This window comes from Anopheles nili, chromosome 3, assembly GCF_943737925.1.
Source record: "Anopheles nili chromosome 3, idAnoNiliSN_F5_01, whole genome shotgun sequence".
Taxonomy (NCBI): domain Eukaryota; kingdom Metazoa; phylum Arthropoda; class Insecta; order Diptera; family Culicidae; genus Anopheles; species Anopheles nili.
Genome location: NC_071292.1, coordinates 74,672,054 through 74,795,345, shown reverse-complemented (window position 1 = coordinate 74,795,345; position 123,292 = coordinate 74,672,054). Strand labels below are relative to the sequence as shown.

General features: G+C 49.2%; 1 protein-coding gene and 3 non-coding genes across 4 annotated transcripts; 1 reads left to right on the top strand and 3 right to left on the bottom strand.

The window, feature by feature from the left end:
- Nucleotides 1-7,319: 7,319 nt before the first annotated feature.
- LOC128725067 (ecdysone-induced protein 74EF) lies at nucleotides 7,320-51,146 on the bottom strand. The gene is made up of 4 exons (XM_053818786.1): nucleotides 50,033-51,146; nucleotides 28,800-29,009; nucleotides 20,277-20,780; nucleotides 7,320-8,194 (listed from the first exon to the last, which is right to left on the bottom strand). The coding sequence occupies exons 1-4, from the start codon at nucleotides 51,144-51,146 to the stop codon at nucleotides 7,320-7,322; spliced, it is 2,703 nt and encodes a 900-aa protein (XP_053674761.1).
- Nucleotides 51,147-84,966: 33,820 nt separating this feature from the next.
- Nucleotides 84,967-85,049, bottom strand: Trnal-cag (transfer RNA leucine (anticodon CAG)). The gene has a single exon. It is a non-coding gene; the product is annotated as a tRNA-Leu (tRNA).
- A 1,370-nt stretch (nucleotides 85,050-86,419) lies between these two features.
- Nucleotides 86,420-86,493, bottom strand: Trnan-guu (transfer RNA asparagine (anticodon GUU)). Its single transcript has one exon. It is a non-coding gene; the product is annotated as a tRNA-Asn (tRNA).
- Nucleotides 86,494-89,691: 3,198 nt separating this feature from the next.
- On the top strand, nucleotides 89,692-89,765 carry Trnan-guu (transfer RNA asparagine (anticodon GUU)). The gene has a single exon. It is a non-coding gene; the product is annotated as a tRNA-Asn (tRNA).
- The last annotated feature ends 33,527 nt before the right edge of the window (nucleotides 89,766-123,292 follow it).

Here is a 123,292-nt window from a genome sequence, read left to right as displayed (position 1 = left end):
TTTTTGCTTCTTCAATTAATTTTGCTGCAGCTGCCTTACCTGGCTTCGCTATGCTTTTTTCGCGTAGGCAGTGAATGTCCATGTGTGGTGAAGGTGACCTTGCATTGACATTGCCACCGGTCGTCTAAGGGGTTGGTTTTGTTGTATCAATTATTTTAGGGGGTTTTTAACTACACTCACGATAGCGATTGCTGGTTGAAGAAATGGATGAATGCACTATACTACTACGGGGCGACGACATGACCTCAATCAAGACCTGCAACACGGCTCTGGGATAGGCTTGGCGTCGATGTTACTGCGCCTAATGCATGTTCTTCGTCCCGCTGTCATTGCCATTAGTTATGTCTTATTTCACCCAAGCCCGCGAAGATCCGCTGCCTGAGGTGAATTTTTAGTTGTAATAGATGTATAAAACGCTTATCGATTAGGGCAAAAAAGTGGATGAATGAAATGCGGTAAGAGGAAGCTCGGAAGATCCTGTCCGCAAGGCAAGGACCTCCGGCATCCTTAGTGCCTGCTGGCCTCCAATCGGTGTCTCGTCGTTTCCATGGCGACTTTTAGCCCCGAATAATTCTCGAGTTCTTTCTACGATCGGTTGAAACAGCTTCCATTCTGAGGTATTTCATTGTAAAGATGTACAATTACGTCTCACCGGTGCCTATCTGCTACCAGCAATAGTTTGATAAGATTATTTACAACGCCTCTGCTACTGGACGCGTCAGTTCGGTTTCGTTGCCTCGCAAAACCATCGGCTCGTAGGTGGCGCCTGGCGAAAAGGAGACAAATGGGTTGATCTCTGACCCCTATGTGACCTCCTTTAGGTTCTCTAGCTCTGGTCTGATGATATTTGAGTGATTTTACACTGTTTACCTTGTGTTCTGAACAGCCACACAAGCAAACACCACCCAGTAATCCTTCAATCTACACTGTAGATCGGCGGCCATCGGGTGCCAATTTCTTCGCCACCACTGTACGTATTGCCGGGAGCGGCATCTCTCGTATTCTTACGTTCTACATTGAAACCAACAACGAGCAGGTAGATGTAAGGTGCCAACCACCCTCATCTGCCCTGTAAAAGTTCGAAAGAATTTGCTCTAATAAAGTAAATCGCAATCGCGGCCAATGTTTTCGCGCTTTGCTTGCTTTTGCAATCCTTGCGCTCGCTCATTCACACGTACTCACATACACGCACTTTCCCGATCCCCGCTTTTCCCTCACATCCCTTTCTCAGTCTCCACTCGGCGGTCTCCACGATCAGTCGTCGATCGGTGTCAGTCGAATTCGAATTCAGTCGGACAAATTTACCTAGCACTAGAACTAATAGAAGGCGCCGCTTCTACACACTCGCTGTTCCGGCCTCTGCTGCCGGGCATGAAACCTGAATCTTGGGTTATTCTTGGGCTTATTCATGGCTCCCTTTTTAGCTTAACCATGTTCTATCTCTCCCCCCTCTCTCTCTCTCTCTCAGCTCCAGCATGCTCTGGCTGAAGGAGAAGCTAGAAAACGATCCCCTTAGTGGGGCGCTAAATGCGTTACTTTTGATTTAGATACACTTACACGTGGGGACGTGGGGACTAAGTACTGCTAACTCCTAAGGATACGCACTAATTTCGAAAACATTTAAAGTTCAGTGACTCTGTCGAAGGGTTTGCATGCATGTCTTTTTCTTTTATATACACCTCCTACGAATCCCTTCTCGGTTGAAGGTGACGGCTCGAGGTGATGGTGATGAGAACTGGCACTAAAGCGTCGCGCTAAACTCGCCCGCCGCTAACTTTGAACCTGAAGTTTCTCTGTGTGAGGTATTTTGCGTCTCGTTTTGTTCTCGGTTTTACATGTAGAGTTAATAAATATTGCACATTGCACATCTTATTGGGTTACTTTTGTCCTTGCTGCTGCTGCCGTTGCTGCTTCGCACCTTCTGCTGTTGCTGTGTACTTTGCGTTTAACGTTTTGTAAGTTTCTTTTGTATTTCGTTTGAGGTTTTGTGTGGTTTTGAACATTGGACTGCGGCCCGAGACTCGCGTCTTTGGGCGGTTTGTGTTGAAAATTTGACTAAAATTTACGCTAGAGCGATGGATCATTCATTTATTTATATAAAACAATTGGACTAATCGTAAATAAGTTGCTGTGGTAAATAAATACAGCTTCTAGCTTTCCGATCGATCGCTCGCTTCATCGATACGATTCTCTGCCCCATCAATGGCGTTCATTTTGCTTTCCCAACTCACTAAGACCAACCTTTTACGCTCGTAGGTAAGAAGTGGCGTTTAAACTACCGCATTTTGTTTAAGATATTCTGATATTTGTGTTCCATCGGCGCCCACCCAGTGGGTGGGTGGCTCAAAATTTGACTAAAATTAACTAATATTGCGCATAACACATATCTGCTTCGCGATTCCCCTAGTTCCCTAGTGAAGCTGCTGGCGTTGCCAACACTACCGTTACAACCTTACAAGCTAATGAATTTTCACTCTTGCTGTGTTAGTATGTGTTTGTGTATGTTTTTATCATTTTCTTCTGTCATTTTTCCGATCCTTGCAGCCGGCCGTCCTTTGCTAACTGATATGGGACTGTGCCCTTTAGTTTTCGTGGACCATCTCAGACACCTTCCCCCCAGGCTGGCTCTCTCGGAATCTTCCCTCATTTGGACCACACCTAGATTCGGAAAAAGGATGGTGAAAAGAGAGCCGCTAACATACATTAGCCTACCAGATCCAGAAAGAGTAGTTATAGTAGTGTTTCCTTACATGCTATGACGTTTGTAAAATGCCATGAAGTTGCTAGTAGAATTGGAGTCGAAAAAACCGAACCGAATGTATATTTATATAATGGTGCGTAAAAAATTGTGCGAATGTCTCTGTTGTGCTTCATCTTGTTCTCGTTTTGCGGGAAACCGTTGATGTTTCATTGTGTTTTCGTTTGTTGCAATTTGTCTAACATTTCCTTACCCGATCCCGTCTGTGCGGACTTTTTGATCTCCCAACCCAACGCCCTCATAAGTTCAGTTCGCACCCTCCACATCCGCACATCATATGGGGCCATCATTTAGGAGGGTGTTGGGGTGATTCGTAATTACGACATCCAAAATTAGCTTAATTTTATCACATCCAGTTTGCCAATTAATTCGAAATTCCATTACCACACAGCTATCGATCTCACCTGGGCCGACTGTGCGGTTTTCCCTACATATCCTTTTCTGTTTGGTTGCTTACTTTTCCACCAACAACTCACACAGCCAGTCGAAATTCATGTTCGTTCGATGAGAATGGCTGTATAGCTTTTGCGTGGGTACATCGCTGCATAGAGAAGTTAAGTTTTGCATAGCTCATGTGTGGGCGTATCGCTGCGATCCTTCCTTATCCTTCAGTGACTGGCATTAGAAGCACTAATGCGCCACTCAGACTTTTCATTATCGTGCTCAATGTGTTCGTTTGTTTCGTCACACGCTCTTAGCGTTGGCCAACATGGCTTTGAAACCCTGTAGTTAGTGGACTGACTGTATCCTTATAATATCTCATCGTTTTTTCAATATCTCTCCTGTTTTCAGCCCCGTCGCACGTGCCATCAGAACTGCGCAACATATAATAGTTCCGGTTGCAGTAGAGGTGTACTGGTATTGTGTTTTAATATATTTCATTTTACTAAGTCAGTCTTTTCCTTTGAATTAAACGTACCCACTGAACAATTTCCGTTACGATTTGCTTGACCAAAGCAGCCATAGCTCGAGTTTAATTGGTTCTGACCGGCCTTTTTTTAATGATCCAGTGTAGCTACACAAACTATGTTTGGTTGAACTGAGAGATTTATAAACGGAAACAAATATGCTCGTATCACGGCATTTCGCACCTCAGCTGGCTTCATTTGCGATACAGTATCCTTGGACAATAATTTGAACTAGCTACACCTGTTCACTGGTTTGACTGGAAAGTCATACAGTGACGTGAATGATATAACCTCGTCGGAGATGGTTGTGCTCCGTAATTCTGGGGTTGAAAGTGAGCGTGCTTTAACAATCGTTTAATTTATAAAAGCGATACCCCGTCCTGTACAGAGGAGGCTGTAATAACCGTTCCCTTTGTAATCCTTGACATTTAAACGCCTAAAAGTATACTTTGTGCATTACAGCACTCTTAAAGGATTTAAAACGTATCCTTGTAACAATAATAATTATAACATAACGTAACAATAATAATAATTTGCAACAAAGGAACTTAACTTAAGGAAATGGAGAAAAATCATTACAATCATATGTGAGTCAACCAAAATCAAACAAACTAAAGAAAATTATAATTTATATAGCGTTTTATTCGTCACATACCGGCTGAAACGCGTGATCTTAAAAATAGTTATAATTTTACACCACGCTTGATCGTGCCATTTACAACAAAATATGCACAGTTCTTAAACATTCACTAGCTCTTTTTTTACGTATTCACTATCCTTAACGTTTGCTATCTCTCTCTCTCTCTCGCTCTTTCGTTCTCTCGATCTTTCCTTCTCACTTTCCATGTTGTGTCTGCCTCTAAATAATTTCCTTTTCTTTACACGCTATCGCACACATGATCTTTACATTTATGTATAGCAATCCCCGCTCGACGTTAGCTAAAATTAGTTTACATAATAATTCTCAAATATAAAAACTTTGCAACATTTAAAAAATAGCATCTGCCGCAGGCACGCAGCCAAACCGGATCGTTATCGTACGGTGCCGCATAACGAGCCTTAGCGCTGGTATACTTTGCCGACGTGCCGACCATTCTTCCTCTATGTCTTATCTGTTTTTGTTTGCTTTGATTTCGTACTATCGTTTCCGCTGTTGTTGACAGTGTTTTGTAATGTTTCATCCTTTCATCGATTTCACGCTTCTGCTTCGGGTCCTTGAGGCACCCATTTAACTATTTTAGACATGTTCATCTTTCTAGTGCGCATGCACAATTGCTAAAGCCATCTGTTTAAACCACGAAACCAACTGGTCGTTTTGCACATCGTTTCACCGCTGATCCATTGTTTCACTTCACTTTTGTGGGTTTTGCGTGAACGAGATATATCTGGCTATGCTTGTCAGCAGGACCGCCTAGACGATTCCTGAACTATTGGATGTCGGGATTGAAGGGAAGAAAGCTGAACTAAAGCTACTTAGCAGTAAAAAAAACGTTTGTTTTGATTATTTTTCTATCAGCTTGCTAACGAAAGGCAATTCAAGGTGGGGAAAAGGGCTGGCATTAACATGTTCCACTACCGACCGTCGAAAAACGCAACAATATATAACACACAAACTCACACGAAATTAGCAACCGAAGACACGGTGAGCAGTAGATTTTGATTTTCAATTGTTTTTTGTTTGTTTTTGCACCTCATAAGACATCCTCACAAAATGCGCGATCAACAGCAAGGGAGAATACTCGTTCAGAGGCAATGAAAGCAGATGAATAAATTAATGAGATCACGATTCTAAACACAAGCAAATTCAATAATAACATAATCCAATCGAATTCAAAATTAACAAACGCAAACCAACGAATCGAGAGCAAAACAAAAGAAAAAAACCCACCGGAAGTAGCCACTCTGCAGGATGATGGTTTGGTTCTGTCTCGTCCCTCTCTCTGGTTCTCTCTTGCTTTGCTGCTCCTGACGGATGCATTTTTGTGCCAAATTTCGCTTCAAATAGGGTGGGTGTTGTTTTGTTCAAAGTGCTCATCACTTATCAAAAGCACAATTCATGCCAGCGTGAGGAAGACGGTTGGGCATTTAAGGGAAAATAGGATCCTCATCATATCTGGGCGGCGTTTTCCAGTCGTACGAAAGGCAGTGGAAAGCTATGGCGACCTGTCGACCAGGGCGCACGTGAAAAGACGCTCTCTTCACCGGATTGCTCGTTTTTATTGCGAGTTGGAATATAACGCGAACAGCTCGGGAGCGGCAGCAAAGCGCCCACGCTCCGACAAAGCCAGTTCAAGTAGATTAAAATTCTAGCACAACACAATTGCCGCATAAGCCTACGATCACTTGCGATATGAACTTGATCGGGGGGAGAGAGGGTTTGTTTGTCTGCCCTAGGATTACACCACGAGACGTCACTCAAACCGAATCTAACGCTAGGGAGTAAAACACCGAAGTAAAATATAAAAATAATAATAATAACTTTAGGGCGTGGTGTGGGCGGTTACTGTAGCGTGGTGGTTCCTAGCCTATCGTAAAAAAAAACAATACACAAAATCGCCCATCCGGTCGCAAAAAAAAACCGGGACGCTATTTTTACATTTATACACGGCTCAACCAGGCACACCGGGATCGTAGCGACCGATCGAAGCAGGAGGAAGGCCCTAACGATATGTTTTTGTAAAAAAAATGTACAGCACGCCGCCGCCAACGCTGCGACATCGCGGCGAAGTTCGAAACCTAACGGCTAAAACAATAGATATACCTATATGCATACATTAACACTCGGCACCGTCACACAAACGCTCCTCGTTACCGCTAGCCTAAACGTAGCCTTACAACGAACCTATATCTTACAGCGTAATTACAGATGAGAAACTTTCTGAGCTTAGCAAACACACTCGAACGCTTACTTCCACAGAGATGAGGGAAAAGGGGAGAGGGAGAAGGGGAGGGGGGGGGGAAAGGGAAGATACGTACAAATTATTGGAAAGAAAAAACAAAACGTATCCGCTCTTAGGCTCACCCGGGCGAGCCGGTGTAAAAATAAAAGGATAAAATCAATCCGAAAATAACAAACGAAGCTCAACGATCGAAACAACGCGCACGTGTGCGCCTACAAGTAGGCAATCTGAAGTAGCACGGATGCACGTTGGTCGGCTCTTTCGGTTTTTAAACTATTTATCGTACCGTCGGCGGAGGAAAATTAATGTCTAAACGTTCGTAACTCTAGCGCATCCACAGCTCTCACCATGCGTTGCCGTGCGTGTGTGTGATTGTGTTTTGTACTCTTAGCTTTCGATTCTACATATTGCCATTGCGCCGGGTCGGCTCGAGACCCGTCGTCCTTATTGTCTCTCTGCGCTTGGCCACTACCCCTTCCGCTCAACGAGTAACGTCAAAGCCCTTCCAGGGACACTAGATGCCGCAACAAAAGGACGCAGGACATCCTAACCGAGGCGTGAATAAATATCAAAGTGGTAAGAACGATCCGACGATTGTACAGGGCTGATCGGGGCAAATAAAAGGACCTCGACGGAGGTTGCAGGCCAGCTGAAGTGGGAGGGAACACCGGACGACTAGCGTAGAGGTTGGGGTTTGTCGAGGACACCTGCAGCGGAGGCACGACCCACATGGGGACGGCCCCGCGGCGGACTTCAGGCGCCCGTGCAGTCAATCTCAACGATGTCCTTCGGCACATCCACGAACTGATAGACCAGCCGCTGGCCATCCACCTTCGCCAGGATACCCCGTTGGTAGTAGTAACGCAGGGCACGTCCCATCGTCTCGTAGTTCATGTCCGGTTTGTTCTTGTGCATGCCCCACAGCTTCGAGACCGCCTTCGAATCGACGAGCTTGAACACACCCTTGTCTCGATTCGTCCACTTGATAAATCGCGGGCAATACTCGCGATCCTGCAGCAGCTTCAACAGGAACTCCCACAGGTACGTGGTGGATCCTTCGCGTGACTTTCGCTTCACTCCCAGCTCGAGCTTCGGTTTCTTCGGTTTCTTGAGCTTGCGTGGTGGAAACCCGAGTTCCAGCATGTACGACAGATCGTCCTGACAGCTCGAGGACACGCTGTGTGGCCCATGTTGTCCGTGATGGCCGAGTCCGTTTAGACCCAGTCCGTTTGCCATAAGGGCGGCAGCAGCGGCGGCGGCTGAGGAGCCTCCTGCTCCCACGTGTCCCGGTCCCGCACCTCCATGTCCTCCGTGGTGTCCTCCAAGGGCTCCATGTTGCTGAGCCAGGTGTCCATGGTGATGGGCGGCAGCTGCGTGGTGTGGGCCAAGGTGGCTGTGGGGGTGACCCATGGTGGTGCCATTCGTTGCGGGTAAAGGACCTGCTCCGTTGGCACCACGACCCATACCACCCGCTCCCCCAGCGCTCCCTCCTGCTCCTGTGGAACCGTTGCCTCCTGCGGGAGTTCCTGCAGCGAAGTGGTTCGCGGCAACGGCAGCGGCTGCGGCAGCCGCGGAGGGATAGCCGGTCGGTGAGTTCATCGAATGCAGGTAGTGATAGTTGTCCGACACTGAAGGGATGAGAGAGAAAGAGAGAGAGAGAGAGAGAGAAAGGTTCGATTAGTGCGATGGCGACTCGTGGTGACATTGAACTTGACGGAGAGAGTGACTCTTCCTGTCTGACGCGTAGTGATAGTAGTGCAGATGACGATCCGACCTTATCAGCTGTAGCGAGCGGCTTGGCTCGTGGAGCTATTGCTACTGCTTTTTCATCATCCCCATTTCGTGCGCCCTTCGCTTCCTTATTGCACCGAGCAGAGTGTAGAAGGGCTTAGCGACAGGGGCACGTCTCGTCAGGGTTGGCGGCGTTATCAACCCTGCAGTGGTTCGATGGGGATGGGTTTTCATTAATTAAAACGTTTCTCCCTCTCGAGCTTGAGTAGTTCACCCACGGTCAACCCGATCGTCTGGTGACGAGACGGAAAATCCGATTTTGGCGAACACTCCACTCTGGATTGCGTCCTGCTGAAGGATTCCATCGAACCGGATGTCGAACGCCTTAGACAGGTGAGGGAGTGAAAAAGACACACGAAGGGGGGGGACGGAAAATGTCATCGCTGAGCCGATTCGAGGGCGGAAGTGCCATTCCGAGGCACGTGAAGTGGCCGTTTGACATTCCGCTAGAGATGCGAAAAAACATAACCTCACACCCCGGCTCAGGTACGAATATTTACCATTTGAAGGGTACTTTAACAGAAAAAAAAACTAAATCACTCTTACATTGTATAGTCTCCTCCCCGTGTTGAAGTGGGTTAGATAAAATGTGTATCGATGTGTATGAGAGACAGAGAGAGAGTTTATTAATTTTCCACACATCAAAGACGAGTTTCTGGCGCTTTAGTACGCCGTTTCACGTCACTTTTCACGTAACGCAGCTTCTATGTGTTTTTGGGGTTTTAATTTTGGACGCACCATCTGCCGGAACAACGTCCCACAGAAGTACGATGCCCAGACGCAATGCATCGAGCAAGAGAAAAAGCAAAAAAAAACACAAGAAATCCCGCGGGACCACGGAGCGATGCACTTGATGCGCGGAGATAATTGCGATCGTTTGCAAAAGGGAGGCAAAAAAAAGATGAAACATTCGTTTTAAAGGAGTACCAGCCTCCGGTTGAGCGATGAAGCCAGCAAAAAGGCCCTTCAACGGCAGGCTTCATGAGTTTCTTTCGCGATCGCAGAAAATCGCAGAGCGAAAGCGAAAACCGAGCAGACGCGAGACGGACATCGAAAGGGACACCTCTAGGGCCGGAAAGGGACCAATGACCAGGAAGCGCGGTTGCGGCGCACAATGCACGCGCCGACGTGACCTTCAAACGTGTCTTCCACGGTGCAGGAAGATGTGCACGTCTCCCTTTTGGAGGGATTCTCCCGCAGGATGCGCACCTGAGCATTATTTGCTCTTTCGCGTTCCTGCGTTTCCTTACATTCCAACCCCCATTTTCCGCACGTTCGACGACTTTTTGACCGCTTTGCGCTCGCGTTCTGTCTGGCGATCATTCTCTCTCTCTCTTTCTCGCTCTATCCCTTCCCTGACGGGTGCATTCCCGAGTGCAGTTGCGCGCTCCCAGGGGATGATTATGTTTTTAAAAGCCATTATCGTAATCTTTCGGAATCAGCTCAAGAGTGTGTGTGTGTGTCCAGTCTCGATGCGAAAGCTTCGTAGACGGTTTCGATTTTCACGACGATGGAATGCGTGTGTGTGTGTGTGTGTGTCTCGATCGGTCGGTGCATCATCGGTGGCATTTTGTTTTCGGCGAGGCAAGATGCAAATGAGTGTCATTTGATTTGAAATTGCTCAAAACACAAACCCACCAGACAAGTGACACTTCTCTCGGTTCCACACCTGCACACGCACGGTTCACGGCATAGAATGAAGAGTGAGAGAAGAGTGAAGGAAAAAAAAACCAAAAAAAAAACGAAATCAAATATCGACCAAGAATAGCGAATCCACGAGCCGGGAAACTGGAAACCGCGAGCCTTGTCGAATCCGCACCAACCCTCAGTGCCTTTCCGCACCATCATCCAACTCTCCTCCTCCCCTCTCCTCCCCTCCACGCTTCCTCTCTGCTAAGGGTGAGACCGATCGCACCGCGGTGCACCATACGATGGGTGCTGATTCGCGTTACGGCCGCGTAAAAGGGACGCCAAAGCCGCGATGGTGTGCCAACGTAGCCAACGCACTCGATTCTAAGCATAAACCCTGCGGTAGGGCGAAAGGGTGGCTAAAGGGTCGTCGGGTGGTGGTGGAGAAACTGCGGAACGAAACGGAAACGGGAGGCAAAAACGGAGAAAAACTAACTACGGCAAGTAGTGGTGACCTTCTACCGAGCGATCACCCCGCCGCAAGGGCCCTCCCCACCCATCGTACCACCACCCCTCTCCCCATCCTCATGCACCGTGCGGATGCACATAAAAATGCACCAGCGCAGTGCACTTCTCCGGGCGGGTTTTGTTGCTTTTTTTTTCTGTTTCATTGCTGCATCCATTTTGCTTTGTCTCTCTTCGGTTCGGCCGTTTCTCGTTTCCTTCGGCGTGGAGTTTCGCGTTTCTCGCTGCACTGCACGCGAGCATCTTCCGTTCTAAGCCCGCTCTCTTGGAGGAGGGTGGGAAGACACGAAACGAGTGCATTTGCCCCCGCACTCGGATACACCGCCACCGTCCTAGTGATGGTCGAATCGAGAGAAACCTACCGAAGGGCAGGAAATTTTTGTTTGGTTTTTCCGAGCCACCAAACTGGCGAGAATGGCCGCGAGGTTGGCGAGACTGGCGGTTGGGTCGGTATTTTAAAGACGAGCCGGAAAGGCTTCCAGCTCCCGTGCTGGCGTGATGCAACTGCCATTACACGAGCGAAGTTGGGCCGAGTAGTTCCGGCAGGCGCAAGGAGAGATAAAACAAACAAAACCCTGGCGCAAAGCGGAAAGAAACAGGCGAGGAAGCCCGTCTTCCTGGACGAATGCCTATGTGTGTGAACGAAATGGGAAATGCGGACCGAAGAAAACGTGCCCACTAGGTGACAACATCGTCGTGGCTGACGCCGACGACCCTTGCCAGGAAAGGCAGGTTTATTTATACCGCAAACGCACAGGAACGTCGTAGCCGCCGTGTTACGCGTCTAATTGGATTGCGCCAAAAAGGGCTCTCGCGCCCTTTCGGGGTTTCGCCGCTGAGCGATTGCATCCAACCGATGCAAGTGACCGGATGATCACGTGCAACAGTGTCTTTTGCCTCTCTTTCTCACTTTCTATTTCGCTCGCTCGCGGAATATTTTGTGCCCGCTCCACTGGCGCCTCGGATGGCGCGGAAGAAAGGAGGAGGAGCTTGGAAAAAGGAGCTTTTCCTTGGGGACAAAACCGGAGCTACGATGTGTCACCTTGGGAAGACGTTAAACCGGAAAAACAGCGCCAACGTCCGGTGTCGAGGCGTTAGAAGGTAAATGAAGGGCAACGATGGCGCGTGGACAATGCGTCGGTAGTGGTGAAAATATGCAACAGGCACCTGAAGCCCGATTTTGGCTCGTCCACGTCGAAGGCACGGAATTACGAAAACCTTTAACGAATTCTTCGAAACGATGTTTACATCGCGGAAAACGACCGTTAAGGACGCTTTTTTTTACGGAAAAGGACGCTTCACGAGGATTGGATTAATTCACTCTCTGTTGCAAAGCTAGGGATTTGCAAACCATACAGGATACGTTTGAATTTGAAAAGGAATCAAAGCTCATTCGAATGTAAATGCATACAATAATCATTTGCTGGCTAGCTCTTTTCGTCGTCCATCTGTTTGACAACGAATTACGTTACACTGCTTCGAATTATCGCACATTCCCATTGGATTCGTCCTGCTATCTTCCCGTCGCAGCAGGTGATTGCAATTGCGCTTATTCGCACTGCTTTTGCTTCTTCCATTTCGTAATTCTCCCTTTCCAAATCCGTCAGCACTAGCGTTTCACACATTCGCTTGCATTTGCTGAAGGTCACCCGACGCGTCCTGGACCGTCTCAAACATCGCGATCCGGAACCGGGATTAAACGCAACGACCTGCACCACCCAGAGCCGAGTCGGGATCACAAATGCCACACGATGGATATCGATTCCACGGAATGGATGCGGTAACCTTGCGAAGGGCCGGATCGGCGGGAATTATCTAATCAAATTAAAGGCCGGAAGTTCGTCGGAATGGCCGCGCCTCACTGGGGCTTCCCTTTTGTCGGCGATAATGAGGGCCACGCTGTTTCACTGCCCACGTGGGCTGCTTCGAAAACCGGTGGCGTAATAGCCGTGCCCTCCAACGACAAAGGTCACACCTTGGGCGAGCGAATTTGAGCAAAGAAAAATCGGCGAGTGGGCGAAATCGAAAACGAATCAATCACCAAAAACCGAGCCACGGTGGGATGAATATTGCATCGCAATAAATGCACTCCCGGGCTTGTCATATGTGTATTTCCAGACGGCGTCGGGAATCGGTGAGAATTTAAATAGCACCCGCCATTCGCCGTCACTTCCGCGAGCGGATGTGCAGCTGACGTGAGCCCGAGTAAATACAACCACGCCGAAATCAAGATGCACCGAACGAAAATGAAACGGAATCAAGCAAGCAAAAGGAAAAAACAAAAATACGACAAAAAAAAAATAACCCCAACCCAACCTGTCTGGCTGGCCGTCGCGGCATAAACGGCTTTGGAAGAAACTAATTGCCACCCCTGGCCCCGAAGAGGGTGGTTTGTTTGGCGGAAATCAGGAAGTAACGCGCGTTCCCGCCGGCTGGACTGTTTCCGTGCGAATTGACTGCATTTTTGACTGCATTTGCATGCGATTGTCGAAACTGCAATCGGGTTCCCATGTATGGGAAGGCCAGTGTCTTGTGGTTTGGTTCGGAAGGACGGGCAGAACAAAAACGCGTCTGGAAAAGGAACGAAACGATCGGTCGTGCTCGGTGCGGTTTCGGGTCTCAACAAGGCGGCTCTGGAAAGAACGCCAAAAGCCACATAAATGTGGAACCAGAATGCGCGAATCATTCCGCTTCGAACGCGTGAGGGGGTTGATTTTATTTCACCCAACCCAGCTACCATAAGGAAACCATTTCAAACGCGACCGGAAGTGAGTGTGTGAGTGTGCTGCTCCTGCTCGGTGTCATTTTGAATCGCTCCCGGGACCATCTTTATGATGAAACGGAATGCCACCCGGCCCGGACGAAGCGTTCATGCAATAAAATCGCGTTCTACGCCTCATCAGCACACGGCGGGCCTTGTTAAGGATCGCGGAGGAAATTAATTGATGACAGCGAGGAGCAGGCGAAACCGTCGGTGAGACGATGGATGCTCGTAAAAGCGATTCGGCGATCGTAAAACGTTCGCATTCCCGCTCGTTCTCGCGAAACCCCGACATGGTGAGCATCAATTAGCGCTAGGGGGATCTAGGGATTGAGGGTGGATGGAAAGTCACCGGGGGAGAGATCGCGAAAGGAAATGCATAAAAATTCGTCCTTCTCGCCAAATGGTGACTCCCGAAATAAAAAACCAGAAACGCATTTCGATCTTTCGCTACGGGCTGCGGAATTATGTGCGGATTTCGATTAATACGCTACTCCGCCAGCCGGTTGCAGCTGCGTTCGTTGAGCTGCGTGATCTTCACCAAAAAACGCGGCTTCTTCCAGTGTGGCCTGCGCGAATGTTGATTGCTTAATTTGGCTCAATTTCGACGCGCATCTTGGGGCGTGATGAAACGGCTTTTTCGGGCATGCGTGATCTCAGCTGTGAGGTGGACGGCAAGGAAGCGAGGAAAAGGTCAACGATCGCACGGCCGGATCTCGTTTCCTTGCGTATCGGTGACGATGGGACGGAAGTGGAGAACAATTTCGCCACCAGCGGGTTTACGACTTTCCCCGAAGGAGGCAAAAGATCCAGATGAGATCTCGTTAAACCCTCCGATCTTTGCCCGGGAAGATGACGGGAATCACAAAAAGACTTCTTCACTTGACACCCGGGAAGAGTGAGAGAGAAAGAGGCGAAAAAGGTCCGGTATAGCATGCGTATCACGTTGCATGCGGCTCGGATCTGCGTGGAATGTGCATTTGCGTATGGTTTTCGGGCGCATTTTTTTAGATGATACAAAGTGAAGATAAACTAAAGAAGGAGAAGCAATAACTAGAAATCATAAATGAACGGAAGAGAGAAAGAACTAAAAAAAAGGCACAAGGATGATGCGATGATGGATTTTTACGAGACCGAGAACCTGCAGGAATAAATTATCCTTCACGATTCAGGACGCGATCCGGAAGTGAATTCTCATATATCCCTCTCTCACTCGCTCCTTCCGTGACTTGTTCAAACGCTTGCTGGAAGTGATTAGCATACAGGGTGTCCGAAAGGGCGGTGCATATTAAAACGTCATGGCCCTTTCCTTGCCAACGGAACGTTCGTTCCTTCCGCCGTACGTGGCGTTGGAATGCGTTGTCGCGCAGTGCCGCGTGGTGCGGGTGTGCGAGATTAAGAAAAACGAACAAACACACATACTCAGCCATTGCACATGGAGCTGGCTTTCCGCTGCCACCGGCACATTCCGAGGCCGTTCCGCGGACGTGCGCTTTGCCGAGCGCCATCAAGCGCGCATTTTCTAAGGCTTCAACACCCTTCAAGGGCTGCCATGTAGTTTATGGAAGAGGTAAGGGGGAAGAGAGGAGAGAAGGTGGCCGGAAGGAAGGAAGGAAGGCAAAACAGCTGCAGTCTGGTTTCGCGTAAGGTGCGAGAGCAACATTGCGTCAGCGGTGCATTTCGTAAGTAGGCCACCTTCGCGGTGGGAAGATGCATTTCCACCCCAACCAAGGCGCCTCTGTGTCGAAGGGGTGCTCTTCTCGCTGTGTGTGTGTGTGTGTGTGTTGAAAATCTCCCATCCCTGAGGGGTGCCCAAGAGGTGAATCATGTCCCATCAGAGCTGTGACGACGTGCGATGTTTGCGATGCAACGCACGAACATCGCGACTTGTGGCATTTCCTTTCTAACCCACACTCGCGCGCGCTTGGTGGCGGTTACTTCCGGTTCGGTAAATTCCAGCGCTTTCGACATCGATCGGGCGCCGTGCTTGAACGGGCCTCGTGGCCTCGGAGTAAACCCGACAGGCTGCAAAACTGGTCTAGAAAGCCTCCCGCCCACGTGGACGCTTGAAGCGTTGTTGCGCGAATCGCGCGCATGTTGGTTCGTTTTTTTTGTTGTTACACCCTCGTTTTTGTTCTGTTTTCACCCCACTGCAGGAGGGGTTGTTTACCCAGCGTGTGGTTTCTACCTTCTAAGCAGAACAGCGGGCAGAGGAAGCAAAAAAAAGTAAAAGAAAACGACGGTTTATTTTCCCCCCCATCGTCATTGGGGGCGGAGGGTTGTTCTGTTTCTTTTGCTTGTTTTTTTCGCGCACCCCATCCGTTTGCGTAAGCCCGCTTCGAACGGGAAGCCGAGAACTGACCTTCAGCAAACGAAACAACGGCACGGAGTCCGCAAAACGGGTGTAAAATGGCGACCGAAAACGCAGCAAAACCGCACGAAGACCCAGGCTGGGCCTTTAAGGGAGGCTTTATGCGGACCCAAGCGGAAGCCCGTGGTGGCTTCGTGGTGAAAAACACCACCCTACGTTTTTTTTTCGGGGGTCAAAACGTGGCGAAAGCACGTCCCGAGATCGGTAGCGGATCTTTGACGGGTTCACTTTCTTCCGGTTACAAGTACGCAGACCCTCTGCTGACGTTGCTTAGAAGTTGTTTTTCTTTTACATTAGTGTCACCCTTTGGGGCGATTCATAAGCAGAAAGAAAAAAGGTGAGCTGAAAATGGAATTTCCTGCCGATGTCACCTCCACGGAAGGGGATCTTTTGACGATGAATCAATAGAGTGACACGTGGGGAGAACCGTTGTTCTGCGAATAGCTCGGGAAACGTGATCAGGAGCCGAGATTCTACCGCGTTTCCATCATGGATTGTGAAGGTGTTATTCATGTACGCCTCATCTTTGTTGCGCTTCAACAACCACCCAAAGCGTGGATGTGCTCAAAATTGTCCTCAAATGCTTAATTATTGATCATGTTCCGAGAAACTTTTCGCCGAAAAACGTTATCAAGATGGCGTAGCAAAGTTCCACAATTAGCTACCACGAAATCAGTCTTTTGTCGTCGAGAGTTTTGCAAATATTCGGCCTCTTCCAGCTTCCCTTCGGGGCGCTTATCACCTTCTGATGGGGGTGAGTGTGTGTGTAGCTGTGCAACGTACACACTGGGTCGGTGGTGACATTTCGCATGGCCAAATGGCCGTCCGGTATCATGCTGCCGGTGCATGCGAGCTTCGTTCGTCACGTATGCACCGCTGTTCGCGTCAAATCGCCCACTAGCCCCGATCGATGGGTGGGGTGGTGCTGGTTTCCATCTCACACACCCTTACGCGATCCAAAATGGCGTGGTTTTGGGGGCGAAGAATGTTTGAAAAAAAAACAACAACTCCCTCACGAGCTCACAGTATTGCAGGCCCCGAAACGCATTCTTATCGTATTTTGGGAGGCCACAATGGAAGAGTGAGCAAAGAACACCGAGAAGAAGCACCGTTGGGGTGCGGTGGAAAAGCACTCTTCCTTCCCTCGGGGGAGGGTACGTTATCAATGCTTGCAGGCCCCCACGAGCAGGCGTGCGAAAAAAAAAGAGATGCCAAACGCGAAAAAGAAACCACGCAAACACAGATGAGCGAATTTCCGCGATTTCGTCTGAGCATGGGGAGGTTGGTTTTTTTTTATTAGCGCGTCCAATTCGTCTGTTTTTCGTTATCTCCCTCGCACTTTTGTTCACTTTGGGGTGTTTCATTCCGGCGTAACCACGACACAATCCTCAAACCAAACTGGTGATGGTGGTCGTGGTGCATGCAATACGGAAGTTGCGAGCCATTTGTTGATAATAAATTGTGTGGCGGTGGCAACTGGGACGCGAAAAGAAGGCAGAGGGTGCAAATAACTTGCATCGCTCGGGAAAAAGAACCGTAACCGAATTCGGCACAGAACAAAAATGGTGTGAAAATGGTTGCGTCTTGATTCGGGGTGAGAAAAAAAACCTTCTACGCCAACATCTCCTGCACGCGCTAATGGCCCGTCGAGGTTGTTCGAATAGATCCACTCCGGATCCACTGCTTCTCCCAGGTGTCTGGAATGGGGCGACCAGATTGACCAGGTTTCTTGTCTTCCGCCAGCACCATTTACGATTTGTTCCGTGTTTTGCGAAGACGAGCTGCGAACGATCGCGTAGGGGGTTGATCGTTTTTATGAGCCGTCGGAAAGGGAATAAAACTCCTCAGCAACATGCCCGCGCGTTGGATCAGGTGACATAAACGCGACACGTTTATCACTCCATTTAAGCACCACTCTGCTGACCCTACTCCCAACGGGAAGAGAACCATTTGCTCGTTTATTCCGTTGCCCCCCGTTAATTCGTGCATCTTTTACTGAAGAAAAGTCGGACGTTATTTTGAAAGGCGTTTGTCACGCGGTGCTGCAGTTTCACTGCAGTTTGCGTGCTGCCCGCGCTCATGACCATGATTAATGCTCTGTTTACGAGTCGCTTTCGGTGACGCGATCGGTTAGGTAAATCCTGCCCGCTGACGCGAGATCAACGACCTGCGAAGCCATCCCGTGGTTCAAAAATGCAATATTTACCCACCGAGCTACGTACCCACCAACCCGCTCGTGCTACGTAGCAAGTGTGTGCGTGTTTTTTTACTGTCTTTAATCCGCGAAGGAGAGGGTGGATATTTTTCTTAAATTTCAAACAACCCCCTGCACCCGTAACATATTTTGTCTTGTTCGCTTGTGCGCTTTGTACGCGCGGCTTGATTTTAATTTGAGACATGAGGTGTTGTGTGTCGTTTGTTGTTTTTACACGATCCTTTTTTCGCGCTCGTCGCGTTTTTACATGTACGTCGGTTGCAGTTGCCGTTGCAGAACCGGCAGGCTAAATATAGTGATGCGCCGCTAAATGATCGGCTGTCTCCACCCAAATTCCCGACCATAGGCAGCTGCCACTTCCGCCCAGACAATTATCATCCTGGCCGGGCATTCATCTCGGGTGCCATCGCACCCAGGGATTATCGACCAGATGATGGAATTCATGCGATGGTGGAAGAAGCAAAGAGGAAGCTATTTTCAGAACGCATCCTGTCGCCTGCCATCTCCTTGCTGCGAATCGCCCCAAAAAACGCATTTCCGTTTCAACGGCGTTCGCGAGAAATGGTGTGGTGTTTTTGGGGGTATTTAATTTTATGTTTGAGAAGAAAAAAGTCAACCGGGAGGAAATACACACACACACACACACTCACACATCGGGGAAAATTTGCAATGACACGCCTGTCACTTGGGCGGATTGTCGCACATTAGTCCTCGGTGGTGCTTCGGAAAAGCGAAAACAAACGCCACCCGAGACAGGATGCTGATAATTTTAGCTCGTTCCAAGCGCGCGTGCAAACGATTTTTGTTTCACTTGTTCGTGCTATGGCACTGCACCCACATTGGGGTGGGAGGGTGCCACATTTGGCGCTGCATTAGCACAAAGCAGCACCAAAAGCACCACCAGCAGCAGAATAAAACGCTACCCTCTGCACACGCGCGAGCATCTCTGTTATGAGGAAATGAATGCGGTGGGCTTATACACGCAAATTACCCGGCCTGCTAGGGAGTTGCCTCAGAGGGAGGCGAAATGTAAATGTTTATCCAGACGCTTTTCTTCCTCTTCCCGGTCTTAGCACGCGCGCGTACGTCTCCAAATTTGCACAATTCGTGGCGAGCTCTCGTTTCCGCGCAATTTTCGGCGGTGGAGGTTCGTGTTGCTGTGGTTTTTTTTCATGTTCTTGTTACTCGTCCGCCACGGTTTCCGGGAGCGTTGTATCTACTTACCCCCCACCCCACTCATTCCCCCCGTATCACTCACACCGCTTACACACGCCCCGAGTGGGCCTTGCGCGCGCGCGCGCTCGTCTTTGCGACGTCCTTGGAGCGCACCGTTCGAGGGAAGGCGTCCAGAGGGAGGTCCGTGGAGTCGATAAGAATATTGCAAAAATGTTTCTTCCCACGAGCTTGGTCGTCTTTCCTTCACTGCCCACCCACTCGCGCCCAGCCAGTAGTGTAAGTCATGGAGCGTTGCTGGGACGGGAATGAAACGTCCATACGGTCTTTTATTATCTCTCGTTCACTGGCGTATTTTCGTTGCACATGATAGGGCAGAAGGTGCGCTGCGGTCGGGTGAGTGCCCTTGAGCGGACGGCTGTGCGTCACATTCGGGAGGTCGGGTTTTACGTAAACGTGCCGTGTAATTTAAACCAAAGTTGTAAAGCGATTTGAGACAATTGAGTAGAAATTTCCATGAAAAATCAGCCCTTAGCTGTCCCTTTTTTTCGGCTACGTGTCTCGGCTGAAGAAAAAAGGCTTCCATCAAAACCTGGAGGTGCTCATAAAGGGATTGCACCCGTCTGCGGTCGTCTTCGATCAGGAAGTGCTCCTAACGTACAATGTAGCTGATAAAAGTACCCTCCCAGGCGGTCAAACAATGGCCATTTGTGGCGCGTTTCGCAAAGCAAACAATCATCCCCAACCTCCGACGAGGAAGCGTGACGCGACGCAACAGGCCCCCACTCATGCCGCGGCTTATCACAAGGCGTTATCGTGGGGTGGCGATGTGAAGCTTGGTTGCATGCACGATGGTTGCATCGAGCTGCAGCCTGGCTGAAGTGTGCCTGCGATGGAGTGCTACCTTTTGGGAGAAGTGATAAGGACGATTCGACGCGCGCGCGTCCTCCGTTTTGGGCAGGGACGATGGGTCAAAGGGCTGCCGGGGAAACCCGAACCGAGCGCGTCAGTGGCATGAGCAGGGTGGCACTCTGATAGCACTCTGACCATCGACATGGTGCCGTAATCGCGAGCCGCCGACGGGACAAAAAAGAAAGACACCTTTCGCGCCGATAAGACGATAAGGCGCCTCGAAACACGGGCTCTATCAGTATGTTGTAATGGTCGGGCGCCAATCGACATTCGAAGGACCTCACCGGGAGCGAGAAGCACACAAAAGGACGGCAAAAAAGGGCGTACACTTACGTGGTACAGTCCGCTGGTTCCAGATGTTGCGAAGAGGCGGCGAGCTGTGATGGTAGAAGTTCGGCCGCAGGAACGGACCCGACTGTAGGTGGGCGGCCTGCTGTTGCAGGTGTTGCTGGGTTGCGGCGGCAGCCACGGCGGCTGCTGCGACCTGTGAGAGAGCTGACGAAGAGGCAAGCGACGAACCGGCCCCATTGATGGTCGGTGAGCCGGCACCACCGTTCGAGTGTACCGAATGTTGCTGCTGGCTCTGGGGATGCTGATGTTGTCCTGTTGGCTGGTGATGTGGTTGCTGGTGGTGATGCTGGGGCTGCTGGTGTTGTTGTTGCTGCTGCTGCTGCTGCTGGTGGGATGGCTGCTGACCGGTGTTGCTGCCTGGACCAGTGCTGCTGGTCGGAATGCCAAGGCGTGCCTTCAACTCGTCACTGCAGGCCGGTTGGCCACCGCTGCTTGAGCTGTCCACATCAGACACGCCACTGTCGGCAGGACTCGGTGGCAGGGAACCTGACGGATCGCGGGAAGGAGTGAAGAAAGGGAGAGAGAGAGAGAGAGAGAGGAAGAAAAAGAACAGAAGTAAACACGAAACCATTAAATTCTTTTCCAGCTATTTCGGTCGCCACTCGAGGTGGATTGAAAATGCGAAACGAAAAAGCGCCCAAAAGCGGGATCGCGCGATCTACGCGATCGTGTCCCTCGACAATGCCCAAAATCGCCCGAATCGTTGGCGTCGTTTTCGCTCACATTGGGGTGGACGACGCAGCATGTAGCTTCCTGTCGTTAAGCTGCCTGCATTAGTGCTGCAGAGCAGCAGAGCTTGCGCAAAAAAAGGAAACAAGAAAGATCGCTTAGGACGCGCGATCGAGTCCAGGGCATTAAAGAGGGTGTTTATGCCAGATTCGCGATGGATTCCCACCGAAATAGTACCAGCGGACGAGCCCGCGGGTTTTTGCTGCTATTGTGTGGCGGGAAGCGCTCCTAATCCCGGTGGAATCGAGCCCTAGCCGGCGGAATCCAGAAGCAACAGCAAAAAAAGGGGTCCAAGAACCGAAGCGAAGGACTCATTGTTCCTGCACCGTGAGCGGATCGGTACAGGTGAGATATCAATTTTATAGCCGAACCCCGACCGAGACGAAAGGACATCAGGCGTGCGGGGGTGCAAAATGTTCGTCCTTCGACAACAATTGCCAAACGGAGGAACAAAAGGCGAAAGGAAGCGAGACTTAGGGGCGCTCTCACAAGGATCAGGGCGAAAGCGAAGCGAAAAATGTCGATCCTAGCTGCGCTGCGTTGGGAACGGAGACGATCGTCTTCGATGCGATGGAAGCGATCCTTGGAGAGATGCAGGAGGATCGAGCGATTGGGATCGGCTCGGTACTTGATTCAATTCAAGCGGTGGTTTTTCCCACTTACCACGCACCGAACGGGGTTGGTAGCGGCTTAGGGTGTGTTTTGTTAGCAATCGCATCGAAAAAAGGTCCTTTTTTCTGGGGCCAGCCTGATTGATTTTTCACGGAGCAACCGTCACTGAGGAATTGATTGGCATTGCAATAATATTTGCTTTGCGAGACTTTCTGCCTGCGATCGGCCCACATTGCGGTTTGTTCGAGGACGCGGTGTTGGGAAAAGGGCACGTGAACCGAGGGAGCGAGGGCGAAAGGGCGAACCTTCTCGTGTCCTTTGAGCCGAGCTGCAACATAATTGGCGTTATTCGAATGGAATTCAGTCTCAAGCGAAAGCGCACGATGATTTGGCTGTATTTTTGTTCCGCCTCTCGCATTCTCATAGAGCAGTTGTGATTTCTTTTGCGATCGCAACCCTTCGAGACGTCGTCCTGATGCTTCCGTTCTAGGAGGCGGAAAATGAGATACGCCACGACGGGATCATTAATTATAATTTCTCCGATCCCTTGGCCAGATGTCGCGGCTGCGCCTGGTAGGAGTAAACATCCTTTTTTGGGTTTGATGACATTTTTCTTCGCTACACTTCGGTGAGCATGATTCGCAATTTGTGATTCTTTTCATTTTCGGGCATGGTAAAATCATTGCAAATCACATGGAAAACCGAGCCATCCACGCGGAACTCGGTAGGAACGTGGATCGTGGGAGCCCATCCCGGTGGTTGGGAGGCAAAAATCATAAATTTCGATTGCTGGATGCGATAGTACGTACTTGCAAGCTTGAGGAACGCCTGATGGTGGGAGCTTTTCAGCTTCTCCATCGAGCGCAGATGAAAAATGTTCTCCAGGAACCCGTCGTCGTCCAGCTCGGGCAGCCCGCCAGAACCGAGGGTTCCGGCGGGGGCGAACGGAAACGGCATTGCACCGAAGGCTGCGGTTCCGAGAACGGATAGAGAACGGGGAGGTGGACCGAATTTAGAGACCATAGTTTAGTGATCGAATTGGGGTTGGAATTGAGAGTAAAAACGAACAAGCGAAGTGAAATGTGCGGACGAGAAAAATACGAAAAAGGGATAGTATAAATACAAATCTAAATGCGTCCGTTCGCGGAGTGTGCAATTAACTGGCAAAATAGTTCAAAAGTGCAAAAAGTAAGCAAAACAAAAAGGCATGAGCGAAATGAGAGCAGAAGAAAACATTGTTTCAGTAGCAAACCGAAGGAGTGAATAAAACAACGAAGCACTTATTCGCTGGAATCAAAGTAAGTGATGATGGTTCCGGGCGCCGAGATGTCCTTGTGCTCTGTCTCACTTGTTCCTTCCCAAGGATAACGAGTCCCGTCGCCGGCCTAATTGATAGGAAGCAACTGCGCACGCTACGCATCAGCAACGCCAAGCCGACCTCAATAAACAACTTCCGGTGGAATGGCTCGTTCACTTTCGATCCTCGCGCAAGGATTATCCCCGGCACCGGGTTTCCCTCGCGACTGCATCAAAAAGGATCCGCCAAACCGGGCAGCGGGCTCATTATTTTATGCCGCGCTGTGCGCGCGTACCGGGGAGCTTCAGGTGAACCAGGAAGAGCCCAAAAAAACCCGCGTTGTTTGCGTTTGCACGCCAGTTGGCAATCCTTTCAGCGCGATAAAACGCAACCGAGACCCCCTTCCGTGGGCAAGAGAATACAAAACGAAAAGAAAGAACGGAAAATCCGTTGTTGCGTCGCGAGAAACCCTCGGCCCGGGCGCTGATTGAGCAGCGCGGCTAATCGCAACAATTTGATGGACTAGTTCTACACCGGTCATCAAACCAGAACCTGGGGCCGCGCAGTGACATACTTGTTTGCGTCTTTTCGGGATGGCGATCGCGTGGAAGGACCTTCGGCTGGTCAATCCGGCAGCATCCCTTCCGCAAGGGGTTGCCTTTTTTCGCTGCTCTCTTGCGTCCTTCTTTGTCATTTTTGTTTGCATACTTTGCATGCTTTCGCCGCCGTTGTAGGGACTGTCAAGGAGTCTGGCAGGGGTGAACCGGTGGCAAAGAGAAAGAAGGAAGTGAAATCCTTCCGTAAACCCAGCGAAAGGGGTCCGTGAAATGGTCGTCTAAGAGCAACCCTTCCGGTCGAACGGAAGGAGCAAAATGAGCCTGCAAACCGGATCGTGCCTTCGAGGGTCCTGGAAAACTGCCATGGTCACTGGGCGGGGAAGGCGAAAAGAAAGCAGGGGCATGCCAATAAAATGTTATCTTTCGCGCGGACCGTTTAATTTCGATGCGTTTACGCGGCGCGCCCTTTTCTCACGCGCTTCCCGCGTGCCGCGTAGAATTCTTTTTTTTCCTTTACTTTTTTCTTCAGTGAACGCTTGGCTGCTAGCGGGTTTTATTTTCTCTGCTTTAATTGCTTTGTTTAGTGGGACTTCGTTCTTTTTTTGTTACGCGGTGCGTTCCGGTATCCGTACACTGGTGACGGAGAATGATTTATTTATTTAACAACGTTCGCTTCCTGTCCGCGCGATCGAGTGTCCGGCCGGGCTGGAGCGGCGTCCGAAATCACGACAAATGGTTCACTTCTCGTTTGAGGCCCTTTTTTACAGTCCAGCAGCACTGCTGTGGCTGCAGCTCAGAAATTACGTCCTCGGAAAACGCAGAAGAGCAGCAAGATATATAAAAAAAGACAGAACAAGGATGATCGCGCGGTCGAGGAATGCCATCCGAGTTGTGTCATCGTAATTTATTGCTTTTCGCTTGATTTGGTCACGTTTGGTCTAGCCGGGTGACGCCATCAAACAGCGATCACTCACAATCTCGGCGCCGGTCGCTGCAGAGATGTGTTGCGTCGTGGACCAATCCTCCTTGCGTTTCATCCGAGGGCGCTTTTCCGCTTGCCTGGCGAATAATGATTTTTCCAGCCCATGGGTTAGCTCTAATCAGCGGGAATTACGTGGCGCGAGGCAACAAAAGAACAAACTGAGATAGAGGCTCCTGAAAAGGATCATCTTCGCGACGTGGTGCGTGTGTTACATGCGCTGCTCCGTCCACCCCACAAAAGAGGGTAGTATATTACGTTATTTCGTGCCGGTTTCAGCCCTTTGTGCAAATTGATTCATCTGTCATTTGAGCCCGCGTCGCTGGACGGACCCGGCGGGGCAAGAAAATAAGTCAAAAATAATTGCGTCCATCCGTCGCACGGCGTTGTTTGGAATGCGTGCCGCGAAGAAAGGGCTCGAGGACAACGAAAAGGGCAGCATGCCCGAGACCAATTAAAGACGCAACGACAATGTCTGTTCTGCTGCCGGTTCGGCTGTTTCACTTTTTTTGGTCTCCTTCGTTTATGGGAAATTCCATTACTGCATATTTTATCTGTTTTTTTTCTGCCCATCGTCCTTATTCAGACGTTATCCTAAAAGCTGATTTGGTGAGCGGTACTTCTTTTCCCGGGGTGGAAATGGAGACGGATTTATTTTTAGGCAGCGGTTCTCGCTCGATCTTTCACGGAATCGATCTACTAGAAATTGCAACAATTTTCAAATAAAATATTAGCACACGCACTCATTGGAGCAAGCAGGAAGCGAGGGATCTCGGGTGCCCTTTTACTTTGGCTTTTTCTTCTCGACGCTTTTTCTCCTGGCGGACGGAAATTACGAAATCAACTTGGCAGCTATGCGAGCTTATATTTCGCTTTTCTCCGTCAATCCGCATGTGTGTGTTCGTACATCTTTCATGAATAACTGAGCGAAACCGGGGCTGGGCAGTTCACAAAAAAAGGGTCCTGGGAAAGACGAAGACCACCGGAAACCACCCACCGGCGGACGACAAATAATAAAACAAAGTGAGTGGTTCGAAGGAACGCACCCCGGATGGGACTCTCGCGTAGTAACACGATTTCCGGCATCGCCGCTGTTGATTGCAAGAAAGAGAAAGAGATAGAGGGAAACGTGCCCTTTCGGATGGGGAGACTCACATTCCACTGGCATGGGCAGGGATGTGGCTCCACAGGATGTATCCCAGACTGTGGCGGTAAGAGCCCGGAAGAAGCACCGGAACAAACCCGGCAAAACCTTCCGCCGTCATGACTCATGCATGGTGGGTCCTCCAGCCGGCTTTCGAGCCCACGAGGAACATACGCGCGTAGGCACTTCAAAAGCGCGTGGCTGTGCCACGTGCGAGCCGGGGGAGCTGGAATGTTACGTAAAGTGCCGACCGAGAGTCCTTTCCGGGCAACAAGATCACTTCCAGCTTCGAACGAGCGCTTCAAATATTCATCTCCCAGCTTTGTGGTTCGTTTTTCTTCGTGTTTCCTTCCGACCGGTGGCGGCTCCCGGGGCTTTTATTAGTAAGGATGCTTCATTACGACGCGAAGCGATGGAGTTTCAGCAAAAGGATGCCCTCCATGCTGTCATCAGCGCGGACACCCGCTGGTCAATGTGCAAATAAAGCACTCCAACAAGGGAGCCGAAAGAGAGAAATCCCTTTTCTGAATGCGTCTACGCCACCTGCATCGATCGACACCGGATCGATCAGGTACAAGGCAAAAAGGATCAAAAAGGATCACTCCGCATCTGCCACGGTGGTACGTTCGGTTTTGCCCGTTTCTCCGTTCTACCTGATTGGCCAACGTTTGTATCCCTTTCGAGGGATTCATTGGCGAAACGAAGGTCCTTAGTGCATTGTTGCACCACACCCGAGGTCCTTGTGGGTTAAGCTGTCAGCAAGCGTTGCATTGCCAGGATCATCGTCGGGATGTATCCCTTTCATCGTAGCGCACAGCAGCAAAGGATGCTGACTGGTCCCGACGGACTGTTTATTCACTCCCGGGCGTTCATTCAACACAGGCACAAAAGAGTGCGTCAGTGGCGATAGAAGGATTATCGCATCCTTTTGCCTCTTTGTTTCGGGTCGGTTACGCGTGCCCAAATCCTCGAATTGAGTCACTGGGCCTAATTTTGACACCAACGCCGCAAAAGCACGGGACCAGCCGAGGGTCGGCTGCATCCTTTCGACACGCAGCTGCCACCGAAGCTGACACCGCACAATGGCAGCGCTGATTGCCCACAGCCCTCAACAGTCGTCGTCACATTGTGCAAATCTTTCGTTCGCCTACGCAAATGGGATTCGCAGGTCCATTGCATCCGGGCACCAATGTCCTGAGAGTGGAATGCAGCTGGCTGGTGAGCCAACCCTTGCCCGGGCTTTTCGGCATCTGTCATCTGGGGCAAATATTGATTTCCCTTCTCGCGGAGCAAAGGGCTCGGGTTGCAAAGTTCCTATCTTCGGGCAAGGGTTTCTTGTGAATACGACGGTTTTGGTGTTGCGGTCACATAATGCAATGTTACCGTGACTCAATGGGTCGATGAGGGTGTGGAAAACGTTATGCCAACTCGGACGTAATCGCTTGATCCGTTCCGTGATGCAGGGTATCGCTCGTGTGAGATTCGATTCCGAAAATGGCATTTCGAATTGGAAACAGAAAGATGCCTTTTCAGGATACCGAATAGACAGTCAATTTTGTGTTCAAGCAGCATGAAACAAAGTACTCCAGTCAGCGACAGGAAACAGCTCCCGATGGCGACAAAAACCCGCTTTCCAAGGCTACCAGGGTTGTCCCGGATTTTATTACCATTTCATCGCCGTTCGCTGGTCGCCCGTTGGAACCGATTTACGTTTTATTTCCTCATATGAAAATAAATAAATCCAACCGAACCGCGTCGCGTTACCGTCGTCACTGTAATGGGCGAGCCGGAAAACGGGAAACCTGATTTACATTTCCATCGGCGCATCTCCCTTGACTTATGCTTGATGGGTCCGATTGCTACCGGCACCGAAGATACTTCCGGTTCGGCGTTGGTCACTCGACCATCGTCCTTTTTGTGGTTCCTTCGTAGCAACCCCTTAACGAATCCTTCTCGACTGCTGCTGCTGCTGCGGGAAGGAAGTCGCACGTTCCCCTGGCGTTCTGACATCTTCCTGCGTTTTTATTTTCACTGCTGCGCGATCTTGACGTTTTCCACATTCTTGCCGCGAGCAAGGGGTCCGCGGATGTCGGATCGTTTTCTCCCGTCCCTGCTGGCTTCGTCTCCCGATTGGTCTAATGCTTTCTGCACCAGAACGAACTGAGTTCAGCCGATCCCTTCTCGCGATGGCCAGGACGACTCATATTTTGATGGATCCGCGTGACGCACGGAACGAACCCGGGCTCATAATTACAACTCGTCATGTGTAATAATTCCACATAATCAACAGCATGCGGGACCGCTCCGATGAAGCGCTCGGACAAGGTAGGACACGAAAGGGTGAAGAAAAAAAAGACAACAACGAGCAAGAATAAAAACACCGAAGGCAAACATTTAATAGCCGCGGAAGCCGAACAGAACAATGGCCCCGGCCAAGGAGCCCGTGGCCGGTTATGCGTGCCGACGGGAAAGAACCTAAAGGACGTCCAGTGCCTGCTTTGGATCGAGTCCTGCGCCCGTTTGTACGGCGGAAAGTTGCGTGAAACTTGACGGCGCGCCAACCGCAACCGAAGAGCCAAAGGACAAACACTCGGCGAAAGGAGCTTCGACAGAGGGAGATGCGCCCGAGCGATACGGACGATGGATTCGCAGTTTCTTTTCCATGGGCAAGAAATTGCCGGGATCGTGGTGTTGTGAGCTGAGAGGGACACAAACATACACACACGCACACGCGTGAGGGCTGTTTGCCCTTGCGATTGTCCCGGTAAGGAGCGTGTCATTCATCATGCGGCGAGTACGCGAGGACGTAGCAATAAATCTTTGTCAATTCGGCGTTTCGGAGGTCAACCAAAGTGCGCTTATTAAACGGCGCTGTGGAAAACGCGATAATTGAGACATCAATGCAACGGTTTGTAGTGAAAGTGGGCAAAAAAGCGCATTCTTGAAAAGAAAAGGCAAGCTGTTGCTTATGCTCAAATGATGCTTTAAAGTGAAAGCGAGGTTTGCGAAAGAAACACAGAATTGAGATAAAAAAATGCGAAACGAAGCTGCAAGCTCGAAGGAGGCCGAGTTGTCGTTTCCGACGGGTCCTTGATCCTTGCAAGCGTCCGTCGTTCACCATGCATCGTGCTGAATAAAAGACGGAGGGCGTGCGAGGCCGCAAATGACATCACTGGGGCTCACTAACCTGTGCTAGACGTGCTGTAGCCGCGGTGATAAGGACCCTGCGGTATATGCGTACCGCTGAGGAGTCCATGTAGCAGAGGCCTATGTTGCTGAGACGGCTGAAGCGTTGTGGCCAGTAATCCGGCGGCCTGCTGGGTTTGGCCAGCCAGGGACGAACGTTGCTGCGGTGGTGGACTCGGTGACTGCGGCAGGATCGGTATCTCGGTGTCCACTGGAAGAAAAGATAGGAACGTTTGATCAGTATCAGGAGCTCGATTTACGATAGAACCCGAGATATGGGCGCTTATCAGAGACTGTGACATTGAAAAAAGGAACCTTCCACTTATCCAAGCGGCGGTACTACTAGATCCTCACATGGTGGGTGGTGGTGATTGTAAAAAAAGTATTAAAAGCTCTACTACGTTCGACACGGACATGTTCGCAGGTGGCACGCGGAGAGGCATGCTTCGTGACTCTCCGTGATGAGAATTGTCCAAGGTTGTTTCGGTTTTTGACATTGCCACCCATCCGAACCAGCCAAGGACTCACGAGGGAAGCAATTTCAACGGGACGGGCTAGAACGTGCCGTGAATTCACGTTCACGCCGGGATGCTATCTTTGACTTCTCGATACGTGCGGCAGGAATAGATCGTTCCGTTCGCTGGCTCGTGTTGGGTTGACGTGAGAAGTGCTCAGCTCGACCCTTTTTTTTTGTACGCAAGGACTGCGAGATGTGTTTATTATCGGTTTCGTATTTCTTCCCGTATGTTCCAATAAACCCATCACCTTCAACTGACGTGAATATGGAAATTTTCTGCCTCCGTTTCTGCGAAGTTTGTGGATGCGAATTTCTCACATCACCATACAAACGTAACGAATAAATCCACTGACTCGAACTCCGACCGTCAGAGCTTGTTTTCAATTTATCCATCGAACAAGGGAGCAAAACCCGTCGGAAGAATAACTGCCAGAAAACAGCGAAACGGAATTGCATTTGTGGAAGCATGATTTTGTAGCACAAAAGGACTTCGGGATGAGAGTCCGTCTGCAAGAGCCGGGCTTTCATTTTCGTGCGTTAACCTTCGCGACAAGGATGCGACCCACCGGTCCTTGCGTGTGGGTGGGAAAAACTGGGAGGTGGCGCACGAAACGGTTACGTAAACGGTTCACGTGGCTGAGTGGCAGACACAAGAACGTTCCGAGAGCAAAATGGCAGTGAAACGAGAGAGCGAGAGAGAGAGAGAACTCCTCAGAAACAAGCTGCTTATGAGCCCCACCCGGACGGTGGAAAAGCCGGTGCCGGTGTGTTTTTTTGCTGGAAAATTGATGATGTTCAAGAGCACGAATGGTAGGCTGCTGTTTGGGAAAGTGGAAAAGGTGACGAAAAGCACGCGCTCCTTCGAGAAGTATCATTCGTGCTTCCGATGACAACCGTAGAAGCCTTTTCCGGTTCCGGATTGCGAGAAGCTCGCTATTTATGTACGACATTTCGGAAGCAAAAGGAGGCGTTGGCGAGATCCCAACCGAATCGATTTTGGCGGGCACTAACACAGACGCACGTCCTTTCTGTTTGCGTCGGCTAAACCACACACCGGCTCGGAAAAGGACCTCGATACCATTAGCATAAGCCGTCGGCTTTCGTGATGGAGCAACAGATGGTTGAAGATGGCGATGGTCTGCCAGAACCAGCTGTGGTTGCAGAGTCCACCGCGCAAGGATATTGATTTTTGGCACATCCTTTCCTCGTGAGAGGCACTGGAAAAAGCCCTCCGCGTTGCGGATAAATACCTCATCAAATAGGCAACGGTAGTTAATTCCACCACTGCTTGCCAAGGTCATAAATATTCACTGGTCCTTACGGCTACGCTCCCTCAACGGTGGCCTTCGTGCATTTTTTATCACTCGCCAAACACCGTACCGGAAATTGCTGCTGTCTTTGGCCCTGTGCCGGTATCCTGTTTACAGGACCTCGAGCGTCGAGGGGGCTTACAAAGCACACACGAGCGGGCCTCGTAACAGGTGGAAAGGTTCGAGTTCCGGGAGGCCTGTTTTTTCGTTCGTCCCTGGTCAAAGGGTCGCTCGTGAGTGGCCCGTGTGGGGTCAGGATGAAATGGAGCCGCCTTTCGCTATCGAGAGTGCCACCACTCACGTCCGGGGGAGAGTGAAAGTGGGTGTCCGCCCTTTAAGGGGGTGCAAACGACCCGACGAGTCATTTTCCTGCGCCTCCATCGTTCGTCGGGCGGAATAACGCCTAACCTAACCGGATCGCTCAGGACCTGGGGCAAGTGTGCGAGTGTGAGTGAGCGATGGGGCTACCACATACATACAGCAGGAAACGCTCACCATCTTGAGCATGCTCGTCCTAGACGGACGGCTGGCTCGACTGACGATTCGCTCATATCGTCGTAGTGGGGTAGGAAAAGCGAAAACTCCGATCAATACGGCTAGACGGTTGAATGTATGGAGCAATCGTTCGACTGCGTGCAAACGTGTGCGTGGCTGACTGGACGGACCCAGGATGGAGCGGGAAAGGCTAGGAAGTGAAAGGACTGTGGCGATGGAAGGTCGAGCCTTCGGAGCCCGCTCGGTCGCTAAATTACGAGAACGTTAAGCATCCTCGGAGAAAGATAATGTCCGGATCCGATACCGATTTGTTTCGACACATTTACCGATGTTCAAGCGATTACGACATGCGCCTTGCGTGAAGCAGAAAGAATGGGGAGCTCCAGAGGAGCACGGGATGTGGAAAATAAGGTGTGTTTCTTAAACGCGACGATAAAAAAGGGCCCTGATTGTGACTTTACGGGGTAGCGTTGATTGAACCGGGTGGGATATTGTTTTGTCGGTCGGCAGTAAATTAATCGGATTAGATCGGCAGCAGTTTGTCGAAGACGAAGGATGACAAATAGAACCGGATCACGGGAAGGATTCTGCACATGTTTTCTTCAATGGTGTGGTTTACCAAAGTTGAAGTGTTCACTTGCACAGCTCTTTGAGCGCTATTTACGCTTGAAGATCATTTGCATGAACTTTCTCGATTTTCTGGGAAACCCTCTCCTTTTAACGGATGTCCTTTAATAAGAAGACACTCGCATCATGATCCGCACCACCAGATGAATCCGCAAAACTGTCACGACGTGTTGTCTTAAACACGTCATGAAAATCACAGCTCAAGAACGTGACGAGCGATTGACACATCAGTCACCATAATTAATCCAAGGGTTATTTCTTCTTCCTCCGATCAGAAAGACTCACAAAGGCATGTTCTGGAAGTACGCGTAAATGCGCTCAGGTCGAGCAAAAGCAGCAATGGGCTTGTTGCACCTCAACCTACCCCAACGGTGCAGTGGCGCGTGATTAACCTTGGCCTACTTCACCACACGTGGGGTCCGTCGATGGCCGACTTCCGACTTTCTTTTCCCGCAAGCAACCTTCGCCATTGTCAACCCCATTTCACTCTGCCGCAAGTCAACGGTGGCAAGAAATATGATTGCCATTATCGCTAATGAGTGTTTTATGCTCGGCACCTGACTCTGCTAGCGTTTCTCTCGTTGGTTAGCTTAGGATGCAGCTGCATCGCGAACTCTGCACACCGGCATCGCGTCTAATGGTCGGAAGGGAAAGTCGTCTCGGAGTCGCCTCGACCAAGACGATGTAGAACCCCTATTCCGGGAGTGTTTTTCCGCCGAGCCGTTGACAGGCGTTCGGTCTCACGTCTTCGAAGCAACATGACAGACAGGTTGTGTGAAGCAACCGACGAAAAAGCATGTCATCCCCCACAGAGAAGGTGTTTGCCTGGGGTTTCTCCATCGCGCGCCGAGATGGTTGGGAAACAATAGAGAGACGAGCTCGGCCGGGCAGAGTTGTTGGAGTGACGCGCCTTTGTGACTGTCAACCGGGACGGCCGCAACGGTTGATTTGAGCGCGGTTCTTGCTAGTATCGATTGCTTCACGTGATCAGAGACCCTTCGAGCTCGGTGGTGTGTCTGTTTGCCGTTGTCCAAACCCAGCCTTAGCCCACACTTCAACGATTTTTTTTGTCTCTATTTCATTTCCCGGAACTTCCACAAACACTAGACTCTGAGCCACTAGAGAGGATGCAGCAGTTGAGAATGCAGCTTGAGGCCGTTCAGTTCATTCGCTCGATCTCGCTTCCACCCCCTCGGCGGGATGCATATGCGGGTCGACTTGCGCACACACACACACACACACACATACACGCGGAGGATCACAAGGCCCGGGAAGTGGAAGTGAGAGAGCGAGAAGAGTGGGGAAGTAGTCGCAGCAAACAGCGGGCCCGAGCAGCCCATCCGTGATGGCGGCGCTATTATTTATGTATACCTTGTTGTAACACACCGCGCGTTGAGTCGCGCGCGCGCGCACCGAGCCTTGACCCAGATTGGTGGGGCTTGTTCAGTTAGTGGCGCCCCCCCCCCACACCTCCCTTCACCCCTTCGTCATCCTTCGTTGCCCCTGCCACTGATGCTCTGGGCTGCAGCCACCTTGCAAAAGGTGGAACTACTGCCGAACTACTGCACGAACGCTCCCCACCACCACCACCACCACCATGGAGTGCCTCGTGTCGACGTCATTCTTCCCTCCCACCCCACGTTGGGAGGTATTCAAGCCCACCCCCTTGCCCCGCCTCACAACACTCAGCAAAGAGTCGATCACTTGATCGCTCCTGTACGCGTACCAATGATGGCCAACAACTGCAGTTCCAAGTGGGTGTGTGTGTGTGTGTGTGTGTGTGTGTGTCGCTCATTACCAGCTACCGGGCCGCCCACCGCGCCCTCAGGAGCATCGTGAGGGGTGAATAGCATTTAATTGAGCCCTCCCTTATCCGCCCCTTTTCCTCAATTGAACGGCTTTTCACTTTCGTCACCCTCAGCTTCACTCGTTTCGCGAAGCGCGTGGGCTCTCTTTCGCTCCTTTCGGCCGTGTATTCGTTCGTTTGTTTGTTTGTTTGTTTGTTTGTTTGTGTCATTCCCACCCCCAGCGAGGGGTGTCACCGCAACAACACCAAAAACAACCCTTTCCTCCGAATCCATCCTTTCTTCCTTCCGTCACGGCCACATTTTAATACCGTTTTGACGTAATGGCGATCGGTCACCCTGCCGATCGTGACTCTCAAGGGGGTGGCTTTCGATAGGACGCATTGAGCGTGTTATTTTTACGTCATTTGCAGGCGTACCTTCGTCGAAACCACCCATCCTTCCCCATGCACCATCGCTCCATTAATTCGATCGACCCCAATTTCGGGTTTTGGAGCTACCGATTTTGCTTGAAGCAGAGGGACTGCATGCTGGCCGGCGGAAAAAGGGTGCTTTATTTCGAAATGCCGCCGACGTGGGCCATACGCTTGGAATATGAATTCGAGTACAACCTGCTGCCGATTATAAAATCCCAGCACTCCGCTTCCCAAAAATTGGCCAAAAAAAAGCAATCCTCCGGGTCAGCCTTTCGAACGAAAGTGATAAGCATTCACTCCCAGTTCCGCTTGGCGAGGGGCGGAAAGGACCACCCCTTAATTAACTGGAATGCGGATGATCGCCGCCTACTCACCGACTAACGGTGTTGGCGAGTTTCTGCTTGCAAAGTTTCCTCCGACCGAATTTTCCGAAAACTCTCGTTCGGATCGATGCCACAACACGCGTTTGTCGACCACCGGGGGTGGCGGTGAGCGAAACCCCAGGAGTGGCAAGGGCGTGCCCGCAATTTGCCCAGCACCCGTCTGTTGTTTAATTAAATACTGAATAAATAATTAAAACAAACTTCTCTAGCCAAAGTACAACCTCACCCTGGCACTCACACACAAACACCGATTCATACACACGAATGGTGTGGTTGAACGCAGACGGGGATCCTGGTAATGTCGTTCCCCAAAATCGTAAACTACCGAAATGGTTCATTTCCCTTTTTCGGGCACCAGGCGAAAAACTACCCCAGCAGCCTCGTGGTCTCGTCAGCGTCCATGCCACCAGCAGGAGCAGTAGCAAACAAAGGCTCGTAATCGGCAGACTGATGCCCTGATGCACTTTCGCCTCGGCAAGGACTCGAACACGCCACCAGGACTCGCCTTTGGCCGTTGACACCGTGGCGCCCTTTGGGTTTGACTCGGGCTTTGGCATGGCGTGCATGCTCGATGGCACGATTCGCCCTTCGTTCCCTTTAGGTTGTTTTCCATTTCGACAGAAATCAGCCAAAAAGGAAAGCACAAACCCACGCCCGTCTTAGCATATGCCCTTCGGCAGGATGGGGCCATCCAGAAAATGGCTTCGACCGAGAACGGGCGAGCTGTGTGAAGTGAAAGTAAGCGCTGGTGCCGCTTTATGGCATGCACACATTTTACAGTTTACACCGAGCGGGCGCGCACGCCCCAGGAAAATGCATCCTTTTTCAGCTAAACGGGGCTCCAGACGATGCAGACGTTGGCCATAAAACGTCGACGTCCAGAATTTAGATTGGAGCGTTCCGATACCGTTGCATGGTGGCGAAGGTTGAGGATTACGTTGTCGGTTTCATTTTCTTTTACGGCCATCGTTTTTCCCCTTCCTTCTCGCTAGCGGCCATTTCCAAAGATAAGCCCAGAGAGATCCAGGTCCAAGAGTCCAGAGAGACTCCATGGATGGTGGGGGCCAAATTTACTCAGAGGGTTTTGTTGCAGTTCTGTATAATCAACACGCGGTGCATCGAGCTCTACCAAAATAATAAAAAAAGCAAACAAAAATAACACACTCCGACCTGGCCAGTGTGGGGTGCAGTTTTCCCACCCATAAAGGGGCGCTTTTGTGGCAACGCAATGATTAAATTGCGATCTTCACCGATAAATATGATGGCAGATGAAACGTGATCGTGTTCCGTTCTGACACCCACCAGCCCTTTGTTACCGACCAAAACGGCCAGTCAACCTCCCTTTTCCACCCGTTCCGCTCCGATTGACTGTGCACCAGTGCACCGACGAATGTGTGCCGCGACAATGTCCGCGAAACGATGCAAATTAACGCGCCCCGGTGCCGTACCGAGAGCGCCATTGTCCGGCCACTTCCGTCCGCGGCTTCGCGCGTCACTTCCTGATCCGGCCATTAGCCCGGCGCTGTTGACAGTGGAAGAAGAAGAAGAAATAGATAAAAAAAGCATCAACAACAAATCGCTGACTGGGTCGATGGCTGGTGGGCGAATAACCTGCCGAACGCAGCCAGCAAACCGTCACGAACCACACAAAGCCCGGCTCAGTAATACAGTACAAGAAAGGAGCAGTGGGTGGGTTGAGAGTGGAAAAGGTGAATAGAGGGGTAGATGTTGTGTCACGCATCGAAACAAAATCAGAACACGACCTCGCGCGCGTAGGAAGTTGACGAAACGTACCCCGAGAGGAGTGTTGAACTTGCCTAGCTTAAAGATGTGGCAAATTGTTCGGACGATGGGACGATGGGACTGATCAACGAGAAACGGCTCTTTGTCGACTAAAGGGCCTAATGGCTAAGGGCGAATGAGCAGCAAAGAGCTCCTGTCCGCAACCACAACGTTCACGCTTTCCGAGTCCGAAACCCCGAAGCTGACAAACAGAGAATTGCATATGCATTTGCGTGTGCGGTTTTATTCGTTCTCGTCCCATTCGTGTTTAGGATATGCGCGCACGGAAGTGCACGGTTCGCACGCCTCCCCCTCTTTTTGCTTGTCTACCCCCGCTATCCGAATGGGGGGATGTGCGTCTAGGAAGGGGTTGTTATTTTTAATGCCCTCACCGATGCGGCCTGTCCCAGTTACCTCAATAAATACTATTTCATTCGCTTGCACTTACGTGCGAAATGCAAGCCGAAAAACAGTCCCCCTCGTTTTTTCTTGCCACCCCACCGTTCTCCCCCTAAGCATGTGGGCTGAGGAGGGTGACCTTTTCCCAAAACCCGTCTGTCACGCTTGAAACATCGTCCCAATCCCTTTCATGGGAAGGGAGCCATGGTTGCAGCCTGAGGCGCCCCGAGAGACTGAGAGGTGATGCGACAGGAAGTGAGCCACCCGTTTGGGGTGATTATTTCATTCAGTTCATCTCGCTCGGGCCCGGTTCAAGACGTCGTTGCATCGTTGAACGATTCGAGAGAACGCAACCGGCACACGGCACCAGACAGCTCTGGTCGTTATATCGCGCCGTTGAGGACGTCTTCGGGTGCACATGTGCGTCAGAGAATGGTGGAAAGAGGAGAAGGTGTTATAGTGGGGTAGAAACGGCGGCTTTTCTGTGCCAAGGATGGGGAGGATGGCTGTCGAGATGGAATTTCCTGCTCACCGCGAAACGGCGGAAGCGCTCATGCACGGTTTGCTGCCTCAATTTCCACCCTGTGCATACCTTCGTGCATAGGGGTGGAATTTTGAGTGACACACGTGGAAGGGGAGGAGAAGAAGGGGAAATTGGCGAAAAAACACAAACACACACCCACACACGCAAAGGTCGATAAAAAATCTCATTGCACCGCCAGAAGATTCATTTAGGCGGTGAGGGTGAGAGTGCGCTTTTTGCATGGGACTGGGTGGATTGAGCGCGCCCTTACGGTTGAGCGCGAATTAGTGTCGAGTTGGTGGGCCCTTCCAGGATGGGGAGCGAAGGAAGAGCACAGGTGGGGTGACTCGAGTCGGAAGATTTTATCTCGCTAATGAAAACACATCGCTCATCGCACAACCGTCGGTTGCGTCACGTCCGTGCAGTCGCAACGTAATCACTTGGCGGCGGTAGTTGATGAAGCAGGAAAGGGAATGAAGGGAAAGAGAGAGAAAAGTGGCCTCATTCCAGTAGCGTCCAGCTCGGTTCCGTGTCGTTTGCTTTCCCGGGTAGGGAAATTGGTGCACTTTTCGTAAACGAGTAGGAAGCTTGCTTGCGTCTTACTCTGTAAACGTGTTCGCGGCCCAGAAACGTCCTTTTGAGGATGAAAACGAACCTCACATTGAAGAGGTCCTGCCAGCTCCCTCCCACAGGGAGACGCGCAATTAATTGTGATGAATTATTTCACACCTTTACCTGGTGCGAGGACGACATAAGAAACATACCGCTACACCATGCCGCGAGACTGAGCAGATGCAAATAGCAATAAATAAAAATAATACACCCGAAATAATTTCCCTTTCATCGGTGAATGGACCCATCTCGCCCTCTTTCTCTCTCTCTCTCTCTCACTCTCGTTTGCTCCATTCACGACCTGCAAGCATGAAATACCTGCGGACATTCCTGAAATGCGGTCGAATCACGCACTCGCGTAATGTTTGCGAGTCCGTGGAAGCGAAAGGGTTGAAGGAAATTGGGGTGCATGGAACGTGAGTTTCGTGTCTCGTCTTCTTATCTTCTTTCTCTTTCTCACTCACTCAGGAGGGGGGGGGGGGGTGGAGTGGCAAAATTCACCCTATTTTGGTACGCTCGTTGCGCTTCCATTCAGCTTTTTACTTTCATCCCCTTTTTTGCTTGCAACCTTTGTTTATTTTTTATTTATTTCTCTCTCTCTCTCTCTCTCTCTCTCTCACTCTCGCTCTTGCAATCGAGTAATTTTGTTGAACACATTATGTGCACTTTAAAATTTAAATTACTCGCTCATCTTCAGCTCCCTTCCCAGCCACCCCCAAACACCCCTATTTCGGACGCGTGTGCCCATTCTATCTCTCTTTCTCTCTCTCTCTCGTGCGCACGCTCTCGTTCACTCGCTCCCCCGTTTTGTGGGGAAGTGATCCTCCGTGACCGCCCTTCACCCTTGGTACCGCCGGCGGGAAAGTTCGCGAGAGCAGCATATGCGCGCAAACGATGCTGCGATCGTTACATCCCTCCCATCAAAAAACGGCGATCGAGTGATCGTGCAAAAAACGAGCGAGCAAATGAGAGAGAGAGAGAGAGAGAGTGTGTGAGAAGGAGTCATGAGTGCGGGAGTGAGAGCGGAGCCACGAATTCCACCACAACCGCATTGACCCAGAAAAGCGCGTTGCGATGCTGTTGCCACCCAACCGCCCATTCGTCTGGTCCACCATTGTTACATCGGAGGGTAAATCCGACCATCGCCGTTGACCCACCGTATGGTTCGCACACATTTTATTATTTCGCTTTTTTTTCTTTACTCGTTTGTTTCACTGCCTCTGTCTCTCTCTCTCTCTCTTGTCCTGGGTGACGATCGCCGGCTGCCGAGAGTTGTGAGTAAGTGTGCGTCAGTTTTAATCCGTGCGTTACATTATGATTAACGCGATTGTGCGGATGAAACATTACATAGCAGCCGACGTAATGGGGTGAATATTCTGCGCCCGCCCCCTTTTGAAAAACGCTTCCCGAAAGGAGGATCACATTTTCATAGTGCATTGTGACAGGCACCCCTAAATAGGTGGAGTTCATATTTTCTAAAAGCCACCCGCACGCGATGGGGATGCAATTCATCACGATGCGAAACCCTGGTTTTGACTCTCTGCCTGAATTTGTGCCGAAACCAGCTCCACCACCGGCTGTGTCGGCTTTATTTCATCTCTCGCCGAAAACCTCCCTCTGGGTGAGCCCTTGCCTCACGTGATCCCACCCCTATCGGCCAGCCATGCGACACGGGAAACATAAACCATAAAGTCCCATAAACCCGGCAACGGCAGCGACAGTGGCGCTGTTTGGCCGATTTTATTTTACTTCATTTCACTGTTTTGTGTTCGTTGGCCTCCATTCCTGCGCTCCCCATCGGTGGGTTGCGGAAATTTTTACGTACATTAGCGCCGCATGGAGCACCGCTTGCGTGCTTGGCGGAAACCGCGCGGGAAATTATGTAATACCGGCGTGCGCGAGCGCGAGATATTCTCTCATCCTCCATCTTGCTTTTTTATATTTTCCATTCCCCGTTTCGTTTCATCCGTAAATGACTCACGATGCGCGTGCTATGGCCGCTCGAATCCCGCTCACCTGTTCTGTGCGCTCGGTTGGAGCGCATTCAAGAAGGGTGCATAGACAAATTGAGGCGTCGACTCGAGTGGCGGTGGGCAGAGCAACGAAAGGGACAAGCCGCGGGCAACCCCACTTGGCTGCCGAATTTGGCGGATGTTGCAAAATGGGTTACGGCGCGCTTTTTGCTGTTCCAACTGCAACAGATTGGGAGCCCCTGCTAGTGGATCATACGGGTGAATTTGAAGGGTTTATGTACGTTCGTTTGTTGAGGGTTGAAAAAAGAGGATAAAAATCCAATTTAACATGACATGACCCCTTTACCGATGCTCCGCAGGAGATATAATCAACTAATTGTCGTGCAGTTTGGTGGTGGAATTATGTAACGTCTCCCAAAAACGATCGTCACAAACAAGGACGGGATGGTTTTCAGGTGGAAAGCGCGCGAAAGGGTCCAATAAACATCTTCGCGATATTTCCTCTCAAAAAAAATTTGGATACCGTTTGTTGGCTACAGCAAATCTTGCCGATAATTATTCGCCTGGTGCATGTGGCACAACATTTTACGATATATAATGAGACACGGGAGTGGTGTGGCGGGTTTGTTTAGCAAAACGCACGGGCAAACGCATGAGTAGGAAAAGGTAAAGAAATAAAACTAATGAGAAAAAAGAAAAAAAAAAAACAACAGCGACAACATTGCGCTTTCGTCGCCGTCGTCTGACTCTGGATTTTACGTCACCGTTGCGTGATCGCACGAGATTAGAGCTGCCGATTCTCGTTTCCCATGCTCGTAAACATAAAGCGAGCATAAAAAAGACGCACGCCGTGCCATAAAACGACTCCCGGCTTTGCGTCAAACAGCTGAGCAACGGTCGATGGAACGATCGGCGATCGAACCGCGTCCGATCGCGGATTGGAACGCATGAATTCCGCGCGCGAGTTCGTGCCCTCCCCAAAAGCAAAATAAAGCAAAAAGCGGGCCCTTCCCTCCGGACCAGTGCCTCTCCTAGTCGGAGAGGACGATCAGGCTAGACGGTGGCAAAAGTACGTGCGCCCTCCCAATCCCTAGCTTCATCGGATAGACCCAGACTAGCCGCAACCGGTTCCGAATGCGGCGGTTGGGCGCGAACATTGCGACAGTTTGAATGAATGATGCAAATTTCCGCTTCGGCAATGATTATTCGCCTACCACCCGGTGGATGGAGCAGAAAGTAGCGGCAAGAAGAGAGCTGAACGAAAAGGAAAGAAACAACCCCCAACTCCACAGAGGCTGGTGATAAACGGCAGACCGGCGACGGATTTCCATCATTCATCGAAACGCTTTGCGCAACTGCGTCCGGCGCGGGAGTTGGGAAAACCCGAGGTGCCTGAGGCGCATGAGTGGTGTGGCAGATGGGGAATAACCCCCCCCCCTCCCCATCCCCCCGCCACACACACACGCACACACACACGTATGAGCTGACGCATTCGCTTCTTCGGGACAGGATCGATCGCGTGAAGATCGCGCCGACGTTCGAGCGATAGTGACACGATCGCGCGTTTTTTTCAACAAACGTTTTCGCTCCATTTTTCGCTCGCAAGCCGTCATTAAGAGCGCGTGTTTGATCGAAGGAGAAGGCGGAGTCCGGCCCCCCAGGTGGTGTGGCCAATTACACCGCGATCCGTGAGAGGCTGCGCGGAAATTATGGTGCATTTTAAGAAATCCCGCCGTATATGGTCCATCGGTGCTTTGCTTCCGTCTCTGGACCAATTACATGGAGTTCGAAGGAGCGCTTGTTGGCGCAATCGTGTAAGTCGTATTGACGTTACAAGAGCTGTGGGACGTTAAGAGCTCTGACGAGAAATTTTCCTCACAGAAGTCGTGTAAAAAACCCATCGGCTACGGAGAAGACGCTAAGTCGTCGCATGAATGTGCGGATTTGGCGAATAACCTTCTGTCGGGAAACCTTCTGTCTGTTCTGAGGATTTGCACCAGCATTAGTTTTCTTTTGCATTTTGAGATTTCCGTGGTGCAGAGTGTGTATGCGGCCTGCGGCAGGACGACATTCATCATCACACGCGATATTACCTCAAATTTCACGGAATTTCCCACCGTACCGAGGGACGGCACCCAGGTTTTACGAGCATCCGTTTTTGGGACCCCGGGGTGGGTTGGTTTTCGTTCGGGGTGTTCGCGAAAGGTCGTAAAACAACTCCGGTAACCCTCTGCACGGGGTTTACGTGTGCATTACGCATCCCGGACTGAAGTGGGTCGTAAAAATATTAAACTCCTTATCGATCGGGTGCAGGACAACTCAAAAGACGGCGGTTTAAAACGGCTCGACAGACACGTTCGTCCTGACCGATCGGTTGACAGCCAACAAGGGCTTCTGTTTTCCAATGTCGATTGATGTTTACAGTACGCGGTACGTTTTGGGACGTTATATGTAACCGGTGAATGAGTAGCACCGTGCTCGATTGTCTAGCGATTTGTAAGTCGATGTTTTACTTCGCTTGACAAAAGCGCGCCTGGCAGTTCGGTTTTCGACCGTAAAAATGTCTTCATAAAAATCTCATAAAACGGGAAAAATACGGTGGGAAATCGGTGCGGCACGAAGATCATTTTCAAGTTGTTGGTTTTTTTTAAACGCTTGTTGGTGAGTGTGTGTATGAGCAATATTAAACATGCTCGAAAGGATAATAATTACCGGAAAGAAATTTGTTACCGGGTCCGGAAAATTGCACCAAAACCCTGGGAACATGTCGAAACTGCGGGGAAATCAATGTGTAGGACAACATAAAACACCGTCTTTCGTCCTTGACGGGTTGGCTGGCTGGCTTGTTGGCGACCTAATCCGACATTCCAGAATGAAGCGGAGGCCATTCATTGTTGAATTTAATATTTATGATCTCAAGCAGTGTTCTCCGGCGAGGTTCGTCCCTCGACCGGGTAAAACATCCTTCCATGGCGGATTTGGTTCGAGCGTAGGTCCTTTCAGTAAAGATCCACCTCACCGGCCACCGTGAGACGACCCACCGAAAGAATGTTTCCGGTTTTTGGCGAAAGTTTCCACGGCAAAAGCCTTCTGCTCGATTTCGAGCCTCCGTGGAAAGTGGAGACGCCAACAGCAAGAAAATCTTCACCGTTTTCGTTGCATGGGTAGTCGCACCCTGTTCCACCTCCATTTTGATTCGCAACAGCACATGTTAATGGAAAATAACTTGATTCGTGGTAAATCTCGCTGGATTTACTCGAACACGAAGGCCGAAGCGGGGAAGTTGATAAATCGGTCGAGTTAATGCCGAGTTTTGTTGCCGCTGGTGCGAAACTTCGTATTGACTTCGGAACCGTTGCTGTGTGTCGCTTTTTTTCTCGTTCACCATTGCTTCTCTTCAACCCACTCCGAAGGCATAGCGCCAAGGTTTCAAGGCTAGAAGGCGAGTGTTTCGGGGCCATACACGGAACAAAATAAGCACGAAATATGGTTCCCGGAATTTGAGAAAAGTTTCCTGGGAGATTACAGCGAGTGAGAAAAAAGTCCGCGTAGAGATACACGCCTGAATGAATCAATTTATGCGGACACGTGTCCTTAATAATGGAGCATGCCTCACGCCGAGCGGGAGTTGAAAATTTTGCACGAGAAGCATCTGAACAAATCAGCCCCCAAATGTACCCCGAAACCAAATTTGGGGTGTCCTAAATTCGTGAGTGTTAAAGCCCGGTTGCCATTTGTGTACACATTCCGCATTCGTTGCTTACAGATAAGTCGCGCAAAATCTCGGCCTCGCTACTCCGGTTCCTTGTTCATTTGTTTGCGTTCTCACGACAAATGGGTCACTGGCAAAATATTTACTCTGGTGGAATATTTGGAGGGTTCATTAAATTAGGCTGATTCTTTTCCCACCCAACACCTACGGAAACATTTCCATTTGATGCAGGAAGGCAACGTAATTCGCTAAAAGTGCACTTGTAACGGGGGTAACCGATGCGTTTGTACATCGGAACGGTGCATACCTCGAATGCAGTTGTGTTTATCGAAGCGGTTATTGCCATGCAGGAATGCTAACCGCCGCGATCGGCAGAAAATGGTCTTCCCCTTATGGCGGCATCCGCGACGCGGCCCTCGATGGGGTGTTTGAGCAAACAAACGTCTCAAACACCACCCAGAGTGGGGGTCAATCGTGGTGCTGCCACGTCCACACATGCATCCCCATGGCGTCACGATCAGCCGGACAGAGCGAGTGTTATTGTTTGTTTGCGTCCGACGTGCCGCAACCTTGTCCTGAATTGTTTTTATTAGCGCGCCTAATGTGACGTATTATATAAGGCGCCGCACGATCGGCGATGGCGCTGGATTCGATCCGGCGTTAAATGTCGCGCCCGAGAAATTTCCCATGGTGAGAAATACTTTCTCTTGTACGGCTCCGTGCAGCTCGCCGTGTCGCATTCTATTCTATGTCAGGCTGAATTAACGCTTTCCGCAAAGGTCAGTGCGGGGTGTTCTTCGAAGTGATAAAGTTCCTGCTTTCCAGCTGATGGAGGCGGCATTTTACGTCGAGATAGATACGCACGAAGGTGGTTGTAGCGCGCTGTAGCAATTAGCACATGCTTCAGAAAAAGTCACCGTTCATCGTACTAAGGCGTATCGGACACGGATATGAGTGTTCAGTTGAAAGCATTTCTTGAGGCGATTTATTGATTGATTTGATGCTGAGAAAATCAATGTTTCTACTGTTCTGTAGAACTGGTGCCAGAACAAACATGCTGATTTACATCAAACACGCGTCCTGCAATGGTACAGGGGTTTGAAAATGGGCTAAACCAAACCAAATCTATACCACTCGGAGCGATTTACGTTCGAATTGTTCGTTATTTTTCGGATTCGTTCCAAAGTGAACAATTGTTGGCAAACTATTGCATTGGAAGGGATAATATTTTCCCACCGGGAACGACTGACGAGATAACATTCGCCAACCTGCAAGGTGTTGGCGGCACGCTTTCGATCGCACGATGGCGGAGAAAGATATTTCTGGAACTGGCAAACACCCGCGTACGCGTGTCCTTCCCGGTGGAGCGAAAAAACCTTGGCGAGTTGTTTTTCTCAACCCCGCTCTCAGGTTGACACTGGGAAGGGAAGCGTCGGGGGAGGTTGCCCTACAGGGCCATCGCGTAACCTAATTGTACGAAAAGAAAAGGCACGTTCTCGACGCGTTTAGCCGCCCGGGTCCCTTTTTTGCCAAAGTCCGTATCCCACCCAAGGGGCACGTTCGCGAAATTATCTCACATCCGTTGCGCTCCCCCGATCGGTTTGAGTCGCTTAAAAAATGCATTTTCACCACCCACACGCCTTCCCCATTAAAAAGCCGTCACCCGAGCTGGGGCGATGGGGGTTGTATTTTTCAACCCCTGGAACATGTTCGACAGCCCTCGCTGGGGGGAAGAAAGAGAGATTTAAATAGAAACGCCTCACCCAGGCGATATACGTGCGAGGCAACCGCCGGCGGCGCTTAGGCGAATTACACCGATTAGCGAATTTAAACACGTACCATGGCCGCGGTGGCGTGTGATAGCACACGAAGCCTAGGTGGCGTGTTCTCCGGACAGGGCGCGGTTTGCTCTCGCCGGTTCCCGTTGAAGCGGAACGGTTTGGCAGGAGAAATACATCGGAAAAAGAAACAAGCAAGAAACCGATGGGAGGCCTACGATGGAATGGGGGAAAACTACCAGTGGGGTCTGCGAGGCGGTGAAAACGTGGCGCAGATGAGATGAGCGGCTAAATTGTGGAAGAAAGTGAGAAAGCCCAACGGAGCCCCGAGCACGCGCGCGCTCGCTCCTGCGGAAAAGTAAGCCAGAAAAGAAACGTCAGGTAGGTCATGGTCGATGGGTAGTATTTTACATGAAATGGAACCGTGCGCGCCATCCACCGATTATGAGCAGGCGATTGTGTGTGTGTGTTGGCAAATGGCATATTTTCCTCCTCCCCAGGCCTTTCTTTTCACTTTTTTGTATATGATTAACTCTCGAAAGGGTCTCAAGATTTCGTGAATAAGGGAAGAATTGGAACCCATCGAGGAACGTACGTAAAAACGGAGCGGGACGTTCTAACCGAGGGGTTGAAGTTTTTCCGCTCTCCTTGTTGGTGGTGCGAAAATTGTTCCACACCGAAAATTTGCGCCTAAAACCTACCGCGCTCCGTTCGTGCGTGTCACAAACAGATTCGCTAAAACGTGCACGAAGCAGTTAACCCAAATACCGACGCCACCGGACGGCCAAACGGGCATTTATAATCGGTTTTTCACCCAATTTTGCGTCCAATTACTATTGCACACGATGTCGCCAGTCGCCTGTATGAGTTATGATCGACCCCACATCCTCTTGGGAAGGGTAGGTTAGTGGGGAGTAGCTTTATTTCTATTCATTTATCGCCAATCCCATCTCCCGAGGGATGCAGGAGTGAAACGAGGAAACGACGTATTTCTAAAACCGATACACAAACGGCACGGCGTGAAAACCGATTCGTTTCCTTCTGGGGTTGGAGGAGGGTGATAAAAAATAAGTAGAAGAAAAAAAACAGCACACATATACGCACACGAAAAACACACACGCTCGATAAGGAACGCAACATGGTGACTGAAAGTGAGGTCACCGTTTGACCGTTTAGCTGGTCGCGTTAATGAGCAGAAACAGAAGACGACACTGCACAAGGGAAGCAGGCCAGCAAATGAAAGTAAAAGAAGAGCACACACACATACACACAAACACATATATATAAGCCCCAAACGCCATTAGCCAATTGCTGTCCCGATTAGCCTTGCACTTTTCAGGAGCAAAAACAATTTCCCCGTTGGTGTGGCGGAATCGAAGAAAAAGAAACGTGATGTTGTTTAGGGGGTGAGGCTGGCACAGCTCATACCCCCAGTGCTGGGTTCCGAGGTGACGTGACGGGTGAAAAATGTTGATTTTCTCTCTTTTTAGCTCCCGCTTTAAACACGCCGCAACGCATTAGATAACGCGCGCAAAAATAGAATCATTCCTGCAAAACTGCATCGGTTCATGGGAGGAAGAGAGAGAGAGAGAGAGTGAGTAAGAGTGCAAAAAATCGCCAGAAAAAGAGAGAAATGAAGAAGAATGCGATTGAGGAAACGTGTCAACATGCATAAATTGTCAATTTTTGCAGTTGTTACCGAAACGACAACAATCTGCACCCATTGCAGCATCCATCACACGGCCTGCTGCGTGTATAACTTGCAGCATATAACAATGAAAAACGCAATACGATGAAATTCAACGCCCAACGGCTGGTGGCTTTCATAAACACATGCATCAAAGCAGAAAACGAGCAAAAAGCATAAAAAGAGAGCGACGAGTAATTAGTTAAAGTAAATGCGACCCTTGCGATTCTAGAGATGGGAAAGAATTCTAAAACAATTCCACGCCACGAGCGCCCGTTACGCCGGAAAATGGTGGATGGTGGAAAGAGAAAAAGGAGGGAAAAAACCGCACCACATCAGCGCGCCGGATCGCGGTAATGAAAAAGACCTTGAACTTGAAACGACAGTACAATCTTCGCGTTCGCTTCTGCGCTGCCCCTTCGCAACCACCGCAACAAACCGGCCACTTTCTCGACCCCGAGACCCGGTGCGATCGGTTTCGGTCGCACTTCCCACATCTGGCCCTCTTCTCTACACACACTCACTCGTGTCGACTCACACGCCCGTCATAACCGGACATCGGCGTGTTGCAACAAGCAACCCCCAACGGGGCGTCAGAGCAAGACGGCTGACTTTCTTTGAGCAGCCTGGCTTTCTTCGGCGTATTCTTGAGAGCCGTCGCATCGACGACGTATGCAAATGTGCCAACCAACAGACACCAACACATCGCACATCCGGGGATGCTGGAGATGGCCCTTGCCGTCGCAATGGCGGATCCGCGCAAGTCGTTGTTTTGCTTATCGGGTTCGGTCTCACCCCCCATGAAAACCATTCCACCCTCTAGGGAGCATCGCTCTCGCACCCCAACACCTTCGCGGGGGCGCATCATCGCGGCACCAACACAGGCGCGCATGCGCCCTGAAACCTGTTCCAGACCCGCGCGCGCACGGGAACGCCGGCGCGCGGTTGCAGTTCCCGGAATTCGCGCACCCCCAGACTCACCCCCAGACGCAGCCCCTAACGAGTGTGTGCGGATGTCCATTATCAGCCTGTCGACAAGCTTCCTGGGTTCCGGGATCGGGAAATGGGTATGGATGTTTTTTTTCGCACACGTCGATCGACCGATCGAACGCCAGAGAGACGTGTTATGACGTCCCGCCGATAGAGGGCGCTCGGGTAAATCGAAACGGAGCACGTTGTGTAATGTCGCCATCGCGAACGTGGACCTTCTCGAGGAGAAAAAGGTGGAGGCCCACGAGACAGGTGCTATATGCTCTCGCAACTTTCCGTCGACAGCAGAAGCAGCAGTAGCGGCGTTTAAACAACGCGGCTGATTATCATCTAGCTGTCAGTTTGGAATGCTTCTTCCTGTTTTGTCGAGGCGGACGAGCGCACGGGCGAGTGGGTGTGTGGGCGGAAAATATGCGCGCTTTGATGTGCGAGACCCTGCGCCGTTCGGTTCACGGTCTCTCGTGGTCGGTTTTTCTTTGCTTCATTTCCCGGCGCTACCTTCTTTTTCAAACGCGCCATCTAGAAGGCCGGCAGGTTTTCCACGCCCGGTGGAAGTAAAATGGCTACTGCACAGCGGGGCAGCACGGCACGGAATTCTAGTTGGCAATAATTCAGCGCGTAACGTCGGGTACGTAGTGTGTGTGTGTGTGGACGTGTGGGTAATTTCCTTTCGTGTTTTCCACCCCCTTTTTTCACTCTGGATGACTGGATGGAGCCTGAAATTACTTCCCGAAAGCGGCGTGCTGGTTGGTAGTCGCGGCCCTCAAGGGCTTTCCGGGGTTAGTTTCGCTTTCGTTCGGGCTTTTCCGGCCCCTGTGAACGCGCACGGCCCACCCCGCGTGCCGTGGGCCAACCTGATGAATATCGATTTTTCGCCATTTCACCGAGCCGTTCCGACCATTGGCAGTTAAATGAAGCCAAATTCGCACAAAACGCGGGCTGTCTTGAGGTCGCAGAAGGGTTGCGCGGTGTTCCGCCGGTGTATCGATTTTTCGATGGCGGAAGTTACACAACGGTTGCGAAACGTGTACCGGCTCCACCTCGCGGCTATTCGCTCGTCCGTGGTTGTGAACTCTTCGCAAATTCCTTGCCACACACAAGGCGCTGTTCGCTCCGTCCAACGGAACGGCCTGGAATAAAGCGCGCCATAAACCCGAAACGGGGAATCACAGGATCATCTCCAGAAATTCGCCCGTCGTATGCAAATGCTGCTATTAGTTTTCGACGAGCGTGTGTGTGTGTTTTTTTAGTGCGCTTCAAATTTATAAAACCCCGATCAAAACTGGTTTCTTTTCCAACCATTGACGTCAATTGGAACTGGTGGTGACGCCGTGCGTCCGAAAAACCACAACCACCCAAAAAGCACGCCCTTTTCCATCGAAGCCATGAAGATCGAAGAATGCGGCCCTTCGCGAGCCCACTTGAAGTTGTAATACTAAATAACATTCGCTCAAGATTTGGGCCGCGGGTTAAGACGGTGCCCTCACAATAACCAATTCATTATTGTGCCGCACCGAGGCCAACGGTGGAAAATCGTTACAAATTGTTAACAGCACGCAGTGGGCACAGAAAAACCCACGATGGTCCTCGAGTCCCGACGGCGAAAAAAAAACAGTGCTCGAAGTGCTCGATGCGCGTTAGTCGCCGCAGTCGTCAACGACTTCCCGACTTCTTCTCGAATCTCGCTTCATTGTGCCTTCCGGCGTTACGACGGTGGAAAGGAAAAATCCATCCCGCCTGGAGTGCTCCAGATTCGCAGCTTGTATGAATGACGAGTGAGCGAACGGGAAAATAAAAAGAATCGAAAACTGCACACCCAGGATCATTCCGCAAGCCAAACCGGGGCCAAATTGTATCGACAAACCCGTCGAGGAGTGGATCCATTAGTGGGCCAAGGGAACCCCTTTTTCGGTTCGGTTCGAGCCCTTTCACCCATTTTCGGTTGTTCGATCGATACATTGCACCCGCCTCGTCCACCTAAGGTCGTGCGCGTTTGACTACAGGAGCGGAATATCCTTCCCGCAAGAAAAGGGCTCGCCTTGCAAAAGGGATTGAAAGGACCTCCTCGCTGGAATTGACCTAATTCCCACGCGGTTGTGCCAAGCGAAAATGCAAGAACCCCTTTCCAACCTTAGGAAAGATTATGCCTTCGGAACTTTGCCACCCCTTTCACGGCGTCGTTTAAAGGGTTTTCCAATGGCACCAGTGGAAAATCGTCAACTTACGGTAGCGCTTCATTAGACTCTTCTTGTACGCGGCGCTTTCGGGACCGCGATTGTGATGTCCTGCGTAGTCCGGTCCGGTGGAGTCGTCCGAGTCATCCGTGATAGAACCGCTCCTTGGCCGTCGCTTGATCTTCATCGACAGATCGAGAGGTGCGTCCAGATCCTCTTCTTCTTCCTCCAGCTCTTCGTCTTCTTCCTCGTCATCCTCGCGCTCTTCGTCGTCCTCCTCCTCATCCTCGAAGGCTTCCGTTTTCGGCCGGATGGCAAATCGGGCTGGGTGGCGCGCCAATCGCAGCCTCTCTGATTCACCTTCATCGTCCTTAGCGAGTCCTTCAGACCTCGGATGGGGTGTGTCAACGCCCTCACTCGCCTGACTGCGCTCGCTGTAATCCGAGTCTTCCTGATCGGTTCCAGCAGGTCGAGAACTACGCGAGTCACGTCTCACCTTGTGATAGAGCCGCTGTTCCGTCGAAGGCGCAGATCGTCGATATCCTGCCGATCGTTTCGGTTCGTCCTCATCCTCGTCATCATCTGCTTCATTACCCGTCTCGGCACTGTAGTGTCGCTGGCGAGGTGTCGAGTCCTGGGAGGCCTCTATCGGAAGCCGTTGATCGACGTCCATTGCCGGTGGCGTGTCCTCGGAGACTGAATGACGCCGGATGACGGATCCTGGGCGGAGCTCTTCCTTGATGTAACGGATTACGGCCGGTCGGATTGGCTCCACCGGAAGGGCCACAGTGGGTGGTGTGTTTGGTCGCTCACTGGACCGGGATCTTGAGCGTGATCGAGATCGAGCTGGCGATCGGACCGGACTGTGTCGACTCGAACCACCTTGTGCCGGTTCGTCGGCATCGGGCGTCGGTGATGATGGCGGCTGGTGATGACGATGATGACGCATAATGATTCGACTCGGTTGAGGACCAGGCGAGGCTGGTGAGGCTTCGGAAACGGATACCGGCGATGGACAGGGCGATGCGGATGTGGCAGCCGGCGTGTCGGAAGGAGCCGGTGGAGAGGGCGACGAGGCGGGATCAGCACCGGAAGTGGAGGCGGTCGAAGCGGCCGCACTTCCAACGAACGTGTGGGACGGTGGCAGATGCTGTAGCATCATCATGGTGCAGGCCGTTTCGCTGTCTACTTTGTTCACTCAACACCGAGCACTATGGGTCTGGGGGTTTTGAAGCACTGGACGTAACGAACGATGGCTCACATTTGCCAGTTCTGCTTTAGTTCCAGCCTCACGGATTGCACCGGAGTTCGTCTCGACACATTGGCACGACGCGTGATCTTCACAGTAACACGATAACTCGATAGAGTTGAACAACTTTAGCTATATCTATGTATACGTAACGGCAAACAAACAAAACAACGGAGCGTCAGAAAAACGGACGAAAACTTGCACCAAAAAACCAAAACACCGATCAAAACGCCGACTCTCAGCCACTGTGTTGCAACAAGTTCAAATGCATTACCATTGCGGATCTGCCACCCACTTGCTCACTAGCACCAACACACTGTAATGAAGCCTCTTGAGGCCTACTAGCTGCCGATTGGGCTCGATGGAGGGTCTTGGTGACCCACGTAGCCCAACAACTCACGTCCGACGGGAGACGTTCCACCGGTTTGCGAGCATTTTGTCTCGGAAAAGCGCTTCCCGAAGTGAAGGTCCAACGGTGAAGTAGGCGTGAGACCTTCCCGAAGTATGGAAAACCCGGGGAAAATTCGGGAAAACACCCCAACTGAATGTTCGTGTGTGTACACTGTTTCCGCTCGTCGATAGCAGGATATGGTTTCGCTTTTAAACTTGCACTACATTTGCACTGACTTGCGGGTATGTATGTGTATGCTGTGTACGTGTGATTGGACGATGTGGGGTTTATATTTCTTGAGGTAGTTAAGTTTGTCGAACGTCGATCGGAGGAGTGTTTGGTCTACATACTTGGAGGCGGCATTTTTCACTCCCGTTTTCCCGAACTGGCGCACGGTTTTTCCCTCATTTCACTCCCTTTTTTCACACTCTCTCTCTCTCTCTCTGCCACACCTCACAGGCTCTGGGACGGAACCGGGAAACGCTCCCGGAACACAAACACAGCGCAAAGTCTCGCAAACACACGAAAAGCCAACCACACCGGGCGCGGAACAGCTGTCCGGCGGTGTTGGCAATGCCGGGAAATTCGGGCAACTCCCGCCTGCCGGCTTTTCCGGAGGGGTCACACCAAGGGGGCTTGGTAACGACGGGCGTAATTTTTCACCAGCGCACGCAGGACTTGGGTGTGTGTTTTTCTCGCTTTCCACTGGAGTTTAAAATTTTCACATCACACACTCGGTGTCACACTTGGGTTTTGCCCGAATTCAGAAAATTCCCAGTCACGGCACTACACCGCATTCGAGCACACCTCGCACAACGCGCGTAAGCAGCTCAGGAGTGTGTTGGCGGATTTGTTGCGGAAAAGCCCCGTGTCCGGTGGTTGCGTGGAAGCAAGTGCAACCGCACTACTGTTCGGGACCAAGCGACGGAACGGCTACGCGATTGACCAAACGTACGCGACCGACTACGGCGACGGCGTCGACGGCGACGTCGACCGGGACGAGAAAACAAAACGCGTACTCACGCGACCCGTTCTTGAGTTGAAATGAATAGACTTGGCGCACCGGTGGGTTCCGACGTCGCAAGAAGACCGCCCGGTTCCGACCTTCCTCTACGAAGTTTTTTTTGTACTGCTGCTGTTTCCCACCGGCCGCATCCCCGTTAGCTGGTGCCGCGACCAACACCAATGAAACTGCGCCAGCCCCTTTCGTCGAGCGATGGCCGCACTGTGAGTGCCGCCAAAGGCGTCGAAAGATGTAAGATTGGTGGCACGTGAAAAAGATGCAAGCTGAACGCAGCTCGTGCAGCTTGGGAAAGCGGAACTGGTGGTTGGAAAAAAGTATTCATAGCCTCAGAAAGCCATTGGGGTTGTGCGCAGATTTTCTTAAGGAAGCCTTTCTGTTACACTTCAGTCATGTGTAACAATAGATTCCATCAAAATGCCAATTTATGCTCTTACGCTTAGCCATTATTATGCAGCAGGCAATTCATCATTAAACTCGTAATGTGTAATATTCAATTCAGTCTCATGGAAGTGAGACGTGCCCAGAATGTGTTCAACGTAGACATATTATGTCTAAATTTTGGGCTAAGATTTTCATAGCATCAATCATGTCCTTCATATCAATAAAAACTTACGAATGTCAGATATATAGGTTGGCAAACAAACCATTTTGCAAGTGAGGAAATAGTTCTCAACTAAGTTTCTAGAAAATGTAAGTTGCTTGAGCGATTACGAAGCACAACTAGAATTGATCATTGCACCCCATGTGCACAGCATCCAGTTCGACACCCTTGGCGTTTTCTGATGTGGAACTCACAGCACGTCCATCGCGTTATTGAACACTCCGCTAAGGGGTGGTTTTGTGGAATAAAAAAAAGAGCGAGAAAACACCCCTAAGGAAGGTCGCAGTCGGGCAGCACTGCTTTCGAAGTCGGCAAACTCACCCCCTGCCCACGCTATACACACATACACTAACGAACCATTCGACGCACTCTCGCTCTCGTGAGTGCGGTTGGCGTGCGAAAGCGAAATTGCTCGAATGCACTTCTTCCCCTGTGGGCAGAGTTTTCCGAAGCCTGCCCCTCCATCCAGCGCCGGTTGCTATAGGGTAGGGGAAATGCAGCACGCACGCACACAAGCACACGGGTCACCGGGGTGCGATTGTGCAACTTTGTGTTTCGTGGTGTTCGACACCGCTAAAGGAAAAACGCGCAATGACTGCAAAGAAGCTCCGGCTGGGCGGTGCACAGTGGGATCACGCGAGCTGATCGATAGCGCCTGTTGGCAACCGTAGGAACGTAGGTGTTCTTGCGTTGCATAACCCGAAACGACGGGTGTCTCCCAAACTAGACAGTGTTGATAGTGATGTGTGGCTGCAATACTGGGCGATGGAGTCTCATCGGAAAAGCGCGCTGGATTAATTACTTTTGGGCAGCTCAAGCAGACATATATTATTGGTTCTTATCTATAAAAAGTTTTACCACGAATTCTTGTATAATTTCTCACAAAGCAATAGTATTAACTTCCAAACGTAGAGTCCAACGGATTAAATAAAGTAAATAAGTGAAAAAGATTTGAGTCGATTTCATCGAAGTCGACCACGAGCAATGTCGACGATTGATGAATAGTATATTTAATAAAATCCGTTTTGAAACTGCAGTCCGTTTAAAAAGCAGTCCATTTTTAACCAAATTTTAATGCCTTACGAACCCACGGTGCCTCACGATCGCTGCTTGTTGCGCGCGCTGGCGCTCGCCTGGGGTGAGTTCCCTTTTGAAAAGCGAAAACACCTCCCACCATCACCCAGCCAAAAACCCACCCCTTGCGTGGGACTACCGCAACCAATGGCGCGATTCGCTTTCGCGCGTCGGTGGAAAGGGCAAGAAGGCCAGCACAAAACGGAAACGGAAACTTCGCCATCGTCGGTCCGGCAAGGGCGAAGGGTCGGGCGGATGGGTCGCTAGAGGGTGGTGGGTGGGTAGGGTGTGGACGATGGGTGCAGGGTGCATGGCTAGACGGCACACAACACACCACACATCCAAACCATATGATTCTGACGCAGACGCACGCGTGAGGCTGTGCAACGGAAAGGGTTAGTAGGGCGGGACGGGCTGCCGAAGCCGTCAGTGTATGCATCGATCGCATTATGGACCCATCGGAGGGTGGGTGAGGCCGGAAACGAGGTAGGCGTGGGAAAGAGAAATAAGGGTGGTGGGAGCTTCTTGCACAACACAAGAACGGCCCCGTGCCCGTGGAAAAGGGGAAAAACGGAAAAAGAAGGAAAAGGACGGCACAAGTGGAGGAATGCACCAACCGAACCCAAGTGACAGCGTGAGTGTGTGTGTGTGTGTGTGTGTGTGCGCGAGTGAGAAAGAGAAACAGGAACAACGTGTCGTGACAGGGAATAAGGAGGCGGGGAATGGCCGATAAATGGCAGCCCTTGTGCACCAACACAAGCGCACACTCGTACGTCTGGAAAAGGACCTCGCGCTTCCTATCCTGATGCTTAAGTGATAAATTAACGAGGCTTCTCGCGAGCAATCGCTAATAATTTACAGGTTTTTTCAACTAGCAGTCGAAGGAATACCAAAAGGACACGCGCAGAAATGGACTTAAAAGGACATTCACGCTGCAAGGATGCCTTTATGAACGATTTCTTGGCTCAGAGCGGGCATTTGTGCCGTTGATTTGATATGAACAGGTCCAATATCGGCCTCGAAGTTGCTGTTCTAGCACGAAACGAAAGAAAGTGGAGCACAAACGGGGCATCCGCGGAACTGGTTGTGGGCGTGGGAAAAATGGACAGGAAAAATGGACCTATTGACGCAAGAAATTGCTATTGATATTCAAATCCCGCCAACAGGTGATCCAAGTACGTTATGACTGCTTCAAAATGCAATTATCGACAGATGGCAATTGCAGATGGTGACGATCGAAATTTGTGCCTTAAAACACGACTTGAATTTTATCCATTTTGTTAGCAAGATTTAACTTGCAGTAGCTCGGATAACAACGACGGACAAACCGATCGGCAAAACGATTGAACAATTCCGCGAAACGTCCCACTAGAAACCGAACCTAAAATGGCTTAATCACCGAAACGGTAATTTTCGGGTGCGGAGAATTTTGTTTCGACATTCCGAACGTTCGGGCACATTAACGGGTGCCGATGGAATTTTCCTTCTTTTAAAGCGTCTAAACCCCTATTTCGGGCGCATTGGACACCCGATAGCCGTTGCAGGGGGCTCTTAGCTGGACCGTCCTTTCGGCACGTGCAAAAGTTTGACCGTCTCCTGTGAAGGCTTCCGCCGAAAGGTACCCTTTCGTTCGGAGCGGGGTCAAATTTGCCAGAGAAGGTTGAAATTATGTGCTTGAAAGTTTCGTTCTGGAAATTCGGTTAGTGCGGATATTTGTCGCACTAATTCTCCCTCTCTCTTTCTCTCTCTTTCTCTCTGTCTCTCTCTCTTTCTCACTCTCTGTGTTTCTCTTTCACACTCTTTGGCGAAATTTCATTTCCAACCCATTATGGATCGGCCTCAGAAAAACCGGATTAATAAGTCACAGCCAAAAGGGAAAATGTCACCAAAAGGTTCACAAACCAAAGCCCGTTGTACTGGTTGGGTTGCAAGGCCACGACGTGTGAGCGAATTATGAGCACTAATTATACGCCCGTAGCTTATCAGTGACAAGCCGAACGCAATCGAAAACGTAAAACGGTGCAATTTGTGCAACCACAGCCGATTTCCCGAACCAGTTCCACTAATAAGTTTAAATTGTGCACCCCCGAAGGGTAGCCAATTTATTAAACGGCGTGCGGTGACACGAATTGTTCCGCATATCGTTGGAAGAAGTGATACAATAATGCCCTAAGTGGAGGCGCTAAAGCAGGCCTCCATTTGAACGTCAACTACCCATCGTGCGGGAGTGATTCGAGCGACGAATGAGAAGATTTTCGTTTGGGGTGCAGATTGTTTAGTCTCCAATCACGCGATTTCCCCTTTTCCGATAGTAAGCGTACCGGCTATTCAATTGATGACGGGATTTCCGGGAGCATTAAGCCACTTGGCGGGGATGTTCTAAGTACAAGCCGGTAATTATTAAACGCGCATGGTGTACGCATACGTATACGTAGCGAGTGCATGCGTCTTCTTTGTCCACTCGTAAACCCCGCGAGCGTGCTGTGAATCTGAAATGATCAGGAAGACGAGCTCGGTAGCTGTTGCATCTTGCGATATTCCAAAACGAAAAGAAGAGAAGATGAAAACCATCGAGATCTTCATCGATTGGTTTATTATGGCCGTTTCTTGGATCTACCGTTGTCTAGCGATAGCAACTGAAATCAGGTAATAAATTGAGATTTTTTCTGACCTAGTTTGGCATGCGCTTACTCCTTCTGTCTGAACGGGGGATGCCATTATGCGGCATTCTGGTTAGAGGGATTTCTTGTGCCATGGGGAAAGGGACATTTTTGCACTCTGATCACTCGGACGGGATTGTCCCAACCCCAGAAGAAGTGGATGATGATGGCGACACGCGTACGGTGGAATGAGTCATGCATCATGGTCGGGAACCAACGAACGGCGTTTTGTTTTATGAAATCTGACACAGCTTGAACGTCGGGTCGATGCGAAGTAACACAAAAAATAAGAAAACCAAGCGAAAAGGAAAAACCCCACGGGTGGATTGCGCCGGGTCGTGTAGGGGCGACTTTTCCGAGTAGATTGCGGGCCGGTGTTGTGTTGTGGGTGTCACATGGATTTTTTTTCCGCTATCCCGAGCCCAGCGTTAAATAGCAACGAACGCGTAATTCGCTTCCCGCGCAATCGGACTTACCACTGGGGCGGCGCTGGCCGGTTGGACGGGGTGGTAATAAAAATGCAAATCAGTTTCCGCTTACCTGCAATGATTAAGAGAGGAAATATGTTACACTGCTGGTTTCGACACAGGGGCTGTGGATGGGATTTTCGCGAGAACATGGTACTTTTTTCGTCTTTTTATTGATTAAGAAGCTATGCGCAAGTTTAAAGCACACATGTTTTGGGTTGTTTAATGTGTCACCTGTTGTCAGGGTAGCCTGGTAGCCATTTGGTTTGGCAGCAAATGAAACAAGGTGTGACTTCCTTGCTGTGTAAATTACTTATTTAATTTATGGAAACAAAAAAAATGCTCGAAATATCACACACCGTCTACTGATCGGAGTAGCCGAACAAATCTTGAAACACGCTGCGGGATGTTTTTCGCTAAAATATGATTCCGGAACCACTAAACCCAGTGAGGATCTTTTTGCCTGTAAATTGTCCAATGATTGTCACCATGACGACGGGGTTGGGCTCAAGGATCGTCGAGATTTTCCTTCTACGAATCCAGGTTCAATTCGATCGGACTCGATGCGAGCCGTCGGCAATTTGCGGATTTGCGATTGCTCCACCTGTGAGACAGGGATTTAGTCGAGCTGACCATGGTTTCGGTTATCTATTTTGAAAGGTGGAAATAATAAAAACGCCCTTCCGAACCTGATACCGGCTTCTTCAGTAGGGCGTGGAAACAATGCCGATGTGCCGTAATAAACGTAAAAAGGCGTCCCTGTTCGTTAGGAAAGGTGTCCTGTTGCGTATCTTTTTCAAAAGCTTCCCAAAAGTCCCTGTGCCCAAAGGAGCGCATAAATATTCGGGTGAGAAGAAAGACTCACATTTTCCATCCCCATTTTCTACTTTCCTTGTCACTTTTGCCAACAACGGGATGCCCGAGCGGCTTCGTCACCTGCCGCGTGAAGACGACGATCCGGAAGTGTCACGTCGATCCGACTCGGCTCGGCGCGAAAGAATGACGCAGACGATTGCGCATTCTTGCGCGAAAGGCACGCAAAAGACGCCGTCCACCGGCCACACTTCCCAACGTGCTCGACGTGCTGATGGATGGTGTTTCACCCGAGCGTGGTTCAAAGCTGCAAACTGTGGCCCCGACCCGCCTGTGGCACGTTTGTTGTGATTTAAGACTGTTTTTAAATGCGAAAGCCCGCCAGTAGGGGCGTTAATAAGACGCAGGGACGCGTTTCGCGGATCGAACGGTACGATAAGCGACAAGCTGTGGGAGGAGGGATTCGGGCGTTGTATTTTTAACAGATGCCCATCAGACCAGGCTGGTACGGTGCTCGAAAGGGTTAGTGAACCGGTGACAGCAGCTACGCAGCGTTTCCGCCTTATGGGGGTTGTTTGGGGGTGGTCAGGATGAACCGTCCCGGTGTTGGTTTGGACAGCCTGGGGTTCAATGGTCAAATGGAATTTTGTGTGACAAATGCGCCAAAATGAGTAGCTCTTTGGCGATATGGTGTAGTCATTTTTTGCACCATGTTTGTTCCATTTAGGAATCAATTTATAAGCATTCAGTTCTTGAACGTCGTCGACGCAGAAATGTTCTATTATTGGAAAGGATAGGATTCAAACTTAGTGACATGAGCAGTTGATTACTTTTTGAATTATCGCAAATAGATGAGGATTGTGTTTATCGAGGTGTAAAAATAAGGCTCCTAGCTAGAAACATCAGCATTATGTGATTCAAAATACTTTACGGAATGTTGAGCAACATAACGCTTACGTGGTAAGTAACCGTAGTGAAGAATTAAGTAAAGGATTTCGATCCACTCGGACAGAGACTAGCCAACCGCTAGACAAAATTCGGTAAATCAACCTCCAATTAAAACCCACTGGCTTGTAAAAAGTGTGCTCGTTAAAAATTTGATATACTAGCTAGTTTAAGAATAAAAACTACATTCGTTACTCCTGTGCGAGGATATTTTTTGCTAGTTAAATTTGTTTAATTATGAATTCACTTCTCTCCATTCAGCTCGAAAACACGACGCAGTAAAGGGAAGCCAGTTACACAACGCGTACGAGCTCAAAGTGAGCTAGGTCAGTTGACACCGCGTGCGTGAGTCATCGCGAGGCACGTACGCGGCAGGGCGTTACCCAACGTCGCCAAAAAGCAAGGCGAATTTAAGCAACGTGCGCACACGGCATGAGCCTCCCTTCCGTGCACTTGCTGGAGGGCGAAAGCATGCGAGGACACAAAAAAATGACTACCGTCAAAATGTATTTGGTGATTCGGAGGAATCAGTTCCAGCTCTTGAAATGCGCCTAAATGAAGCGCATAAACAAATGCCCGCGGGTCTAAAGTCATCAGTCATCAGGCATCATAAACCCTATTTCGGCATGAAAGAGAGATAGAGAGAGACATAAAAGAAAGACTCGCACAGAGAGAACAAGAGAACGATGTCCATTCAGTTTCGTTTGCGTCACTTTGCATAATGACGTGCAAATGAAATTTTGCTACTCGGCTGCGTGGTCAGATTTTCCTCCCTATCGCGACGCAACATGTGCTTTTTTGTTGCGTTTCAAGTGCATCATATGCCACACGAAGAGAAGAGGTTGGGAGGTCCGCCGAAAGAGGGGATGATGAAAAGCATTATTTAATAATGCTCGGTCAGTTGTTTTCGTTGTTGTTTGCTTTTGTGTCCGGGTGAGGGCTTAGCCGTCTTTCTCCGCCCCAAAACCCACCAGGGGCTCATACAAACCATACACACACGCACATGGTAACGCTATTTATACACTACCGATGCGGGGTGGAAGTGATGTGCTCCAACCGACCCTCTCTGGCGCACGTTTCCATGGCGCAAGAAGTTGAAGTACGCGTCCGCGAGGCCCGTAAATGCCACACGGGGCACGAGCGCCATGGTCGCCTCTAAAGTGCATGCATTTTCCAGTCCGCGGGCACGTCTCCCTCTTGCGAGTCTGGGAGGAATGGCAGGTTAGATGGGGGACACGGACGGAGCTGGTACAGGGAAACGTGCCGTTTCCTAGTGCCCGCGTAGTCTAGCGTATGGAGCTAATTCTGGATCGAGCCCCGCGAATGCAAATATGCTCGGATTGGCGGTTGGCATTCAGATGAATAGTTGCTTCATTCATACGGCTTACGGGAAACAGGCCAGGAAACGGGTTAGGAAGCAGACCAGAAACCGGCCATCCACCGGGAAAGTCGTCTCGTTGAGCCGGATGCGCCTGGTTACAGAAAGAAGGGACCTTTACGATTTCCTGCTTGGATTTTTATTCGCTCGTGATCGATTCGACTCATGTGTTACCCGCCAGGATCGCGTTAATGATCGAGAATTTGATATCAGTAGCGATGTCAGCAAGTGATCAACTATGGCTACATTTGGTCAGAAAAATATCAAAACCGGAAGACTAATTTGATTTAATGTACTATTATTTCGCGTTGAAGAAAGGATTTCAAGACATCTTGCTCCTCAATATGAGGGTGTATAGCATTTTAACCATTTACAAGCTCCACGTTGGTCCAATTGCAACCAACTATTTTCCCTTTCTTGTACCATCCACTGGCTTTCCTAACACCCACAACAACCTCCGTTCCGGCTCCAAAGTCGTTCTGAAGTGGCCGTCGTCCAGGGTGTTACTTTATGGCACTACAGAGACGATGGTGCTGGGTGTTTGGGAGGTAATTTCTTTGGCGCCACGGAACGATCACCTCGGGAGGAGGCCCGACTCAACGACGATAATTGTGAACCCAATGTTTACCGAGTGTTGCACACGAGAACAAGAGGGGTGGGTTTGTTTTGTTTCCCTTCTCGACACTCTTACGCCTTCCGTGCTTAAAGCGACCCACGTGCAACATAAGGAAAAACACCGTGACCGCGGAAATGATAATGAAAACCGCGAAATCCGTTGCTTGGCCGTGAAAATGTCGGCCGTTCGAAGGCAAAACTGAACTGGCGCAGCTAAGCTAGAGCGATCCAGAGCGAATCGAAGCATCTTCACACTGCCGGATTTGCATCGATGACCTGTGAAGAGGCCGCATAACAGCAGGGGGTGTGTGCTAAACCGTCAGCACGTGCCTTGAAGGGGGCACGGAAGTGCTATCGATTTCTCGGCACACACGGAGTGGATTGGGTGGGATTAGGGCGAGAATAAATTAGACAGGCAGGCGTGTGGTTTGAGTGGGTTCCATAAATGCATGATGCACCTCTTAGGGGCGGGTAATCTACTACATTGTGGTGGTGATTCACCGACACTCGAGCCAACTCGGGTGTTTGGAGCGAAATCAAAAATAAACCATCAGTTCTACGACACAAAATCCCACTGGATATGGGAAAACCACCTCGGAAAAGCTTGGACGTGAGTGCTAAAATTATGCTCTGTACGATCGCCTGCACTAATTGACATTCCGTCGGGACGCTACAAATCGTTCACACCTAATTAAACCGGTAAGGGATTGGTTAGATTGGACCGGGAAAAAGGAAAAAAAATCGCCCGAATAAACGATCGTGAAGCCGTAAAGATCATCAGCCGCCAGCAGTCGCGTTAGTTTTCCCGATTGCGGCAAGGGAAAAACTACCGAAAGCCAACATTCTTCCGAGCAATCGGACGTGTGTTTGTGAGCAATAGCTGCTCGTTCGTTCGCTTCATTCTATTTCCAGCAGCGTGTACGCCAAGATGGCGTGAGAAGTTCGCGCGCCATCTTGCGCCAATCGGACGCGCGCTGTCAGAATTCGGGTGCTTCGGCAGGTTCCAGGGCCTAGGCAAATCCCCCCATTTCCGTCTTGGCTCCTTCTGTCCACCAGACACCGCAAGTAGCGGTGAAAAACTCCACCCCAAGGCGGGAAAGGAACCGAAGCGAACTAAAAATAACGTCGGCGGCCCGTACGGCTGGATTTGGTTGGAAAAATGTAACGAGGCCAAGGTGCACTTGTGCGTACGCACGCCGACTGCCGCAATTTCCTGCGTGCACCGCGTGACAGTTGGCAGTTTCACTGTCAACACTTTCCAACACGCTGCACTCCCCCCGGACCGTGGAAAATGAGCACCGGAATGGGTGAGTCGGCGCATATGACGATGCATTAAAATAGCACGATGCACTATTGCTGCACCGAGCGGGGAGGCTGCGTGGTGCCGGCGATCAGACGACCGAGACCTGGTGCGTCGGGTGGCATAAAGGGAAAGTTAGGTAGAAAAGCGAGCCTGGAAAATGTTTTTCACCCGGGTGGTGAGGCGAGGATGGCACTGGATGGAAAGCGAAGCGAAACGGATGGTCGTCTACGGCTCGGAATGCACCGGGCGTTGGGGTGCGGTGTTGTTATTGAATGGAGGAATCATTCATGGGCAATCATTATGCTGCGTCCCTTGCAACGAGGGTGGTGCAGAGATGAGGCATGTTTTCTCGGATCCGCCTTTCGTGGTGTGGGATGTGGCGCTTGCGTTTGGCACGGGCACGGTGAGCACGCGATGGTGGCTTTGGAAAACCGGGCGTGCGCTCGATACGGAAAACCGGGCGTCGTATTTTCCCGTGCGCGCGCACACGCACCGCGGCGTAGCTTTTTCCGCGAGCGATCTCTTCATCCGTACTGCCAGCGTGCATCCAGCATTGGTGCGAACCGGCGGACTGGCGAACTGGCGTGGAAAGCAAAACAACTTTCGCAGAAAAGGGAAATTGATCTGCAAGGAAGGAATTCCGCACTCCTTTTGCCATACGCTGCTTAGCTAGAAAGCCATCGATCAACGATACCGATAACGTGATGAACGATCAATCTTGCGTAGATGTGCAGTTTTTGGATGGAATTTGATTATACTTTGTATAAGAATGCGAGAGGCAGGAATTAGAACACAATTTATTAGGACTCTCTAACGTGCAATGAGTAAATCATTCAAGGTGTATCTGACTACTCCAATGAAGATCATTGATCGCTAAACAATTAGGCTGGTCAATTTGACATCCAATGTATTTAACTTGTTCCTGTACATTTTCATTTGTTTAATTATGCGTATGCATAGATTCAACTGTTTCAATGGGTCAATATGGTTGCTAAAGTAATGCTCAAATAATCTAAATGAGAATAGCCGATTCCATTGCTTTCAGGACACACCGTTCCCTGAGGCAACGTCTAATCAAATGAGATGCAAAGAACTGAATCCCTTGCACCCCAATTGCGATTACAGCGCATATAAAAAACGCGGCTCTTGCGGCTGAAACTGAACCATAACAAATTGAAATATATTGCGGAGGAAACGAACGCTGGGTCAGCTGACAACCGAAGTGATCTAACTTCTCCACGTTACGGAGACGCTTATTTGCTCGCGGTTCTAAGTGCATCGAGGGCTGCAGGGAATTACGAAACCTCCATTTGGAAGATCGTCTCATGAGCAGGAACGCATCTTCTCGGTTCTATCGTTGTTCTCATCGTCTTTCTTATGTTTACCCGGGAGCTTAGACACAATGTGTTGTTACCGCATTCGTCCGAGCCTGTGATCGGAATCGGCACGGTGGAAAAGGTCTCCCGGTCTCTGGCGGAATGCAAAACATCCGCAAACGGGCACTGGCACACACACCGGCGTCAAAACGATTATCATAGCGACGTGATGGCAAACATATTCGTCACATTCCTGTTCAGACCGCATCTCGCCAGACCGGTGAAAGGAACCTGCATTGCGCAATCACCTGCATCGTTACTGCGCTATTGCTTCCGGTTGAGTAAGCAACATTCTTAGTTTGGATGAGGGTTGGAAAATTCGGCTAAGCATGATAAAATCTCACATGTTCAAAAATTCACCCACTTGAGGGCTTCAAGGGCAAGGAACACCTGCGAGAAATTGCGTTTGGCAACGAATTTGTCGAGTCGACGTCGGCCAGTGGCCAAGTAATATTTTCCCGACCTCTACCCACCTGACACGGCCCTTCAGAAATCTTGCAATCCCTCTTTTGCTAGATGTTCCCGAGGGTTTAGCGTTGATGGTTCTGACTCATTTGTTGCTCTTGGCACGGTTTGACATTTAGCGAAGGAGGGATTTGTCGGCCCGTTGCCCACTGGACGGTAGTAGTAGGTGGAAGTCTAGTGGTAGGATTTGTTTACAAATACATCGTCAGTGCATTACTTTATTCCCAGGCGGTTTTATGAAAGATGAAGCTGGTCAAGCGCACCCCCGCTTGAATTGTTCGTTTGATCGACGATTGATGATGCTGTAATGACATTTGCCATTCATCGGCGTTGCATTGCAACGTCGATTAGTTTGATCTTTGGCTTGAAACGAGAGCTAGTAACCGGTGGAAGTGCTAGGGAAATGTTTTCAATGGAACATTGCGTATGTGAAGAAAATAGTTCTAAGGTGAAAAAAGTTCAATAAAATCTCTTTTTCCAAAGTATAAAAGCATAAGTAACATGAGAGCATAAACAACATAATAAAATAGGAAAGTTGAAATATACAGTGTAATGCTCATACTTAACAACCTCAAGTGATGCAAAATTAATGAAAAGACGATGTTGTTTGAAAGTTGTGATTGTCCGCTACGCTAATTCTGCGAACATTTGCTCGTCTTGCCAACCCGATCATAAACCAGTACTGGGTTCTTTGATTCGGGCCGCAAGAAAGACATTTTTTTTACCTGAAACGAGCCGCAAGACAGTATCTAGATCTCCCACGACCAAGTCGATGCTGCTCAAAACGTCATGACATTAGTCACTAATTGTCGCCGAAAGAGATCGCGGTAACGAATGCCGACCGTTCGAATCTAGACTTCCTCGGTGTGTGGTACTCGCCGAGGGTGGTCCTGCCCGTTGAGGGTGGTCAACGTTTTTACGCAACTCATCCGGCGGTCGAACGCAGAAAAACGTCCTAAAAAATGCAAGCAAAGGAAAACTGTCCCAGACTCACATCGATCGCGTCATGAGAACGGGCGAAACGGGTAGGCATAGTGATCCTGCGAGGCCTAAGGCAAAAACTCGTTATCATTCCGCAGCATAATCGTCGCTCGAGCAGCATGTGTTTACCTTTTCGCTACCTTTTGGTTCGTTCCAATGCTCTCGTCGGTTGTCAGCCATGTCCGCCGAAGTTTGTTTGTCGTTAGAAGATGGTTTATTTTATTTATTCACTTTACACCGGGCCCGGCCGCGGGCGATTAGTGGGCGGTTTGGGTGGTAGGATTAAGCGCGGCAAACACGCGCTCTCTGTGTTCCTCGAGCAGTGGTCCTTAAAATAGCGCGGAAATGCGAGGGGAAAAACAACTTTCGTTGCATAGTTGAATAAAAATAAATCTTGCGGCCCGCCATGAAACGGAAGCGCCAGTTCGCGGTTTTCGCGTGGAAAAGTGGTTTTCATCTACGATGAGCCTGTGCATTTGAGTATGCGGGTGTGTGATTTTTATTTTCTCTGCAGTCACGTTGTGTTAAGGGAATCCATCAATTGGATGTGAACGGTTTTCAATAATTGTAATAATATCATAGACCCCCTGCTTCGCAACAGCGAAGAAAAACGGATGTAATAATTTGTCTGCAAATTGTCAGCAACTTCGGAACGGTGTGGAGAGACCGAGATGAAGAGGAAAAAAACCCCACACTCGCATGTATGCTTTCCTAAAACGGCTCGTTGTGCGAGACGGGCAAATTATAATTAGTCACGATCGGCCAACCGTCTCAGAACGGCTCGACGACGGCGTTTCCGAAGCAAGCGTTTCGACGCCTTCACCGACAGTTCGTATCCCCTTCTGGTGGTCTGGGGGTAATTTCATAATTGTCATAATCTGGCGAGATTGCATTGGCCGATACGGAGCGGCCCGCGTGCTTCTGGTGTTCAATTAAAACGGCATGGGCTAGAATTGATAGATTAGCGGCGTAGTCTGGTCTGGCCCCGGATCGTAACGAGTCGTTTGAGTACACCGGCACGCCAAACGGACGGTTAGAAACGCACCGTGCGAGGGGTGATATTAATTTGAAATGACTATTTAATGAAGCTTCGAATGTCGGGTCACAAGCCACCGGGGCATCACGTGGCGTCGTGTCCTGAGCGGTGGAAAGGGTGCAAAAGTGTCGGAAACCGACGAGATTAAAGGGGTGCAAATTATCGAAGGCAAAGCGCTTCGGAGCCCAGCGTCATAGACCTTTTGTGCTCTTGGTCTGCGATCAAACGAGCGTAGGCAGAAACGACCTTTTTGTTTTTTCGAGTCTCGGTTTACTAGAAGTCATAATATTTAAAAAAAAAACACCGCAATTATGATGGTTTATTCCGGAAAACTCCATTGCATTGGTCAGCATGAGTTGACGAAGCAAAAGAGCTGAGAGATGGAATGGAATCTCTAAATCAGTGCCAATGAATTAATCAATCCATTAACAACATGGACCGATGGCATGATGTTTTGAGAAAATGCGACTACTTTGCTCGTTTCCAATTATGATGCTAGTCTTCTAGAAACAACAAAAAAAAAACACCCACAAATTAACGGGGTCGCGGAAGGAAAACGAATGCTCATGTTTGAAACATCTGTCCCCAATCTGTCAGTGTGCAATATGGCGAAGGGAAATGTTCCGCGTGAATTCAGAAATAGTAATGCTCGCGTAGAGAGCAAAAAATTAACTGCCATGTCGATGCGTGTCGGAAGATGGGCTCTTTTTTATGGGCGTGTAATCAGCACGTTCATGCTTATAAATTTTGACGACATTGGATTGAGCAACAAGATCATAATTTAGAAAAAAGGACTAGTCATACAAATGAGTGGCTTGGGGTGGTTCTGCTCGATTCTTACCTTGATATTTAATTTCATCTGAAAAGAAATAGAAAAAGCATCATTATTACGATGTTGATTTCCAAACCACGACTAAACACGATCAATGGAATGAAGCACACGTTTATCGGTCTACAGCAGCAGTCTGTCAGCTCAATTGCATCAGAAATTCATTCGGCCGCGGCATAAACACGGCAGTCAGTCAGTCAGTAGTTCATTCGGCCAGGTGCACTCCACTAAATCAGGTCCCGATCTAATGCGGCTAGTTTTAGCTTTATTGCAACCCAACCATTAACCACTTTCCCGTGCACATACACCCTAGCCCGAACTTGCCAATTCGCCCTGAAGGTAGTGGGGTTGTGGGACAACTGGCTGGGAGATGACAATGAAAAGCGAAGATCCGATATCATCACGGCTTGCAAAAGAGGAAAAAGGAGGAAAAATTACTGCGTCTCCCTTAACCATCCCACTCTAGGCCAACCTAAACCGAACTAGACCATAAAACATCACAAACAATTTCCCTCGGCCGCCTCTTGAGTGCCATCCCTCTAGACGTTACCGTGCTCCGTGAATGGCAATTTCGTTTTCTTTTTCCCTTCTCCGTCGCTTTTCACGGGCGTTATAATTTCTGAGGAAAAATTGTGACGCGTTAGAGCGGCAACCACAAGCCTTTTGCTGCAACCGAGCCGAGCAGGAGAGACAAAATATAGCAAAACAAGTCGCGAGGAAGCGCCATTGGACGGGTTTCGCTCGATTGTGGAATAAATATCCCAGCATGATTCGCATCTCTCATTCTCTCATTCGCTCTGACACACTCAGTTTCTCGTGCGTTGAAAAGGGACAGCAGAATGGGAGCTACACTTGCATCGAAAAGCGCACCAGCGCTGCTGCTGTTGCACCGCCGGTTGCATTCAATAGAAAGCGAAACGCGAATAGGAAAGCAAAGAACGAAGGAAAGTGTGATTTTTGCCTTCAATTAGAAATGGCGGAACTGAGCGCATGTCGAAGGGAGCAGCGAGTGAGGCAAAGAAAATGGCTCCCTCGCAGGGCCGCGCACACGGCCCCATGCCACGATCGATCGCTTATGATTAGCCATTCGCAACGCATCGGTGCAGTTTTATCGCAACATGAGCGGGGTTGGATCTGGGAGGGGGTGGAAAAAAATGCAGCTGCATCTGCTCCGTTGCACCGGTTGGGAGCCGGTTTGGGAAAGCTTGCCTACCCGTAATGAGCTAATTGTTCGGTGGAAATGGGTTGAGGAAAAGCGTCCACCGGTGCCGCTGTCGGTGAGGTCTTTCCCGCGCATGCAACGAAGAAAGTCGAGATGCCTTTGCGTTATTCTACGACCGGTGGGGGAGATGGGTGGCATTAAGGGAGGATATCGTTTACCAAATGGGAAGTGAAATGCATCGCGCTTTCGGTAATGCACTTATTGCATGCGTACGGTGTAGGTTTACTAGATGATGGTTGGGACAAGAATGCGTATGGAAGGGTACGGGAGCGTGGAGAAAACACGGCAAAACTCGACCATTCAAAGCTCCTCGAGAAAAGCTCGGACAATTTTCTTAAAATTATCGGCGAGATGAAACCAGCTTTCTTTTTTCTTAAAAACAAATGCATACACAAACACACACCTCGAAGAAGAGTCCAAATCCTTCCGAAATGACATCATCATTGCGTGAGAGGTGCCACACCATCCGGATCTTACCGCCAAGCTCCCCAGGGTCGCCAAATCTTGCTCGAAGGGCAGAGTTGACGATTTTTCCGACAGCCCGTATGCTCCGGACCCTTTTTAAGTGCGACAAACGGTTCCGCAAACAACCGACAGGCCCCGAAAATAGATGGTATTGATCTAGATTCCAACTGCCGCAACCAACAACCTTCTTTTCGCCATCCCTTTGCGTCTTCTGTCTTGCAACCCACCAGCCGGTGGTAACCGGATAATTAATCGCATCCCCACCCAATTGGGGCTAAATCGTACATGCACTCACACATCGTCGGTGGTGGCGACGAAGACACGCGATGGAAGGAGAGCTTATGTTGCGCGCAAACCCATCGCTGATGCGTCGCGACGTGGTCTGGTACGCATAATGCTAGGCGCGGTTTATTTCGGGAATTTGCAAATAATTAGGCAGGCACGTCAAATGTGAGCGCGATTTACATTAGTTCTTTCCGCACTATTTCGAGTTGTCGAAATTGCGCGCCTCAGATGTGTTTCGAAGCAGTGGTTGAAAAAATGAGCAAAGAGGCTGCTTCCATCATAAACATGTTCGAGTTGTTTGTGAAAAGGTAAAAATATGCTTCCAACCCTCGCATCGAGTGGCATTGTGCAACGTCGCTTGATTCGTCCTCGAGAACGCATCGTCCTCATCGGCGCCGAACCGGGCGAAAGGAATCTGGCGCCCGGCAAGGGGCGACCCTTCGCAGGACGCAAGAACCGAAGCGTCCAACTGTCTGCGCTCTTGCGGGGTGGCTTTGACACCTGTTTATCGATTCATCTTCCACTGCGGCGGAAAACGTGATCGCCCGGCAAAACAAGCCCACCCGCAGGGTCCGGCCCCTTTTCCCTTGATTCGTGTGACAAAAAAAAAACGAAAGGGAACCCTTCACTACCCACTTGGACGCCTCGGCTCACGATCGCGGTTTAAATTTAGCGGATTTCCCGTTCGTGCGCGGGCTGGGGCTCGTGCCAAGAGGAAAGTAAAACCACCGCCCAACGGCCGAGGGTCCCTTAGAGATGGCCTTCCGGTTCCCTATCGGAGGGTGCGAAGAAATGAAACCGAGGTTGAGCGCTAGTTTCACGATGACGCGCCACGGTGACATTTAGCTGCCGTCTGGTGTCGCTTTCTTACGTGCTGCTGGATGGACGGTGAAGTTCGGAATCGTGACGCGGGCGAAGTCGCGTTAAATTTAGGTGACGCGTATTGCTCAAGTGGCGGTCGAAACTCCTCCGAGCTCGTATCCCTGTGACGGTCACCTATTTTTGACATCGATCTCTCGGAAGGGAGGTCGTAAACGCCGCGATCGAGCCGAACGATCATTAAACACCGACGGAATCCCGTGGAAATGCGGACCTACCGCACCGTGACCGGGTGGCGTGTCGGTGTTAGCACCTTGTCGACAGCGCAGCATAACACATCAATTGTCATCGACCGGGACGAGCTTCCGCTCGGATGTGGGTCAACATTGAAACTAATCCGTCGCGGCATCGCCGGCAGACACGAATTATTATGATGAAAACTGTTTTCTTGCATGAACGGGTGCTTCTTTTAAATTAATGGATGAAAAAAACGCAGACAGGCTGTAATGGGGTTCATTTGAGACTTGCGTTTTGATTTATGTGTGTAATATTTTGTTCTAATTTGCACATTTAACCGCCTTAAACTAAGTGTAACAAAAATTGATAGAACTAGCAGCCTCATCGTGTGACTGAGTAGTATGAGTGCGAGACGCCATCTGCAAACGGTGTCAAAAGTGAACACGCACAACAACAAAAAATCTCTCGAGAAACGAGCGCTGATTGCTTGTTATTGAAATGGAAAATCATTTTCTGAACTTTGCCAATAGCCTCCTTCCCTTATCCTTCGATTATCGTCCCTCGTATGGTGCACTTCATCAATCATTACACTGGTGGTGGAGGTGTTGGTTTTTTTCTCGCTCGTTCTTCAACCCCGTGACAGCCAGACAGACCGTTAGATGGAACTGGGTGCGGTCAAAATGGCAACGTCTCAATTAACGACCGATTCCAAGCCGCGTGCGTTAAGCCGAACGGGCGATCGGGCCGAGTTTCATACCGGGCGTCTCCACAACTGTTTGCGGCAAATGCACTTTTAAATAGGCTAGACACGGGCAATGATGTAATGAGAGGTCGTTGGCGGTTCGTTCGACCGGGGCCTCGGGAAGCAGCATGATTTAATTCAATTGTAGGTGATATAAATAAAATGGTGGTAAAGTTTGAGCGAATCTCGCGGAAGGGGTGCTAATGAATGTGGTTGTGTAAATGGCAGCCTGAGAAATTCATCAAAACACGATTCGCCATTTGGAGACGACCTGAGTCACGTGCACCATGCGGCATCAAAGGGACAGCAGTGAAGGAGGAAAATTATAAATTGGGTGCGAAGATTTCGTGGCGTACAATTAATCGTGCTCGAATGGGTCGATCTCTCCTTTCGGAATCGGCCGAAGAGCCCTATTATTAACGATTTGCGTTTAATCGCTAGTCGAAGCTTGAATTCAGCCCTATTCGCAAGCTTTCCAACTAAGGCGCTCATATCTGGCCGCCAGATGCTTACGTTTTTTCTTCATTCGTTACTAAAATGCTTCGAAACATGCCAATAAATCAGAACAGGTGAGAGCCAATGTGAAGCGAACAGGCTGTATATTCTGCCCATTTTTATTTGCACCACCAGGGAGCTAAAGAAGGACGTCCCTTCACAGCACCCGTTATTCCTTGCACGACTAATGCACCGTCGAGAATTGTGTACGATTCAGCGTAAGGGATATGTTTTTTTTTGTGCTTGTATCGCCAGGTTTTCCATGGCAGTAAATCAATCCCATTTTTAGTTCCGTTGGCCGAGGCGAGCAAAGTTCTTAGGTAATCGAAGGGACATTGATAAATTGAATTTCGAATGAATGAGCCCTTCGCCTAATAGTCGAGGGGTTTTGCCACCGTTTCGAGGCGTGCCGTCTGAGACGAATTTGCGCACGAGACCCAACCGAGAAGGGTGCGAATCTTACTGGTGCGCTCATAAATAAGCTAGCGCGTTTGGAGACGGAAGGCTTACTGTATGATTTTCTGACCAACATAAATTATCCCAACATGTACAGGGAGAATTATGCAATGATAAGGGAGGTGAGATGTTTTTCTCGATGGGTAAATTCAGCAACAGGTGAATTGGTGTTTCTCAACCCGTTTATTCATAAAATGATGCTGATTTACGATGTTTGCTTTATTACTCTTATTGTCTGTATAAACGAGCTGTTAGTTGGGTATTGAGATTTCTCGACGGGGTTTTGTATTCGAAAGAAAAATATTCACTTATAGTAGTAATGCATAAAATTGTGGTAATAGCAAAATTCCTTTACGCCTATCAAGCTCCCTAAGCCGTAAAAAAGTTGAGTCTTATTCTATGACGCAGAGGAAAAACAAATATCGCTCGCTTGATGAGCACCACAAGAAATCGACCCGTGCAAACGAGACAAGCTCCGTCAATCAGTGCAAATAATGTAACCTCCAGATCCGAAGCGGAAGGAAACCGGAAAAAAAAACGATTGACCAACTTCAGACCCGTTGACCCCAATTCGCAAAACCGCAAACGACTACGAGACGAGACCAGACCCAACCCTGGCCACCCTCCTAGGGCAGCTGGCTGGGCGAAGATGAAAGTGATGGACACTTTTCCTATTCCATCGAGCAGCTTGGCCTTCCTTCCTTTGCACATGCCCGATGCAACCGGTTGCGAAGCGAGATGAAAGTGAATCAGAGCACGGCGCTGCACCGGAACCGAGCCCATCGGGAGAGGATGATCCAGTTTTCACCGGCCACCTGGGGAGCGACATTTGTGCCATGACGTCACGGTGGAGAAAATGTGCGTGAAAAGAAAAGTTGTTTTCCATTTACGCAGCACGCACGCGTCGTAGCCCTTAAGAAGCAAGAGCCGGCTTAAAGGGAGAGAAATCGATCATCAAAGACAAAACATGAGTACGGCACTCGTGATGGCGCGGGTTTGCCTATACGGTGGGTAGGATGGTAGGAAAATTTTCTTTCTGCTCGGTCGTTAATTAATGGGTAATTATGGTGCTCTTTTTGCACGCTGCACTGCTGCATGCGTGTGAGCTTTTCTTTACATCGTTTCTCTTGCGGATGCACCCGCCGAAGGAAAACGGAAACTGAGTGCGTGCGGTGCTGGGAAAATGTTGCAAGGTTTATGTACTGTTTTCATTTCGTTCTCGAACTTTTGCCGCTTGTGAGATGCTTACAAAATTGATTCCTTATGGAATTCTGAGATCGCTTAAGGAAAGGACCAACACCAGGCAAGATCATGGCTCTGGTGGCGTTACGACGAGGTCACTTTCCATTTCTCTCTCGTGTTCAATATTGCAGCATGGTACAGCTGCGCGATTGCTTCACGCAACACGTGTACGAGCGAGACGGGTAGCCATTTATGGATGCTGCCCTTCTCCCAGACACTGAAACCCCGCCGTTTCAGTACGCAAATTGAGCCACCTCCCAGGACGGCCCTAACGCCCCACTAGGGCCCCATTAGGCCCACGCAAACGGGTAGGCGCTAATGCAAGGCGACGGTGCGACGACGCCGGGGCGTGTATGCTTGCGCGTGCGCACGGTACTTGATTTTAATTCAGCCTAGACCTAGAAAAGGGAAAACCCATAATAACAAATGATGCATGGTGAGACGATTTTATCTCTCACGCTGCGTATTCTCGGCTGCGTCTGCTGGCGCGTACGCAACAACACATACGCACTAGGCGGGTTCACGCGAAGATGCGCCACACACGCGTTGCAGCGATGGCGTGTCTGGGCGAGTAGCAAAGACTTCATATTCATGACGTGGCCAGACTTTCAGCTAAGCACTTTTTGGTGTCACAAAATTCGCCACCGCTAACATATCGACACCGAGGACCGAGAATCGGAAAATCGCCAAAAGCCGAGTCGTCGAAACGTGTTACATTTTACAGCGCCATAATTCATGGCCAACAGCCGCCGGGAAGCATCGGAGAGAAATTGAGGAAATAATAATATTACCGGTCCGAACGGGTGCGCTCCCGTTTTCATCCCGGCGCCGGATGTGGACCTTCGAGGGCGCGTAATGGGCCTGGTCAAAGGAACGCTGTCAAACGGACCGGATTGATGGCCGAGCGTACGTGTTGTGCCGCTAATGTACGCAGTAAATTTCGACGGCCCGTTGTGATGGCAATTAAACAGCGTTTTAAACGTGCGACAAGGTTGAAGTAAAATTGAGTCGCGTTTTGTAGTTAAAATGAAAATATCGCAGCGCTCTGTTGAGATTAATTATTGCATTATCGAACATGACAGCATCAAACGATACTGTTTTTTTTCTTCTTCTACTTGTCTTTAAGTACAAAGGTCACTTCGTGTGGTGGTTTTTTCAATTTCCTGCTATGTTAGTTGATAGATGATTGCATTTGATCTCATACGATCGACAAGGATAGTAAAGGCCATCAATTATTGTTTCAGTAAGAAATTCAGTATGATAGTAAAATTAACATTTTATGGAGGCGGGAAAAGGAGTCAGAAGCATAATTTTTAACTCGAAATTCAAACCATCATTCTTAATTGAACTGTTGTCCCAAACAAAAAATACGATCAACTTGTCCAACGCAAAATGCATTAATCTGCTAAAACACAACAACGACAGTCGGTTTGTGCCCCAATTTCCGGACCAGAACTTGTACCCATTTGCCCCAGCTCCTCTCGCTTCACAACTGAGTGAACACCAAAAACCAACGCACGTCATCTTCACGCACCAATGACATCGAGATGGTAATTTTTCATACCAGCCAACAGCTCCTTCCGAAACCGAAACCGTTCCGATTTCCCGTCACGTTGCAGAATGCATCGCCCACCCCACCGTGGGTCTGTTCACCCACATGATCGTCACCTCTTTGAGACGTGAGTCGTGGATCGGGACGGTGGCCGCTGAATGGCGATTATTCTGTTTTATTAATAAAAATCGCCCTCCACATCCTCGGGCTGGCCCGGTTCGGGTCGCTCATTTTGCACCACTTCCCCCTTCCACACACATACACACATTCGTTCTCCCGGAGCGGGGGATTGCAACGTGATTCTTCACCCTTTCGTAAATTAAAAGAAGTATGAAATTGAAACACGACCACCCGCCGGGGCACGGAGGTTGTTGTTTTCGTACCGCATGTGATGATGTTTGTAGCGAACGTTTGCAACTGCGATGCAGATGCACAAACTCCAATCCAAACGGGGTGATCTTGCATGCGTTGAAAGCAACGACGCGCCGATGGATTGGATTGGGAAGCTATGGACGGGTGAGAAAGGAAACACCCCCTGTGAGGGGGCGATTCGGGTAGCGCCAGTGAGCGAACGTGCAATATTTATTAAACAATTAGGTCATTTACACTAGATAACCATTCGTGGGTTTCGCGGGTAGGATTATTGAGGAAAAGGAGCCATTCCGTTCCGGTTCGGTTTTGGAATTCAAGCGTTCGTCGAAACGCTTGCTAGTGTTCTCTTAGCATACGGAGAGAACATCCTGCAGTAGACGACACGATAGGGTGAAAATCGATTTCCAACAACAAATCTTCGAGGTGTGCATTCGAAATATTGCATACGTGGAGCGAATTCCACCGAAACATCCACAAATGCTAGGCTTCATTTTCGCTAGCAGCACGATGAAGGTCGATGTACTATGAGCGTAAAAAAGGATTGATAACACCATAGCTCGGTTGCTTCCTAGCACGTACTCATTTATGAACGGGGTTTATTCCTCCGGTGACGGCACGTCACGGAGTGAAATAAACAAGCATCAACTCAACTCCTCGCGCGCGCGCGCGCGCAAGCGACGATTGAGAAAATTAATTTTTATCACCCGTACGCTCATCGACTGCGATTAATAAATATTCCACCGAACGATCCCGTAGCGCGTCTGGGGGGTAGGTCCTGATGGTGGTTTGGGTGAAAACGTGTGGGTTCGCGCGATGCACCGGCACGGACGAGGCAAACGAACTTACAAATATTTCAATTGCTACCCTCCTGCCTTGTACCGTTTGCTGGTTTTGAGACGGCTTTTCCACCACGGCTATTGCTGCGTCCGCAGTTGGCGACCCAAGGGTTGCATTTTTTGCCTCTTCTTCTTCCTCTTTATTAGCGCCTCCCTTGGGGTGCAACGGCTTAATAATGACGTAAACGCAAGAGGCGCCATTTTGCGAGTACGGAACGAGAAGCGGTTTCAAATGCACACGACAAAGTGCACCGACGTGGCTGCTGGCTGACCCGAATCACGTACGCAGCCAGTTGCGTGGTACGGAGAACCGTGCGCCTCCATTCTTGGCTGCGTCGTGTGGGTGGGGTAGAATAGGTTCAATCGGCTTGCAAAAACAATGTAGCTTCCTATGAAATTTCACCGACCTGTCACGGGGCCTAATGGTGGGTTGCCTCGCATAGTGCACCTCGTGTATTTTCATTTTCCCTTATTTAATCCCCATCGGGTGCTTTGAGCTGACAAATTTGACCCAAATTTGCCCCGCTCCAAACGAATCGTGCACGGGAAAACAAAGCGCGTTCTTGTGTGTGATGTTGCGGCCCGATCCTGTTCTCTCTTTGCTTCCTCGCGTTCTGGTCACGGTTCTCCTAAGTGGAGGGGTGATGTGGCGTGAAAATGAAAACAGCTTGTCCGCAGTCAGGCGTATCAATTCGCGCACTTAATCATCGGGCACGCAAATCGTGTAAACATTCGTCCCGTAAAAACCGTCCCATACAGCTGGACTTCTCGTGTGCTAGCTGCATATGAGTGTATTTGCATATGATTGTAGTTGAAAAATCACGTTGTGCTATTGGCAAGACGGTTAAAGAAACAGGGAAGACGGAGTTGCGATGTTTTATGTGTGATACTTTATGAATGATACTTTAAATTTTTATCGTGAATAGCCGTGCACACGTTCAACAAGACGAAGATTGATTTGTGCATAAAACATTTAAAAATTTAAAAAAGTACGAAACCGGATGAAAATATTAAAAATTATTTTTTTTCCGGGTGACGTGGCTAGGATTATGGGGTCATAAACACTAATGAGCAACTGAACGATGCGAATTGAAAGCATTTAATGATGATGACCCACTTTTCAGGCGCCCTTCTCTACAGGATCTCACGCTCTCTCCCTGTCCGGCCATTGCTTCCATACTTAACGAAAGAAGCGACGCAACAGAGGACACCAATTTAATAGGCCCGTCGGTCAGTTGTTTATTTTTATGGCAAAACTTTGTTTCCATGCAATGGGCCAACCACCACTAATCCAACAAAAACCGCTGGGGTCGCGAAAATTATCCTGAATAAACACACCGCAGTCTAGCCGGTCTAGCTCCGTGCTTCAAGGAGGACGGAACGTTGCCGTGTTGGCGCAACGGAGGTGACATTTGGGATTTATCCAGTCGGGCGAAATGGAGCCACACATCACTCCAAAAATATGACGAATTCGAGCTGTTTGCCGGTACAGCGTGACCCAGTTAGCCGCGTGGTTTTTTTGTCGTTTTTTTCCAACATTTTTGTTTTTACGAGCGCTCGATGTCGTTGAGCTTTTCCAACATCCACCGGTCGCCGTTAAAATATGTACCGGCGTGACATGTAAACACATTGTCCAGGCATGCCATGGTGTCTGATGGCGTTTTTTCCGTGTTTGTTTTATTTTACTTTTATTTTCGGCAGCGTGATCGATTTGTCAGTCGCGGCTTGCGATCATGTGCTATCACGTGAAACGTGTAGGCGATGGCGTGAACAAGTTGTTGCCTGTGCCCGAGCCGGGCCCTGGAAAAGGGATTCACCTTCGCTTATGTGAACACCGCCCTAATGTTTATTCTATTGCGCCCGGTGCATGTTTAATGGATTGCGGAAAGATACCGCCTGGTATCGATAATGGGACGGCTCTGCTTTTGGAAACAACCATCCGAAAAAAGGATAAAGGTTATGGCGTTCTAGTGGCGAGAAAATACAACAGAAGAGCATTTTTTTTTCTCATCAGATGAATCCGTTTAACTTGTGCGATCATTTTGTAGACGCATGCTGAATGCACTTGAACAAATCTATACGCCACATGCTCAAAAGCGACAGGGATTGGGGTAGAATGGAAGAGGACATTCATTTTCTATGCAGCGTCACTTTTTTAGCCTGCTACTTGTCTCTCGGTGGCCCTTCGCAACATAAATTTACATGACGAATAATGCATTAGAGATAACAATTATTGTCAATTGCGTCTTCGCCAGCACATGCAATGTAGAATTCATTGGGTGTTATTTTCATCTCTGATTTTATGTCCGTTGGTTTGTCTGCAAAACATAACCCATTTCCTTTGTGGCTAATTTCATCACAATGAAAAGAATCAGTGAATGGATTCACTTCACTATCAAATCGCAGTTATCAATCGAATGCTCGGACGATCGCCATCCGGATGTTCAGCGAACCGATCGATAAGACCTCAACACGCGGAACAGCAAATGCACCACCTTAGCGTGCAACAAAATGGCAAACAAACGGAACCGAGAGCCCGCTGCCCGATTCATTCACCTTTCGGTTGTAGAGCGATGAAAGGATGGAGTAGCCAGTCGCATGTGTGTGTGATGGTTTAGAGCCCGATAGTGCTCCGCTGGCATCGACACTGGCGAAAACGTGCCAGAGGTTAACGATTCCGGTAAGAGGAAATGGAAATCATAACAAAATTCGAATCACAGCGATTGGAGAGGGTATTTTTGCACGTTCAGTCCCTTCTACCCCACCGTTGGTTTTTGGTCTAAGATGTACAATCATTCCAAAGGCACGGACAACCGTTTGACCTATAGGAGTACTTTCTTTACCAAGGCGAAATGTTACAAAAAACGGCAACCGAAAGCATAGATAAGGAAACTAGCCGAATGAATGGTTACCTCCTTGGCGTCATACCTTGGATTGTGCAGGAAGGGTTACGGGGGTGTTTCTTTATCTCATGCCATTTGCCTGGGTGCTTGCTTACGCCTTTATTGAACGCGAATTAGATCACGAGCTTCCCTAGATTGCCCCCGGCGATATGACGCTCCAAGGAAGCAACGTGCTCAGCACAGGATCAGAGAAGAATGGGGTGTGTGGTTTTTTGTGCATGCTCGTATTAGTAACACGAGTCAGACGAGATTTGCATGCAGGAGTACGACAACAAAGACGTGGACAGTAACCATCGTGGAGCAGGTCCAAGGATACTGTAAATGTAAAATGTAATTACAGCAATTGTTTTCTTTTCTATTTACAAAGATATTTCGAGAAAACATAACACTTTTCATGAAGAATCAAAGAAATATTAGCTATTCAATATATATATTTATGCTTGTATTTAAAAATGTAAAAATCAGCTAATGGATTTTTTCCATGCTTTGTGATTTTTTGGACAATTTCAAACAGTTTAGAGTGCTGCGTAAAACGCCGATCGTGAACCAAGAAGCATCTGTACAGTTGACCGTTAAAAATTTCCGTTCCCAAACGTAGCGGGAATCGAATCCCAAAAAAGACGCAAAATGCCACACACGATTCCAAGGTAGTCGAAGCTCGGTAGAATGCGGCGAGACGTCGACATCACCATGCGTAGCATATGGTCATCTGCTGGAGATTTCGTCCTCTACCATCAACCCCAAAACCAACCCCGAGCAGCGGTTCCGTCGATTGCGTGAGCGCGAATGCTAAGCGCTGTTGCGGGCCGCCTCCTTTCCGTCCGGAGGTGGTGCACATCGACGATGATGTGTCCGTCCACGGCTCCCTCACGTGTGCGTGCCGATGCACTTGTGGTGGTGCATGTGGGGGCTCGAAGCCGACGACAGTGGCGCACATTGCAGCACAGCGAGCGGAATGGCGAATGCAATGGAGCTATATTTATATATTTACAGTCTCGTAGAGTAGTAAATACGTTGCTGGTAGTGCTGCGGCTGCTGATGTTGCTGTTGCTGCTGCTGCAGGCGCTGCTGGCCCGCTGCCGTTCGACTGTGGCACAGTTCGACGAACGAATTCAAGGCTGCGATTGCGGCGCGCGAATTCACTTTGGCCCGAACGAAGCTGCACTTCGGCCGTGTCTGCGCCGCGAGAGCACGACTGATCGGTGCATGGGGCCGAGCCAAGTGCGCGAGTATGCGTGGGTTTTCTTTGCTTGACCGCGCGCGCGTGTGATGACGCCGAGATGTGCGCGATCAGATCGGAGATCGAGTGTGATGAGTGCCTGTTTTTTTTTCTTCCTCGCTTCAAATATACAGTTTTTGTTCGCTTCCCATCAGTTTCCATGGCGTTTTTCTCTGCTTTGTCTTTACGATCTCCCTCCGGCACGGCAAGGGCTTGTAGGGTGGTGGTTTAATGCGCTTCGACTCATCGGAAGGCGCACTTTTTGAGTTCTTAACCCTCTTCGCGGGGAGGATCTCGTATCTCCCGTAGTTCTCCCGGCAGCTGGAGCTGGGTGATTTCAATCAAAAAGCGATCATCATCACCATCATCATCAGCAGCGACGTCTGCTGGGGCGATCAGATGAGATCAGAAGCATCCAGGGAAGAGTCACAGGAAAGAGCGAACAGGCTAGACTGGCTTGAGTTAGCTGTATATGGGTTGAAAAAATACAGAAATAAAGGAGCACCGCGTGCCCGCATTCGGTCAAAGGCATGCATTTTTTTTTTCAGAGAATCGATGCATCTCGCAGTCCATTCACGACGCGATTCCGTTGACCCGTGCGCGATAAGACGATGGGAGGCGCTTGTTGCCGATCTATGCTTGATTCAGCGGTATTGTGCCCGATGGTGTGTAAATTAGGACAGCTTCCAGAAGGAAAAAAAAAACAAAATGCCTTTATCATTTTTCAAGAGGACGAATTTGGGAGGACCTTCGAAATATCAGTTCCTGTCTCCAAGGGCAGAGTAGAAAGGGCCAAAAAAAACTCACCCGATCAAAACGATTGCCTAGTAACAATGGCTCAACTCTGTTGCGCCGTTTTCGCTCGTTTCCGCGGACTCATTTCGTATGTCCCTGTTTCTGGTTCGGCGAATGACAGCGAAATCGATTTATTGGTAAAAATAAATTTGCCTACTATTCGGGCGAACATTTTCTGGCGTGAAGAGGGAAGAGGGAAGCAAAAGAAAACCCACGTTTCAAGGTTTTCTCCGCAACTGGTCGCGTAGGCAAATGGCCGGCGTACTTTGCCAGTCGTTTTCGCGCGCGCGACTCGTTTTTCGAGCCAGCCCCAAAATCACGACCACCTCGTCGCCCTGTCTTTCCGCACAACCTCGCTTCGGCAGTCGGTTGCGTAACGATGGGGAGGAACATAAACACCAGACACCGACGGGGCGGCAGCCCGCCACCGAATGAAACGGCTAAAGAAGCATCAGGTATAGCAGAAACGAGGAGGAAAAAATAAAGGAAAACCACGAAATCATAAAAAAAACCGCTTCCAAAAGCACCAGGGCTCACCTTTGGCGGCTCACCAGCTGATTGAGCTCGCAACCTTGGAGCTCGTGCGCCTGGCCGATTCATTTTGTTTTGGTTTTCGGTACGGCCTGGCGGTTTTGTTGTTCTTTTCCATTCGATTTTTTCCACCCACCCCTAGTCGGTTTGTGTATTCCGATGCCGTATGTTTTTTTGCTGCTTTTTTGTATGTTCATAAATGTTTTTAGCAGCCCATCCGAGCGTGACCAACGCGCGCCTAGCACCGTTTCATTCATTCGCCACCTTTGCTGGGTGCTTCCGAGCCATACGGCGGTCCGTCAGCTGATTTCCTTCATCCGTGAAATGCACCGGACCGGGGACGGGCTGCCGGAAAATGCCGAGGTGGCGAAACCGGGCGCTGCGCGCTGTACCCACGCGAGCCACTGAACCGGAGGACGATTTCCCGCAGCCACCGCGGCCTTGCCCTCTTAAAGTCCATCGAACTGGCCACCGGACCACGTGCAGCGTAGGCTACCCAAAGTCCTCGTACTGGGAGGTTGTTGATCGTGACAATGCGCAACTTAGCAGTAGATCGTTCAGGGTCCCTTTTTGTGTGACAAATCAAACCAATGTGTCGATTGAAAGTATTCAACCAGTGGTCTTAAACGAGCAAGGAAGGGACACGATCAGAACATGTGTAGACTGGTTCTTCGTATCATTCTCAGGATCAAAGGAGGCGCATTCTAAATAGTATCAGCAAAACGAGCATAATATGTGTTGCTCATCGGCTCCTAGTTCTAGCGCAGTTTCCTAGCTCCAGCGCATCTGTGGCCGATTATTTGCGAGGGCAACCAAATCCGCGGTTCATTACGCATCTCGAATCTGCCCCAAAAGAGGCTGGTCAACGCGCCGTAAAAGTGAGAAACACAAAACCCGTTGGCCGACCTTCGCCCACTGGGGTGGTTGGATTGCTTAAGGCTTCAAAAAAAGGCACAAAACCATCACAAAATCACCTCGAAAACGTGCGTTGAACTATGCTACGACGAGGGCAACATCATCACCATCGGTGTGCGCAGTGCAGGTAAGAAAATGTAGTACCGCCGAAAAATGTGTGCCATTGTGTTAGTAGTTGCAATGGTTCCGCGCCGTATAGTTGATGTGTCAGAGTGGGGGTTGGAGCGTGTTTTTTTTTGCAAGTTCCCACCGAAATGGTCATCCAAGGGGAGGGTTGTTTTTTGCTGCTACTGTTTTTTTCACTGCTTTTTGGAGATTGGCCCTCACGTGGCCGTGTTTCCTCATCTCGGCGTTGCCCACCCAGATGTGAACCGGTTGTGAGCCGCATACAGACTGCTGCTGCTGGAGCACCGGTTGAGCAACGTCCTGGGGTGAGCGTTTTTGGAGCCCACCGGTCATCCATTGTGATGCATCACAATCTCGCGAAAAACGGCGGATGGAGAAAAAACGGCACCGGATTGAGCGGCTGCTCTTTATTTCCAACGCGGTGTTGATGTGAAATCGGCATTTCGTGCTGTTGTTTGGTGGTTACTACTGCCGATGCTGCTGTTTCCTTTCGATCGTAGAAACCTCTGCGAGAGCGGTGGGCGATTTTCGTCACCCCCTTGTGTGCGACGGTCAGCGGGTGGTTTCGGGGCTTTCCGTTTCCCAAGAGCGGTCGTTCGGGTGGTTCATGGCAAAATGGCGGAAATGTCGAAACGCGCGCGATCTCGGCACTGATGACGGAGCCTCTTCTGAAGCGTGTTAAGATGTAACAACCCTGACCACCGTGACGTGAGAGACGGCTTTTGGAGGGTTGTGGAATTTTCCTGAGCCCAAACCCCTGTTAATGAGATGAAGACCTGACCTGTGAAGATAATCCTCCGTTCAAAGACCTGCACTATTAAAACATGAACCCTTTTTTCCTCATCTACCCATGGCGCATCTCACACGTGGAAACGAAAAAACCAACCCAACAAGCCCATCATTTTGATCGACGGGCGATGAAACTTCCTGCCAGGCGGTGCTACCTAACCGGTCGGTCCTTAAATACTACCCTCTCGCTTATGACGCATCCAGAGCACCTCCGGGAGGATGTGCACGCCTTCTGGCCAGAGACGATCAGGAAGTATCGACCTAAACTCGTTCCGCGCGTCAATTTAGCGCGTATCGCCGGGGTCAGGAATGAAAAAACCTCCTGCGGGAAACCGGATTCGATGCGCTTTTTAGAGCTGATGGAGGGAGTCTTCCCAGATGGAGGCCTGGCACACACACACGCGCACATAAGGAGCACTGACTTCGAGACGGAACACAGTCTGGGTCTTGGGGCGCATCGCACGATCCGTTTTGATCGCGGAAATGTGAGAATGCATCGTCGAGTGCATTCTCGCCGAACGTTGCACCGGTGGTGAAGATAATTCGCTTCGGCTGGAGCTTTCATAGGGGTCCAAGTGCGAGGGGTAATTTACAGCTTCTTTGTCTTGTTCTCGCGGGCGTTCTATTGGTGGTTAACTTCCGCGCGCCGTTCGCTCAAGCACCTGAGAAACGAGAACTCGCGGATGCCGAGCCTTCCGAGGCTCGGTCCGGTTTTGCTCCCTTTTTTTGCTCCATCCACCCGGTTTTCCCTTTCAACCCCACCGTTGGAAACGGTCGATTTCGCTGCACGATCACGCTCGCGGAGTGGAGCGTCATTAAGTCGCTTATTACTCAATGCTACCGAGGGCCAGCCTCTTGGCGAGGTTCGCGCGTGCAGCCTCTTCTTTTACGAGCTGTCGTTCGCTGAAAGTGCACTTTGATATTTCGTTCCACTCGCTATGGGTACTCGAGCGCTCATGCGGCGGCTGAAATGAAGCCGGAATGAAGCCTCACGAAAGGATTTGGTGCGGGTTCATAAACCGACGGTGGTAGTTATGCAATTTTGCGACCATCGACGTAATTTCCGCAGCCATTTCCACGCTATAGTGGTGTGACCATCGCTAGTTTGAGCGGCCGAAAATATAGTTGGGAAATCGAAATAAGCTTAATTTCCTCATCTCGATTAGCACCCTCATGCTAAGGATGCTGAGGGTGAAAGTGTGATCGTTCTTGTGAAAGTGAGGGATCTTTGAAAACAGGACTCACAAATAGTGCCCGTCTGGAGAGCAACAGGTGCCTCCATTTGTCTTTTTGCGGGTTTCAAGCTAGGTTCAACCGTTCTATTGTAAGATACCGATGATACGGATTGAAATACGGCAATAGCCCTGAAGATGGTGAGCCATACGTTAGCTGAGTAAAAAAAAATAATGTCCTATCGATATCACAAACAACAAAAGGAAATGAAACTGAACCACAGCAGGAAATACTATTGGCCTTGCAAAGTCATCTCTTGAAGTAATCTATTTTCGTCAACGTTCGTCTTTTTATAAAATAAAAATTAAAAGGACGATATGATTGTGATAGCAACTACGATCTGTGAACGAAAGAAATCCACCACTTCTTGTCTGCTCACTCACTGAGAGTTATTTTTGTAGCAAATGAAGACATCACACACACCGGGGGGTGGGTGGGTTGTTGTGCTTTTTACCACAATACCATCAATTTTCTCTATTAATTTTTCTTCACATCCGTACGGTGGAGTTCATCCAACTGATAGTAGCAAAACAATCGATATCCTTGTCAGAAGTGGGATTCGAACCCACGCCTTCAGAGAAGACTACGACCTGAACGTAGCGCCTTAGACCACTCGGCCATCCTGACTGTGCGATCAGAGCAGCGTGGTATGCGATTTCGCCAAAGCTTCTAAATTCAATATCAACAACGCAATCATGAGCTAGAATCAGAAACGCATAGCAATCCACGACCACCTCGAGCTGTAAGGTGTTCACCGAGAACCGAGTGAACGCCAGTAAAGAAATCATGCTTTCGATGATGGCAAAGATGTGATAAGAACCTCGTCGGCCGAAGTTCGAAGTGGGAACGTTGGAGAGGGAGAGCTCGGGGAATCAAATCTAAGCCAAGGTTTGAACTACTTCGAGCGTGAGTAAACACGCGCCACTCCTCGTGACGCGTTGATTTAACCCCTCTCTCAATGCACGGGTGCTAAGAAAACCTACCCGTTATCTACCCCTTTTGCAGCGTGGAGTCAACCCTTATCCAGGGTAGTTCGCTTCCACTTCCGATGGGCTGCAAGAACGCACTTTTGTCCGGTGATCCCGACAGACGACGACACCGAAGAGCCATAAGACGTGCTGTCGCTTACCCAGCGACGCAACATGTGCGTACTCCTACTTCTCCACCGTACCACAACGTGGATCTGAATCACGCAGACGTCTTATCAACGATGGGGCCAATTGAGGTGGCTCTCGAATGATAAGTTGGAGGTTGCAGGTCCGCACACACTGAATCAACAGTTGGCTGAGCGGCCGCGTTCCGCGCCGGGTGTCAACAGGTATGTTAACATGCTGCTTCCGATATGTGCACATGCTGCCTACAGGTGGAAGCGGATGTGGTCATCGATCAGATAGCTGGGCGAGGTAAACCAGACACACACAGGTCCACAAAAACTAAAAATTTACATAAGCTCTTAGTCGAGTGCGATTTCATTTCTAGACAACATTTGACAAGTTACATATTAATCTCAAAACATTTCTTCAAATTGGAAGCATTTTCTTTGATGATGTCGTTTAGAAAACAATAAGACTGCTTTAAATACTTGCTGGTCGAGTCCAATTTTGTATCCTAAACGCTTACCTGAAATGAAAAGAAAAACGTGATTGTTAATATGTTATGCAGCTAGTAAAATAATGTATTGCATCAATTATTACGTTCAGTCGTAAAATCATATGATAGATAATATAATGCGTCAGTTATATCAGTAGTTTAAATTTTACTCTGCCCAGAAATTCAGCTTCCTTATTTATTTGTGTCAGCGATCGGTTGATCGGTCGAGTGAAGGTTTTCAACTTTATTTTCTAATGCTGTTGTTTTAGCATCTAACAACATCCATTCTCAACACTGATAATAGATGATATATTGATGATGATGATGATGATGATATAGATAGATGTATATGAGATAATCAACTGTGTACATTAGAAAGGTACCTATAAAATGAAATAAATTTGCTGCGCCCCCGGGTGGACTCGAACCACCAACCTTTCGGTTAACAGCCGAACGCGCTAACCGATTGCGCCACGAAGGCACTTATATCTAGTCGACAGAAGTATACGATTTTTCCGCGCGTTTTCTCGCACTGTTTGAGCTTTTGCTAGACTAGAAGACGCACGAACAGGAAACCCAGTGTGACCTTAGAGGTATGACTTTCCGATTGCAATTTTTTGCTACAGTGTGTTAGAAATCGATTCAACCCTGTGCTGCTCTGTTTCAGTGCAACTCCGTGATGTCAACAACCGGACCACCGGCGGTGGGGCTACGAGTGCGATAGTCAAATTTAAAACTGCAATAAAACCCCACCAGATGTCAGTTACGGTCGCATAAAAGTCTCCGCCAAACGGCCGTCCAGCAACGCCCGGTCGAGGGAGTACAGTAAATTCTTCAAAACTACCCCCATGACCTCAAAAAGTGCAGCTCGAAAATAGATTGCCGGGGTCTGTTTCCGCGGCAAAAACCCCTTTTCGTACCGTTGCCCCGTAAGTGCGCCGACAAGTTGTGAGTTTGTTTCCCACTCGCTCACCGTCCCGGTGAATTTCCACCCCGAGATGCATTAGACGGTTTCCTTCGGTCAACCCCCATGCGAAAGCGGTAACTCCGGTAGCCGCAAACGATGTGGAGATGCGAGGTGAAAGTGAGAAGAAATCTGAAGTGCAAGAGAGAGAGAGAGAGAGAGAGAGAGAGAGGGAGAAAATAGCAAAAAGAATTCACATCCAACCGCTGCAACTAATCGTAAAGTGCAGCAGACGATGCGTTGCAGTGAATTTCGCTTGCCGGTGTTGGTGGTTGACGGCAGGCTGATGATGGCAACGGTAGGATGGAAAAAGACCATCCAGAAACTAGGCCATTAGAAAACGCCGCCATCACAACCGCCGTGTGCATCAATTGCATCGCACTGCATCGCCAACCATCATCAAAAAGCTGTTGTTTGTCGCCTGTACGGCTTGGTCTCGAAGGGGTGAACCGGTCGGCCAGAAGCGGAAGTCAAGTAAAAGGGCCAGTGTTGATGGAGCCGGGTGATGAGTTGAGAGTAAACGATCACAGGCAATCTTTATTAGGAAACCATGGCGAAAAGGCTGAAAGTGAGCAGACTACGAGGGGTATGTGCTACGTTTTCAAGTAGAATGCTGCGGAATAGATAACGGAGAAATATATCTAAAATTTCCCGCTCATTCATTGCCTGAGGTTATCAAAAGCAATGTATTGGAATAATTCGGCGATCAGAAACGATCAATGACGATTTCTACTCTACAGGTTAAAAATTTGATGAGGTTAAAATAGGTCCGAACGCCGAGCCAATGTCAATCGAAGCAACCATAGACTGCATCGAGTCAAATAGGTGCCGCAGGCACGCTTTGAAAGAACCATATTCAATGCGAAGGCTAGGGCTTCCACCCTGCTGGAACTATTTTGCGAGAAACCTCACAAAAATAGACGAAAGAGGAAAAGGAGGCAGCGTGAGCTGACACAGAAATAACCTCCGACAAGGTACGGAACCATGAAAGGGAAAGAAGATTTTCCGGTTGGCGCGTGTGGAATATGGCTTCGGTGGCGGGAAAAGTAGGCAGCGTGTCTCATCTTCCTGCGCTTGTCGCCAAGCCGGTTTTCCCGGACGGAAACCACCCCCTTATCACCCTCCTCCCCCCGCCTCATCGTTCTCTGCCAGCTGGTGGAACTGAGATGGTCTTGGTTTACTAAAACCTAGTAGCTGTGTGTGAGTGTATGTCAAGAAATGAAATATTCCGCTTCCGCTTCGGATCGCTCCTACCCGGCCCTATCCACCTCTCTGAGTAGATTTTCTTTTTTCGCCATGTGCCTCTGTGTCAACCGTGTTTCTACCAGAGCAAAGGGAAATCTGTGAGTGCTGTGGGGAAACGAGGAAAAGCCGGTGTACGGTTTGAAATCGAAAATGTTGCGCAGCCCCGGATCGCCCGCCGCCATTATGGCCGGTGTGGTTTCGATTTCATTTCAAGTCTCCATTTCCGCCCCGTAAGGTGCGCCAGGGGAGGCCATATGGTTGGCAAACATGAGGGCATGAAAGGAAGCAGAGGGACAGAATGGGAAAACGCATATCCGATTTCTCGCAAGGGGCATGTGCTAAATCCCGGCCCAACGATCGTCCGTGATAAAGGAGAAACGGACGAAGGCATCGGAGGTAGGGAAATTTCGCCAACGGCTTGGGGAAATCCACTCTGGAAAATGTTTTGTAATTCCAAACTTAAACAAGTAGCACGACGCATGGCCTGCGGGTGCTTGGAACAGTACCGGCAAACATGGGGGATGGTTTTTCGGCGAAAAGTCGCAACATGCAAATACCAGGCGACCCTCATTTTCTTTGGGGTTCTTTGTCTCAGGGCGGTGCTGGGGTGTGGGTGGATTTGAATGTTTAAAGCTCGTGTACATAAAACAAATTACCTCAAATTGTTTCTTATAAACACGTCCGGTTGCTGACAACAACAAGAGACGATTCCTAACTTAAAACAAATCTTCTTGTGACTATGTTTGTTTTAGCTGGTCACAAAGTGATTTCTGCCGGATTTCATACACCATTTTTCGATTAATGCACTACAACCAAATAATGAATTTGTTATGCAAAAATATCACTGCAACCACGCGTCGGATTTGAAACTGAGCTCCATCGATCCGAAGAGAAAAAAAACTTTCCATCTTAACCAAAGAAGGAAGGCAATTCAGATCTCGCTAACTAACGGTAGCAATTTAACGTTAGTTGCACATACCTTCTTATCCGGCAGCTGATAAGTTGATTCGATTGTATGACGCCACGTCTCAGTGCGTGGTGGATGGGCGAGGTTTCAATTTTCCCAGCTCAGGCGATAACGCTTAGGCGCGGGTGCTATTGAAAGTGAGTACATGCTTAATTCTCCATTCGCCCGGTCGAGATTCACGTTTCGTTCCGGTTGGAATGGTTTGGATGCGATGTTTTTTATTGCTTTCTCTCGAAATTGCCCACTTACTCGAGCATGGGTGTTTTAACTACTAACTACTTTCCTCATTCATTCCACTATTGCCCAAGGATGCGGTGAAAGATTTCTCCCTTTTCATTAGAGATTATTTTTAATGTCGATTATTTGCATGTTACTCTGATTTCGCCAGTGCAAGGTGCTTTTAAAAATGCTAGAACGATCTCTATTCTGGCTTATTGCGGGACGCAACAAACTAGCCGTCTATTCTGATGTCCGCTCAAAATTAGACACCTCTACATAACAACGCCTTCGTGGCGCAATCGGTTAGCGCGTTCGGCTGTTAACCGAAAGGTTGGTGGTTCGAGTCCACCCGGGGGCGAGAAATACTTTTTTAAAAATGGTGGTACATCACTACAAAACTGACAATTAGTAAAAAAGTAACAAAAGCAACAAAAAAATCATTTTCGTCGGGGGTATTTCATGGCTGATATTACCCACAAGTCAACCGAATGTACATTGTCTTTAGATAAAAAAGTATAATTGCGTTATGTTTTCCTGTTTTATTTTTTTTGCTATATTCCAGCTGCTCAGCTTATGTGGCTAGATTTTAAGCAACACTAACGAATGATAGTCGCTCTGGTATGCAAATCGATGACTCGGATGCATATCGGATGCGATTTGCGCAATGATTTCGCACGCCGAAGATCCACCGGCGAGGCGCAAAAGTCCCTCATGCGTGTGAGTAAGCTAGGCAACGTAGAGAATGTACTTTTCTATACATTTTTCCCTCTTGCATGCTCTGGCGCATGGGCTCGATTTAATGAGACGTATCTAAAGATCGAAGAATTCATCTCATTACGCTGCGAGAGCTTGTAAGCAAGCAAGCTTGTAACAGCCGTATCGGTCGGTGCGCGTCTTTCCGGTTACCCTTTTAACTGTTCAAAGCTGCTTATCAACAGAAACTTGATTTTCTTTTCACTTTCTTGTTCGGTATCTGCGGAGCGGTTTGCGTGATGTGTTTTGTTTCACGACGCCTGTGTGAAGTTTCCTATTTTAGTGCACTGAAAGGAAAATGCGGTAGTCGCTTCAAAGGCGAAGAAAACTAACTCAACTATCGTGAGCAATAATTCATTAACTGGTCGAAAAAATTTCTGCTCTTTGAGTAGACAATTAGATGAGGTTGTGAGTAAATTTTTTTTTCAGCATGGTAAGATTACTTTTAGTAATTTCTTTTCAACCTTTTAAATAAAGCTCACTGTTGGGAATCATTTTTTAATGGAAACTTATCCATTTACGTATAACTCGATAATACAAATCCGGAACTTGTCTCGATACCAGATTTTCCTAAAGTCGCTTGCAATTTTTTATGATTTTGTATTTCATTATCCATGCATCTGGAATGGAAGATCTTACAACTCACAGCAGTCTGAGAATTTTTTCCTTAACACCGATAGGTAACAAAACCGAATAAAAAACATTCTGGGAAAGGAAGTGGTGAAGATGAGCTGATAGGATTGTTAGGAGACGCACTTGAACGGGTTCTGCCGTTGTACGCTGGAACGAAGCGAACCGAGCGGGTCTTAGCTATCATCTGCCACGGTTGCACTTGCTCTAGTATGATCGTCCGTATGCAAATCGCTTGCTCCCGGTGCAACCGACACGGCAACATGACGAAGGTGGGCCCACGTAAGCCAGAAGATGGACCCATCGAAGGTAGCCCGCAAATGTTGACTGGATGCGGCGATGGCTATTATGCATAGCTCCGGGGCTAGATATTATGGTCCGAAGTGGGCATCGGGTGCATGATGCAGATTTACGACGACAACTTCTCGCGAGACGTGTGTTCGTTACGTACCGGTGTACATGTAAATGACTCCCGGGAAAACTGGTTCCCAGCAAGCACACGTTCTGGACGAGCCAGGCACGTTTGATGCGTTTGAAATGCGCAGGAAGTGGAATAGATTGTCCATCCGGGTTGATTAAAACCTGAACCTGATCGTTGGAGTTGGCATGAAAGCATTTCCTCCTGCTTCAGAAGGATTGTGATCAATAAATGCGTATCCATTTTATATTAAAAACAGTTTCTTGATATACTGGTCGATCGCCTTACAAACTTGTCTTACAAAGATGTATCTTAACAATGAATGAACAGAAAGATCGTCGAATCGACTCATGCGATCCTTTCACACGGTACCGAACAGACCAGAGGCATTTCCTGTGGTAACCATGCGCACAAGACAAAAACGAAAACAACAAATCGGTCGCCATCTAAACACGAAACTTCAAGGAAATTAACGTTGCATCATACTTTGTTTACGAACGAAACCGACCGGAGTGGGTTGAGATTTTTTTCTCTCCTAAACCTGAAAGGGTGGCATTGGCGAAAGGGGTGTTTAGCGCCCGGTGTTCGCGGTTGAGATCGTTGATTGACGGTCGAATACGCGTTCGAAAAATTGGGAGACACAACGCGGGCATTACCCACTTCGTCCGGGGGTGGCCTACGGCGCGAGCGAATGGAAAAACAAAACGACATACTCACACTCTGGCGGCGGTGCACCTTGAGCAGTTGTTGTGCCGAAAATATAACTGCGTCGTGGTAGATTTTTGATTGTTTGCCCGCACCTGGACCCGGGTGGAAGGGTCGATTGTAAAAGTCGTTGGTACAGAAAGCAGAAATCTCAAGGAAAAATACTGTAGCTCAGGGTGGCCTAAAATGTGCGACTATTGTGTGGATTTTGGAGCGCATCCAGCTAAAAACCCACCATCGCGGGGGAGTAATTAATATTTTTGTGGAAAATGCGCCATTCGTCCTATTTCCAGTATCTCACACGTGGGACCCAGTTCACAGTCTGACTCATGGGTCCTTTCTTTTGCTTCCTCTCATCGCTTTCTGCATCTTTGCTGAGGGATTATGCTAAACTGGACACGGCCTGAGCGCGTTTGAATCGGCCCGCACGCTACTCGGCCTTTTCTGTGTCAATGCCACACGGGTGACGTTTCGCGCCGTGCATTAGATACCGCACCGTGTGGTGATCGCGATCGTGCGAATGACAGGTGGAAATAGCCAACCCCTCCGTCTTTACTTGTCTGACAGATCGCTTACGGCCGTCCCCTCGGTTCCGTTTTGTTTTTTGTTTTGGTTCCCCTCCGCAAGTTGGGTTCGTTTCGCGTTTGTTTTGTTTTTCGTTCCGGCCCACCGTTGGCCACTCGTCGCAGAGTGCTGACGAAATCGGGCGTCGAAGTTCGATCGAATTTGCCACCCTCCGGGGCAGCGTGCGTGGCATCGGGCGGTTTTAATGAGTATGTTCAACCCGATAAAGAGCCCGCCGACCGGTGTAAAGTAGGGTGACGCGACTCCTCCGGGGGTAAATCGATTAATAAATGGTTCGCGTTGTAACGCGCCCTTTCCTGGGGGGTTAGTGTGTTTAGGTTAGCATAGCGTTGAACGCACGCCAGCTACCCACTGGGGTTTTCGGAGGTTTAGTGGGCCTTATTTTACACCCGCTGTAAGCCTGCTTCGGGTTGGCGGCTTGTGCGATTACCTCGTATTGCGCCGAAATCGGGTTCTGGTGGTTTCTGTATGATGTAATGTGTAATGCTGATGTGGAAGGCTGGTGGCGTCGGTACGGATCGGACTGGCGTACGGCGGAACCTTTACGATCACTATGCGATGCGATCGAAAATTTCGATCCCGTCTTCACACGTGACCTTTCCCTGTTACTCGGCGAGATCGTTGCGCTTGGTCAGGGCAACCAAGAGGAATAATAATGAATGGTAATTTTGGTAGCCCTTTTGCATCTACGTTTTTGATATGTCGATTGATGATGTTTGTGTGCCACAGTGGTTGATGGATGTCAGAGCACGTACATGCTTCTTCTGACTAGAGCGAGAACCATCGCGCCATTAGCGAGTGTTCTGTTGGGCAAAACTCTGTAACTTTTGTTAGAATTTATTGAGATTTACTTTTTTAAAAGTTAATAAATTTTTTAATATGGGGCTAAAGTCCACAAACACAAAGCATGAAATGATTGGGCTTTGTAAATATTTTGAGACAAAAGCGGTTTCAATCTGAAAATGCTGTCATTTCTAAACATGCATTAATCGATACGGAAAATAGCACCGATTTGCCTTGAACGTAGAAGCAGAACCCAACGTTGCGTTAGATAATCTCCCAATGCAAAGGGGTGTTTTTTTCTCTCTATTCTCTAGTCTCCAAATCAAGAAACGAAAAAATACATCTCTCTCACACTCACAAACACATATCCACAGGGTGCACTTTATGCGCAACCATTTTTCCTCACATTAGTGGCGCGGCTCGAATTCCCAGCGCAAATAATGGGGTAGGAAAAATCCACCCTTACGAAGCTGACCGTTATCGGCGTGCAACGGACGGGTAATTATCAGCTCGCCGCCCGATGGGGTGCAATAGCTCCGGTTTACATTTCCGGACCTTGACTGAAATTCAGCCGGACCGGTCGCCGTAGACGCCGCGATTGCAGTACGCATGCAGGTTGCATCGACCACCCCCAGAAGGGTGGGCGCTAAGGGGGTGGTTCCAAGGAAAAGAAGCGATGCCTTCGGCAGAAGAACCTCATACCGAGGAGGTGCTGTACTGCTGTCGCTGCTGCTGCATATCTTCCGGCCCCGACTGCAATCGGTGTAAGTGCGCGGGCACACATTGCGTACAGCGGTGGTGTGTAAATAATCATCCCTCACTCGCACCCCGTACACTCGCGCCCTTTACATCCCCAAGGGTTTGCTGAGGGAGGGAGAAATTCTTCGCCGACGGAGACTCCCAGCTCGACACAGGGCTTGGTAAACGTTGCATAATGCTGCGCGTTGTTGGTCAACGCATATTTCTTTTATTATCATTCATGCTGTTCCTTCGATTAATCCAACCGGCATGGACGGGTACGCGCGAAGGGTCGCTGAGGCGAACGCACGGAGACAACTGGTGCTTGCGCTTGCGCTTGCGCTGTCGTACCACATACGCATAACTTATCTCCGGTGGCCTAGATTTTATTATACGCAACGAAATCGATTGGCCTCGACCGATCGGTCCGGACCGGGTTCGAGTGGTTTCCGATTGACGGCTCGAGATTGGTTGCAAGCCCCAGACAACGACTGCCACTGGGGAGTAAACGGAAATGACTGCCAGCCTGTGCCGGAAGACGGGAAAAGGTTAACCGGCTCACATCCGGATGGATGCGGCGGCAGATCGTGCGAGTGGTTTCGAGGCTCTGGGTGATCAAGGTGCTGCTCGGCGCTTTGTGTTTGAAACGTTTCGCTAAACTTTAAGGCGTTTAGTTCATTTATTCCGTCAAAACTTAGCTTCAATGTGAAGTTTCTAATTTCTACTTACTATCAATAGTTAATTTTGAATCAGAGTCTTTATAAATCCGTACCTGTAAATAGAAATTAAAACCAAATATTAAAAAGAGGCCGAAACGCAGGTAGTAAACAACGTATCATGCGTCCATGTTCCATTACACTAAAAGCTCCCGCTTTGAGCAACATGCTCCAAACCAAAACAAACAATACCAAATAAGCTCTGACATGTTTTGTTTTGTACTTTTTTTTTGGCAACATAACCCAAGCAAAATTTTGAATGATTTTTCCCGCCCATCCTCGTAGCATGTATGCTCATTGATAGTTGGGTTTTCCAAACATTTCCCTTGTTCGAACACGACCCTCGTACGATCCCGGAGCATGACATTCGAGACCCAAAAACCGGTTACGATCTCGCCGACCCGAAAACGGGCAACTTCGCTCACCCCAAGGGTTCAACGAATGGGTTTTGCGATAAATTTAATTATTGGAACGCTTCATATCGTGTAGCAAACATAGCCCTTTCTGGGTTTTATTTTTTTTGTGCCACATATCTTTACCTAACCGGCACTACCATTTACAGACTACGTTGCCTCTGTATCCCTGCACGGATCCCGATCCCAGCGGTGAGTTTAAAAACCAGATGAAAGCACACACGCAAACACCGTACGAGCAGTAAGAATTTACCTTTCCAATGTTTGATGGAGCACAATGAGATGGTCCTTTTTGGCCAGAGTAGAGTCGCATTGGTAATTTACTGATAATTTGATAACCAATCTTCTCCCGGTGCAATCATGCGGTCGACCGAGCATCGAACGGCGCAAGTGTACATTTTTTAAACGGAAGAACCTTTCGGCCACCACCATGTCGGAGGCAAGGGTAAATCAATTGGCCCTTTGAATAGCTCCGATCAGCAAAAGCGTAACACAGCGCCATCATCTTGAGGAAAACGATGGTTTTCCTGCACGTAAACTCAACACACCATTCCCCGTTTGAAGTATGTTGTTCCCGTTTGTTTTTCCCTCCGATTACTAGCTACCATAGGGACTGTTTCTTTGTTTGCCAAGAGGGAATGATTATGGGAAATGGTTTTTTCTCACTGTGGGATAACAACAAGGCAGCGAGACATAGGAGACTGTGTCTGATTTTCTCCCAGGACAGCACGAGGGATCTGTTTGCGCAAGGAACGAAATCACGGACACGGGCCCGTTTTCCCGTGAAAGTCGCGCCACTAACACGCCCCATCAACCGATGGGTTCCTTTATTTGGATCCCTATCCCGTAAGTAAAGGATTTTCGGTAGCACTGGGGCCGAAGCAAAGCGTAACCGAAAGAAAGCGTCGATGATGGAAACAGAAATGACGCCCCTTTGTAGAAAAAACGATAGGGCTGCGAGGAAATGCGACCCGAAAAGCTCGCTACAAACCCCAACTACGGTTCCCGTATCCCGGTATCCCGGGAGCTGTACGGTCGAAAAGTGCGAGAAATAAGCGCCAGGAACCTGTCGGAAAATTTGCAACCCCCAAAACCCGACTGCAGACACGAGCAGACACGCTCGGGATGGCTTGGAGCGCGTGGCAACGGGAAAGGTTAATGCACCCCTAAAAATTGAAACGTCTCCGCCGAGCGCACCGTAAGGTTGGTCGTGGTCGTGAAGGGCGAAAAGGACGCTTCGGGAAACCCGGGGGTTTTCCTTGTGCGAATCAGGGAGATCCAAATAATCGTGCCGAGGGTAGGCGAGATGGGACTGCTCTTCGTATAGTAATAAATGCTTCAGCGGTGTGGCGCTAGGATCGTGCCGGGTTGATAAGGGCCGCCGAAGGACGAAGGTGAAAAAGGACGAAGCAAGTGCAGTTGAACATCTTCACCGAGGGACGCCCACGTCGAGACAGCTGCCGTTTTCGTTTCAGTTTTCCCTCCCGATCTCGCTGGTTTTTCACGCTTTCCATCGCCCCCGGGAGCAGTGCAAGTAAATGTTTCATCCTTCCTCTAGCGAAAATAGAACCAACCCGGTGGAATAATGCAGGCTTTGGTGGTGAAGCATCGTCGAGGTTCATCTCCTCCCGTTGGTAGCTCCAGACAACTTTCACTTCGAAGAGAAAGCTCTCCGCGACCCTGCTCGACACCCCGTAGCCCTGGGAAAGTAAAAGCTTTAACGGAAGTCGTCCTTTTCTTCGATGCAAGTGAGTTGGGAAGGGGAGAGGAAGCAAGAAAGAAGAAACAGACGAAGAGAGACAAAAAGAATGAGAGAGAAGGAGCTGTAAGCTAGGTTAGAGAAACGTTCGAATAATGATGTGTGAGCGAGATGGCGCTTACTGGTGGCAGGAAAATGGTGTGTCTAGTTAGTGTGAAAGGAAGCGTATCCTATCGTTGAGTGAAATCTGGGACGGGGAGTGAACCGGAAAATGGTGTAGAGAGCCGATGGATGAGCGAGGATGTGGCAGAATAGAAGACCCATCGGAAGCACGAGGATGATAACCCACCCGCCCGAGAAGAAAAGGCTCCGGATGGCGTCGGATTCAGTTGAACAAATGAACACAAATTGTCGGGATCATGGCATGCTGCCAGGGATCGCTGCAGGCTCTAGAAGCGAATGGCGGTGGTAGGCAGGCAGGGTGGTAAGGTGCCATTTGCCTGGGGCTGCCAAACACTTGGAGCAAGACAGTGGATGCTAAGGTGGTCAAAAAGTCGAGCAACTGTGGATCGATGTACGTGATATTCAAAACATTTGACGTAAATAACTTTATGTTGAATTATAAATTGTATAAAGCTAACCAGAAGAGATTTAATCAATCTTTAGCTTAGCGTATGCTAGTTTAGAAGCAAGATATCTAATTTGCTTTTGGGTTGGCAATAACTAATGAATTATTGTTCAAATTTGAAAAAAAAACTTTAGTCTAACGATCAACGAGTTTCTGCTCAGATATTTCACAACAAAATTTACAACCTATTGTACTTAAATTATTTGTACAATTGTATACTTGTGACGAGAACACCAATTACTTTTAAAATGAAAATTTTTATCCTCAGCATTTTGAATAAAACCATATGAAATTGATCAACAAGTTTTCATACACCACATTAGAGCATGTTCCTTACACCATGCAAGCTTCATTGCTACCCGTTATGCTCGAGCTATGTAACCTTACACAGAAAATATGCACGATGCGCTTAGCGAGTTCGTGAAAAATTATCAAAAATCTCCATAATGGCTTCCTTGCAATGCATAAATTCAATTCGATTCCAGGTGTTTTGCATTCGTCCTAGCAAACTGAACCGTTTAGAAACAGCTCGCATTCGCTGCTTGAGCATAAGCTCTTTCTTACTTTTCCCATGCGCCAGCAAGGATACGGAGAAAACCTTCGGTGTTGGTGAAAACTTTTCCTTTCCTTTTTATTCTCATCGACGAAACGAGAGCGAGAGTTTGATTGAAAGCGAAACACACCATCGTTTTTTTGTGTGTGAAAAGCAACATCCTCGAAGGTCGGCATGGTAAGTGCCGAAAGGGACGAGTTGCAGGGACGTCCTTCGCTCGGTTCGTTCGTCCTAAGCTTTTTGTTGTTGTTGCCTGTTTAGCTGGTTGCGTGCCCACTCTGGAAGCACGCCACCTGAGTTCGCCAGCGAACGAAACCCATTCACACACACGCTCACAAACGCTAGCAAACATAGCAAAAACAGGAGCGTCGTGCGCAAGGAAGCGCCAGGAAAATGCCACCACCAGACGACGGAGACGGAGCGGCGCTTTGGTTTGCAGCAATCGTCATCATCGTCGCTGTTAGTCGTGTTGTTGCCTAGCGTCTGACGCGCTGAATAGGTCTGGCTCAAACTCCAAGAAAACCACCGTCAAGGATATGCAGCACGGTGGCGACAGAAGGACGCGAAAATGAAAGCTGAGCGGAGCTGGCTGCAGTTTTTACACCCGGCGATAAGCGAAACGAATGGCGCAACACGAGCACGAAGGACGCGGACCACCCGTACCGCCCTTGGGAGGATAGCTAGGATAAACTGGTCCACAGGACTTGATCTCTCGTCCTTTCTCCTCGGTGTTGTCGCGTTGCCCCGGGTAACCCTCAAATCCGATGGCTGAGGTCCTCAGACGGTGGCTGTTCGCGTTCGCGTCTGTGGCTGGGTTTTGTAAACGAGCGTTGCCAGGATTGAAAGGGCTTGCTTCGAACCGAACGGAAGAACCCATACCTCGGTCATGTGCCTTGATGTGTTTTTTTTTCTTACGAGCTTCTTTGCTTTCTTTCGCTTGGAGCCCTAAAATACATCCCCGGTAGCATGTTCGTTTGTGTGTGATACCGTGGGAATCGTTCCGTTTCCCCAAAGCAGCAAACCGAAACCTACACAACAAACACGCCAACGCCCTATCCTGTCCTCTGATGCCTCCTCCGTGAACAAACATGCTAGAGGTTGTTTGACTTTTTTTTGTTGGTTCACTTCTCTCCATCGCTGGTCTATTTTCCGATCCCATTCCTTTTGAGCGAACCGAAAATGGCAAGTCAAACGAATGCCAGCGCCCGTTGGGTGCTGGTTCTACCGCACGTGGTCGCTGTGCGATGCCGAGAACGATGATTCCGCTGATCATTATTGCATCGAACATGACGCCAATAGGTGGCAGGAGGAGGAATTGTATCACCCGATAAAAAGAAAAAACCCCCATGACCGAACAGACGCGTCTTGAACGGACGGGCGGGGTTGTATTACGATAATGATTACGGCCCCACGACGATGATGAGCGTCGATGATGGCACCCGGCATCGATAGACACACCGATTCCATTGTCGGGGAAGAACGTCGGCCATCGGAAACGCGACCGATGTGATTCAATAATGGGGGACCCTTTTTTGCTTTTTCTTTCGTACACGTGGCGGGGCCAGGAAGGAGAACTTTATGCAACGACTTCAACGTTGAAAGGATGTGCGCCTTTGTGGAAGCAACGGCTCACGTGAATGCACCCACACAAGGGTGACGAAGTTTTCACCGCACCGGAAGGTGAGATCCCCTTCCAGGACGGTGGAAAATGGCGAACTGCAACTGGCGAACGGTTATGGAATAGTGATAAGATGAGCTTTTGACACCGTGGCGCATAAAACTGACGACATCACGTTCCCGTGGCTCATTCCTGAGGGTGGGTATCAAGTGTGGAATTGAGGAAAAACCTCACTTTCAGAGGGAAAAAAGACACACATTCCAGCCGCCGTCTCGTGCAGTGCCACTCCCGGCGATTTAACGATTGCACTTTCCCGGTGGCAGGTTTTAACGGTAAGGTAAAGGACATTATGGACGGTACGTGGGCGAGTGTCATAATTGGAGTGGGCCGCAAGAGGGTGTGAAGCCCTCCAATGCAGTTGGGGTGTCTGCTGGAACGTTTACGAGGCGACATCAGTGTGAAATGTCTGTGCTTCTGCTGCAAGCAGTCCATTTGGGATAGTCCTGGTTGTGCTACGCTTCATAAACCGGTGGCAACGAAATCATTATGTGCGATTTTAATTAGGCGTAGCAATTTTAAACCACAGAGCACGACACAGCTTTGAGTGCTAGAGAGAAAACTGTTTTTAATCATAATGATAGGTTGGCTGAAAATTTTTAACACATTTCAAATGGTGTAAGAAATCATATATCGATTCCTCCAAAGCTTCCAAATTGACGTTTCCTAAATTGATTGCAGCTCACTCAAGAAATAAAACGAAGATGGAAACTCATCCGGGAAACCCTTCGGTCGTGTCTCACTGGTGGCAAAACCCTCCGAACAATCAGCCATCATCAGCCGAAAGGTTCATCAACCTGTTTCGCTCGAAAAGTTTACCTCAAATCGCACCATTACTCCACGCCAAATTAAACCTTCTATTTAATAAATTTTCATTTCGATTGGCATCCGTTTCCCGCCATCCTTACCACGAATACCCACGCCGGGCGGGATTCGTGTCGTTCGCGCGGGTTTTCCCACCCCAGCCACTCATGTTCCTTGTTCGTGTCGCTTTTATGTCGCGTTTCCTGTCGCACGCGGCCCAAGTGGTCCTGCTTTTCCATCTTCTTTTCGAGGTTTTTCATCTGTTTAGCCTGTGCGATACCAACCTGTACGCGCCGGAACGCGCGTTAGCAGCCACCAGAAAGCATAAGCGGAAATGTCAACGACACCGCGGGCGGCCCAGACGGGTTGTGCTTTTGGTGTTCATTTTTTTTTCGCCTTCCGCCTTCCGGACGTTCAATGGGAAATGAGCTCTCGGTTTTTGAGGGCCGGCTTGACTTGCTGGATCTGGATTCGTTAAGGATATTGGCTAGAGGTTACCAAAAACCAAGAGCTACAAAAAAGCTCGAGCCACGTCAGACATCTTTTAAAAAATGTATACCACCAGCACAAACGTTCTCGACGCGAGCTCGGTTTCGCCACGCGGTGCAGAGGAGCGAACGCGGAGTGCAATCTCGAACAAATTAGACACGGGACTAATAAAAGAAAACCTAGCACCGACGGAATAGGAAGCCCCGGGAACGGCCGCCGTCCAGCGTCGACCACTAATTGAAATGTGAATTCTTATCATTCGCCTTTTGCGGTTTGCGGTGTGCGATCGTTCACCGTCCGGGATATTCGAATATTAATGTCCGGACGTTGTGCGAGCTGGCACGAGTTTTATGGTCATTAATGGGAGTGGGAGGGAGACAGAGAGCCGACTACGTGGCTACCGATGCCAGGATACACCAGCAGTACGACGAACGTCAGTCTATCTTTGCGCAACGTTGGCAAAGTGCAAATTCATGAAATCGTTTAAATTTTAATGAACGTAAATTTATATTCCCGTGCTCAGACTCCCTTCGCTGCCGCATTCCGGCTGATGGCCACATTTTCCCAACACGGCCCTTGGTTCCTGCGGGAGCTTCATTTCATTCTGTTGACTTTGAGCTGCGGCACCTGCCGTCCCGGCGTAACCGCTGGAGCAGCATGAAAACTCTCCGGCCGCGCGCGAGTGCATTGGCTTTTTCCCTTTCAGCCTTTGTTCCGGCGCGCTAGACGAACGTCCTTTCGTCCCTGCGAGTGCGCGTTCGTCGGCATCGTCGAAAGGGAAATGCTGCATGTGTCATTAAGTTAAAGTTGCTCCACCGTTTTCCGAGCGATGGCACCCCGTGTGTCTCATCCGGGGTGGGAAAATGGCGCCAAACCATGGAAAATCCGTTTCTCCCGACCGATCGCGCGTTGCGGTGCAAAAAGTTTGCTTTATTTTTTCTCCCTCCCTACCTTTCTCGTCCTTTCCACCCATTCCACCCCATAGGGTTGGTTGTTCGTGGCAGCGCCGTGGTTATTGAATTTAATTAAGTTTTTCTCCTGCCCCATCCGCGAGTTCTGCCCGCTTTGAGAGTCCTTTGTTAGTGACAAGTGTAATAGTTGCACGGCTACCGCATGAGCCCGCACCTGGCGTGGCTTCGTGTTATCCTGGTTTCGGAGAATACCCACGAGGGGAAGGACTCTTTGTGGAGTGGCGAGAGCCAGACGTTTAGCTCTTCCGCACAGCCGCCACAGACCGGTTTAAACAACCGAAATTGAATACTCTATCCGCAAACAAGGGTCGGGCTGGAGAGACGACAAGGAAGTCAAAAGACCATTTATGGGGTAAATGCTACTTAGTGAAACTCATTAAAACAATTTTGCCAAGCTAATTGAATCGAAACTTCCAGTGATGGTGGTGAAGTTCTGGCGGCGCAATCCGGGAGTGACTGGTGGTGTGCGAAATTATTTCAAGCTTCCTCCGCATGAGTCGGCTGAGGAGTTATTTGTTTGCTGGCATCATCCCTTGCGGAAAGTGCACAAATGACGGCTCATAAAAGGGCTGTAATTTGCGTGTAATGTTGTTTGCAGATTCATTTTCAAAGCTACGGATGCTACACGGCGAAGGATGTTTGTAATATGAGATGAATGCTTACCATCACACCAGGATATATAATTGATCGTGCCCCCTCCACCGGAAGCACACGCTTACCCTTTGTTATAAATGAATGGCGATAAGGCATTACAGCAAGCAGCGGCTTTCGATTTTCATGCAACGTTGACGCACCGTGATCAAAAATCAATGTTTAATTAAGAAACGCGTATTAGGTTGCGCGTCGGTTTCAGCATGTAGGAAGAAAACCTAAACCATGCGCCTAATGAAATAGAAACGTCTCTCTTTCTCAAAACGGCCGAGCTCGACGGACCGATTCTCGGAAGCCCACGAGCGCCACGTCAAAGCCGCAAAGAACTCGCAAACTCTAGTGTTCCCCGGTGCGAATGTACATGATCCGTCGTGCGCGATTGAGAAGAAAAACCGCGAGTGATTATCGTTTCAAATTTCATCCCCCCCCCTCCTTGAGTTTTACGATGACGAGAAACAAAAGCAGTCCACTCCCCAACGCAGGCTGATCCGGGAGCAATCATTTTAGAGGTGTATCGCACATCGAATGCTCCGTCGGGCGTTTCAAGTGGTCCACAACGCGAGTCTGAGTAAACAATGGCTCATAATCCGCCTGGTAGAGGGATAATCGGAAAGTTTCGCGAGAGCAAATGAATAATTGATAATTGTGAAACACTACCCCGAGGGCTGATGATCGGGTCGGGAAGGAAAACGGCAGACGTAGCGCCGTCTACTGTAGTGAAAATGTTTCTACCATCATCATTACATCGATGCAGCTAGGACGAGGCGTTAACGCGAGTATGCTAGACGTGCTTGAAAGGGATTAATGTTGATGCTCGGCTAAAGGAAAATGCTTCGCGGGTGGTTGGACCGATCTGACCGGCTCCTACTCGCGGTGGCCATCGTTCCGCGTACGGAGAACCTACGACTCATCATCTCGACGCCGCCTGCGATTTATGCGAATTCTTCCCCTCAGCAAGCATCCTTGTGCTCGTTCCAGAAGAGTGTTATTTGTTCGAATTTTCCGAGCACAGCACGGACGCTTAAACCACCTTCACACATACACACACTGTTTGTGCGAACGGAAACCACCGGGTGGGATGAGCCATCGGTCGTGCGTTCAGCCCTTTTGCCCCTTGGCCCACCTATTCGCGTGCTTTATGCAACAAGAGCAAGTGTCAGTCAATCTGCGATGAAAATTATCCTTCATCATCAGATATCTTTTTCCGTTGCGGCGAAAATCCTTTTCCTTGTGCGTCTCACTCTCTCTTTCTCGTTCTCGTTCTTTGTGGCTCTTTGAGCATGAGTGTTACGGCGTCTCGAGCGGTGTTACCTCACCAATCGAACGGTGGATGAGAAGTACCACCTTACCGACCCTCAACCTGGTGTTCCTATGTTGACAGCTTACGAAAATCGGCATCATATCGAGGTGGTGGGATGTGGGATGCAGATAGGGACAGGAGATTCAATTTGATTCATCAACGTTCCTACCGAGCGGTACCAACCCGTCTGTACGAACGCGTGTAGCATAAACCTGTTACGCACAGACACGCCGAGACAATCGCCAGACTGAGCGACAGCCCGGTTTAGCTTTACCACTCAGACACAGCCGCCCAAAACCCGACATCCTTTCCTGGTAAACTTCCCACTATGGCCACCACGCGTTGTGCGATGGCACAAACTTTAATTTGGTGTCGAACGGAAACGCGATACCCGGCCCGATGGGTGGCTATGTGGGTGGGTGGGTGTTGGCCAACAATCACCGGCAACCGTTCGGGCGCATCGGAGTCGAAGCCACAGAAAAGCTTGAATCGAACGCTCGCCTCTTCGGCAGACCTATTGTGTGGTGCCGTATTTATCGGGGTATTTTTCCTCCCGCTCGCGCTATTTTACCCCGGTGTGGAAAGGACACAAGCTGGGGATTCCACGCGTCAGTGCCGAGACGGGAGTCTGCCCACAGAGCGAAGACCGCCACAGTGCTGCCGTCAATGTCAAGCGGAGAGTGAATCTTCCTTTGGGGGTGCCAACGAGAACGCACGGCTCATGTTGTCGTGCTGTGTTGGCTTTTCCTCCGCATTTTCCACACGGCTCGAGCGAACTCGAGGTGACTGAAGATGCCAAGGAAAACGCATGAGGTCCGGGGTATACGTTTTATTTTCCTTTTCATCGGCACCGATGTCGTTATCATCACATTACATCATCGCACGCTTTCGATCGTGAATGTAAATATCATCGAAGTAATAGAGAGTTAACGCAGGTCCTCCCCAATAGGACCAGTCACTTTCCCGTTACCCAAAGCGTCATGGTTAACCTTTAGGTTATCGGTTATTTTATTGCGAATCGAACGGCTGTGGAGCAAGCAGCTAATTATCGTAATTGATTGATTTACGTCTTGGTGGCTCATGGATGGTTGGGACTGTACGAAAACGGAACAATTCGCTGGCACATAGAGGTCGTATTTATTTGTTTAGGGCACCCAAATTATTCACCCGAAGCTTCTGTGACATCAGATAGATCCATAGCAGATGAACATTTTAAGCAAAGCGCTACTGTTGCTCTGTTGAACGAGAAAATATTTGCTGTTCCAAGCGCTGCCGCTGATCAGCAAATTCTCGGAACCAGAGCAAAAATGGCCGTACGAAGCGCTAAAAAAATGTGGAGAAAATAAATGCACCACCGACCGTACGATCCCTTGGCTCGCGAGCTAGGCGGGACAAATTGTGTGATGAATTATGCCCTTTTTCCCTTCGAGCGCCATTTTTCTAGCCGTTGTAGACGAGGATGTTTTCATTTCTTTTTCCCCGGTTTCTATTCGGGTGTATTATTTTATTTTCCTCCGCCCGGCACACGATTGAATTGTTAAAGAGTTCTTTTCACCCCTTGGAGCGCACAAAACAACTAGGGACGGAAAACATCGCTGGTGGGGATCAGGAGGAGGAAAAAAAGGAAAAATGGTCCAGGTAAAATATGCCATCCGGCCGGATCGCAACAACACGCGATGAGCGTGTAAATATTCATTGAATTGACCTCGGATCCGGTACGGGCCCGGTTTTTTTTCTTATTTCATTACCCACTTCCTATCACAACACACAAAATGAAGAAATAAAAATCACGATGGAAATAGGAAGAGAAAAAGAGAGTGAGCACAAGTAACAGAGATACGGAGAGCGAGAGAGACATCATCACTTAGGATATTTCTTACAAAGAGGTATGTAATAGTAGGACCCAGGTCAGCGTTGCTAAAATTTAAAATGAATATCAACCTAACTTTATGGGTCGTCATTTTCCATAACATTGTCTAATGCTTCTAAACGCGCTGTATTGTTACTCAAATTGAAACACATGCGCGCGGGTTTGATGCGAATAAAAATTCCATTATTCACCGTCATGCAAATCTCGTTACCCTGCCATTTGGCTGACGCCAACTATAGCTCCAATAGATCCCTCGACATAGCTTCTACATCCGGGGCTAAGCGACGGGCGTGTAGTCAAATGTCAAATAAACCGTCCGAAAAGCCAACGACACCTGACTGGTTGGGCTCGGGAACAGTGGGAAAACGCACCAGGTACCTGTTTCGTGCCTTATTTTTATTATTATCCCATCCGTTCCAAGCACCACGTGGCGACACGCGAAAAAGCAGCATTTTCGCGCACTCAGGGCCAGATGCTTGGATGGTTGAATGCGCCAACCTACGTCCGCACGAGCTTTCTTCCACGTGAAGCCCCACGGTAGCTCGCAGGATGTGTTGTGTGATGTATTCCGAGTGATGTTGTACCGCTACAGCATAAGCAGCATATACATGCGCGCTCCAGAGAGACGTGAGCGACAAAACATGTGCGGGTGAGTCGGGTCACCAGGTAGCTTTATTTATTTATTCTTTTCGCTTCCCGTCACTTGCCACTCCTGCACAGACTGCATGGAATTCGAGCAAAATTGGATCCATGGGACCGAAGGTGTGCCACACCCAAGAGAGAAAGAGAGACAGAGATAAATAAAACGAAAAAATGCTGCTTCTGAGTGTAATTCTGCAGTGGATATGCAGCCAAATGGGACGGAAAAGGAAAACAAGAAATAAAACTGAAGGTAACGAAGGCAAAAAGACTAAAATAACGGTGTGGAAAGACGCGAAAGAATCGTTTTCCTTTTCCCGTCTGGCTATCGTTCTAGTTTTGCAAAACGTTAGGACAGAACTCACAGAAAAAACGATGTTTCTCCTAAACAGTTCATCGACCCGCTCGTGGTCGCAAGCTATACGAAGCAAGCATGTCCACCAAAGAGGACATTGACGCAGGGGAAAAGCGTGGAAGAAGAAAAAATATGTCGGCATCGGTTGAACCGGGGCCGACACGAGAAGCATTCTTCCAAAAAATTAATTTCCGCTCAACTTGAGTATCGCGACGAGGACGTATGTTGCCGCGGATGGAGCTGGCCTGGCCGGTTGGTGAGCTTGGTAAGCGTCACGTTTCAGCATTGTCCACAGAAAAGACGCCCGATGGAGCCGCCTGGTGCCTGGTGTACTTTGGGGAGAGTGATCGCGCAGACTTTCCGCAGAAATGGAGCGCATTTTGACCATGCGAAACACAGACACAAGCACTGGCATTTGTTTAAGTTTTCTTTTCTTGTTTCTTGCTTCTGGTTTTCTCTTTCCATCAGCGTCCGGCGTCGCGCATACTTCCTTTCATTATCCCTTAATGAATTCCGCTTCAATTATGCGCCGGGTCTCCTTCCCGGTCGCACTTGAGACGTGGTTCGCATCAGTTTCGTCCGTATTCTTCTTTTCGAGACGTTCTCATCGTGGGAGGTTTCGGTCTATCGAATAGTGCTTTTGCTTGCGCTGGACTGATTGTTTGTTTTTTCTCCGGGAGTGAAAAGCGCATTTCGGCATTTTGTAATCACATCCGCGTTTAATGCTCATGACCTCGCGCCACGGAGTCTTCATTTGGCCAGGAAAGCCATCGGTCATTTCGGTCACCGAGACGCTCGCCAACCCGCCTGACGGATTCGAAGAAACAAAAGGTTCTGATTTTCAATTTTCCACCTGCTCAAATCGTAAGGTGGGCGTACCCCATCGTCACGAAGCATGCATATTTCGTTTTGCATATTTCCTTTCTGACTCCGGAGACGCCGGTTTCCTTGACATCGATTGCGTTGGTGGCAGCGCAACTTCTGCAACCAATCGTCACCTAACGAGCGTTGAACAAATCGAGCGTTCGGAGGTAGCACTTGAACGAAGACGCTCAACTTCTTCTTTCATTTTTTATGTACATTTGATCAAACCACCGCGTGTCCCTGTTTTCTGAACCGACGCGTGGCTTATAGGGTGTTGCAATTCACCTGAGATTTCTCTCTAATTCGACACCTCAAGGAAGGCACATTTTCATCGCAACAAGCTCTCTTTTTCGCATCCGGTTGCATTCTTCAATTGGCCTCAAGCCACTATGAGAAGACCATTTTATTTTTGATGACCCGATCCTTTTCTCTTGGAAATCGTGGGATGTCATTCTGTAAGCCATCGGACCAGGTTGGTTTTAGTGCATTAAATATAAGGTATCGCTTTCGGCGGGATCGTTGACGTGACCAGGTCCTTCTCCCGGCTTGCTATCCGATCCGAAATATTTGACGTCTTATTTAAGGACACCCTTTGGGTTCGTTTCATACAGTGCCCCGTTCTCGGCCCTTTTTTTCACTTGACTGGTGCAGAAGTTATCATTTCGGGAAGGAACACGAAACGGACGCTACGAGACAAGTCAGTCAGTAGTCGTTTCCATGCAGACATCGACTAGTCATGAATGAAAAATTTGAGCATACGAACTGGTATTCTAAAGATGGTGGCATTTCTTTTTCTCGCAGTTGTTGAGGATGAATTTATTGTTGATCAACCAAAGACCTGTGAAGTAATTTCTTGCGAATAGTAAACGATCGGAAAAGTGACCATTTTCTGCTCAGCTTTTGTTTCTCACTTTGTGTATTAAAAAGAACAACGTTATAGTCATTTTTTAAATAGCTCTTCTCTTTGACTTATTTTGAAAAAAGCCATTTTGTTCACTTGATGCTCATTTAGTAAGAACTGTGCCAAACTGCATATATCGATATGTAGCATAGTTTTTATGCAACTCAATCGAATCTGTCCAGTCGATAAAGAGCTGGAGTAAATAATTCAATTTTGCTCCACCCAACGAACCACAACCACTCCAATCGAATCGGAAAACGGGCGAGTTTTCGGCACGCCAAAAGTTTTCCCATCGCTGTCGAGTTGATAGTGCCACTAATCCAACGCGTTATTGCGCTCCCCGAAAATTCACCAGACTCAATCAATCTTCCCGGGGCGGTAGTTTGTCTCGAATTGGATTTATCTAAATATCCTCTCACCATCGTTTTCAGTGGACGAAAACTTTTGCCCCGAAACGGGTAAACTTAAACCATAGCCGAATACGGGTCGAATAGTTGAGTCACCTCCGCTGCCTGCTGCCATCGAAATTGACTTCGCAAGGGCTTCCCATCGGTCTCAAGACATCATTGGCCGGTTCCTGCCAGCAACTCGGAAATGTCGCCCGTGGGAAGCGGCATGCTAACTGAAGAGATCGTCATTTTTAACGAAATCAATCATCTGCAAACGCTGAGCATGAACTTTCCATTTGTGCAAATGCAGGGAGTGATAGGCGTGGGTGAGCAACAAAATGAAGAACGGTTTGCTTTCTTGCACCAATTGTTTCTTCGCTTCGAGTGCCCAATCTCGCCAGTAAATCTTGCTTGCTCCCTCGACCTGATCGACCATTCGCCTGGCTTTGCCCTGCTTCAGCGGTGTCTACTTTGGTTTCCTTTTTTGCTACCGCGGTTCTGCAACGGGAAGTGGCAAAACTTTCCAGACGCCAGACCTGAGCTTGGAAAAAAAAACGGTGTGCGATGAAAGTAAGAAAACCCTCCTTCTACTGGCTCGCTCGGGGAGCTGCCCACTTGTTGCAATGCGCGACGATATGCGTTATGATGGAGCCTTTTAGGATGTTCTACCAGTTTCTTTGCTTTAATTTGAGAGCAGCTACAAAACGGGCACCTTCTTCGGTCGGACGCCGGAAACCGACCAAACAGCCACTCGCCGAAAGGAAAGCGCACGAAACTTTCCTTGTTAGCTGCGAAGGCAAAATCTTTACTTTTCAGCCGCGGGTAAAGTTTCCGGTCCCTCGTGAACGCGACATGAAATGGGTGGGAAGAGTCATTACACGTTTTCTTTTTTCGAAGATGCAAAGAGAAGGCACCCAAAGCCACAGCCAAAAGGCGGATAATGATGCCGTCCCGACCCGCGTCTGCGATGTGGCCACATGCATATGAACCGCGCCCTTTGCCGTCCGCTTGAGCATCTCTGAGCCGAACCTTCCTTGCGGCGGTGCGATGTAACGTACACGTGCGGCTCATCCTTCCTTTACATTCGCGAAACCGGCATCGGAAACACTGGCCACTGCCGGGCACGTGGCTGTGAGAGAGCTGAGTACCGGGCTGGAACCTCGCCCGCGGGTGGCTGCGTTAGGAAATCCTCTTCTGCGGCCGTATCCTTCTCAGAATTTTCACATTCGATCAAGGAATCGCTCCAACGAGGCAACGAAGGTGATCGAGATTGGAGACAAGTGGCAGGAACGGGTCTTTTATAATGCTTCGTTGATTTTGTTTTTGCTAAATGCCTATACATTTAAATAACAAATTAAAACCGCCCCACACTTTACGCGAGTACGCAAGGGAAGAAAATGGTTGCTTATAAATGATTTACAAGTACTTGGGAGGATGTAAGGTACATGTTTGTGTTTTATTCTAACTACCCGCTTGTTTTTGTATAAGCTTGCCTTTGACAAGAGACCGAGTTGTTGGGAAAATAAAATCCCCACCCTACGCATCTTGCAGCGCCTTGAGCAGGTGAACGTTTCTCGAGCCGTACCATTTCAAAAGCAACTGCCAACATTGTCGATTTCCTTGCGAAAACCCCTCCCATCGGTGCGTTCTTCGAACCGACGATGTAAATGGCAAGCATGATAATGCCATCCTGTAGAGCATGTCAGGGTAGCCTGCCCTGCGGAAATGATTTTGCAACGACCACCGAAAAGGTGGATGGCCTTGTGGCAAACCCGGTCCGGATTTTCCAGCCCACCTTTTAAACCCTCCCACTTCGAGGAAATGGGAAACAACAGCTCCTGAAAATAGAAAAGAAGTACCGGGAGAATCCAACAGTTTCCGGTCGGGACCGGATGGGTATTACAGTTCGCGCTTTCCGTTTCGCAAACGATCGTGAGCATCATAATGCTGAACGGTTTTACTTTGTAGTGGATATTTTCCGTTTTTCCTTCACCGTGTAACAAGAACCGCTTGTCATTCGAGTAACAATACGTGGGGAAATCGCCATCGGGTGAGCCACGAGAGGTATTTGTAATTATCTCCATTTGTGACAGTCGGCCGGTCGATCCGTTAATGGCTCGTCGGCGTGATTTGATGCGAAAGGCAGACCGGCAACGATAAGAGACTCGTCCAAACATACACCCGCCAATATTGTGTGAATTCCACCGCACCGAAAGCCAAACAGCGCCCCAAGACGAGCACAAGTTGTTCGATCGAACTGGCGCAAGCAAACAGCCCGGCTGATTCTCTAAATTTATTAACCACCGCGAGCCCATCCGCCTGCTGGCGCCTACTAGAGAGCATTCCAGCTGGGCGCTGTTATTGCGAGCCGTCTGCGTTGGCCGCACGATGTCTGGGCTGTCCGCAGCCGGCGTTGACGCTGGCCGTCTGTCGATGATTGCGAAGCCGCGTTTTCCTTTTGATAGTCCATGGACCACCCAATCCGTCGGTGCCAGCGGGGTGAGCTGCAGGCCGAGTGGCTCCACCACCGACGTTGGCGGATTGGGCCGACACCGTGAGGGATTGGGCTTAAAGCCACTGGACATGTTCCAGATGTGGACCGCTTCTGTTGGTTAGCTTTTTGGGGGCCTAGAAAGCCGGCTTCTAAAAGCATGCGAGCCTCCTACATAGAACAGAATCCAAAACAAAACAAAAATGTGGGCGATCCGCTTCAGACGTCCGAAAAATAAGGCTTCTTGGAGCGTCTGATTGGAACAGGCAAAAACCCTCAGCGCTTCGCTGACCGAGCACAACCGCTCTGCCCGTGTCAGCGCCGCGAGCGCTTGCTACAGTAACGCGCGTGTGTGTGTGAGCTGGAGTGTTCCACCATCCGCCTCCTCAAAAAATAGGCAGAACAGTCGGACGAAAAACCACAGGGAAATAGGCAGTCGCGATGATGTTGTCGGCAATTTTCTTCAGGCGGTAAAACTTGTGGAGAGGAATTTTTCGTGGGGCTGTGGCCGAGACCTTGAAAATGTGTTTGCCCATTTCGCCCTGCTTCCTATCGATCGTCTCTCGTCCATCTGCATGCGGCTCCACACTTGGGCTTGCGATGGAAACTCAAAACCGTTCGCTAAGCTGGCACTGGCAGCATTCCACCAAGAGCACCCAAAGGGCGTACACGTGCACGTGCCCTTGCTGTGAAGGATGTAAAGGCAAGGCGAATGATCGCAGCGAACATCAACCTACAGCCGAACGGTTCGAACATAAACAAACGAGCTCATGCCTACAAACCGTGAAGAAGCGAGGAAGCAAAACCGGAGGACCGTTTCTTGTCCAAGGGCACCGTGAGGTGGAGCCGGTTTCCGAGCCACAACATGAAATCGACTAAACGGGAAAACGGAAAACTTCCACCGACCCCGAAGGCGGATGAGCATAGAACACTGTTAAATTGCCACTCAGTGAAACTAGACATTTCCGATTCACTTCCGAGCCGTTCCACGTCAAACCACAAGGCATGGGCCAAAGTTTTCCGAGGAGAACCTTCATTCCTCCCGTTTTCCGGTAGCGAGGGAGGAAAGCGAGTGAAGCAGGCGTCTTATTTTTATGTTTCCGGCGTTTGGCTGCCTGCCTGGCTGTCTTTTTAGGACCGTCAATGACGAGTGGTGGCGACCAGCAGGCCGGTTTGCTAGCGACAACAGTGATGATTATGTGAACTTCAACCCCAAGGATTAGGGCGACCGGGTTCGCGTCCGTTACCGAACGAGCACGTGTGCGGCTTAGTCGGAACTTCGTGATATCTGGCTGGCAGACAGAGAGCGCCATGACTACTGAGCGACTGTATCGACTTTTTTCTCCAGATAACCCCTTCTGCCAGCACACTCCTTTTCCAACCGCGTGGGCTGCGTGTTCCTTCATTGGACGTATTGAATAACGCGACGTGGGAGTAACAGGAGACCCAGGGGACTCAAAAATATTGCTTCCTCATTGACCAAAGAGACAACGGAGTGTCGGAACAACGGACAACGGAACAGCTCATCGATTTTACAGAGTGATGTAAAACATCTAAAGAAATAAAAAAATGTGATGGAGGCGCCTAGCTACCCACACTCCCTCACTGGCTGCGTACTTTCGTTTATTGTCGATTGTTTCCACCCATCGTTTTAGACGGTTATACTTCATGACGATTTCTATTGTACTGATGTTTGGTGCAGAATTTAACGCACGATAAAGTAACGATACGATAGAAATAGTTACACTTTTTACACTGTCCTCGTTCAACGATCAGAAATATTTGCACGGTCAGCGTTGTATGGGGTGGTACAGGACACACAACGATAGGTTTGTTTAGTTGACATTCTCTTTTTTTTTTCAACAATATTTGTTTCGATGTCTGCCAACGATATGTCGTTCGTACGTGAGGATGGCAGAAGGCAAGTTGGAAAAAATCGATAATCATCATATGGTACCAGGGTACACGTTGGAACCGGTTGACGATGAAGCCCATATCGAATGGCATGAGCATAAAGAGTTGAATTTCCTTAAGCTGGATCAGCCGTGGTTAAAAAAAACGGAACCATAAAGCCGATAAACATGGATAGAGATCAATTTCCGACTGACGCTTTCGGCTATGATGTGAAAAAAAGTGCTTATTGAAAAAAAACGAGGATTTGATTTTTTAGAATAATCTTTATATTATATGATACTATTTGGACTAACTCTACTCCATAATTTGCGATATCAAAAATGTAACGCCTTTTATGAACAAACCTACATTTTGTTTGACTAAACTGTCTCAGAATCAAAAGAAAAAGAATTAACCCAAATCAATTCAGATGGCATATTCTGCTCTGGTTCACACGAAAGAAATTTAATCTCAAAGACCGTTTGTCACAAAAAGAACTCAATACAACTTAAATTCCTTCACGCAATCGGAAAGCTTACCGGGAAAAAACACGCCAACACCAGTCAAGGAATTAAATCATCACCACCAAGTGTACGGGTTTCCGTTCTTATCGATGACATCAACATAATTTGATTGCGGTAGCTGAATAACTAAATAATAAGTAATCAAAGGGGCGTTAAAACAAGACCCACTGAGCCACACAAATCTGCAAAAGAAAAACCGAGGACTATCCAATCAATGTTACGCCACACGAGCGTGGAACGCAAATTTCAGTACTATAAAGCCCGGTATGGTAAGTAACTAGCACGCTAGTTCTCACTGGCCGAAAGTGGATTGGTTTGCCTTAAAACCCACTTGGTTGGCATTTATTTTCATCATGCAAAAGGGAAAGGCGGAAATCATATTTCCTTACCCGTTGGAGAAAGCAGTCTGGTTGCTCTTTTTTGGTTTTTGGTGCTATTTCTACGCACTACAAACGAGAGCGGAAGTCGCACACACCTCCAAGGCATGGCAGAATGAAACACACATACGCGGCGGTATCGAACCGAACCAGGCACGGCTACCGACTAATAAATAAATGAATATTCATAAGTCATGGTTATTTTCCTCACCCAAACGTTCCTGTGTACTGCGGAACCACCATACAAACACCCTCGCAAACCACCTTGCTCAGGCCACTCGGGAGTAGTTTTCCTCTCGACGGACATCGCCTTCTACTGCGGATCGATTTGGGCAAAGCTCGTGCACCATTGCTTATGGTCAATAAATTTTATGAAACAATCATTACGAAACCACCCGACGGGATACCACAGGGCCATTTTTGGGAGCGGTGTGGTGAAGGAAATAAACTTTCTAGCCCAGAATTCGTGGTTGCGTGGACAGCCTTTAGTTCTGGTATATTGCTCACCTCCATACCTTTACCTGTCGCAATCGAGGCCTAGGATAGTCCTTTTCCGGTGAGAGATGGAAAGTTGATAGACTTCCTTCCATCGGAAGCGCGTGACTCGCGTGGTATTGAAAATTATTTAGAGCTACCCTATCCCTTTAGTCTGACCTCCGTCTCGGAAGGCTGAGGAACATTTCCATAACAAGCGAAGACAAGCAATGGAGCTTGCCAGGAAAAACAAAATATATACCTCTCTGGTTTACACACTAGTTTTAGAACTTGAAGGCAATAAAATTTACAACAGTAACCTTTTGTCGGAAGCCTACATCAGGCAGTGGCATGTTTACTTTGCAAAGCCAAGCGTTATAAAACAACGATAGGTGAGCAAAATATGAGCCATCAAATGAGGTTAGATAGGCCTCGGCCAAGCCTTCAGTTAATTACTAGCTATTACCACCACACTGCAATTCGTGAGCTCAGGGAAAAGGATCATCATGTTTGCTCTATTGCTCGGATCCTATATAAAAGTCGTGTTTCGAGGGCATAACTGGGATTGAAATAACATAACGGTTCAATTCTTCAACCCGTTCCAAAAGCAACAAGAATCGCATATATTTAGAATCGCTTGCCTTTATTTCTAACTAACACACCATTACATCAACTAAAAGAGGTGTGTAGCATTCATGAACAAAACATACCCTCGGGAACTATCGTCGCAATGAAGCATCCTTGGTTCGTTCGATCCCAAAGAGAAAAGTAGGACTCCCATCGGGACTAAAACGTTCCTCTCTGTCGATTGTCGACAACATTGTCACGCCGCCATACAAGCAATGAGGCACCGTAACGAGCAGTGAAAGTGAAACGCCCTTTTCGATTTCGTTACGTTCCCCGAAAGCGGTTCCAGCGATTGCTATGGTGCGGTTATTCGGCCCGACGGTCGGTTGGTAAAATCGTCTCGGTTGCCATTGTGTGGCTGGGTGGGAAAATCGCATACACACGATCCTCGGTCCCGTCGGTGGCACTCGAACGCGCTCACAAGCGCCCGGCTGAAACCGAAGCACGTAAGTACGTGTTACAGAGCTCGTCCTGAAAGAGTTCCCTGTACGGTGGCAGAAAGAAAAATACAAACCAACAGCCAAAGTCACTCTAACAAAAAAACTACTCTATTTAAGGTCCTTTTTCCCAGTGTCGCTCACCAACACGCGCGTAACGCAGCAATAAATCGAAAGCGAGAGAGAGAGAGAGAGAGAGAGAGAGAGAGAGAGAAAAAAAAAGAGAACCCACGCGTGGCTGGAGCCAGACGGTACGTGGCCGTGTCCTTGGAACAACCTTCACCCGCCAACCAAGAAAGCTCCGTCTGTCTAGCGAACCGATCCGCGCTAGACGACCCCAGCCGCAGTGAAAACGGAAAATTCACGAGCAGAATAAATAAACGGAAACACTTTCACTAATAGCCGTGTCGTCGGCCGTCGCTTGTGGCGGTGGTTGCGTTTGCACGCACACTACGACCCACTCGGGCAAACAAACTCTCCCGAAGGCGGGAGCGTGTGGGAAGACGAACAGCTCAAAGGCTTCTGCACTGCAAAAAGCACCAGGCGCCTCCATCCGTCCAATCCTCCATCGGCCGCCAAACCTACGGAGTTCGACCTTCAGACAAATGGGGTTTGCGACCGTTACGTGTGAGAGAGAGCGAGAGAGCGAATGGTTGGGGAAAGCTCTAAGAAGAAAGAAAAAAAGCTTTCGAGCCACCCGATGCAATGCCCTTCCGCTCGTGTTAGTAGCCTTTGCCTCCCGTCTGGTGTCGGGGCCGGGCTACCGTCGCCTGGTTTCACCCGAAGGCAATGCGCCGACTCCCGGTGCATTCACGCCACCACCCACCCACGCCAGCACCATCCGGACTGTCCTCGGCACACATACACTCTCATCGCGAAGTCGGGAAGTCGCGTCCGCTAGTGTGCCCTCGACGACGCGCGAAAGCGAGAGGCACAAGTCGCGCCGGGAAAACGGCTTAACCCCATGGAGACACCGGGTGGAACAAACCTGCCACGAAGAGGGCAAGGCAGCCAAAAAAGAATGATACCCATGGCCTACCGCAATGCCAACGTGCTTGTGCGGTGTCTCTCACGCTGCTGCCCGTTTCGCTGATTGGGTGAGAGGAAAAGTGTTAGAAAGAAGGTGGTAAAACGGGAGCTGCCTGAAAAAGGACAATCGGACCGGAGGGAGAAAGGACCAATCCATATCGCGAGAACAAAAAACAGACAGAGAGAGTCAGGGAAAAAGAGAGATAGAAAGAGAGAGAGAGAGAAAAGCCTCCCATCGAGACTCGGTGTCTTTCTCGCTGCAGGTGGTGATGAGAAAATGCGAACGAAGCGTAACTCGTTTCCAAGCCCTGTGCACTGCACACTGGATTTTCTTTGGTTCCGAAAAACGATTATCAAAATCAAGCTGAGGGCAGGAAAAAGGGATGGAGAAAATGAACTTTTGTTTCATCGACTTGGTGTGCCGGATTTTAGAAGTTCAGCCGACGGGTTTCTTCTGTTCCCGTTGCGTTCTAAGCGAAGAAGACGCCACAAAAAGTTGCTTCACTGGGTTGGTGAGAAAAGGATACACATTCGCATGAATCCATGCCAATCCTTTCAGGACAGGCATACATGCTGCCAAAAATGATATGTAAAATTAAAATGAAATTTTAAATGCGTTTGTAGCTTTTTTGATACAGCATCAAATTGCTGAAAAAAAACCAATTGCACAATTTGGCAAAGTTAAATTAAGCTTCTGTTAGCATAATTTCAAAGCTTACAAAGAAATTTGTTGTGAAAATAACTATGAAACGAATAAAGATTTGAAGGTATTTTCCTCTTCAATCGAAAACGTGCCACTTACTACGTAAACATTCGTTTTCCTTAAACATAACTCATTCGCGTAAATTACAGAAAACCTATTCTGAAAAACGAAACAACTCAATCCACCATCTGCAGCGATCAAATTATTCCATTATCGCGAGTTGCTTGAACGACGTCCACGTTCCATGTAAGGCCGCCAAATCGCACCCATCCCATAAATTAAAAGGACACACACATTCTCCACCCAGCAGCGTCGTCGTTTCGTGTTCATAATCGAGCACAAAGATCAATTACTGCTGCTCAAGTCGCTCAGGAGGTCACAAATCAATTTGGCGTGATTTTTATGTGCCTGGCCACGGGAGTGGGTGACATTTCGCCAAAGAAATAGTCCAGACGACAGTTTCCCAAAAGGCGTCCTTCGCCCGGTTTCGACGCTTGCGGAATTTCCATCGCGTTTCGAATTCACGTTGGCTACGTACACACACATTTTTTTCTGTTTATTGTTTTCTTTTGTTCTACGACGTCATGTCTCACTCCTGGGCTCTAGGTTCCGCTTTTCCGCTCTCTAACACAACCACGGTGGGGCATGCAATAAAGAATTCCAATTTCGCAAAGAACGTACGCATCAAACGGAAAGTTTTTCGACAAGGAATTTCCCTTTTTCCACCGTCAATTTTCCTTCACCCTTACCCGAGGTCCTACTTGCCAATCCCAGAGAAAAATCACGACTTATCGGGGAACGGAAGCGTGTGAAATGGGAAAGTCTCACGCGAAAGTCACATTTCCGGTTGACCAGCTCTCGGAGCCCATCTCCGTTGCCCCAATCTCGATCGTAGGGATTTACTTTCCCGGTCGGCCGGCTTACATTTGTGGTATTCCGTGTTCGGTTCGTTCACATACCTGCAGCGAAAAAAGAGAAAAGAGCACGTTAGTGAACGATTTCAAGGGATTCTTTTTTTTGAATGTCTTATGTATTGAGACGTTGCAGCTCGCTGTAATTGCCTTCGTGAACGAGCTATTTCGGTGGTAGAAAAAGTTCCTTCTACCGCAATCCAACTCCAGCACAGCCATCGCCTGGAAGGCTACTCATTGGAGATTCAGCTAACCAGCGTTTGTAGAAAACCAACCATTTGCAGATAATTTCATCCCTTAAAAGGATGCCTTCATGTGGCCAATATGTGTGTGGCGTTGAATTTTCGTCTATCGGTTAGGGGCTGAACAGTTGCCACCGATCGTTCGTTCGATGATTAATGCCCGACGACATTAATGGCACGCGGGGCGGAAAAATCCATTCATCTTGTTTCCTAACTCCTCGTGAAGAGAGAAGGTCTGGAAATTGATTTACAACCCCGACCAAAAACAGGAATGTCGCTTTCTCGATCATGTAACCGAGGAGAGAAGCGGTAGAAAAATGGCCCACAAGTTAGTGCTGGACCGTTTGAACGAAAGAGCGCGTATGTGTGTGTTTTTTTTAAGCCACACATTGCTCCTCAAATCAACCTTATCGCAAAAGGGTCCCAGCGCCACCTGTCCCTGGGTTTTATCGGGCAGCTGCGCGGAATGTAACTGCCTGTATCCAGTTTAATCACACTTGATTTTCTCAGTAGTAGAGTGCTCCCTCACCGAAGACCTCAACCACGGTTGACCGACTGACCGGAGTGCTGGTTGCAATTGCAGAAACGCCACGAACAACCACTCAAGCAGAGGCAGCACAAACGGGTTCGCAAATGCGTAATGCGTAGCGCGAGAGGGTTCGCCTTGTACCCGTCCCGTTTTCTGGGTTTGATTATATTTCACGCCGCCTGATGGCTTGGTCTCGTGTATCGGCTTGGCGGTGGAATGCGATTTGTAGTGTTCGCAAACGGGTCGACCAGTGGGCGTGAGATGAAACGCACAGTTTCAGTTCCATTTCCAGTCGCTGGGAATGAGAAAACGAACCATTACGCGGTACGCACGTAATCCAATTAACTCACATGGGAAGTCATTTTGTTTTTTTTTGTTTAAAAATCCCAGGGTTCGACTCCACGTATACAAAATTTCGAACAAGCTTTGATAAAGTAGATATTAAATTTAAAGGAATCATTATTCGAGGGACGGTAATTTCTGAAAATGTGCATCACATTCAAACACTTCTCGCTTACCAGTGCTAAATAAAGTGTACATAACTGCGTCATATATCTGCAACAATACTTGTGGCGGATGATTCCTTTGAAAACAGATATGTTACAGAAACATAATTTTTCTGTCAACTTCATAATGCTTTCATAAAAGACAATTAAACATCAACATGTTTTATTGTTTACTAGAATCAATAGACTACCACCTAATAAACATACACTCGATAAACTGTCCTATTGATGGAACGAGAAACAAATCAGCTGCACTTTCGCAAGCGCTTTAACGCGTAAAAACCTTCGGTGAAAATTGCGCCATCTAATATCGAGTGGTGATCAGCGAATTGGCGACTTCCTTCAAATCGCTTTTATTTATCAGCCGTTCGTCAGCTCACCCTTCACTGCTTAGCCACCCCTTCAAGAGCCCCACCCACTAGCGCAACGCAAAAGCTCCTCCAAAGGGCTCCAAAGGGCTCCAAAGGGCTCCAAAGGGCTCCGAACGCAGGTCAAAAGAGAGGTTAACGTTTGTCGGCTCAAACCTCAGGTCGACCAACGCCAACCGGTTCAATCATTATCCCTTCCTTCCTCCTTTTCTTCTACCCACCGCACGCAGGCTCAGCATCCTTTCCCTCTTCTCTTCTATCCCACCGACCCCATCGATCGATCGCGTGGAGCAGATTGAGCAAACGCCCGAAAGGCGTCGGAGACGTCCATCCGAGTGCGGATTGCGATTCTGAGCCGGTGCCGCCGCCGTGCGTTTAGATTGCGTCCCTTTTGGTACCGCTTTCCCTCACCGCTTGTCTCGCCAACTCCCCACGGTGTGATGAAAGGAAAAGTCGTCCCTTGCGCTGCCACTACCACTCCACCACGTTAGCAATCGTTTGTCTAGGCGTACCATGTGACACCGGGCGCGACAGGTTCAGGTTGCGCCCAGCTCATGCTCTCTAGCCACCTTACCGACCTTTCTTGGCTGTGTCGTGCGATTCTTGTGCCATGCGTGGCTACGTAGGGTACGTTACATTTACGCGCACCGGCAAGAGCGCAAAAAAAGACGGTGAAAAGAAACGACCTGGCTTCAAATGCGTGTACGGCGTGTCGACTTTGGCGACCCCGTTGCGCGGCTGGCTGTTCCTTATTCCTGCCTCGAACGATTATGCAACCCGTGACAGAGCTGAGCGGGGGCTTTCGATTTCCTTCGCGTGCCAGCCGCCGACAGCGAAAAGTGCCGTTTGCGCACCTCACGCAAAAGGAACGCAGAGCCCGCGTGCGCGAAAAGCTCTATTTGTTGTCAATAACAAATGGAGTGTGTTTGCCTGCGTCGGGTGACAGCATTGATTAGCTCCATTGCGTCCCGCAGGTCTCGCCCGGCACCTTCCCGATGGTCTGACAGTTGGTTTTATTTTTCGCTTCGTAGTCGATCGTTTGGCTTGCGGGACTTGAAAGCGAAAGCGATCGTGAATGGGATCAGCGAAGGAAGGGCAAAGCGTCCGCACCCCGTTCGAGGTTTGCCGCCATCGCGAGCTAGAAATGGTTTCGCGTACGTTGGCCTGAAGAGATCCAAATGCACCCGCTGAGCCTTCTCTAAGCCGGTAAATTATTTCACCAGCGCTCGGCCGTTTCGATCGACTTGGGAAGCATCGGGCAAACGGAAACCTGGCCCAAGATGGTACTTTGCATGGCGAACCGCCTTCTCAGCAGCCCAAAGGACCCAGAATGGTGACAGCCGTATTAACGCACCAAACCACGCGGAGTCGACGAGCGCGGCTCGACCAAATCCGGTGCCAATCGGTTGACCCGATTATTCAACGCCGAAACGATCGTGTGAAATGGCGGTCCGCAAGACGGAGCGTGCATAATCCGTGCTGCAATTTATGGCATCGTAAAACCGCGTACATTTATCACTTCGCGCAGCAATGCAGGCAAGTGCACGCCGAAAGGTGCGAGACACATCCAGCGTTAGCAAACGCCGACTGCATTAGAGAGGCGGGCGATATTTGTGCGAGCGATAAAGTGTGGCATCACTTTCCTTCGCAACAACCACCTGTGCCCCGGGTCGGGCTTGATCTTAAGTTCTACTTTCGTACTTTGGCTAGTCGACCCCACCCTGATAGGTCGTAAAATTCAATTATGTCGAGTACGGCTGGAAAGTATTGCAGCAGAAGGGTAAACAAATTATGCGCCGGAAAAACAAGACCGCGTTGGCGCATTCTAAAACGGCTCTAGAACGTGCTTTTTTTTGTTATCATTTTTTTGGTTCAAGCTCAGCTCCATTTTGCAAGTCTATTATCAAAGGGTTCTCTCGGCGAAAGGGCTCAGCCTTGAGATTAAAAAATCTAATGCCAAGCTTTTACCGAAGCCAACCAGACGCCACGCGATGAACCCCATTAGGTGGGGCCATTTTGTTGCTAATTGAAAACATTCCTGCAATTAAGTTGCATGATACCCGGCCAGGTGCTTTTTCTTATGCGTTGAAGGAAAAACGGACCCATTGCTATGAAATGGGGGAATAAAAACCCAGTGCGTTCCGGTTACTGCTTTTAATAACGCAACTTACTCCGCGAGACGCATCGTGAAACCCACGAAAGAAAAGAGAGCTTGGATGAGATAGGGTTAGTTCTGGTCAGTTTTCGGGCTAGGCACTTCGGTTGCGCTAGAATTTTTCGCAACAATGATGGGCATGAACAATGCAGGAAAAAATGCATGCGTTTCATTACGTAACACCATCTTCATTTTATGCGTTATAAACTTGTAATGAATTGCGGTGAATGTTTCTGTTCGCGCCTTGTTCATGAACAAAATATTCGCATTTTCTTTGGGATATAAATGATTGGATGACACGCTTCTAACAAATTTGTTCATTACTTAAATAAATAGCCCAAACATAAAAAAAAAGTTTATCAAACTCTATTTGATACATTTGATGTGGATATAGTGAGTACTATTTGAATTGATTTACATGAGACAAAATACTTAGCAAACACTAAATGAAAAAAGGGTGTACTACTTGAGGATTATAGCATCAGAAAGCTTTAGCCTTCACCGAAATTGCGATTCGTTAATAAAAATTCCTAGCATAACTCGACCTAGCCACTGCTAACAAGACATCACCCGGGCTATTTCCCAAAACCCCTTTAAAGCTCGATACCAAAGCTCGCCTCATACAATCAGCGATGTCATGCTCATGGGCTAACAAATGGGAATTTGAATGTGAATTTACATTTAACCTCGTTCGATCATCAGGCCACAGCAGCTGCCAGTACGGGCCACAAATGGAAAGGCTCAAACCAGCCCGGAGTAGACGAGAGGTTAGGGGAGTTGCGAGAGACGCGTCGCATTAAAATAAAAATAATTGAATTATTATTATTTGCTTCATTAAATCGATATATTCGTTTCACTCAACGGCTGCCAGCGGCCGTTCGCGCAGTTCCTCGGGGCGGCCTGAGATCGGTGGTCAAGATTGTGGGGACATTTTGTCAGGGCAACTCGTTTAGCCACCAGTTCCGAGCGCCTCCGGTGGTGGTCTCGGCCTCCGTGTGGAAAAGCTAACCTCCCCTTCCTAAGCGGTTGATACATTGCTCCTCGATCGAGCTCGGGGGCTCGTTTGTTCGATCTGCACCGTGCGGCCGAT

Excerpts from the sequence above, each read along its gene's own strand:
- LOC128725067 (XM_053818786.1), bottom strand. The coding sequence starts at position 51,146 with ATGATGATGCTACAGCATCTGCCACCGTCCCACACGTTCGTTGGAAGT. Across the intron at positions 29,010-50,032 it reads GAGTCTAATGAAGCGCTACC|TGGACACCGAGATACCGATC; the intron begins GTAAGTTGACGA and ends CTTTTCTTCCAG. Across the intron at positions 8,195-20,276 it reads GAACCAGCGGACTGTACCAC|TGTCGGACAACTATCACTAC; the intron begins GTAAGTGTACGC and ends TCATCCCTTCAG.